This window comes from Artibeus jamaicensis, unplaced genomic scaffold (genome assembly GCF_021234435.1).
Source record: "Artibeus jamaicensis isolate MK-2021 breed Jamaican fruit bat unplaced genomic scaffold, CSHL_Jam_final contig_1686, whole genome shotgun sequence".
NCBI classification, from domain to species: domain Eukaryota; kingdom Metazoa; phylum Chordata; class Mammalia; order Chiroptera; family Phyllostomidae; genus Artibeus; species Artibeus jamaicensis.
In genome coordinates this window covers 272,306-391,870 of record NW_026521327.1, presented here as the reverse complement: position 1 = coordinate 391,870, position 119,565 = coordinate 272,306, and the positions used below count along the sequence as shown (strand labels likewise).

Sequence of the window (119,565 nt, the reverse complement as noted above, 5' to 3'; positions counted from 1 at the left end):
TATTAATAAAGGCCTTAAATAACTTTTAAAAAAAGTAAATTGCAGCCCTGGCTGGTATGGCTCAGTGTATTGAGCACTGGCCTGTGAACAGGTGTCGCTGGTTCAATTCCCAGTCAGGGTACATGCCTGGGTTGTGGCCAGGTCCCCAGTTGGGGGAGGGGTGTGAGAGACAACCACACATTGATGTTTTTCTCCCTCTCTTTTTCTCTCCCTTCTCCTCTAAAATAACTAACTAACTAACTAACTAACTAAATAAATAAATAAATAAATAGCAAATATTCATCTGTTAATGTTTATCTGTAGTGAGAGTTTGTGTGTTTCATCTCTAAAAAAATTAACACAGATAAGTGCTGCCTAATACTGATATCAATCCACAAGCAACTGATTTTAATTGAGCATATTCATCCCTTAGAAGGCATTTAGAAAATTCAATTAGATTCTTCTCTTAATATTTGCCTTTTAGCATGTCATTATGTTGCAAAGTAATCATTTCCAATTAAAATTTAGGTGGAAGTTCCTCAAATGCACAAATGAATGTTGAAACATAGAAATTTCCTTTGCACTTTGCATCAAGGTCCAAAAGATGCCACTGTGACTGTAATTTGAGCTCAGAAAATACAGCCACTGCAAATTTGTGTGGGAATGCAAATCCTCATTTTGTTTTAACTTTTTACAGCACAGGAAGTGATTAAAGTAACTTCACATTACATGTGATTCAAACAATGTTAGTTGTCATTGAAATAAATTTCCTGTAGTATAAGTTTCACATATAAGCAGAGTTTGGCCTTGTAATTTTAGGCTAAGTACACTAAGTAACGTTACCAAATCTAAAGTAGAAGCTAATTTCAAAAACCATTCAGCGTTCAGTAATAGTGGTTGAGGGTGAATTTTCTCATTCAGAAAATTTCCAATCTTGGCCCTGAGCTTTAAAATAACTTTTAAAAAGAGAACTGCTAAGCTAATGAACTGCTGTTACTAGGCTAAGTCAGAATATTCAGCCTCTACTTCTGACAAAAATTCATAAAACTGACAATGATTTAGTCTATCAAAGTGGGTGAAATACATTGTTGACACTAATGGTTGAATAACACAAGAGAGAGTCAAATATTTTCCTGCAAAGTATCTGCTGTTTAATAATGAAATGAACAACCATGATATTTAAACTTACATTTTCCCAAGCTTTGTATATTTGTCCTTTCTTCTTCATACATATTTGTAACACACATCAGCCAATTCTACTTCGAGTTGTATTGAACTAGCATTTCTTGACTTCTTTGGAAATATTCTCATCTGCAGTTTTTTCTCACAAACTATTTACACAGGCCAATTCTTCCATCACTTTAAACTCAGTGTTGACTCTGAGGAAACAACTGAACAGTATTGGTAACATCTGTGAATTCATCAAGACCCAAGGAACACCACTGGAAATTATTTGCCCCATTTTTTAAAAATGACTATTGATGCTACTTCCAATGTCCTTAACTCTTTGTGTCTCTGCTCTTGTTGAAAGGCTAATCGTTTTTGAAGAGTTCACTTTCCCTGGACACATTTCTCTGGCTTCTGAAATCAAACACAACTTAATTAATGTACCATCAGTAAATGGCTTTCCTTCCTTCCTTGGCTAAAAAATGAGCCACTCAGAAACTCACTTTGACCACAGTTGCATTTTCTTTCTTCTTCCTTTTTTTTGTGTGAAAAAGTCTACTATAATAATTATTCCATTTTAAACCTTCTAATTTTTCTAATCATTGCTTTCCTGTGAGCTGGGAACATTGTGATGTGTGGCTAGTTTGGTAATGGCCACGTACATTGTATTTTTTTAGCAGTGCTAGAGCATCACCGTGTAATAAACACAATGCTTTGTTTGACAGCTAATTTGATAACCAAATAATCTACACTTAAAAGTATGATATTCAAAATTCACTTTTATTTTCTTGTTCTGACATGACAGATATGCACTTTCATTTTTTTACATGCCACAATATGGTGACACTGAAAATGCTATTGAATTGTAAGGTGTGTGTCACTGGGATTTGTAGTGAACCAACCAACAGCTTGAAGGGATGAGAGCACCACATACAGTCTCTGTCACAGCTACTCAACTCTGCCATTATAGCACAGAAGCGGCCATGGGCAATACATTAATGAAAGAGCATGGCTGTGTCCCAGTGAAACTTCAGGGATGCTGAAATTTGAATATCATAGTGTTTATGTGTTGTGAAATATTATTAAATATTATTCTCCTTTGGATCATTTTTGCACCATTTAAAAATATAGAGCTTGCAGACCATAAGGGAAAAGACAGCAGGCTTGATTTGGTGGATGTAGCTGGTTTGATTACATTTTTATACATAACATTGTAGCCATGTGTATCAGTTTCCTATTACTGCTGTAACAAACTACCTTGTCACTCAAGAAACACAAATTTATTATCTCACAGTTCTGGAAATTAGAAGTCCAAAATCATCCTCGCTTGTCTAAAGTCAAGAAGTCAGCAGGGCTGGAGTCTCCAGGGGAGAACTCATTCTTGGCCTCTTCCAGCTTCTCGGGGCTGCCCGCATCTCTTGGCTCCTTAGATGGTGGCTCTATCATTCCGATCTCTGATTCCTACGTCACACACCCTTCTCTCTGAATTCGGACTCCTCCTTCCCTCTTAGAAGGACCTGCATGATTGCATCAGGCCCACCAGTTCAATCCCGGATACAATCTCCCCATCTCAAGATTCTTAAAGTTAACCACATTTGCAAGGTTCCCTTTTTCAATTTAAGGCAATGTATTCACAGGTTCCAGAGATTATTATGAGGTCCTGGGGAGGGAGCATTATTCAGCCTGCCGCTGTACCACACCTTTGTTCTCGTGATTCAACAATGCAGCTAGTAGGGGAGGGGTGGGGGGAAAAGGCAGAGAAACTGTACTTTAACAACAATAAAATTTTTTTAAAAAAGAAATTAATGATCTAAAATTGATTAAACATTTTATAAATAGACATATAAAATAAAAAAAAAAACAATTCCACTGGTAGTAAAATCCTATGTTCATGCCCTAATTTCCCCCTTTCACTAAGCTTCACTTTTTCTTTTTCCTCTCCCTCCTCCCATCCCCTCCCCTCCCGTTCTCTCTCTCTTCTTTCTCCTCTCTCCTTTTCTCTCCCTATATCCTAGGGGCTATAGATGAACAGCATAGTACTACTTTTATTGTCAAAGCCACACTGTAACAACTTGTTTCATATATGATTCTCTTGACTTGTCTTCTGACATTATTGGGGTCAAGAAAGACCTTTTATTTGTGGTTTCTTGGTTGCCATTTGTACATTTTATCAATAGAAGTGAAAACCATGGGAAAATAAAATTCTTTGCCTTCACTAACAGAAATACAAACAGCCTCACGGGCAGGAATGTTTATCCAGTCTCCCCTTCCAACCCAAATTAGTTAGGGAAATCACAATTTATTCTGCAATTTGAAAGTTTCATGAATGAAATTCTACAATCTCCCTAGTCACATACTCCCATATTTCACAGTTCTCCTTTTAGGAAAATTCTCAAATCCTTGCCTGTAGCTAATTTGGACTTTTAAAAACTCTTCCCTGAAGCCGCATTGCTAACCCACTTTAAACTGAAAAGGACTTGCAGTTTCTTGACCTCTGTTCTTGGGTAAGGGGGATGCTTGACTTTGAAGAGGCTATTTCTTAGAGATGCAGTGGTGAGAAGAGGGTGGAAGGATTTCTTGGTCAACTCTGCTAGGGTTAGTATGTTCTAGCCTGACAATCGTCTGTGCTGGAGAACACTCTTCTGTGTTGCTGCTTACGATGACAACCCCGCTTCTGCTGGGCAATGTGGCGGTACCATGCTCCTGCAATGCAGTTCCTCTGTATGGTCAGGGTACTCTCCCCATGGCCTGGTGCCATGGTGCTTCCAAACTGTGCTGGTTCATGCTCCTGAGTTTTCTTGGTTAGGTACTCCATGGGAGGAAAAGCAAAGGAACTGCAGAAAACAGACAAGCCCACAACAAACTCAAACACATCTCTAGCCTTTGGTAACTTTCAGACATTTACATCCAGTGTCGGGAGATTCCCAGTCTCTCTCCTACTTGTCTAGTACATTGTATGCTACTTCTTAGTAGCATGTTTTCAACACATCTCTCTTAGGCTCAAACATATATGAAAGCTGCCTACCACTCCTAAATTCCTCATCCTTGCATTTGGAGGCATTTAATCAACTTCTGTCACCCCCACTTTTCTAAGTGGAGGTCCCCTCATTCTTCATTCACCACATTAATCTGCCCACTAACCCCAGAACACGGTTAGTTCTACGTCCTTGTTGGTGCTGTCGTCCTCATAGAAACTGATCGAGTTCTCTCCCAAGCCCTGCTTTTGTGTCTTTTGAAACAAAGTTGAAACTAGATCCATGCCAGGAAGTTTGTTCCCACCTCACCCACAGATGAGTCACCTGCTAAGCTGTCCCTCTGCATCTGTGGATTCACATGCTTCTGCTACATATCTTGCTGCCACTCTGCTTGGCAGAATTCTAAAATGCCACCCCCTCCATCAAGATTCTGGGCTATTGATGTACGCACACCTTCTTTCAGTTATTTGGTCAGACACTCACGTAGGTAGGTTCTGCTGTGAGGGAATTTTGCAGATGTAATTAAAGCTACAAATCAGATGATTTTAAGAAAGGACATTATGTGCGGTGAGCCTGACTTAACCGGATAAACCTTTAGAGTAGACTGCACTCTTCCTGAAGAAAGAGATTCAGAGTATGAGAGAAATTTGAAGATGGAATAGGCAAGCAATGTGGGAGACCTCCAGGAGCTCAGAATGATCCGTGGCTGGCAGCCAGTGAGGAAATGGGGGCCTTAATCTTACAACCACAAAGAAGTAAACTTGGCCAACAGCTTGTGGTAATTTGTTAAGCAGCAATAGAAAACAAGTGGATTTGCTTTTGTAGCTATTGCTTTTGTTGATTTCATATGTGTGTATTAGTCCACATTTCTAAATGAGAGGAAAAGGTTTTTAAAATGACTTTTGTACCCCTTTCCCACCACAGGTATAATGTGAGGCAATTAGGAAGACTTGCCTTAACTGATATTTTGGAATTAATGGGAGTTATAAATCCTTGGCATGAAGGTACCTGTTGTTAAGTAGCAGCTAGAATTACTGCCTTTGTTAAGTGTCCCCTACCTCCCACGTTAGAAACAAATTTCTGCACATCTGACATTTTGTGGACATCTTCACATGCATGTCTCACCAGTCCCATGAACTCAGTAAGTCTCCAAATTTCCTTTCACCAAACTCTTCCTCCCCCTCTATTTCCTAATTCTGTTCATGGTACCTTCAAACCTCCAGTTGCTACCTTAGAACTCCAGCCATCATTGACTCCTTCCTCTACCTTGCATTCATAATCTCTCTGTTGTCAAATGCTCTGCATTCTTCCCTCATCTCCATTGTTATCACCCCTGCCTGGTTCAGTATCTGTTTCATAGAATATGTCGAGAATCTCCTAGCTGCTTTCCTGGGACCAATCTCTGATTAGCACAACTCTAACCACTCTGCTCACCCACCTTGCAAGAAATCCACTGGCTTGGTGTTCAAAACTCTCCAAGACCTAACCCAAACCTATTTTTCTCATATTTTCAAAAATTCTTAAATGTATATTTCACCTGTTTTCTAAGTTATTTGGGATTGACTTTTAAAAAATATTCTTTGAAAATGTTATTGTTTTTGCAGGTCCAAATCTTTCCTGTAATCTACAGCTTTTCAAGTGCATCTTACCATTATTTTTACTTCAGACCCACTGTCCTTCTCAGACCTTGGATTCTGAACATATAGCAGCAGCTTGGCTTGTTGAACTGTCAAGGGGAAAATGTGGTTCCAGAACCAAATTGTGAGTGCGCAGAACTAAAACTTCATTTTTGCCTTAACTGCCATTCCCTTCTCCAGGACACACACCACATTTTGTGCTTTAGGGTGTCATTGGCCTAAATGTTGGAAACCGAATCCCTCATATTCATTCCACGGAAAAGCGACCCACAGTCCCCTTTCATAGTCAAGGCTGATTTACTGTGGATTTTCAATGATTTTGACTGGTCGCACACAGCGTTCTCCAGTCTCCGTGTTCTGGGGTTAGTGTGCATGAACCGCCCCAATTCCAGGTTTTTGAGAAGCTTCGAATTTGCCTCCGCCCACTCCCTCCTCTAGTTTGGGATGTCCACCCGTCTCGACCCTCCAACCACACGGAGCACTTTAAGTGACTGGGGTTTAAAAAAATTTTTTTAAAAACATAATTTTAGCCCTGGCTGGTGTGGCTCATTGGATTGAGTGCCCGCCTGCAAAACAAAGGGTGGCTGGTTGGATTCCCAGTCAGGGCACATGCCTGGGTTGCAGGCCAGGTGTCCAGTGTGGAGAGCAGAAGAGGCAACCAGAGACTGATGTTGCTCTCCCTCTGTTTTTCCCTCTCTCTATAAGTAAATAAATAAACAAAACATTTAAAAATCGCTAAACAGTAAAAAAGATCATATTATCTAAAATGCAAAAATTTTATCATCTAGAGTAGAGGTGTCAAACTCATTTTCACCAGGAGCCACATCAGCCTCGCAGTTGCCTTCAAAGGGCCACTTGCCCTTGCCCCTAGTTAAGTAGTTACATTTAGACAGTCCTAAAATTACATTTGGCCCTTTGAAGGCAATCGCGAAGCTGATGTGGCCCCCGGTGAAAATGAGTTTGACCCCTTTGATATAGACTAAGCATAGAAACTATACAAATAAAATATTTTAAAAATCTTAACATTTTTTAACTTATTGATTTTAGAGAGGGGAAAGGAGAGAGAAAAACACTGATTTATTATTCCGCCTACTGAAGCATCCATTGGTTGCTTTCTGTATGCGCCCTGACTTGGGATCAAACCCCCAACCTTGGGATACCGGGACACCTCGCTGATTAATGAAGCTAGTCGGCCAGGGTAATTGAGCTGGTTTTAAAACACACACACACACACACACACACACACACACACACACACGAAAAAAAGCTTACCAGGGTCCCTTCTAGATTTCGCAGGTGGGGATGTGGCTCATTCCCCCACCCAATCCTCGAGAGCTGCAGGTTTTCGTTCGCTCCTCAGACCGCCTCTCAGCCCTCTCGCTGCCCCGGTGAGCGTTTTCTTACCTAAGCAACTTTGCTTCCCCTCCCCCCGCCCGTCTTGGTACGGCCTGTCCGGCGTTCCATTCCCCCCCCCCTTCCTTCCAGGTTGGTTCAGCCCCTGTCTACTCCGGGGTGGTGCTTAGCCGGCGCCAGACCGACCCTCGACTTCGGAGGGGCAGTGCAGTACCTCTGGGCGCTTCTTCTTCGTCTTCTTCGGCTTCCTCAGCCTCCTCAGTCCCCTTACCCTCGACTGGGACCCGAGATCTCGGTGTATGCCCCAGCCCTGACCCCGCTCGAGATATGTCTACCCCGGCTCGGCGGCGCCTCATGCGGGACTTCAAGAGGTAACCGACAAGGAACGCGGCGGCCGGGGGGCTGGCAACGGGACGCAGGGCGGGTCCCGAGGCGGGCAGGGGGCTGAGGGCGGCCCGGACCGACACAGCTGCGGGATCGTAGGGCCCCTGTCTGTTTCCCTAAAGGTTACAGGAGGATCCTCCAGCCGGAGTCAGTGGGGCTCCGTCCGAAAACAACATAATGGTTTGGAACGCGGTCATTTTTGGGTGAGTCTGCGTTCCGGCCGTTGGCGACGGATGGGGGATGTGAGGTGGCTCTGCCTGCTCTCTGGGACCGGCCCCTGTGGAAGGCAGAATGGGCAAGGGACAGTGTTGGGGTCTGGCCGGGCCTAGGTGCCTCCCCGGAGCCTCTGCCTCGATTAGCTCAGTTCCCGCTGCCAGGGGAACCGTTTGGGGTTCTCAGGGGGGCGGGGCGGGGAGTGGTGGTGGCGGTGGTTAGGCGCGGCGGCCTGCACTCGGTGTCTGAGCCTAACACGTCCATTTGTAGTGGCTTTCCGACCCAGGAACCGGTGTTTTAGCGGAGGTGGAGTTGGCAGAGCCCAAAATAGCCATCTCCTAAAATGAACCAGGGAGACGGGAACCCCTTAAGCGAGCACTGACTTGTTTTTCTCTGTGTTGCAGGCCTGAAGGGACCCCGTTTGAGGATGGTAAGAGAGTTTCTTTAGACACACCTTTCAGGAGCCCGATCATCTGGGGAAAGGGTTCCTAGGCATCCTGGAAGTGCCTCCTACTTAGGAACCTGCTTCTCCCTAGCCTCTGCCTACTAAAGGCTTGAGCGGAATCCAATATGTGGCAGGTTGTTCTGGCTATTGTCTGCTTGATTAGAAGTGCACCTTTTTTCTTGCTTCTTAAAAAAAATCTGGGTAAGGCAATCACTTTTTTAAAGGAGCATCATAATGCACTGATATTGAGGACTTTCCAGGTCTGGGCTGTGATCTGCAAAATTCAACCCCCTTCAAGATATTGAGTTAGTACTATTCCACCCAACCACTTGCTGATAGCCTGAGAGCCCCCAGAGACCATCTGGTTACCATTCTACCACAAGGGCAGGGATCGTGTACAGCAGGTGTTTATATGTTTGTTGGATGTTGAATAGATGCAAGCATCCCTTGCAAACAACTATCTGGTTTCTACAATCTGGCAATAAATGCCTGTCAGCTTTAATGCTCTAAAATGGTTTCTTAGTGGCCAGTTTGAGTATAATATGGTTTCTTATTTTTTAATGCGTTTTCAGAGAGTTAGATTTGACTTGAAAAACACATGTTACTCGCTTTTAAAAGATTTTTTACAACTTTCTATTTTGAGGTAATTATAGATTCATGGGCAGTTGTAATAAATAATACAGAGAGACTGTATATCCATCACCCACCTCCTCCTCTGGCAACATCATCAATGACTCTATTACAATATCACAACTAGGAAATTGACATTGATATAGCTTTATGTGCACTCTATTGTGTGTGTGGTCGATTTTTGAAAATTTAATTCATTTAAAAGATGATTAAAAGCATTTGAACTTCTGTTTGACATCTTTAATATTTGACACATCTTATAAAAAGAAAAGGATCTTTCTGTTATTCTTTTCTCAGTGACTTATCTTCCTTCGGTCATGTAGCATTTGAGATACACACACACACACACATGCACACAAAACTCAGTTTGAAGATGGGAAAAAAAACATTTTTACGAGCTTCTAAGTACATACTTATGTTATCAAGTTGGATTGCTTTTTGTTGCTGCCAGTCCACAAGATGTTGTGAGGTAGGTCAAGAACAACCAATTCTGTAATTTGTCTCAAATACCCAGATTTCTCTAAAAGCCTGCAGACAGTCACTTGAATACTTTTAGCTTCATGTCTATCTTCACTCCCTGGGTAAATATTACTGCTCTCCAGTGCTGCGATGAAAAGAAATGACAGCAGGAGGGAGGGATCCGAAAGGCACACTACTTTGCTGCAGCATATCATTTGAACTGATCCATAGCCAGACTTCTGTTCCATGGCATCGGTGCTGGTTCTTCCTGCCTAAGCTCTATGTGCAGATTAACTGCGTATTTGCTTTAGTTTCAGCAGGCTTTGTTTTCATTGGCTTCTCCCCCCCCCCTTTTAGACCTCTTTATGCTGGGCACAGCTTTACTAAAAGTACATCACTTTGCTAGGGGTTGGCTACTTTAATATTTCAAGGGTGCTTCTCTTGTTCTAAGTGGTATGAATTGAACAGGTACTCATGGGATCCATTATATACCTGGACTTCCCCTCTTGACATTACTGCCTCTATTTTTGATAATGTGTATCTCCACCCTGGCATTACTGAAAGGAATTACTCAGACTAAATGACAGTACTCTTTTTCTGATCCATTCTGTTGAGCAGTCTGCTATCCAAGAATGCTCCCCTCAGGTGTCTAGAACACCAACTGTGGATACAAAGACATTTTGATCATTTGTTAATACCCTTCATTTCTGGTTAGGGGGTTTACTTGGAAAAGACTGATTTGGGACAAGTGGCATAATTGATTTTGCTGTTTCCAATGTATTATATAAACTAGCAGTCTCAAAACTATTTTTGCTGCTTCCTTGTGAACCGTTTGTTGTGGAAGTGTCTGGAATACCCAGGCCCTAGTTAAAGAGGTGAAATCGTACCAAAAGCAACTCTGATTTAACTTCACGCACTGGAGGTAAGAGGAAAATGTTTCCAAGAGCTCACACTACCAAACAAAGGGCGGGGGCGGGGAGGGGCAACGCTTCCTGATCAAAGTGTTTGGCTTTGTGTGCTGAATGCAAAGGCTATGGAACAAAGCATTCTCCATCACATCATCACCTAAAAATTATTAATAGACTTAGTAAGATACTAGTATTTGCTTTTTATAATAGATGTATTCTTAAGAATTTGGGTGTAAGATTCTTTTCTTAAATAAATCTCTTAAAAATCCATTTAAGGGTATTTTTAAAGTAAATAAAGCCTGTGATAAAATATTTGGGCCCTATCTTCAAAATCAGAATTTTTAGTTATCAAAAAACAATGTTTTTAAGTTCTGTACTTTGCCTTCTTCTCAGGCATCACAATGTGATGGCCAAATGGCAGAAAATGCCTACAGAGGTGTTTTCTTTGGCCAACCCAGTCTTTTCAAAAGTTTCAATTTGTGAATGTCTTTAGCAGAAGACACACTCTTTAGTTTAACCATATCACTTCCTATTGCCATACACCAGCCATTTAACACATTTATATAACTTTCCTGGTTCCTTACAATATTTTGGCCTCCTCAGGCACTTGAACAAAATCAGTACAGACTGTTTACTATGGTAAGGCTTACATTTTATTTTTGATATATTTTTTTTATTTTTAGACAGAGGGGAAGGGAGGGAGAGAAACATCAATGTGTGCTTGCCTCTCGTGCGTCCCATACTGGGGACCTGGCTTGCAACCCAGGCAAATGCCCTGACTGGGAACTGAACTGGCGACCCTTTGGTTCACAGGCCAGCACTCAGTCCACTGAGCCACACCAGCTAGGGCGGTTTTCGGTTATTTTAAAACCTAGCTTTCTAAATATTCAGAGGATAAGCTCTAGTCTCCATTGCATAATATTAATTCTAGGGTTTTAAATATAACATTTATTTTGGATCTCAAAAATTGCATTGAGGGTTATACTAAAGAGGTTCTCATTATTTAATGTGGCTAGAAATAAGAACTACTAGCTTGTAAAAATGTAATTTGAGTAAGACTTGAGTAAGTCCTAATTTATATTTGAGTAGCCATAGTGAGTTGTTTCACTTCTCAAGATATTAAACAAGCTGGTTTAAAAGAGTTGACTCTTTGGTAGCTAGGTAAGCACCTTGCTGAACTTCTGAGCAAGTATTAGGCAGAAAGCTCAACTTAAAAGTTTTGAGAGCCATCAACATAGATACTAAACTGCATTTAACTGTGTTTGATGTAGGTCAGAAATAAAGTCCTATTTAATACTTGAATACATTTATTGTATATTTTTTATTAAAGTGAAATTTGGTTTGAGATTTTGCATCCTTCAGCTGGGTCTAGAGATGTAAAACTTCAGAATTATGAACATTTATAGAGCATTTGTTTTGTGTCACTGTACACATTTCCTTATTTAAACTTTACAACAATGTCATGTGGTAGGTACTATTATTAACCCCATTTTACAGATGAGGAACTTAAGGTTTAGTCAAGTTGAGTGGCTTCCCCAAGGTTTCACAACCAGTAAGTAACACAGCAAGGATTTGAGCCCAGGTCTGTGTGCCTTCAAAGTTTCACTTATGTCTGCCTCATGTGCTGTTTTACTGCCTTTAGGTACGATATTTAATGCTGGTTTTAATTCAGAGTTCCTGAGAGCTCCAAGCACTATGAAATCTGCCCAGTTTTAGAGCAATTCCTAGATGATAAATCTCTTACCTATAATTTAATTTAATGAGATTTCAGAATGGAGCCAAGTGTGTGTGCACTTGAGATACATAAGGAAGCTCAAGGTTCTGAACTCCAGCACTGATTCCCACTTTTTCTTGCATAATAACATCAATAATATTAAAAAGGAAGAATATGCTTTCTTCCTCAAAAGGGGAAGATTTATGACCAAGTCGTGGTAAAGGTGAGGTATGTTCTGATGGACTATAGCAGGGGTGTCAGACTCATTTTCACCCGAGGCCACATCAGCCTCGCAGTTGCCTTCAAAGAACCAAATGTCATTTTAGGACTGAGTAAATGTAACGCGTCCTTAACTGTTAAGAAGTTGAAATTACAATTCAGCCCCTTGAAAGCAACCTCGAGGATGATGTGGCCCCCGGTGAAAATGAGCCTGACACCCCCGGACTAGAGCATGTTTGTCTATTCCAAAATATTTTACTTTGTGTCCTAAGGAAATAACGATCATTTGGGTTAGGGTTAAGGTTAGAGACTATGTCTCTAAATGTTGCATTTTAAAGTAGCCTCAAACTTTGTGTCATTTACATACCAATAGCAACTTTGTTAGCAAGTTGTTTCCTATCAGCTTGCTGGTAGGAAACAAACTTTTGGGTCTTGTTCTATGTAATGGTAGCAGTAAAGTGATTGTAGTCTTCTCTTTTCTTATTTAAGAGGTAACAGACCTATAAATGGAAGCAAGGAGGAAATAAATTGCCTATTCTGAAGGCGTCAGTAACAAATTGTACTCTTCTCTGAAGTCTGATCAGTTGTATTAGAATAAGTGATTTATTAAATGTACCAGAGAAATACAGAACATGTGTCACCTTATACCAGATAGTAACTGATTTTGTAAGTTTATTTGAAGAGCTTTCAGTCAGGAAAAAATAGTTGCCCAACTGTTTTTCTTGAATTTATTAAGCCAAATTTAAAATAACATTTTGAAGGAAATCATCTCCCCAACTAACACCATCCTACAATTCCTGAATGAGATCTAGCTTGTCCTTCTAAGTCTATCTAACCTAGTATGCTGTAGGGCTTCCTGCTACATATTCAAGAAAAATAAATTTATTTTAATAGTAGCCTAAACCTCATTAGAAAGATAATTTTTTCTGGTGACATGAATGTAATCTAATGTGATTTTTAAATGATTTCTGCCATTAATTCCCTCCATTAGTGTGAATAATTGAGTTGATTTTATAGTGAAGTACATTGTGAGTCATAGTTAAGGGTTTTGAAAGAGACTATGACGTTTTTTCTGGCTTGCATTCAATTACATTTTCATTACAGAGTTGCCATTACATAAAAAGGAAACAGTGAACACTTTTATACCTATTCTCTTCTATTTAAAAAAATAATAATTTGATTACTGATTTGTGTTTCTAGCATTGATTTTTGAACCTTTGTAATCCCATTCTCTCTAGTCCATTAAAAAAATCTCTGGAGAGTTTAAGATGGCAGTTGATTCAGATAGGCCTTTAAGGTGTTCCAGTTTTCTAAAGGAAGGCCAAATTTTGGCTCTGGTTTGTCATTTTAAGGATGTCTTCAAAATCTACAGAGGTTAAAAGCCATCCTATAGGTAGTAATTTTGAGTTTAAGATGGCTGTATTTACAACTGGGGGAGAATAATGTCCAAATAAAGATCATTTTTGGGTGGTGGTTCTTACAATATCTGTCCAGTTTTGGAGCAATTATATCTCTCACTCAGTCTCCCTGTATCTTTGCATTATTTCCTTTAACATTTGAGAAAAGATCACATGGCATTAAGAATAAAGTACTACTGAACACACTGATAACTATGTTTTCTTAAACCTGTCTTTTCTAACTACAGGAACATTTAAGCTTATAATAGAATTCACTGAGGAATATCCAAATAAACCACCTACGGTTAGATTTGTCTCTAAGATGTTTCATCCGAATGGCAAGTATCACCCTTTTTTAAAGATTTCATTTATTTACTTTTAGAGAGAGGGGAAGGGAAAGAGGGAGAGAAACATCAATGTGTGGTTGCCTCCCATGTGGCCCCCACTGGGGACCTGGCCCCCAACCCAGGCATGTGCCCTGACTGGGAATCTAACCAGTAACCCTTTGGTTCACAGGCCGGTACTCAATCCACTGAGCCACACCAGCCAGGGCACAAGTATCACTTTTAATACAGCATTTAAAACTACTACACTGTTTATTAGGGAGGTATTCCACACTTCCTATGGATTTGTCTGTGGTACCTGAGTGTTTAGGCATCCTGCTGTTTGCTGAAAACTGAACTTGGTCATGGTACTCTATTGCTGTCTAAGCTACAGTCCTAGAACTAGAGCAGGGAAGCTACTTTGCTTTTTCTTGGATGCAGATCAGAATTGCCATGGAACATTTTAGAAACACAGATGCTCTAGCCCCACTCTAGACCTACTGAATGTCAGACTCAGTGGTTGAGGGCCAGCTAAATAATAGTATATTGAAAAAGCACCACCAGTGATTCTAACTTAACATTTTCTTTTTTTTTTCCTAGTAGTAAGCCTAGAACAGCTTGTCTTTTAAAAAAAGATTTTATTTATTTTTAGAGAGAGGGGAAGGGAAGAGGAAAGAGTAGGAGAGAAACATCAATGTGTGGTTGCCTCTCATGTGTCCCCTACTGGGGATCTGGCCTGCAACCCAGGCATATGCTCTGGCTGGGAATCGAACCGGCGACCATTTGCTTCACAGGCCCGTGCTCAATCCACTGAGCAATACTAGCCAGGGCTAGAACAGCTTGTCTTTTATTCAGGTTAATAAAGTATTTTCCAGGGTGTCAGATAGTATCTTCATGCCGACATGACACCTTGTGAAATCTGAGCTATCTTTTGTTAGTTCGTACAGCAGATACAGTTTACAAATTTGATGGAATGAATTTCTCAAAAGTCTGTGGAGGGCTAGGGACCCTGTTACAAAGTGTTATGATTTCCTGGACAATGGAGCACTCTTTGGAAGAACGAACACTAAATATCTTAGTTTTCTACTGATTACATTTGATATTCTATCATCCTGATTATTTCACTAGTGATGCTTATAACTCTTTCTAGGGAGGTAACTGAGAAAGCAGATCAGGAAATGTTGTTAAACCTCAAAGGCAAAGTATTCTTGACTATATTTGTCTTGACTATGCCATTGAGTTTTGCAGTTTCATTATGGTTAACGTACATACTTCTCTCCTCTTAGTCTATGCAGATGGTAGTATATGTCTGGACATACTTCAGAACCGCTGGAGTCCAACTTACGATGTGTCTTCCATTTTAACATCCATACAGGTAAATTTTCCTTCATGTCACTAACTATGGCATTTTATATGTTTATATTAGCGGTTGAATTGCTTTTGAAAGTTGTAACTTAGGGGAAAGGGTAGGTCATTAAGACCTAAGCCTCCAGAAAATATATGTATTTGCCTAGCTAGTAGGAAATTAATTTTAGATTAGTATGTTAGCTGTTACGTAGGACAATTCAATTGAGTGTCTTAAAATATATATATATTTTGTGTCAAAGAACTGACCTTTTACAAATTGTCTTTATAGTCTCTATTGGATGAGCCCAACCCCAATAGCCCAGCAAACAGCCAGGCTGCTCAGCTGTACCAGGAGAACAAGCGGGAATATGAAAAACGCGTTTCTGCAATAGTAGAACAGAGCTGGCGTGATTGTTGACTCGAGTGCAACAAAAGAAGAGGCTGGGCATAAGAAAAATATACACCGATGTGTTTGTCACCTTCTTATTCCTCAGTGTCATTACATTTACTTCATTAAAAGCAAAATAGTTATCGTGCTGTTTCCATCTTCCCTCGCCAAACTTTTCCTACCCCATCTTCTCCTTGAACATCAGAAAACACCCTCTATGAGATCAAATGTACTGTACCTGGGTTACGTGCAAAAATGACTAATGCTTAATTCCTTTTCTGTTGTATCTCATCTCCAGCTTTAGGGCAGTATTTTGTTCCCGTACTTTACTCTAAGCTTAAATTAATTGCTATACAAATGGTGCCTCTGCGTAGCTTGATGACCAGGATGTTATTTTTAACAAAACGATTGCTGAAGTGTTTCATTCTAGTGGAAACACTTGTGTTGCATTTAGGAGTGAATGGAATATAACCTACGGAAAACAGGGAAAGAAATCCATATAAACATCCATTTTGAAAGAGAAAGTTAAAAATGCTGTTTCTAAAATCTGACCAATATAAATGACCAGATGGTTTTTTACTGGTAGGAAGGAGAATGTTAAAGGGCTCAGCAAAAGGAGTACAGCAATGGTAGTAACTGACACATCCTCTCCTTGCAAGATACTGGGCACACCCATGCCGAGTTTCAGACCACAGTCAGCCTTCTGTATTTGCAGGTTCCACATCCACAGATTCAACCAACCACAAATCGAAAATATTCGGATGCAAAAATGTTATATTGTTGCTGGTGTGTGTGCTAGATAGTTAAGCCTCTGATTGATGTGTCTGTAGTGATGGATACCTAGGGATGACTATTCTGGAAATCTGGGTTTCTGCTTTTTAAAGAGGTGTGGGAACAGAGGGATGGAAATAATCATTAGCTTTTAAGGTAGGGAGGGTTGGTGATCCTTTAATCTTTTCAAAGGAGCAGTGCTACCTTAGATGAACAAATTTATAATCCCCCCCTCATTTTTCAGAGTTTTAATTAACCCAATGAATGGGGCATATCTGTGGCAAACTATTTTCCACTCAAATCTGGGGTTAATGCTGCATGCTTTAGTTTCTTTTTCCCCCTCTCAGTGTTATAAGAACCTTAAGATCAATGTTTGCAACCTCTCTTTGGATATTTATACTTTTAAATAGATAGTATCTTTAAGTAGCAGTGTGGGACAAGGCTTGTATATGTTTTGTCTAAATGTTCCATTGTCACCTTTTGTGCATTTTATCACTCTGCTCACTCTAACTTTGCACAAGTAACCCATGTAAAAACTGTACATTTTTCAAAACTTGTAAATAAAAATAATCTTAAAATCTTGTAGTCAAGGTATAATTATATTTTAGCTCAGCATGAACTTTTAGTATTATTATTGGAATCACATATCTACTCATCTCCCCCTCCTTGAAAGAAACATTATGGTAAAAGCAAAAATATAGATTCTAGGAGAGGGAAAATAATAGATACTATTGAAGAGGACCTTTTTTCTTTTCAGTCATAAGTGTTAATGCTTTTTAAAAAATATTTTAAAAGAATTTAAAATTTAAATAAAGCAAAGCTACTTCAGCCTATATTATGACCAAAGGAATGAAACTATGGTTAAGGGGCGGTGGGAGAATAAACCTGGATATTTTCCAGCACCCTCAGAGACCAACACCTAAATTGTTGATCCCGACATTCACCTCTTTTAAAAATCCCTAGCTTAAAAACAAACAGTAATAAATTACTACAAAGTGTTATTTTCAGTCCTGTGTAAAGTTTGGGCATACAGGTATCAGTCAAGTTATCTTGCTTAAACAAAACTCTTCTAAGAGGCAACCTATTTCTTTTTAAACAGCAAGGACTGTGACTTTGTGGAAACTTACCTCTTTGGGGGCATGGACTAACACAACTAAATCCCTACAGTACGTATATATCCATCCATCTTTTCAGACTGCAGTTAACGGCAGCTCAACGTGGAGGAGCTCATTCTACACTGACCATATTAATTGGTTTGTTTCACCTAGGAGCAACATCCTTAAACATGATTACTTCCCCCCCTTAAGTCCATTTCTGCTTCAAGTAGCAACACATTAAACTGATCTCCACTTGATACATTAGTTTTCCATTAATTTTTAAAATACTTTTGTGCCTAGGTATCTTATGGATACTGTTAATCACACTTAAATTAAGGTTGAGATCAAGGATGTGCAGATATATTTTTTTCTTTTGTACACCTCCTGAGAAACACTACTCTCAATTTCTTTCATGGGCTCATCCTTTTAAAACCTTACAACAGCATCGGGCTGACTTCCCAAAGCATCATACCCATGGTAAAAGGTAGCAGAAACCATTTGTTTGACATTTCATGCTAATTTGCCCTTTTTTGTTTACAATAATTTTTTAAAAAAACAAATGCCGCAGGCTGCCTGCATATAATTATGCAAATAATAATTATAAAATAAAAACAGGTTATGTGAGGTCCCTTTTCAAATGACAATCAGATCTGAACTTGAGTCAATTCTGCACCTGCTGATGTGGGAAAGGGGGTATGATGAAAAACAAAAGTTATAATTAGAGTCCTTTATTTAGGACCCATCTACAGCTCCAGGGATTACTCACAGCAAAGTGATGCACTGCATACTACTAATAAAGCACCCCAATAGAATGCATGAAATTTACATTTATTTTGCAGTCAAAGGGGAGAGGAAAAAAAATCTAAGATCTGTGAAACTCAGTGATTGATATATATGTTACATATATATACTGGGAACAGTATCTTCGTATTACATATTTAAGTAACTCCAATAAAACTTGAAGCTGCTCATGTACTTCTGCAAGGTTACTGGGTTAGAAAGGACTATTTCAAGGAAAGGGAACCCTGGCTAGTGTAGTGCAGTGGATTGAGCACGGGCTGTGAACCAAGGAGTTGCCAGTTCAATTCCCAGTCAGGGCACATGCCTGGGTTGCAGGCTAGGTCCCCAGTGGTGGCCACGTGAGAAGCAAGCACACACTGATGTTTCTCTCTCTGTTTCTCCCTCCCTTCCCCTCTCTCTAAAAATAAATAAATAAAACCTTAAAAAAGGGGGAAACACAGGAACCAATGGGGACAAAATAGAACAATAAGGTTGTCCACAGCTCATTCTTGCCAAACCCATTTCTCAGTATACTTTATTTTCAAATCAGAGTCAAGTGACTTCACCCTGTTTCCATGTCAAAACCAAAGCTGCTCTAAGAATTTGGGAAATCTGGACCCTCAAATCCAGAATCAGATATATACTTGGCCCAATTACTCAGGAGCCTTAACTATAACTACATTAGTATTCTGTTCTATTGAACTTACCTAAATAAACCAGATTTATATATAACATTTCCCTACCCACCCCCCCCCAAATCATTTTGGGAAAAGGAAAGAAATGTAGAAAGAGAAATGAGTTTAAACTCTTTAACCCCCAAAGCCACTTTTACTCAGGAGATTTGAAGGATGACTTCTCTAATTTACTAATTGAACCATAGCTTCTCAAAGTTGGTATGAGCCTTACAGATAAAAAAAAAATCCTATAAAAAATGAGAAGAATAAACTATTGTAAAAAAAAAAGTAAAAAAAAAATCCTATAAAATCTATAAACTTTTTAGTTACCTTTCCCACTGTTAAAACATTAAGTGCCAAATAAAATGCACATCCTCCTACCAGCATTAGGAAAGGCCACACACTGTAGGGAGTGGAAAGTAAGTATCACAGTGTTAGTCACTGTAGGTGAATCAAAGTTAGGGAGATCTCAGTATAAAAATTAATTCCTTTATATTAAAAAAAACTGACTGAACTACAATGGACAGCTTGTTATTTTTCAACTTTATTTTACAGATTTTGTTTATTTTTTAGAAAGGAGAAGGGAGGTTAGAAAGAGAGGGAGAGAAACATCAGTGTGTGATTGCGTCTCGCACGCCCCCTACTGGGGACCTGGCTTGCAAACCAGGCATGTGCCCTACACTGGGAATTGAACCAGGGATCCTTCAGCAGGTCGGCACTCAACCACTGAGCCACAACCAGCCAGGGTTACAATGGACAGCTTCTTAATGTAAAATATAAAAAAGAGGGGAAATGACATTTCTATTTATTGTGGGCCAATTAAATGACAAGTGGGGTGCTAAATGTTTTCAGACACTATAAACAATCCAATTGTTCTAAATAGTTCATGGGGGGTGTTTAACTATCAATATTAATATTCATCTCAGAATATTAATTGTGTGAATATTAATACTTGATTTACCTGAGATACAAAAACAAAATCACATAAAATTAAACAGCCTGCAGTTCAGTTGCAGCCAGCATATTGGTTCACAGGAAAAACATGATGGGTGACGTATTAGCTGTTCCTATGTGCTAAGTCATTATGTTCATCTACGTGTGCTCTGGTGTTGAAATACTTTGTGCAAATGCCACTTCCCCTCTCCAAAAACCCACAGTGTCACTACTAGGCTGCTGCCCAGAAATAAGCACACCACCATTTTGATCAACTTCGGCTCCTTTTTATTCAGGAAGCACACACTAATTCTTTTTATATACTTTCTTTTTACATTCCAGGAATAAGCGAAAATAGCCATTTTAAATATGTTACAAAGTTGGCTTTTGGAGCTTAATAAGCTTTTTGAGAGAAGGACCAGCCAACTGACCTTTTCATCAAAGTACCAATGTATCTTCAGTCTTTTACCGAGCTCTGCTGCAGCTCTGGCCGCCTTGGATGTGCTGTACATCCAAACCGTATGAAAGCTACAAGGGGAAGTTGCTGTGAGTCTCTCTGCAAGGCACCAAGAACAAACAGCTCCAGCTTCCTTTCTTCAGATTAAACGAAAGTTTCTGAAACTTTTCGAGTGCTCTCTCAAGTAGTGCTCTCTCAGCATGAAGACTTTTTGTTAAAATTGATATATCACAAGGTACAGTAAATCACTTCCAATATTCTGAAAACCACATGGTAGAAGTTATAAATAAGTGAACACTAAAATTACTTTAAGAAAGTTTTACATCATTTAGTCTGTAAGGACATTTACACGTACAGCACAATTTACTGTTAAACAGCTATAACTGGCTTCACAGAAAGATGAAAATAGATAATACAAAATGATCTGACATCATAAATCTGGAATTAAGACTGTGATTTTCTGGTAATTCATATCAACCTCACATATTGTTGCAGAGTGCTGTGCTATGCCCTTTAAAATGGGGGCTTCTTTCTCAGGGTGAAATTCCACTTGGATCTGCGTTCTTGCTTTGTACAAACGACTAAAATCTGGGGGCACAGCAATATCAAAGACACAAACGGTAATTGCACAATATCATCTGCTGGATTAAGCTAATACAAGTGGACAGAATTTTTCAGGTCCCAATATCTAATAAAGCACTATATGAAATGAACAAGGTGAAACATCTTAAGAATGATTATACTCTGCAACAGGAACATGTAGCATTTCTGTAATTCATAAATATGCCTCACTAGGCATTTACAAAATAAGTTAGTAAGAGCTAATTTGCTTGAGGCATCACAAGCTCATAATGCCCCACTTGGCCTTCCTGTTTGAGCTGATCTAGTAGGTCTTCCTTCCGTCTTTTTCTACCTACCACCAGGTACCTATCATGGCCTACCCCATGAGACTTACTCTTAAGACCATACTTCTGGGCGATCTGATGTATTTGCTTCCGCTCGTCATTAGTCAGCTCTGTAGAAAAAGTCAAATCCGTGTGGCTCTCGGAGCGGGCGTAGTTTCTGATGATCTGTTCAATATCTCTCTTGGCAATTTTATTTACCCTTTCTACATCAAGACCAAGCCCTTCCCGCTTATGCTGCTCTTTGACAGAGATTGGTTCCCGAATGCCCTCGCCAGATTTCCCTAAACCACCACCCGTCCAACCCATCTTTCTCAGCAGCTGATTACCTATGTTATCTTCTTTGATTTGTTGTTTGTAAGCCTCCTCTGCTGAGCGGCCCTGAATTTCATTTCTTGAAATCACATCTTCAACAGCTCCTTTCTTCAAGTTGTTAATGACAGTCGGCTGGGTCTTTTTGAGGGTTTTCACAGCTTCCCCAGCAGCTTCGTATTTGACAGTTTTCTTCACTCCAATTGCTTCTGCAATTACTTCACTCTCTAGAATCACCTTGCATTTCCATCGGAGGCCTGTCATTCTTTCATAGACATATTCAACTGTCATTCGGTTAAACTGAGCTGTGTCGTTGAGCGTGCACACAGGATTGGAAGAATTCTCGTAAACTACAAGATCCTTTATATCTTTCTTCTTGCCAGATCCCCTGGGTGAAGAGCCTGTTTGGCATTGTGAACCTTTGACAGATGGGTAAGTGGGTTGTGTTTTTTGAAGGATTTTCAAGGCCTCATCGGCAGCTGCATGTTTACTTGTCTTTTTGGTTCCATAACCTTCAGCTAAGCAATGATCTTGCAAAAACACTCGACAACGCCACGTGCGATTTGGCATCATCTCATATTTGTACTCAACTGACATTTTGTTGTATGAGGCAGAATTGTTAAGGATACCAATTGCATCGTTTGCGTTTTCTGTAAGCACAAAATTGGTCCAATGTTTGGCGGAAGCATTAAAAATCGGCTGCCCAGAGGCATCTTTAGCCAGCACCACCAGCTCTTCTGGTGGTTTCAGAGCTGGAGGAAATTCATACGAAGGCATGCCAATCTGACACACCACCAGGTCCTCTCCAATCGTGTGCTTGAATTTCCGTCGGATAACCCTAACTTCAATACGTTTCTGCAAGAGTTTCACAGCTAGCTCAGTAGCTCGATCCCTGGACCCATTCTTGCTGCCAGCATAACCTGTAGTTAAGTAGATATTTTGGCATCTAACTTCACAAGCGTAACCATCTGTTAGGAGTTTTTTATTTTTGGGGATGTCAGCAGGAGGGATTTCTTTTAAAGGAGCATATATATACTCAGGATTGGTTTTACATGCCTGAATACAACGAGTTAACATGTATGTGTAATTAATTTTATCAGATCCGGAAGTCATCTCTGGATTAGAAAGGTTGTTCCAGATAGTCGCTGTTAATTTCTCAATAAAATACTGCTTCTCGGCTACCACTGACTCAGGAAATGTCTGTGATGGTGAAGGCTCAGAAGGTGACTGAGAGTCTGCCTGCTGTGATGTGCTGCTTGGGGCAGGGTTCCCACTGTCAAAATACATGCTGGCTGTTACAGGCTGGTCTTTTGTGAAAATAAATCCTGATGAATCACAATACTGAGAATTCCCATCTTGTGTACTGAAAGAGTCTTGAGTATAATCTTGGTAGATGTTTCTCGGCATGCTGGCAAAATGTGTTTGTTCATTTACCTCTTTTGTTTGAGGGCCATAAGGATCTTCCTGTCTTTCATCTTTTGAACTACTAGCTACAAAATGTACAGGCTCAAAACGAGGTCTCACATGGAATTTGGAACCGGCTTGCTTTTTAGGAGGATTTTGACCTATAGAATGAGTGAAATTTACAATTCATTACAAAGGGAATTTAAAAAAAAAAAAACCAAGCAGGAAAATAGTACCAACCATATTATTTGCGAGCTGCATTGTTGGTACGAGATACTTCCCATCACAAAAAAACTTCAGGTTATTTAGGTGAAGGGATTCAAATATCAGTGTAAGGTTCCAATAAGGAGGTAATGCTTCCTGTCCTTCCACGTGTAAGGGAAGGGACTTGATAGAAAATATGCCATTGACTCAAGTATGCAGGTCACCACCATGCATGAATGGTAGATGCTTTTGCATCTAATGAGTTAAAGCACAGGTGAAGTGTACTGAGTAAGAAGTTGTTCCAGTATAATCTCATACCACCTGTGCTGAAAAGCTCTCTTCTTAAGGACTGCAAATGGAACAGATGGCTCTACTGCAACAGAGATGATGGCCAGAGGCATTTACAAAGCTTCTCTCTTTTGTATCAGAGGTGAGTGACTCTGTGATGGTGCTTTACATAGTTGTGACTAAAAATCAAATAAAAATAATTATCACAAGATCCCAAAGGTTTTCAACTTCAAAATCTTAATTCTGACCTATTCTGCACAAAAGAGTGTTTGCTATGTTTTATTTCTAGAACTAGCAACAGCTGGAAACTAATGATTTATGAGGGATATCAAATTTAAAGCTATGGAAGAACTCTGTTGAGGCTCTACCAGACACGAGAGCTTCCTCCCTATAACACTGTTCGGTAGAAAGCTGGTCCATCTTGGACCCATCCAGGAGGATTTAGTTACCTAGATGCTCAAATGATCAGAGTATAAGGTATTTCTATTTAGAGGGAGGTTCATGGCATGGGCTTCGAGGACAGCATTAAAGCATGACTTCAGTATTCTTAGGCTTTAGTTCTATTTAGCACCCTCAAAAAAAAAACTGCACACAACTAAAAGTTAAAATTCTTTTACAGTTGTGTAAGGTCCAAAATTACCAATGTTACTTAAAATCATATAGCGCACTAATATGGTTTATTTTTTTTAAAAAGGCCATGTAGTTTCTCCAAATTCCACCTTCCAGAAACAGTATACTCACCATCACATGTTGAAAGATGACGTTTTTGACCTTTGGAAGGTTTGGACAGCATCAGATCATATGAAGGCATCTCCCCAATGTCAATACCTTCAGCCATTTGAAGAATTTTTTCCATCAAGCGTGGGCTGTACCTATTTAAATTAATATAATCTACCATTAAAACAGATAAGAATGTAGTTTTTTTTTATTTCTAAATGAGCCAATCTTATCATTGTTCCCACAGGACTTTTTCCACAGACTATCTTGGCTATAAAACTAAAGACTCTTCCCTAAAATACTTACCTATCAAATGAGTAATTATGTTACTGTCATTATAAGACATGCAAACATAGAATCAAGACATTTAAGCTAATACCATCAATAAATCCACAAACAACAAGTGCCAGTGAGGATGTGGAGGAAAGGGAACCCTAGTGCACTGTTAGTAGGAATGCGGACTGGTGCAGCTACAGTGGGAAGCAGTATGGAGGGTTCCCCAAAAGTTAAAAATGGATCTGCCTTATGACCCAGCAATTCCACCTCTGGGAATACATCTGAAGAAACTCAAAACACTAATTTGAAAGAATATGCGTACCTCTATGTTCACTGCAGCATTACGAGGGAGGAAAAAACAGAATTATATTGCAGAAGATGGGCCCCTTGTAGTACAGGCTTCCCCCACTAGGTGAGTGTTCTAGGAACCCATCTGTATCCATGTACCAGCTGGCGTTGTTGTGAGAGGCCGTGTTCAGCTTCAGTAAAATTTTTTTGAAGATTCTTTCAACACCTTTGCCCATTTCATGATGGGTAATTTACGACCACATCTGCCCACACCATGCTGAGTGTTCAGCAGTTTTTGACCAAAAACAGCATGACCCCCATGCCCCACCCTCCCTGTTCACCCAATCTCATCCCACATGACTTTTTCGTGTTTCCCCAGATGAAAAAAAGTCCTCAAAGGGAAACATTTTGCCGATGTGGAACAGATGAAACAAAAAAAAAAGGCAAAAGCACTAAAAGGTATCAAAATCAATGAGTTCAAAAACTGTTTTAAGCAGTGGGAAAAAAGTCTCGATAGGTGCACTGCATCGAATGGATAGTAGCTGGAAGGTGACTGAAGTTTAAGCAAGTACAAATGAATACACAATTTCTTATAAATAAATTTCATTTTTTTGGGGGGGTAACCCCTCATAATTACAATAGCCAAGATATGGAAGCAATCTAACTGTCTAAGAAAGTGGTTATATATATATAAAATGGAATATTACTGGGCCATAAAATATTACCATATGCGACAGCATGGACGGACCTGGAGGGCATTATGCTAAGTGAAATAAGTAAGGGAAAGACAAACAACATATGATTTCACTTATATGTGGAATCTACAGAACAAACAAAATTCAAACAGACTCAGACACAGAGAGGGGGATATTGATTGCCAAAAGGGAGGGGGATTTAGAGACTGGGTTAAAGAGGTGAAGGGATTAAGCAGTACGAATTGGTAGTTACAAAACAGCCACGGGGGATGTAAAGTCCAGTACAGGGAATATAGTCAGTAATATTGTGATAATTGTGTATGGTGCCATTTAGGTACTGGAAATATTGGCAGAACACTTTGTAAAATATTGGGTTGGCCAAAAAGTCTGTTTAGTTTTGTCTTTAAAATAAAAGACACATTTCCCATTTTATTATTCACCAATAACTTTATTGATTTTGATATTTTGAGTATGGCAGCTATCTCCCGCTACTGGCTTCTAGTGGGTAGAGACCAGGGGTGCTGCTTAACGTCTTCCAATGCATAAGACAGCCCCACAGCAAAAAAATTATTTGACCAACATGTCAATAGTACCAAGAAACTTAACAAACCACTTTGGACACATTCAATCAGTTACAACATGTTTGCCATGCACTACACAAATATTTGTTTCAGTTGCATTTTTACCCTTCTTGAAATAATGAAGTTTAATATGCTAAAAATGTTGCATATTTTCTTCCATTTTCATATATCAAAATGGCTGCACAAAAATTCACCAATTTTGATAAAGTTTTTTTTCATGCATGCTGGTATGACAGCTGTCATAATACATTCTAACACAATTGTTTCAAATGAAGTTAAAGACAACTAAGCCCTACTACAGCCATCACATAGAAAAAAATAGATGAACTTTGTGGCCAACACAATATATGATTATATATATATACTATACTGTATGCCTGAAACTAAATCAAGATAATACTGAATGTATACTGTAAGTAAAAAATAAAATTTAAAGCCTTTAAAAAAATTTAAGCCCAGGCCTTGTCCTTAAGTTTGAATTGAAAGTATCCACATGGCCCTGGCTGGTGTGGCTCAGTGGACTGAGCATGGGCCTGTGAACCAAAGGGTTGCCTGTCTGATTCCCAGTTAGAGCACGTGCCTGGGATGCAGGCCAGGTCCTAAGTAGGGGGCACATGAGGGGCAACCACACACTGATGTTTCTCTCCCTCTTTCTCCCTTCTTCCCCTCTCTAAAAATAAATTAAAAAAATTTTTAAATATAAAAAAGTATCCATGTAAACTCCTGATTTATTTTTTTGCTATCATAGGTGTATATTATATGTAAATAATTACATTTATATATTTTAAAAAGCAGTAAGAATGTTAAGAGCTGCTGGGCTGTTAATATGCAGATGGAGATCTATATCATTTCCCATGAAAAAGAATCAGGGTCCTTAGAGAAATGGCTGATTCCAAGTCTGGGGCATGAAATGTGTAAGATAGACCTGGAAGATATTCTTGTGCCTGAAAACCAGGAAGCTGTCAAAGACTGAATTCAGGAATTGTGTCAAATTGACTCAGCAGCCAATTTGAAGTGCCTGCTACTGGCAAAGTAAGCCAACTGGAGTATCATCAATTAGAACAATGACACCAGTGAATTGAAACAAAACAAATGTTACAAATCCATTAGTTTAAAAAGATACTTACAAACTCATTATTAGTCACCTTTGGAGGATGGTAGAGAAGCGAGTCATTCCAAAAAAATATTAAGGAGGAAAGCAAGTATTTATCTGGCATTTTCCAACCCAATTATACCCAGAGCAACTAAAGAGTTGATGAAGAAAATCTCTCTACAGGAGCAGCCCAGCTAGTAAGTATAGGAATGATAAGACTGCTGCCAGTTTGCAACCGATAATGGAATAATAAGTGATTATCAATGGCTGCTAAGCCTATTAGGTGAAAAGTTGATGGGGAAGAACCCAGAAACCGACCTACACAAACATGCTCAACTGATGGCTGACGAAGCTGCAAAGTGATTGAATGGAGGAAGGGCGGCCTTGTCAAGTGTAGTGCTGAAGTGCGCGGGCACCATCCACAGGCAGCAACCAAACAAAACCTCAGCCTGCACCTCAACCTTTATACAAAAATTACTTCAAAATGCACCACAGGCCTAAATGTAAAATGTAAACCTATAAAACCTATATTAAAATTAAAAAACAGGAGAAAATCTTCAGGGTCTAAGTCTAGGCAAACAGTGACCCCAAAAGTATGATAAAAGGAAAAGCTGATAAAATGACCTTCAAAATAAAAAAACTTTAAGGGAGAAAAACCAGGACAACTGTAATAGCATAATCGATCAACTATAATTTCAAAAAATTAAAAACTTTTGCTCTCAAAAGACCCCGTGAAGAGGATGAAAAGACAAGCTACAAACTGGGAGAAATATCTGCAAATGACACACTTGACAAAAAACTAGTATCTCGTAGAAAGGCCTCTCGGAACTCAACAGTAAAAATATACGTATATATTATATATTTTTTTTAAAAAGACATGAAAAGGTCCAACCAGTGTGGCTCAGTTGGTTGGGTGACATCCTGCAAAGTGAGAGGTCGCTGGCTCAGTTCCCAGTCAGGGCACTTGTAAGAGACAACCAATGGATGTTTCTCTCCCTCTTTTTCCTCCATCCCTTCCCCTCTCTCTAAAAAATAAATAAATAAATAAACTCTTTTTAACAAAGAGTTGTTCTGAAGTTGGCCATTAAGCCAGCTCTTCCAATGATACTAAAAAGATACAAACAGAACATTTCACCAAATAGGAGATACAGATTGCATATAAGCACATTGAAAAGATGTTCAACATCATTAGCCACCAGAGAAATGCAATTTAAAACCACAATGACATATCACTACAAACCTATCACAATGGCTAAAATAAAAAAATAGTGACAATATCAAATGCTGGCAAGGAGGCAGAGAATCTGGATCACTTACAAATCGCTGCTGGGAATGTAAAATAGTATGGCCGCTCTGGAAAACAACTTGGAAGTTTTTACAAAATTAAACATGCAATCACCATATAATCTACCAATTACACTCTTGAGCATTTACCTCAGAGAAATGAAAATGTATGTTCACGCAAAAACCTGTATATGAACGCTCGCAACAGGTATATTTGTAACAGTCAAAAATTGCCATCAGCACAGATGTCTTTCAACAGGTGAGTGGTTAAACTCGGGCACACATACCCCATGGAACCAGCAATAAAAGGGAACGGACACATGCAATATCGTGTATGGGTGGGAGGGAAGCGGATAGGGTTATAAAATGTAATGGATCCTTATGGCATTGGAACTGCTCAATATCTTGACTGTGGTAATGAATATACAAACTTACATGTGATAAAATTATAAAGAACATACACATACAAGTACTAGTAAGACTGGGGGAACCTGAGTAATATTGGTGGATTTTGACAGTGTCATTATCCTGGTTATGATGTTACAGGATAATTTTGCAAAATATTATTGGCAGAACTGGGTAAAGAGTATGGAGTATCTCTTTGTATTATTTCATACAACTGCTTGTGAATCTACGATTATTGCAATAAAGATTTCAATTAAAAAGGTGACAAGGAACATTTTAATATCACTAAAAATGGGACAAGCAGACACATGCCCCCTGATATCCATATCACAAGATAAAGAACTATCTATAAGTGTTCCTGCCCACCAAATAATTGACCCTGAACGTAATCAAGCCCCTAACTCCCAGAAACATGTTAAATTCCATGACGAGAACCTAGCCAGCCAAATCCAGAATGAAGAAAACACTATGTGATAATCCAATTTCTTCATCGAATAAATAACATGAAAATAAAAGGAGCTATGGCTGGTGTGGCTCAGTGGATTGAGTGCTGACCTATGAACCAAAAGGTTGCCAGTTCAATTTCTGTTCAGGGCACATACCTGGGTTGTGGGCCAGATCCAGCCGACTGATGTTTCTCTCACACTTTAATGTTTCTCTCCCTCTCTTTCTCCCTCCCTTCCTCGCCCTCTAAAAATAAATAAATAAAATCTTTTTAAAAAAAGAAAAGGAGAGGGGAAGTGTTTATACGTTAAAGGAAACAGATCAACCAAGAACCTTGTTTGGATCATGAATCAAGCAAACCAACTACAAAAAGACATTTTGGGACAAATGGCAAAAACTGAACATTGGATGATTTTAAGAGATTGTTATTTAGCCTTGGCCAGTGTGGCTCAATTGGTTAGGTGTCATCTGGCAAGGCAAAAAGTCACTGGTTGGAGTTCTGGTTGGGGCACACGCCCAGGTAGCGGGCCTTCCCTGGTTGGGGCATGTGCCAGGGGCAGCCAATTGGTGTTTCTCTTGCACATCAATGTTTCTCTCCCTTTCTTTCTACCTCCCTTCCCACCTCTCTAAAAATAAGTAATTTGTATCGGATATAGATACATACTGAAGTTCTTTCTCACAGGGGGAATGATGTCAAGATTTTCTTTAATACACTCCAGACTATCTCCCCAAACAAACAACTGGGGGAAAGTTAGATGAAAGGAGTAGGAGAGCACAAGAGACTGTCGATAATTGCTGAAGTCCAGTGATGGGAATATGGGTGCTCATTAAACTCTTCTGTACGTGTTTGATTTTTCTATAATAAAGTTTTAAAACACACAATTTTTAAAAAGAGCTTCTTAAGAAGTACATTTGCTGCTTGGCAGGATATCATTTTACTGCACAGAAACAAAAATATGGGCTCAAGTGAAGGTACTGTTATCATAGGGATCCACTCACTCTTCCTATCTCCAGCCTTTCCCAGCCTAAGACCAAACAAGAGACTCCTGGTAGCATTTGGGAAGAAAGTTCTGAAAACAAGTAACTACCACACTTTTACATGAATAGATTCTGAACTTGAAAGGGGGATAACATTTTCCACTTTCAGCACAGTAGTTTGCACACCCACCAGATGTCTTTCTTTGCAAATCGGAGAAGTCAAAACATGGTGGCCTTCTCTGACAAGATTACCGCAAGCAAGCCCAGCTGTAACCTGTACTTCAAATTGGTAATTGCTACAGCTGCTGTTAACACCAGCATTTAAATGCCAAGAGTAATTTTACTTTCATTTACCCTTATCCAAACATCAGAAAGCATAGCCTAAAATGTCATATATTCTATATATCACTTCCATTCAGATTTGGGAGTCCAATTTCCAAGGTACAAGATGAAAACAAGAGATTATGAAAATAAAACAGTGGTCCGTAAATCTCAAAGTGGTAATGCCACTTCTGCTACCAAAATTGGTACTACAACCAAGGTGCTCACCTAGAATTGCAGTCAAAATTCTCCAGACCTTCAATTACAGCCTGATTCCAAATAGGGTATAAAACTGTAAATGGCAAGCACGTCATCATCCAGTGTCTATGAATGATGCATTTGGGGCTCACTCCATTCACACTCACTTTTCTCTCAGGTTTCTTCTGGCATCAGTAATGATTATACCTGCTTACTGTTCCCTATTCATTGTGCCTGCCACAAAATTCATCATCACCCATAGGCTGCAAAAATAAACCCTTGAGTAGGTTGCCAGCACAGTCCGCTTCTCATTCCTTTATTAGGAAGGCCTAGTGTTGAAGAAGCCCAGGCAGCTCAAACAATAATGGAAAAGACCCTATAGTGCCTAACACCTGACTCTCCTAAGAACAATGCAAATAGTAATCTAGAATCTTTAATAAGACCACTAGAATTGCATTCCCATTTTTTAAATTCTCCATAGATTAGCTATCCAGGGATAAAGAAGTAGTTCCACAAATCTGAAATAAGCTAAGACAGTAAAGCTTTCGTTACTGTTTTCTGTAGCATAGTTTTTGCTAGTGGATTTAAAGTAACACCTTTATTCCAGAAGTTTTAGAGAATCCGCCAAGAAAAGCACCTAGTAACCCAAATACTGCTAACTTCACTAATATTTTGGGGTTTATGTTTTATTCCTTTTTCCATGTTTTCCATGCTACTTCCCCCCTTCTCCCACCCCCATCACTATCAGATTATCTATGTTGATTTGCAGTCGGTAAGGGGTTTTCTTGGTTCTTAATTTACTATATTATAAGCTTTTCTCTCCAAGTCATTACCACATGAGACTTAACAGCTATACAGTATTCTATCTTTGGAGGGATCGTGATGAAAAATATCATCAAGGAAAGTCTAATACAGTGATTTGAAGATGCATGCATATTATATATTTAAGTCTGTTAATATATCCATTTGGTTTTAAATGCTTACAAAAGAAAACAAAAATCTCCAGTAAGTCTTTAGGGTTTTCAAAGGCAGCTTATTATTTAGTAAGCTTTTGGAAATCTGGATGCTCTTCAATGGTCCCAGTATGCCTAGCACATAAGATGATTTCTAGTGAACAAAGACATCTGAGTTCATGCATCTCACATTCCTTAACAAAAACAGGTACATATAGGTGCATGCTTAGGATATACGATGGCACCTGAAATTTAATAAATACTCAGTAATAGATGCTTTCAAAAAATGTTTAAGTGTATTCAACGGGGTCTATTAAGTCCAAGTAAAAAAGCTGAGGTTTGAAAACTCAGCAAAGACTAGGATTACCAAGTATAAAATTATATATTTAAAGCTATTCATAAGACTCCTAACATAAGTGAATAACACACAACCAGATTATTGATAAATCTTTTGAAAGCCCCCACTCACTCACACTTCATTAGCTGGTGACCGATGCCCTCTACGTACTATGTGCAAAGTTAGTTTCACAGCATGAGCCCAATGGCATGAGCCTTCCAAACAGTCTCACATCCACAAGGAAGAGACAAATAACCAAGGTGACAAAGCAGGTTTCATTTTAAGGTATATTTTCCTGATCATTAGTATTGCATTAAAGACCAACAGGCCAGGATTCTGATTCTAATCCTAGTGATGAAGAATGATTGGAAAACTGAATGCTCCAGCTAACCAACCAATCTGCTTTGTTAAATAAACACACACACACACACACACACACACACACATTCACACACACATATCTACACACTTATCTATAATGCTTAAGTAAAAATTGCACAGATCCCTAGGCATTCATAGATGTAGTTGATTAGAAGACTGTACTAACTTTTCATTAGCCACAAGATATATTTTAGATATTGCTTGCAGAAAAAATGCTTGACAATTTCCTTTTATAAAACAGACAAATAAAAAAGTGAAGAGAAATAATTTCAGCTATTTGAGCTTCCTGGTTGCTTGGTTTATACTGGAAAATGATGAAAAAGCATATTGGGAAACACTGCTTTATTTACTGTAACCCCTATAAAGCAGTGGTTCTCATAGTGCAGTCTCTGGATGGCATCATTTGAGCATCGGCATCACCTGGGAACCTGTTAGAAATGCAAATTCTGAAATTCTGGGACCCCTACCTCAGACCTACTGAATCAGAGACCCCGGGGATGGGGCCCAGCAATGCATGTTTTTAACAAGCCTAACTAATGATTTCAATGCCTGCTTAAGTTTGAGAACCATGGTTACAGAGTTAAGAACATATTCAAACTTGTTCCTTGAAAAGCACCACTATCACCAACAGGAATGAAACACGGTTTGCTCCTCCTGGTTTCATCTTATGATCAAGTTCTCAAAGATATCTTTGACCTAGGACTTACTTCAGCCCCATCTGACACAGAACACAGAAAGTCCTGCTAAACTGGGGAAAGTGTAATAATTTCTCTTGCTACTATTTACAACCTGTTGTAAAAGTCAAGGGATAGACCTTGAACAAGTAATTAACCATTTAAGTTGAGAATAGGCTGTTTCACCTTGTATTCTATAGTTCCCTTGAGAGAAAAGAGTCTTCTGTCACAAAACAGATCAGAAAACAAGAGGTCTGTCAATATCAACATTAACAAGTACCGGTATATAGACTTTCCCCCTGAAGACAACAGCTAAAGCCCGACTAAAGCGGAAAACTGCAGTTGGTTCCTAGCTTGTAAGATTCTTTATTGCCTCTTCTTTCTCCTATAGACAAGTTACATATAACACAAACATTACTTTTCGGTTATGCCATTTGATAATGTTACAGCAACTTGTATTGACTGAAATGACTTAACTACAGTGTCACATGGTGACTACAGTATATATACTACACACAGACGAGCTTTGGAAAGTGTAAATACACCCACAAAATGCCCTGGAAGCTTGACCTTTTAACACTGACTACCACTGGCCTGATCTATGCTTTTTAATGCCATACTTATATATGAGGCTGCTGTTCTTGAAATGAAATCCTGAGGTATAATAAGTATGTGGTTTGTACCAGTTACTTGCTTTCACTCCTGGTCCATCCTTTCCAAACACAGCAGCTGTATCTCAGTGGAAAGAGCATCAGAAGACTGTGGGGCCTTGGAGAAGTCACTTAACTTCTTGGCCTCCATTGATTTAGCTGTGAAAAGGAGACACCACCTAATTCCCAAGGTTGTTATATTAAGTGAGATACATACATCTTTATATATTCTGTACATTATAAAGTTATAGTCATCCATTCACTTCACACAAATTTATTGAGCAGCTATTATGCAGAAGGCACTCTTCTAGGCACTGAGGATAAAGGTGTAAGCAAGAAAGCACAAGCACATTCTCCAAAGGAGCTTACATTCTAATGGGTAGGTAAGATTTATTAACACAAAGGGTGGTTATTATCCTCCCATGTAAGGATTTTTTGCTAAGAATTCACCTTCCCAATGGTTTTCTGTAATATTCGGATCTGTGATAAAAGTAGATTTTCAACTGCAAGAACAATATTGTCCAATGAAGGTCAATTAGATTTATGAGACTTAATAGCCGACACTTCCCCAGTAGTAACCTGTTCCTCCAGTGACATAATCATTATCTCTGGAGGCAGAAATTACACTAACCTAGAGAACATAGAAAAAACATTAATTTTTGTGACAAAAGTAAAGCAAAGTATCACACTGGAGACCTTGTTCAACAATTAAGGGGAGCAGTGGACAATCATATTTTTCTGTATTTTTTAGTCATTCCTGGTCTGAATTGGCTGAATTTGATCCGATCATTTTCCAGAATTTTTCATCCTTCCTAATAAAAAATTCACTGTGAAGTAGGAGTGTCAAAAAAAAAAAAGCCTCTCAGTTTATCAAAGGAACAATTAGTCTAGTATAAGACTGACTGGGTGTTCTGAAAGACAGAGGTCCAAGTGGTGTTGTTTTAAAAATTGCGTTGGAACCATACTGCAGTCTCCATCGAATGCAAAGAGCTTTCAAAGAGGCCTATTCAGAATGCGCACAAGATTTAAGAAGGGTGGGGGGCGAGACAAACACACACACGCACACCTAAAACCTCAGTCAAGGCCAATTGTTAATCCCTCTGATCAAAATTAAGATAAAGGAAGGCAATCCATTTTTATAGTGGATATATCCATTTCTTTGTTTGCGTCCAGACACCTTATGCGCAAATCTACAAGCAAGGCGGACCCTGTGGCTGAGACACCTCGTACAAACCACCTCCACAGGAGACAGTAAAACCCAGCGGGGCGATGGGGGGTGGGGGCGGCTGTTGTTTTATTTAATGGGGATGGAAAGACAGTGGTCAGGAGTACACTAGGATTAGAACCGCAGCACCTCCACCCCCTTGAAGCCCGACTCTAGGATATTCTCTGCGGATACTGCAATCCTTGGAAGGTCCTACGCAGGTCCAAGGTTCTCTTAGTCGTCATTTCCCTGGCCCCCCAGAACCATCACCACAATGCCCACCGACAGTCATTGTGGTGATGGTTCCTCTTCCAGGCACAGCTCTATCTCCACCCCTGGTCCTGGAGGGGCCGCTCCTGTGATCCCGGGACCCTTCTAGCTGTTATGTCATCCTCTGTCACCTCACTCTGCCAACCCCCTCCACAAGCCAACAGAGAGTCCTCCAGCATCTTCAAATCTCCAGCCTCTAAGCCCTCACTCATATCCTGCCCCCGTCCCTATCCCAATTCCCATCATTGATCCCCTATCCCGGTCCCTTAACCCGACCCGAAACCCATCCCTTAACCCGACCCGCGAACCTTCCTCACCTGCAGCCCAGGAAAACGTGGTTGGTCCAGGCGGCGGAGAGAGCAAGGAGCTGGTCGAGGGCGGCCCCGGGATAGCTGTGCAGGTGCCGACAGATGAAGCTGCGTCTCAGAGCCCACTGCCAGTCACTTTCGTGGCTATAGCGCCACTGCTCCAGCACTGGCTCGGGCGGGGGCGGCGGGAGGGGCGGCAGCGGCGGCGGCGGGAGGGGGGGCAGCGGCGGAGGCGACAGGAAGTCGCCCCCCAAAAGCAGACGTCCGCCAGCCATCTTCTCCGCCCCCAAGCAGGGCCACCGGGGATGAAGCCAACTACCGACCTGGAGCGAGCGGCCTCGGGGGCTGGTAGGAGGGGCCGGGTAAGGAGGGGCGCGCCGTGGCACGAAGACCAACTCTCAGGGGACTAGGGTGTGTGCATGGAGGGTGACTGTTGAAGAGGAAAAGGCGATCACTTCCCGACGCCGGGGCGCACGCTTGCCGCACTCCTCCAACTCGTGGTGGGGCAGGAGGGCGCCAGCTGCAGTCACTCGCGGACCAGGGACGCTGAGCCAGGCCCTGCGCTCCAAACTTCCAGCCACCCGCAGATCCACGCTCTGCGTGGTGAAAAGGGGGGGGGATACTAGCACACTCTGCTATCCCTCCTCTAAGTTCCAGCCTACCTACCCGCGTGCTGTCCGGCAGTTGTGACCCAGTGCGCATGCGCTGAAGTGGATTTTCCCCCTAACTTCCAAATACCGTCCCCAAATATCGCGCGATGTACATTTTCCCTTTCTATGAAGACTCTGGGCCTTTGACGCACTAGGATGACTAGCGGAGGGGGTGGGGGGACTCCGGAAAGGGAACTTCCAAAGATTCTCAGAGATTCTGGAATGTGTTTCTGATAAATCCTTAGGAGACGGCCTCAAGTGATTATTGGCAGTAATGCCTCTCCGGAGGCGTTTCCTTGGGTTTCGGAGCAGTACGACACTGGGACCGTGTTCTTCAGAAGGGACTTAGGTTTGCAATGCATTTTACCCTATTTTTTTTTTAAGTGTCAGCTCTCCAAGGCTCCTTTTCTTCGCAGAATTGCTTGAAAAGCTATGTGCGTTGTACATCATTAGCTTTGTATTTTATTGTGAAAGCATAAGAAAGGTGAAATACTTGTGAAGAAAATCATCCACAGCACCACTTCTCAACTCAACCACTTTTATCGTACATACTCCATTCCAATTACTGACAAATATAGATAGCGTACTTACACAGTTCTGATCATGATTACAAGTAATTCTACATTTTCTGTATCAATTTAAAATGTGCAAAATATTACCAAATACAGACCCCCCCCCAAAAAAAAAAGAGGCTTAAAAGCTGCACAGCAGCAAAGGGCAAAATTACTCTGTGAGCCCACCACATCACTCCACCACTGCATCAGTCAGTTCCCTCAATCCCTGTCCACCAACCTGTGCCATTAAAGTAGTTCGCTAGTGTCTGTCAGCTCGAGATTACAGAGCACCCACTGTGTGCTCAATACAGGGTGAGGCAAAAGTAGGTTTACGGTTGTTCATATGGAAAGTAATACAATAATTAATAGATAATAATACAAGAATTGCCCTGGCTGGTGTAGCTCAGTAGTTGAGTGCCCACCTGCTAACCAAAGGGTTGCTGGTTGGATTCTCATTCAGGGCACCTGCCTGAGTTGTGGGCAACGTCCCCAGTAGGGGGCACACAAGAAGCAACCACACATTGATGTTTCTTCCTCTCTCCTGCCCTTCCCCTCTCTATAAAATAAATAAAATCTGCCCTGGATTGTGTGGCTCAGTGGACTGAGTGCCGGCCTGTGAACCAAAGGGTCGTTGGTTGGATTTCCCAGTCAGGGCACATGCCTGGGTTGCTGGCAAGGTCCCCCCAGTAGGGGGCGTGCAAGAGGCATCCACAGATTGATGTTTCTCTTCCTCTTTCTCCCTCCCTTCTCCTCTCTAAAAATAAGTAAATAAAATATTTAAACACTAAATTATTTTTAAAATATTAAAAATAACAATAGAAGAATAAACTCTGTGTTTCACACACTTACAACTGTAAATCTACTTTTGCGGAACCCAGTATGATTAAAAAAAGGAAAAAGAGTTTTCCTTTTTCTGAGTTTTCTCTGTTGTCCTAAAATTGATTACAGTCTTGGTGAGGAGAAAGAGCCCTGCATAAAATTCAATGCCCTATTTGGTAGCAGAATTATTGGATGAAGTGGCTTCAATCCATTTCCCTATTTAACTTTTTAATGACATATTTTTATTACATGATGCATCTTATGTGTAGGGGTGTCTTAGACTGAGAAGAGCAGAAGATAATGTCACTTTTGCCCTGGCTCAGTGGGTTGAGTGTCATCCCATAAACTGAAGGATCGCTGGCTTGTTTCCAGGTTCCATTCCTAGTCAGGGCATAAGCCTGGCTTGAGTGCTTGAGTGCTGGCACTTCCTAGTTGGGAGCGTGCGAGAGGCAACCAATTGATGTCTCTCTCTCTCTCTCCCTTTCTCCTTCCTTTCCCCTCTCTCTAAAAATAAATAAAATATTTTGAAAAGACACCACTTTACAGTTTCATAATGACTTATTTCCATGTCTGTCTTGTCCATTTTGTATTGAGTGTTTTGTCTTTGACTCTATGGTAAGCATTCATGTTGAATGAAGCAATGGCAGTCTTTGAGCTATCATATCAAAACACAATACTAGATAGGAAACTTGGAGATCATAAATTCAAGTCCTTGATGTATGAGTGAGAAAATTCAGGCTGGAGAGGTGAACTGACTTACCAAAGACTGTAGAGACTCACAGCAAAACAGATCATAATCTGGGTCACTTGACTCCCTATCCAGTGCTTCTCCAGACATTTGCCATGCATTGCCCTGTTTTTTTAAAAATAATTCGTCTTTGCATGTATCACCTTTGAACTTAAAAAAAATAGTTTGACTCTTCCTACCCACCCAGTGTATCACAGGTATCACAGGCCTAGAATTCACCTATGAATTCCTTGCTTTTAGCACCTATGCCTGGCTAGTGTGGGCACTCCAGAGATATTTCATTCTATTTTATTTATGTTTGGAGAGAGGGGAAGGGAGGGAGAAAAGGAGGGAGAGAAACATCAATGTGCGAAAGATACATTCATTGCTTGCTTTTCACATGACCCTAACTGGAGACCTGGCCTGCAACCCAGGCATGTGCCTGGACTGAGAATGGAACTGATGACCTTTTGGTTTGCAGGCCAGCACTCAATCCACTGAGCCACAACAGCCAGGGCATATCTCTTGCATTAAGTGAATGACTAACTCAGTGAAGGCTCTTCTGATTGCCAGTCTTGTGAAATTCACTTTCTTGAAGCCTATATCTTAATCTGATTTGTTATTTTACAGTTGGATTAATTTCGGCCTAAGTGCCAGCCGTCATCAACAACAGCATTGCCATCAATATGTATCTTTCCTAGAAAAAGATTTGAGAAAATAAAAGCCACATCCTCTTAGTTTGGATGAAAGCTTGTTCATCAGTTAGGAACAAATAATTGCAATCTGTCTTTTGAACTTGGATTACAAAATGAAAGGCAATGAAACTGATGTTAGAGACCATTTACTTTGAACAGCCATAACTGGATTCCATTTGTAATCCCCACTATGGAATGCACAGTTTCATCTCAAGAAAGCAAAACAAAAAAATGCCATGATTATCCATGACCTTATTTCTCTAGAAAACCTCCTGACCAAAAAATCTTTCTGCCAACCTACCGCAAACCATTCCCTTCTCACAAGTCACAGATGATTTCTCAGTGAGCAGGAACTGTAACCCCTAAACAGAAGTAAATTATCTGAAAAGTGGAGGGAACAATGCAACCATCAAGATCCTAAAACAACCCAGAAACTTCCTGTAGTCATCTACCCTCCTCCCCTCAATCATGTTTCTCTGTTCTGAAACAGGCTTCTGCTACTGTCTTTACACTACACACACACACACACACACACACACACACACACACACAGCTCTGGGCTTCCCTCCCTGCCCTTTCCTATGGGGGAGTCAGTGAGTGGCCAAAGGAGGAAAACTTTGAAAAATAAATATGTAAAACCTTTAAAAATGTGTAATAATGTTAAATTTACTGAAGTTAATATACCTGTCTGTGGTTATATAAGAGTATATCCTTGTTTTTAAGAAATACCTACTGGAATATTAGGGGTAAAAGGCCATGATACATGTGAATTACCTTCAAATGGCTCAGAAAAAAATAGAACAAATGATAAAGCAAATGCGGCAGAATGCTATCAATTGGTGAATCTGGGCCAAGAGTATGTGGGTATACTTTGAACTATTCTTGTCACTTCATTTCAAAATTAAGTGCTAGTAAAGTGCAGTAGTTCCCTACATTGGTGAAGAATCTCAATGTAGCTACATCTTAATCACTTTTTATTGTGTGCCATGCACTGTACTGGAACCTCAGTAGTGCTATAAATTATGTTCCTCTCCTGAGGAAGCTTAACATCTATTGAGGCTCAAACAGGAAGCAGATTATAAAAGTCTGAATAAGAAGTTCAAAAAACAAAGATCAGAGTAGGTGGATGGGATCAAGAAAGGCTTCAAGGAAAAGGGAGGGCCTGAGCCCCAAAGGCAGGATTTAAATCAGTAGAGGATATTTCAGACAAAGTCAATAAATCATTTGGGTAACACGGGGAGAGGCCTGAGCAGACACTTAGAGTACTGGAAGGGATAGTGGGTATTAGGAAGTATTGGAAAATAAGGTTGAGTAGTTAAACTGGGGCCAGTCTCTAAGTTCCTCAAAACCAGTGTCTAAGTAGGTCTCATGCAAAAACCAAACCCATAGGAAGTGTTCAACATACCCTTACCATTTGATGAAGCCATCATAACCTGATTAAGCCCAAAACCAAGATGAGGAGTACATCCATAATCCTATATATAACAGATATATACATATGTAATCATATAGATATTGATCCCAGAGCAGGGACTTTCTAAAGCTCAAGCTAAACAAGCTAAGTGATGATGGAGGACTTGGACGGACAGCAACGGAAGGTAAGTGTAGGTGACAAAGCCACTGTGAGGTATTACTGTTCAAATGCACAACTCTTTGAAGAGGTACCCACATTTCAAAAGGATGGGCTTGCAAGAAAGCTGTCGTTTCATTAAGGGATGAATCTCCTGAAGTGGGGGCATCTCAGATAGGAGCCCTGGTTGTTGGGCTTTTTTGAGGGTATCACAGGCCCAGTCCTTCTCCTAGAAGTAGCTGGCATTCTCAGCTGCTCAGAGCCACAGGAGCAGGACCTCATCGATACAGCAGGCCCATGCCTCCCATCTGTGCTCTAGCAAAGCCATGTGCAAATTTTAGTTGATCAAAGCCACTCCCCGCCCACCACAACTTGCATGAAAACTTCAGTCATGTATCTTCATTTCTGATTTCTTTTGACCAGCCAGCAGCCTCTAACAGCTTTAGTCTGATGATGCATCAACAAGCACCAAAATGCATTAGAGGTGGGGTGGGCAAACTGCGGCCAGCAGACCAACTCTGGCCCCACCATCTCTATTTGCATGACCCTCATGCTGAGAATGGCTTCTACATTTTTAATGATTGAAAAGAATCAAAATAATAATGATTCAGGACATGTGAAAATGAAATTCGGGCATGAATGTCAAATTTCAGTGTCTGTAAATGAAGTTTTGTTGGTGCCCAACTACACTCATCCTGTTCCATCCATATGATGTATGATTGCTTTTGTGCTTTAGTTAACAGTTGAGTAGTTGCAGAGACCAGATGTCTTGCACAGCCTAAAGTATTACCCTGCTGGCCTTTTACAGAAAAAGTTAGCTGACCCCTGACCTAGAGCAACTATTCTCAACACAAGGCTAGTTTGCCCTCTAGGAGACACATAGCATTGTCGAGACATTTTTCGTTGTCACAAGTGGGGATGGGATGGAGTGTTACTGACATGTAGTGGGTAGGGATGTTGTTAAACATGCTACAATAGCCAGGTCTCTGCCACAAAGAATCATCTGTCCTCAAATGTCAGTAGTGCTAAGGTTGAGAAATGGTGGATTAGAGGAACCTAAGAAACTTCTTGTAAAGAGGAAACTCCATCCTTAATAAAGAGTAGTTTATGGAACGCCCAAGGTCTTTTAATTTACATGAGCTTGTATAGCTTTCACAATCACCGTGCAAGGGAGTTACTGATATTCCCCCTTTACACGGAAGTTTGTAACACAATTTGACCACAACGCACATGGCTAGCAAGGCTGTCAGGCTCCAGCCTGTATTTTTCCACACCTTGCCTGCCGCTACTCAGTGGTGTCACAGGCTTTCATTCGGCTGCCCCCTAGTGTTCAAGCTATACAGATGCAGGCCAGTGTCCTTTCCTTCAGGCCTGGGTACCATGAGGATATGGACCACTACCCCATCTCCAGCATCGGGCCATTCGGGAAATGAAGCCAAGAGGGGTGGGGTGGGAATCTCTACCTCGACCCCAAGCAAACTTATAAAAACTGACCACCCTCCCTCTTGCCCACTTTCATTCAGGATGGGAGGCCCGGACAAGAGCTTCCCTCCCTGGTAGACCCAGGACACAAAATACTTGCTACCTTTAGAACGCTGTTTGACCTCGGCTGGTGTGGCCCAGTAGATTGAGCATCCACCTGCGAACCGAAACATCATCCGCCTGGGTTGCTGGCCAGGTCCCCTTGATGTTTCTTTCCTTCCCTTCCCCTCTAACAGTAAGTAAATAAAACCTTTTTTAAATGAATGCCTTTTGAGTCATAAATAACAGTCAGTCATGAATTTCCAGGGTGCTTACATCACAGGATTAAATGGGAGGAGAATCTTGTTTTGTGGGATCTGACACTCTTACTTCTTCCATCTATTATCCTAGATGATGAGCTCAATAGATCAGTCAGATCCATGCTAATAAAGGAAAAGTAGAGGACTTCCTGTCTACATCCATCTCGCACGCTCATCCATGAGAATTTCAAGCTCAGATGGAGGAGGGAGGGGACAGGGAAGCCCACCTAACTGGCTGATGGTGCCTCCCTGAGCCCCTCAAATCATCCACTTGGAAGGCGGCCACCTGCTCCTAAAGCAAACTGTGATGAGTCGCATCACCTAATGGTTTAAGATCAGATCACACAGCCATTGAGCATTTCTTTGAATTTTATTGAAAATTGACATGGACATTAGAAAGGTATCAAGCTAAACAGTGATGGCTTTGGGATGTTTCTCCTGGTGATTGGAAGCCCCAGAGGGGCAGTGAGTGGTCACACCTTTGAGCAAAAAGAAAGGAGAAGAAAGGAAAAACAACACAGATTCTGGAAAACATGCAAAGAGGCTCTCTCAAGAGACACTGGACAGTGGGATGGTGATGGCTGTCGGGATATACGGGAATGAGCACACTCACATGGTATTCTGATGCAAGTTAAACCAATGAATTCAAGGCAGATTTTCAACAGGAAAGCTTTCCGGCCAGATCCCAGGTTGAGCAGAAACCTCTCTCAAAACCTCAACTGGCTTTAGAAAGTTGAATGGATTGATTTTTCTCTCACTAAACTTAACCCCCCTCCCATCTTTCCTTTCCCCACTCAGTGTTAGTGGATCCATTGTCGCCCTTGCTGTGGGTCAGCAGGAGGTCTGTGAATGCTGAAGAAGATACAGATGTCGCTTGACTTTCCCTTCCATATTCAGAAATGTTTAATAGTGGCTGCAGACAGTCAACCCACTGAACTGGAGAATTCGTGTTTAAAAAGAAAAACAAAAAATTCAACTGAAAACTTGAGAACAGCACTTCCACACCCACAGCTGAGGTCTCCTGCCCCAGTCACTTACACTTGGGTGAGTTATCCTGTAGTTGATCTCTGAGGTTACACTTGGTCCATTCTCCAGCTCTGATGGTTCTTTTCCTGCCTTGTTAGGTTAGGACAAGACACTTCTGTTTAAAATACCGTGTAAGTCAGGAGAGAGCTTCTTGCCTGGACACAGGGACATATGAACACTTGCTGAGTGTGTAGAGTGTGTGCGTGTGTGTGTGTGTGCAGTTTGGGGGAAGAGGGAATTGATTGGTTTCTGGCTTGACACAATGTGGAACCCTAACTCTTCTATAATGGCAGTCTTCTCCTTTAGATTTAATGCAGCTGCTGAAGACAAGATTAAAAAAAGCTGGAGAGGGAGAGAGAAAGAGAAAGAAAACACGGAATTAGCCAAAGAAAAAGAATATTCAAAGTAAGACAGGGCAATGGGAGGGGGGCAGCGTGAGGTAGAACAGATTATACTTGCAGAAGACAGGTTAGAAATGGGGTCACTGATGGCCCATCACCACCGGGAAACAGGCTGAGAAGGTTTTAAGAACACCACACACCGGTTTGAAGCTTCTTGTTTTAATTAAAAACAAGCACATATTAACAGCCACATGGGAATGCCACACGATTAAAAGAGGAAACAAAAACAAAAACAAAAGTGATCTGCACTGCGGCTAGGAAAAGCAAACTTCTTGGCTTAAGAGAAACTAGGGTGCGTGTGTGTGTGTGTGTGTGTGTGTGTGTGTGTGTGTACACCTGGGGATTTTTCAGGAAAGCTGTTCCAGTCCAGTCTGGAAAAATAAAAGCACAGACCATTTCTAATGACTGGTTTTGTTTCACCAGAAGTAAACAGAGTAGTTAGGGTATTTAAAAAAAATAGCAACAACCATACTCATTAGAAAGCCTTCACCAAAGGGGAGGGGGAATCTTTCTCTCTACAGCAAGAAAACTACCACTAACCAATGTCACCCCAATAATAGATGTAATACAATTAAAAAAAGAAAGAAAACTACCCAATAAAATATCAATTTTAATTCTTTTCCATAGTGTGGATCAACTTCCTAAAGGCCTTATGCTCACGCACAGGTTAGATTTTCATTTACCAAACTTTCTTGATTATAAGGATCATCTAGGGCCCCTGTTAAGCAAAGCGTGCCTGGGCCCCATTCCAGACTTCCAGGAAAGCTGCCCAGCTCACGGTTGCTGGTGACCCCTACTGTCAGCAGAAGCAGTCAGTTCAGGAGCTGGTCTGAAGTCTTCTGCTTTGCCCGCCTTTACCCACTCATCCTTGGATATTTTTCTATGGGAAAAAAAAATGCAAGAGGCCTCTAATACCAACTCTTCAGGTTCTCTGAGCATCAGAAGACCTTGTCTCTAGGAACACATAGAAATGAACAGACTGAATCCCTTAATGAGGTGGACCGGGAATCAGGAGATACTGAGTTTGGCTTGGCTTCTGCCACAAAACAGCCCTGGGACCTCTGGCAAGTCCCTTCACTTCTCTAGGCCTCGATTTTCTCTTCCAAAAAAAGTGGGTCATTTCTGTCTTGCGAACCAAAATTTCTCGCTCAATACAAAAGCCCTGCCTAGTCTCTGAAGGTCTCTCAAAGGCTGCGTGTGGCTCTAAAAGTTTTGGAGTTTTCAGAGCTCCTCAAGCCTCAAGTACTTAATCTGTAAACAAATGCAAATGAGGGGCCCTGTTTGAGATGCAAAGAACTACCCTGGGGGAGGAAGACTGGTTGGTTGTTTTATGTTTGGGATTCGTGGGAAGCAGCTGTGAAACCAGACCTGGAAACATCAAAGCTGCAAACAAGCCGCCTTTCCCTAGAAGGCTGGACAGCCCTAACTTAGCGTCTCTCTGAGCTACTGGGTGAGTGTCCAAGTTCGTGTTTTAAAAGAAAAAAAAAACAAAAAACCCTGCAAGGCATAGGGTCTGCTATAATGTTCCACTATGAGACTTGGATTTGGCAGCAAGCCCTTCATACTTGCCGGTGCCACTAACCAGTGACTCACCAAACAATAACATATCAAAACTGCACTCTCGCTTTACCAACAAGAAAAGATCAAGAGTGTGCATGTGTTTGATGTTGATTTTCTCTACCTTACCTTTCGCCTCCTATTATTATTATCTATGACTGAAGAGAGAAACTCTTGCCATTCGCAACACTTCAAAAAAGCCTGAATATTTGGCATAGCCTTGATAAACAGTGTTTTGAAAGAAACTAACCAAAACGTAAAAAACCCTTGAAAAATTAAAAAGAACTTGTTCATGGTCAGCGCCAGTGAGACTGGGAAGCAGAACTCAAAAGAAGAGGGGACGAAGTGGAAGTACATGGCAAGGGCGAGGGGCCCAGCTTCCTGGCACCCTGCAGGAAAGCTGTCAGTTAAAATTGGAACCTTGGTTTAAAAGGCTAAATGGAGTCCAGTCCAGCTGTAGCGGGGGATACTATTCAGTACACAGCCATGGATTACTGCAAAGGAAGGGCAGAGAAAGGGCATGTTAGCCACAGATTATTGCCAGCTCACCTCCAGCTCTCACTCTCTCACTGGCCACACACCAAAGGCCACTGCGCCTGACAACGGAGGGCTCTCCAGTTCCAAGGATTTCCCAGAGCCATTATCGGATAGCCCCCTTGATCAAAATGAGGACTGGAATGTTTATAAACCAAATCTGTAGACTGGAGACAAAGTTAGGGACCTCCCGAGGAATAACAAACACTCCTCCTCTCCAGTTGATAATCTCACCTCTTCTTATTAGGAGAAGCCAGTCTGTATGCAAAATACGGATTAAAACTCATAATCACATTGCCCAAATAAATAAACTGGAAGACTCGTCAAAGCAAAACTGAAAACACTGATTCTTTGACCGCTCATTTTGGCAGTTTGTGACACGGGGTTATTATACCCGCTACTGACCCTGCCTTTGGGGGATGGTGTGGAGCCCTAAGGGAGATTACAGAGGGGATGCTGACACACCTCGGAAGAAGTCCTTAAACCTATCATTCAAGACACTAGGCTGGTGGTAACATTCAGGTTTATTTCCCTTTCTGCATCTGTGGGGTATCCAGAATTATAGAGAGAGGGAATTTATGCTATTTCCTTCAGCAGTCATGTTTTCTGGGAGGGGCTTGCTGTAGATAAACTTATTCTGGAATTTACACACAGCTTGAGTACAGTTACTTTGAGTGAATCAAAACCGGAAAGGGCTGGGCTGAGAGGCCTAAAGGAAGAGGCGCCAAAGGCTCTCCTGGAGCCCTCTGAGAAGGAGCTGTGGCTCTGCTGGGAGGCGGCAGGTACTCGGGGAAGCCCGGTGACTAGGCACTAAGGGGGAAAGCCTTGTTGGCTGGTGCTTGCTTACCCAGCCACAGTGGAGGCAAATACCTCAGGGAAGCGAGCAGCCATCAGAGTGCAAACAAGGAAACTGGTGGTGGAGAGCAGCAGGCAGGAGCCCTGAACATGGTACAGTCTGGCAAAGATGGAGATGGGAAGTGGCTGGCGGGAAGTGCTGGGAGGGGAAGTGGGATGCATGATGCATGTCTAAGCCACATGGCTGCTGGCTTCCTGACCAGAGGCCAGACACCATCCTCAGACTCTCCAGCTTCTATGAACTTTGGCGGGAAGAGAGTGAGGGGCACTGGTTGTGCGCCCCCGACTCATGTTAAGGGGTAATTAGAAAAAGGGAGGCCCAGGTCTGTTGTGCAGGAAAGGGCGTCTACCGGAAGCGCAAACTGAAAATAAAAAGAGAAGTTGGGTTAATGAATGGATGGATTAATGTACGAAAAAAAACAGGTTAGAAGAAAACTTTCTCCTAATGACTAATAGATAAGTTAGAATATATAGATAGCTATGTTAAATGATCTTAAGGTCCTATATTGCATTAGCTCCTGGGAACATGCTTTCTTGCTTATGGCAGCAGTGGTGGTATTAGCTAAAAAATAATTATCAACAGTCTCAAGAATACTTTCTCTCTTCTTAATTACTAGGTCCTGATTAATGCCCCCCCCACCAGGCACCTTGTACAGAAATACCTTCAGGAAATCTCCAGGGGGTCTCAGGCCACTGGACAGAGCACCATGCTCTCAGCTACCAACTGCCTTATCCCCCAGGGAAAGCACATAAAGTTCAGGTTTCACCCCAGGTAGCCTTTGGAACAGCCTTTCAGCTAAATAGGTACTCTGGGGCAAGAGCAGTCCTAATTAGCTAAGTAGCACCCTGGGGCAATAATTGTTTGGGAAGTGTCTTGTTTCAGAACAGTCACCTGAAAACCTGAACTATGGAAATCTATGACTGGTTTGTGTTCACCTGGCACTTTGACCTTTCCTTCAGTTAAACTTCATCCTTGTGACATAAACAGGGCAAGTAGTAGCCATCCCCACTTCATACATGAGGAGACTGACAAACACAGGGAAATCAACTGTCTTGCCCACTCACAAAGAAAAAGACAACCAGAATCAGAGCCTGAATTCCTTGGCTGTTTAATTATACCATAGTGTCCCTGCCAATACCTTGGCTGTGGATCTAAGCCCCTGTTTTTTACCTGAAGAATACATTTATCTCACTAAATAAAGACTATTCGATATTTGGAGGGATAGTTAAAAGCATATGATTATGTATGTTTGTACAGTTACTTCCTCAGAGTGAATACATCCATACACCTACACGCATGCATTGAATGGCAATTTATACCAAAAACACGAGTTCTGCCCTGGCTGCTGTGACTAAGTGGATTGAGTGCTGGCCTGCGAACCAAAGGGTTGCCAGTTTGATCCCAGTCAGGTCACCTGGCCAGGTCCCCAGTAGGGGGCATGCAAGAGGCAACCACACATTGATATTTATCTCCCTCTCTTTCTCTCTCCCTTCCCCGCTCTCTAAAAATAAATAAAACCTTAAAAAAAAAAGAATAGGAATTCTACATCTTGTTCTAGTTCTGCCACTAACTCACTGTGTGATCCTTGGTTAAGTCTCTTAAATTCCTCCTCCGTGTACTCATCAACTGAAGATTATTCCTTCCTTACCTGACAGGATTGTTGTAAAGGCTAAAGTGAGATACCATATGAAAAAACACTTTGAAAAGTATTAGGATGTTATATGAATGCTCCTCTCTTATTTAATTTTTTTGTCTACTTCCCAGAGGAAGGGAAACCTAAAAAACAACACTGCAGTCGCCTATGTTCTAGACTTCACAGGAAGGCTGACATATTTTGATACATGTACACTGTTGCATATACCGTGCAGCCTCCAAGAGACGGGGGCCAGTAACCACTGAGACACAGGATCTACAACTGTACAGGTCACAGAAGAATTGTTTGTCTGGCAGTTTCAGACAACCACGAGTAAGTAGTGTCCCAAGCAATTTCAAGACCAGTAAGGAACAGTAAGCCTCAGTCTCCTTACTGAGGGGTGGCCTTTGTGATCTGCCCGAGGATGAAGGCTTTGGGGAGGGAACAGGCTGCCTTTGCTGCTTTCAGGTCCCACAGAGCCAAGTCCTCCCTCCCCTATTTGGTTTGGAACTGCTTTTGTGGTCTTCTGGGGAGAAGCCTGCCAGGAAAAAACTCGACCTACTTGGGTTGAGGTTGGCTGTTCCTGCTGTTTGCTAATTGCCTCTCACTTATAAAGTAACGCTTTAATTATAGTTTTGCCAGAATTCATTTCAGTAATGGCCACTAACAATGATTTACTCAGGGAAATGTAAACCAAATTGTGTCAAACTGTATTAATTCAGCCTCAGTAATAGATCTAACTTACCAGAATACATCTTTTCTACTCTCCTCATTAAAATGGGGGAACAAAGAGGACACACGTGGACTGAGCTTCTACAGGTATCAGACACACTGCAAGGCACTGGGACCACCACAGAGGACAGTATAGGAAGTGATCGTCTTCCTGAATAGAAATCTGCTGCTCAATTCCAGTCAACTAACAGGGACTCTAAAGACTTGCCATTAGGCTAGACAATAAATCGTTTCATTGTTCTTTTAGGGTTGTTTCCTTTGGCCCAGTTTCACGGGCCTTATGTTTCAGACGCCTCTGCGGACTTCCTCTCTGGGACTTGCTTGAAAATAGGATGTTTTGCCAGCTGCCTAAAGTCCCCAGTGTAATAACTGCAGCTCAGTCTGGTGATGAACAGCAGGCTCTCCATTTAAATCATAAGCTGCATTGGTAAGTGGGGAGAAGCCCTTACTATTTTATATTCCTCGATCTGAACAAACCAAATGTGAAGGCATTTATGAGACAAGTGGAGTATTCTGAACACTGACTGGGAATTTTATGTGAATGAATTGTTAATTTTGTAGGTGGCATTGTGGTTATGCTTTTTTAAAAAGATTTTATTTATTTACTCTTAGAGAGGAAGGGAGGGAGAAAAAGAGGTAGAGACACATCTATATGAGAGAGAAACATCAATCGGTTGCCTCTCGCAAGCCCTCAACTGGGGACCTGGCCCGCAACCCAGGCGTGTGTCCTGACTGGGAATCAAACTGGTGACCTTTCAGTTCACAGGACGAGGCTCAATCCACTGAGCCATGCCGGCCACGGCTGTTTGTTTTAAAGAGTCATTACCTCTTTTAAAAATGGATGCTAATGTATTTACAGATGAAATAATGTGAGTTTTGCTTTATAATAATCCAGCAGGTTTGGGGTAATAGATGAAACGGGATCAGCCCCACGCTGACAGTTGTTCGGGGGCTGGGTTTTGGGCAACTGGGTTGCACTCTGCTGTCCTCTCTCTTCTTGCGCTTCTGTTTGAAAGTTTCTCTGGTAAAGTTTCTCTGGTAAACAATAGTAATAAGCTTAATTGTGTGAAATGAAACGCATTTACGTTCCCTCACTATCTACTACCTGAGTCTCATAGAACAGGTGCTTCATCATTGCTACAGTCAACTATAAATGGCGTGATGCCAGGAACTGCTTTATTCCCTTCTGCAGGTACAACACGTAGCACTAAGGAACCCATCTCACCAAAGCTAGGTAGGTGTTCATGAAACTGGTACCTTGTAGAATTAAATGTAAGGAACTCTATAATACCTGAGAGTCCTGACTTTCTTCCACTTTCACTATAGTTTGGGTGGGGGTGGGCACAGAGCCAAAAAAATTTGGAGAACTTGAACCCTTCGAATAAGAAATTGCCCCCTGAGGGAATTGCTCAGAACATTCCCAAACCTGGGGGGCAATGCTGCCGTGACAACTGCAAAGCAGGGCTGCTAAGTCCAACAATTTCCCTCCTCATCACAGTCTAGCTAATTTTGAAAGTCATGCTTAAGGCTCTTTTAGAAAGAAATGGTCAAAAGTGAACCTCAAATATTGATCCACCTATGCTACCCAGCTGTTCTCTCAGCAGAAGTCTGAAAACAACCCACTTTTAATCAGGCAGGGAAACATTCCACATGTACACTTGAGACCACACCAGACTATTCCTTAATATTCTAAGTCACAAGAGGAAACCAGTTAGGGCAATGATGCAGCCTATTTTATAATTAGATATGTGTGTTGAGGCGGGGTGGGATTTGGGGAGATGTGTTCTAGAAGCCACCGTCAGTTCTATTTAGAGTTAATAAAGCTTACCAGGACCCTGGGTCTCATGCAGCATGCAGCAAACAGCAGAGTTAACTGTAAAACAGTAAGAGCTGATGAAGATGGAGTGAACTTGAGGAGAAATCAAATATTATGTGTTCACACAAATAATGAAGAGTTAGAGGTCAAAGGAGGTTAGGAGTAGTAGGAGGGGAGGTGGGGAGGGTGGGCTGGTAGGGATCCCTGAAATACAGGTACTCTTTCTTAACTGCTAAAGGCAGCCAAAGGAAATTCTAAGGACGTGACTCTATTATAACCAACCACCATTTCTCAATCGGAAATGCCACTATCACCACTTCTACCCTCATACCCACCACCACCATCATTACTCTGGGACCACAGTGACACAGGTCTCACAATGGGTATTTCAGAAGTCAGATAACTGCTTAAAGAATTATATAAGATGCCCAGGTCTGGAGCCACTCATATATCTGGAAGTACGAAAGAGGACAGCCTGTTCTGTCAGGTCCTTATTCCTAACATGAGGTGCCACGTGCTTAGTAAGGTTTTCACCCAAAAATTTCACTCAGCATTAGAAAAGGGTACCATCACCAGTGCCAAACATTCCTGGAGACTGTAGAGAGAGTCTTTTGCCTGAGGTTGGCAGGGGTGGGGGTAGTAGGAGGCATCAAGTAATTCAAGGCAACTGGGGAAAAACCCGGGAGAAACTTCCACTCCCAGCAGAACAGAGAATATTTATAGTTTAGTGTCTGTCAGTGGGATTCGAACAAATGAATCTTCTAATTCCTGCAAGCAGGCTGTGAAACTACCCCAGGGATTGACTTAATGAATGCCACAGGGCTATGAAAGCAGCAGGTTACAGCTGGAAGACCAATTTAGACTTTTCTGGTCTTAAAAATAGGAATCCATGCCTGCTGGCACAACTAACACACCAAGACAGATCAGTTAATATACAGTGTTCCCAAAGAGGCATTTTTCCTGGCCAGTTGAACTTTATCCGTCAAATAATACCAAAAAGAGTTAATTAATCAGTGAATTTTGACATATATGGTTATGGTTCAGTAACACAAATGTCTAGACTAACTGGTGAAAATGTTCAAATTATACTTTTGAATAAAGAATAATCAGATTGCAAAGCTGAGTGCTTTCAAATATAAAATATTTTAATACTGTACAAAAGCCACTATTTTATTCCTAAGTGATAAGCCAGGCACAGAGGAAAGGAAGATGTTTCCTTCTTTTGCCAAATATCTGATAATTGAGTCAAGAACAAGTGGCTAAGAACAGAGGGCAATGACCATGGGCATCTTTCAGATCCCCAAGCCCCTTTACTAAGGACATTGTCTAACACTCCATCTGAGGGCTTCCTGAGCCACACTGCACAACTACAGAGCACAAGGGACCAGTGGGTCTTTTCATGCTGTTGTATAGGTCCCATCAGATATGCTCTTCTCTTCTCTGGTTCTGGGATGAGGAATGAGGTGGGTGAGGATAACGGGCCCCCATGGTAATCAGGAGCCTATGCTATCCTGCCTTACCAAACACCAGGGAAAAGAGGCAGATTGTAAAATCATTCCCCAGGTTGAGAATGGGGCACCCAGAGTGTACCAGCATCTGAGGGATCCCCACCAAGTTCTCAGTGCCCCAGGCCAGAAACAACTAAACAGTCAAGAGGATGGACAGCAAAAGGATGAGAAACCGGAACTGGGCTACAACCTTTGACAGCAGCAGTTAAACTGCTGGCTGCAGCTAGTGAGAACTAGGCAGAGAGAGGCTTGGCCTGCAAACAGAGAGAGGCAAACACCTCAGGCATAGGACGAGAAAGCAGGCCTGTAAGCCCATCGGCTCCAACCCCTCTCCACGGGAGAGCGTACCCAAAGGTTTCTGTGAAGACTCTCTCCCACTACCCTCTGTCTGCCCCTTTTTGTTCATCTTTTCCCCATAACTGTGTGGCACTCATTGTTTCCTCCCTTCTTTCTACCCTCTCACGGTCCTTTTGCTTTTCCTCTCCTTTCCCTCCCTCTCTTCCTACCTGACTTTGCAGGACTTTCCTAAGCAGGCCAAACAAAGGGCCTGGGCCTCTATGACTTACTCTCAGTTCCCCAAATTCAGGAAATCCGAAGGTCCTGCGGGGACACTGAGACCAGTTACAGGTACCCAAACTGGTTGAAGTCCACAGCTCACCTCTGCTCACCATCTCTGAGGCCTCTTCAGCCTCCAGGTCCCACCCTGAGGGGGATGAGCAGGAGGAGAAAGAAGCCACCACGCCACAGCAGCCTCTCACTTACTTTTTCTTCTCTTTGTCCCTTTTCAGAGTCTGCGAGCCTCCAGCCTGGGAGCCCTGGGACTGGAGCAGCTCGGCCGCCGTCTTTCTCTGTTTGAAAGCATTCACTTCATCATCCAGGGATTTCTTCTTATCTTCCAGCTTCTTCTTCTCGTCCTGGTGTAGTTTCTTCAGACGGTCAAACTTCTCGTGCAGCTGGCAAAAAAGCACAGGGAGGTTGGGGGAGTCCCCCGTGAGCAGCTCCCAGCTGAGCTGAGCACAGAGTGACTGGGGACTTCCAACGCTGTAGGACCCTGAGACCTCAAGAGACACTTCTGTTAGAGACAGCTATGATGGCACCAAAGGTCACTGTGTTCTGGATAGTCTCCCCCTGCCATTTTACTTCCAAGTTTCTGCTCCTAAATATAGTCAAGGAACTGCGCATTCTGTTTAATCAAACGTTTTCTTTAAAAGAGTTACCACATGGACCCTGGAGAGTATGGCTCAGCTGGTTGGAGCATCATCCTATAAACTGAAAGATCAAGGCTTTGATTTCCAACCAGGGCACATGCCTGGGTTTCGGGGTCAGTCCCTGGCTGGGGTGCATGTGAGGCAACTGACTGATGCTTTGCTCTCACATCAATGTTTCTCTCCCTCTTTTTCTCCCTCCCTTTCCCTCTCTCTAAAAATCAGTAAGAATGTCCTCAAAAAATAAAATGAGTTACCACATGGTTAGTAATATCAATTATAATAGTATAACATTTGTTGAATGATTATTGCAGACCGGGCACTGACTTTTATAAAAACTTTGTATATATTAACTCATTTAACCATCACAACACTCATACGAGGTAGGTTCTTTTGTTATCTGCATTTTATGAGGAAACAGAAGGTGAGAGAAGTTAAGGAATTTGTCCAACCAAGGTCCATCCATTCTATACATTATTGATTGGACAGTGAGATCTCCCAATGTGTTAGGGCTCCTGGCGTTTTTCATCTCCTCCAGTCAGGGAGGATCACCATGGATTGGAAAGCAAACTTCAACAAATGCCAGAGCTGGTCGAAGGACATACTTGTTCTTAAACATAGAAAGAGATTTTTTTTTTAAGTTTTACAAAACAGAATGAGTGTGAAAACCTCAGTCTTGACCAAGGGGAGGATCGATTAGCCCTGAATAGAGCCAGAGGCCAGCAAGAATATTCTGGCAAGCCATTGTGGTAAGTGGATCAAGAGGTATAGGTGATGTCCTGACCGATGTGGCTCAGTTGGTTGGGACTCATCCCTTAAAGCCAAAGTTCACTCAATTGATTCCTGGTCAGGGCACGTGCCTGGGTTGTGTGTTAAGTCCCCGGTTAGGGAACATACAAGAGGCAATTGGTCAATGTTTCTCTCTCTCTTTCTCCCTCCCTCCCTGTCTCTCTAATAATGAATAAATAAAATCTCTTTTAACAAGAGGTACAGGTGGTAACAAACTAGAATGAGAAAAACCACCTTAAACAGTAAGAGTAGACCAAGCATAATTTTCACTTTATAAAAAAGATTTTATTTATTTATTTTTAGACAGAGGGGAAGGGAGGGAGAAAGAGAGGGAAACATCAATGTGTGGTTGGCTCTTGTGCACCCCCTACAGGGTACCTGGCCTGCAACCCAGGCATGTGCCCTGACTGGGAATCAAACCAGCAACCCTTTGGTTTGCAGGCCCGTGCTCAACCCACTGAGCCACACCAGCCAGACCCAGTTTTTTTTTTTTTTTGAGGATTCAAAAGAGAATTTAGGATTCTGTAGCACTTGCAGCATGTCATGAGGGAGGTCAGGCCTCTAGGTCCTACAGGTATTTGGGACTGGCATTTAGTAAGGGGCGGTGGATGACAGGCTTGCAGTGTAAACCAGCTCTTACTAGTCCCTTGGAGTAAGGTAGCAGAAGCTCTGCTGATCATTTGCCTTAACCTGGCTTTTGTCCATTGGCTTTTCATCCATCTCTCTTTGAGCTCCCTTTACCTCTCCTCCTTAAAGGCCTAGGTGACATTTCTTTTTGAAAAATGAAACTGAAATATAATCAATACCCTTATTCTGGGCTTCAGTGATAACCCTAGAGAGTCACAGCAGATTACCAGGAAAGAGACTTGGGAAGTCATTAAGTGCTTCCGTTCATCGTGGGTCTTGAGGCCCAGAGAGGTGAAGCAGTTGTTCATGTGACCCAAACTGTAGTTGAGGCCACTGTACTGGGCAGCAGTGGGTGGAGTGGTCGGGGGACCTGGGACGCAAGGCAACAGTTAGAGGACTAACTGTACTCTATTAGGCCCAGTTCGAGTGATGAAAACCCCAGAGGGACCATTAAACTATAGTTTAAAAACTTACTAGAGCCACACAGATGTTTCTTTAATGTCACCATGAAATGGAACAGAATATCTGACTGACTAGGAAAGTGCCCCCAGCGGTTACTGTTTTAGGTTTCAACAAGGCACCCAGGGATGCCTGGAACCATCTTTCCCCATGGCCATCAGTGCAGTTGGAATGGGGCCCAGCAGGGTGGGCCAAGCGCAGCAGGGTGGCCAAGAAAGTCATCAATTATCGCTACTGAGCTCCAAAGTCCCAGGAAGAGAGAAAAGAATCAGTTCACACCAGTCCCTAAGAGGCTGTGTGAGGTCTTGACTTTTGAGCAGTGCTGCCCAACAGAACCCTCTGCAGCAATGAAAATGTTCTGTATCTGTGCTCTCCAGTACGATAGCCACTAGTCACACAAGGATTGAGCATTTGAAATGTGGCTAATGTGACTGAGAGACTGAGTTTTAAATTTTAGTTCATTTTAATTAATTTCAATTTCAATAGCCACATGTGGCTAGTGGCTACCTGACAGACCACGCTGCTCTAAAGAATTCAGTAACACAGAGTGAGAAAACACCCTGGCTTCAGGGAATGAGGAACCAAGGAAACACAGATGTCCTGCAGCTCCCTCTGTGCCAGCCAAGGCAGGGCTACACGTGCTGCACCCTGTTCTTGCCCGGAGGCTGCAAGGCTCTGGCTGGCTGTGCTCTCAGGGCAGAAGCCCCGGCCGTGCCCAAGCTCTGCCTATTTTCCCTTCCCACCTATCACCTAGGCTCACATTTACCTCTTTCTCTGCCTCTTTGAGTTCAGCTTCTTTCTCTTTGACTCTTTGGACAAACATCTGTCTCATCTCCTCTTCTTTTTTCTGGAGCTCTCCTAGGAACTCGTTCCTTTTGGCCTCATATGTCTCCTGTAAACTACAAACATGGTCAGGTTAATCCCACTGTCTTTGGAGTGGCTCCTGGTTGATGAACACGGACCCCAATGATTCTCCCTGGGTTCTCGTCCTTTCCTTCCCTGATTTTGGGACAGGTGCAAAAACAGCACCACAAAGCTGTGGGCAGCGGGCTTCGCATGTGACAGCAGAATCACAGGGCTGCTTGCGGGTAATGGCGTAGCCCCGGGGACCTTGAGAGATATTTAGAACTGGCAGTGACTTAGAACACCTGCTTCTATACTCTCATTTTACAGGTGAGCAAACAGGCCCAGAAAGATGAGGTGACCTGCTCAAGACCACACAGCTAGTTAGAATCAGAGGTGGAACCAGAAACTGGGTCCTTTGTCTTTTACTGTGGGCCCACCCACTGTACTCCGCTGCCAGGTCCTGGCTCTGAAACTGGCCGCATTAATGAACTCTTGTAATAAACACTTGGTGAGACTCCACCATGTGCTAGACACAAGACCGAGTGACACTAATGCTAGTCATTCAACACCTACAGCCAACAGCCACTGCGCCTGCCATCAGGGAACTCACGGTTTAGTGGGAGATGCCTAGGCTAAGTCTCCCTGCCTCAGGCCTGGACTTGGTTTTAAACAAACAGGCATTAATCTGGTGAAAAAGAGGAGGAATTGTGCTCCGAGAAGAGCAGCATGTGGAAAAGCACGTGTGGAGAGAGACTGGCCTACTTGAGGAGCCACACACAGTCCAACATGGCTGGAGTAAGCTGTGGAGTGGTGGGATATGAAGTTCCTCAGTCTGGCAGGAGAAAGCAGATGCTGGATGCCATACAAGACTTGGAACTTTATCCATGGTAAGGTTTTAAGCAGGAGGACCAACTTGATTCACTTTGAAAATGACAAAGACCACTCTGGCTATTGCACAAAGGATAGAGGTCCCAACAATCCAAGGAAGAAATGACCGGATCTTACTGTTAAGAGCTGGTAAGGAATGGGGGACATGAGATACCTACAAGAATAGTAAAGGGACAGAACTCACAGGACTTAGGAGGACTCAACGATTATTCAGGTTTTTTGGCTCGGGCAAGCAGATGAATGAATGATGGTGCCATGAGCCACGACAGGGAACACTGGAGAAGAAGTATGGTTAAGAGGGAAGAAGGTGACTTAAGTTTTAGACAACCTGAGTTTCAAGAGCGTTACCTATGGAATGTCTGAGTGAAAACATCCAGGGTATAGTTAGATCAATGGGTTTAGAGCTGAAACAGGCGATTTTAGATTGGGATTCACCTATTTCTAGGTGCTAATTACGGCTGTGAGAGGAGAAATAACCAGCTACAAAGAGAATAGAAAGTGAAAGGACCAGAGACCCTAGGAAAAGAATCCTGGGGGCACAACATTTAAAGGAGCAAGCTTAAGAATATGAACCTGCCAATGAAGCTGAGAAGGAGCAGCAAGAGACACAGGACTGAAACCAGCCAAACCAGTAGTAGAAAAGCCAAAGGCAGAGAGAGCTTTGGGAAGGAGGCAACAATGAGCAGTATCAAATGCTGAGATAAAAAAAAAAGAGAGAGAGAGAGGCCCTGACTGGTGTAGCTCAGTGGAATAAGCGCGGGCCTGCGAACCGAACAACCATGGTTCGATTCCCAGTCAGGCACATGCCTGGGTTGCAGGCCAGTTCCTGGCAGGGGATGCAGGAGAGGCAACCATACATTGATATTTCTCTCCCCCTCTCCTTCCCTTCCCCTCTAAAGATAAATAAATAAAATCTTTTAAAAAGAGAGAGACGGGACTTAGAGGCTATGGTGTAACTGGCCATGAGCATGTGATTGCTGACTTTGGAGGGAGGCATTTCAGTGGCATGGTGGGGTCAGAAGTCAATAAATACAGAGCAACTCTTTCTCTTTCCTGTTTAAGGGCAGAATTTCTTGACAGGACAGAGGCTGGTGAGGAGGAGCAGTTAAGGGTGAGTTTCTTTAGGATGAGAATATTTGCATGCAACATGAGCCAGCAGAGGAGTGCAGAGGGTGAAGACATGGGTAACAGGTGTGCAGGATGGAGCAAAGGAGGAGGGGAGGGGGCTAGAAGAACAGCTAGAGGCACACCTGTTCTTCCACAGATGCAGATTGAAGCTGGTGGAGGGGAAGGATAGAGAAACTAAGGAAGCGCCCAATGGAGAGGCAAGCACACCTTCCTCCAGCCCCGGGAGCTCCAGTGGCTTCTGTCCATGAAGGGGACTGCCTGCCCTTCCAGAATGAGGCAACCCTGAAGGACTGGCTGTGCTTTACCCCCAGGCTGGGTTTCCACTGCGAGCAGGTACCCTGGATCTCAAAGGCCGTGTGACAGAGTCCTTAACCCAAAGCCTCCCCGTCACCTGCTTATCAAGTCCTGACATTTCGTGAAAGGAGAGACAAAGCTCTGGTAAATAGCAACACATGGTCTTTTAAAATGTGCGACTTCTGTCAGGTATCATGCATACAGATCAGACACTTATACCTCACACATTGCTCCTATTAAGCAGAGTAAACTGCTTTCAAAACCATTCCTCTTCTCTGGAGGCATCTTAGATTCTGATTTGAGAAGTATGAAAAAAAGAAGTATGTCAATGATCATTAACATCCTCTGGTCAGAACAAAACTTGCACTTGACAGTGAATGAAGAGCCTAAAGTTCATCGATATACATACAATGACTACGACTTGATCCCATCTGGTTTTGATCATGGGCTGGAGGGTAAAGAACACACTGGATACCAGACAGAGCAGCAGGAGCCTGATGAAGAAAGTGGGGCATCGGCCAGGCACAAGCTGCCACACTAGGGAAGAAGGCCCCAGCTCAGGGCACCCTTTTGGCAGAGCTGGCTGCAGCTGCTGTGTGTACACACTGTAGCGATGAGATCATTGACCTTGCTGGGCCTACGGGCCTCCTGCCTGACCCAGTGCTCACCAAGCCCACCTGGCCACAACTCTGCTGCGAAGGCAGAGAGGGACTGGCAGGTAAAATTGGCAAGTGACTGAGTTCTGCTGCTCTCGGTCTTAGCACCTGTGCGCTAATCCCCTGTGGATGCTCCAGGGTAAAGCTTCCACATACCCCGGGTTGGCTGGGCTGAGTTGGGCCGAACTGGTGTGAGAGATACCTGAAGGGTTTGCTATCGGGATCAGTGTCCTTGAAGCCCATCTCCTCCAGCTTGCAGCGGCGGTACAGCTCATAGTGCCGGCTGTGGGTCTGCTCCCGCAGGTCCTCCATGTTGACCCGAATTAGCATCTCCCGCAGCTTCACAAAGTCGCAGTGGGCCTCGTTTTCAACTGCATAGCAGGGGTTGGGAGATTAATAGTATATTGAAAGGAAGGCCAGAAGAAGCAGAAATGGTGAAATGAGAGATGGAATGTCTTACAGCGACATCGCCTTTCAAACTATATACAAACCTTGCAAATTTGACTGACTCCTGCTTTACTTCTCTACTGATAAGGCAAATGAAAAGTTACAAACAAGAATGATGGTAATGGAAAACCACAAAACCATAAAAAAAAAATCTCCCCAGACATTCCGGAGCACCTCAACCCCAATTCACCAATCAGACACTCACGGGAGTGCTTGCCCTGCACTACTTGTAGTGCAATGGAACATGCACATTCAGCAACCTGTCCAATAAAAACTTGTGGATTCTTTGTTCCCAGTACTGCATGAGGTACTGGGAATTCAGAGACAAAGTCATGGAGTCTTGTCCTCAGAAGTTTAGTGGAAGAACAAGTGCAAACAGATAAATTCAATACAATACAAAAATTACAAAAACAGAGGTAGATAGCCCGGGTGCAATAAAATCCTAGAAGAGGAGGGGACCTAAGAACTCATGGGAGAGTGAAGGCTTCACCAGAGAGGTAACCACTGTAATAACTCTCGAAGAAGGAATAGAAATTTATCAGGCAGAGGAGGGAATATGTTTTGCAAGGTCTCAGTGAGATTAGGCAAGGTCGCATAGTAAGTAAATTGCAGGGTTAGGATTCCAATGCAGGTCATACAAAGCCGGGGCAAAGGCAATGCCTGGGTGTCAAAGTTCCCAAAATCTATGGGGAAAGAACTAAGAAATCAATAGCTGACAGTGACAAGCGGGGGTATGGCCCCATCTGGATGGGAGAAGCTTCAAAGGAGGTGTTTTTTAGAGGGTGGATAATGGCCTGACAGCAGCAATAGTGACTGGGATGAACAAATTGGACCCCACTTTGTAGCCTGAGTGGACAAGCCTCCTCCTCAAAAGAATGTGGCAGAGGTCTACATTTGGAGCAGTAACTAAGAAGGACAGAGATGTGGACCAAATCATAGCAATGTGGACTTCCGGTGGGAACATAAGGTTGTGAGCAGTGCTCCGGCACGTGTGTCCAAGTATAGCTCCACTGTGTCAGAGTGGGAGTGTCTAGCCTGACCATGTGGGGATGGTGAGGCCAGAGAAGATGAACAGGCCCAGTCACCCCAGTTTCTACCTTGCAGGGTGTGGGAGAAGGTAGTGGGGGCAGGGAGTGGTCTGGGATGAAAGGGTGGGCACAGTCACAAGTCAGCAGAGTAATCTTCCAAAGCCCAAATCAGCTTACATAACCCCTCTGCTTAAGGCCCGTTGCCTTTGGGATAAAACCCCTCATGTCATAAAACAGAAGCTAATATCACAACAATTGCTTCAGTCAGGCAACTTTTTCAGGACCATTTCTTCCTCCATCTCCGGGCAGTGATCCCTGGTGGTCAGTTAGAAGGAGTGATTCTAATGCCCCTACAGGCTGCTCAAACAATACACAGCTTCTTCCTCACCGGAATACAGCAGTGAACCCTGACTTACAAGAAAAAATGTCCAAAAACTGCTTTTTTTCATTAGGTGTGCAGTGGTCTAAGTTGGAGGAAGTCATTGGAAGAACCATGCCTGCTGGCTTCTCCTCATGTCACCTCAGGTTCCTGTCTCTTCCACCACAAATGTATCCCCTGTGTTGGACTGTTGCTTCAGCAACCATTTGCAAATGTTCCCAGTGGAGCATCTCCAGCCACAAATAGCAGAGAAGTCCAAAACCTAGCACAACTCTGACAACCAGTCTCATTTTACCCATGGAAAATTCCAGTAGCACTGTAGGGTCTCTGGTATGCCCTAAAGCATGCCAGCCTTTGGACAAGATGTGGACAACTTCCCACCTGCTTCCACTTGTTTGCTCAGTGTCAGGGATGAGTCTGCAGTGAACCAGCCTCCCTGTCACACACGGTGCCTCGGCAATCCCGGGTCTAGCTTACAGCTGCAGACTCGGAGGGCCAGGCACCCCTTCCAGCCACGGCAGAGTCCTCGGCCTTGTTTTATCCACTGAATGGACTATTCCAAGTGGAATTTAATACACATCGGGCAGCCCCCATAAGGAACATTCTTGGCTATATACACAATTAAGTTCGTTTTAAAATTACAAAGTAATCATGCATACAAAAGAGTGCATGAAATGTGCAATTTAAGTACTTTTAATAAATGAACAAAGATGAAAAATCAATAGAATAATAAGCAGATATACAGATTAGCTAGCTCGTCAGTATTCACAATTGCTGATGGGAAGAGCCTTTGAAAGGTGGCTGAGTGAGCTGAGACGGCTGTGTGTGGCTCAAGAGGCAACACATCCACGAGTCCAGTGAAACATTACCAGCATCTTAGAAGAGTTTGAGATTTATTATTCATTTCTTTGTTTTGGTTTATAATTTTACCACTTACATATCAATTCCTAAGGAAATATATATATATATATATATATATATACACATCTTTATATATATACTACATATATAATTTAGTTGTCTACTTTTGAAATTCATGCAAATGGGATCATACAACATATACTGTTCTATGACTTATTTAGCTCAACATTTCTGAGATATATTCATGTAGATGTAACTGTAACCCATTGATTTTCATTGCAGTATAGTATCTCCTTACATGAACATCTTGCAATTCATCTAATTTTGTTTTAATGGATATCTGAGTTGTTTCTAATTATTCACTATTAGGAGCAACACTGCTTTGAACACCGTTGTAAATCTCCTGGTACACTCAGGCAAGTGCACGTGCTCTCTCGCACACTCCTCCTCACCTTGCTCCAGGTGCATTTGTTTTGGTTTTAGGAATGCTTTTTCCATGGGAGACAGACAGCCTACTCATGGCAGAGAATCCGGGAACGAGGTTCCCTCTTGGCAACTCCTATGGCTGTTTGAGGCTCAAGCCAAAAGAGTAGAGACTGGGGACAAGTTAGGGACTGGTCCCCTAATGGCTGGGGTCAAGCAATGCGACAGACAGAAGGGGATCCCTGTCCCTTGGAAACTCACTCACCCTGCACAGTGCCCCAAGGATACTGCCGGGCCTTCATCATCTTGTTGCCTATCTTCAGTTCTTCTGTGCTGCCAATGACAGCAAAAGGCAGGTGGGCCTGAAACAGAAGGCAAATGAAAGCTGAGAACTCAAGGAGAAAGGCACAGCTCCTACAATGCCACTGCTGCTCATCTCCTGGGCCTCAGACCGTCAACACTATAGTGTCCCTCACTGTTCTCAATGTCAAGAGGCATTTCTTAAGCTCCCAAGCTGTCTGGGGATAAGAGGTCTAGTCCAGGCTTCTGCTGTTCAGAGATTCACAACAAAAGGTAACAATGACATAGTTGAATACATAGGGAACAAAGACAGAAAATCAATAGAATAATAAGCAGATACACAGATTAGCTGCCTCTTCAGTATTCACAGCCTTTGAAAGGTGGCTGAGTAAGATGAGAGGGGCTACTCGTGGCTCAAGAGGCTAAAGGAGAACAAGAGTACTGGGGTGCTGGCCCTCCCCCTTCCCCAGAGTGTGAGCCCTGAGAATAGGTATATACTGAAGTTGCACTGCTGACTGAGCTGTGTGCTCCTTGTTCCCTTCCTTCCCTGGAGCAAGAGCTCACACTGAACTCTTGAGCCTAGAAGTCAAGTCCATAAGTATTCATCCACATGCCCATGACCATGCTGGGTTCTGTTTTAGGTGCTGTAAGGGAGACAAAAGAAGTAGAAGACAGGACTTCCGGCCAAGATGGAGGCGTAGGTGGAAACACTGTACCTCCTCGCACAACCAAGTTTAAAGACAACAAAGTTTTAGTAACAAAAACGCAACCAGAACACAGAATATTGAACTGTACGGAAGTCCGACAACAACGAACCGTTCATCCAGACTGGTAAGAGGGGCGGAGTCAGCGGCTGGCAGAGAGGGGCACAGGGAAAAGCGGACGGGCCGACAGGCATGCAGGCGGCAGTTGGCTGATCCCAGGTGCAGGGTGGCAACGGGCAGACCCAGTGAGGGCGCAAGGCGGCTGGCAGACCACAGTCACACATTCACGCTCAGATAAACCAGGCAAAAAAATGAGCAGTGAGACAAACCGTGTGAACCAGGGCCCCAGCGGTGGGAATTAAAGCCTAAAAGCACCAATTGAAAAACTTTTGGGGGTCGAGGTGCCAGGAAAGGCTCCCAGGCTCCCACAGGGTCCTGGAGAATGCACAGGCCCGCATACCCAGGAGCCAGCACCAGGGGGGGCCAGGTTTGCTTGCCGGAAGCAGCAGAGGGGACTGAAATCCAAGAGAGAGCGTGGAACTAGCGCCATTGCCCCTCTCTGACCCCGCCCCCACATACAGCATCACAACCCAGCAACTGGGTCGCCCCGCCCCTCATACCTAACAGGTGCGAACAGACCAAGACATTGTGGCTCAAGAGGAACAGCTCAAAGCCCCAGAGCCAATACTTCTGAGTGACCAGTAGATAGCCAACCTATCAGATGCACAGTTCAAAACACTGGTGATCAGGATGCTCACAAAACTGGTTGATTTTAGTCACAAATTAGAGGAACAAATGAAGGCTACACTAAGTGAAATGAAGGGAAATGCACAGGAAACCAATAGTGATGGGAAGGAAACTGGGACTTAAATCAATGGAGTGGACCAGAAGGAAGAAAAAAAATGACCAAACAGAAAACAATGAAAAAAACAAGAATTCCAAAAAATGAGGAGAGGCTTAGGCACCTCCAGGACATCTTTAAACGTTCCAACATCCGAATTATAGGGGTACCAGAAGGGGAAGAGGAAGAGCAACAAGTGGAAAAGTTATTTGAACAAATAATAAAGGAGAACTTCCCCAATCTGGCAAAGGAAATAGACTTCCAGAAAGTCCGGGAAGCTCAGAGAGTCTCAAAGAAGTTGGACCCAAGGAGGAACACACCAAGGCACATCATCATTACATTACCCAAGATTATTAAAGATAAGGAGAGAATCTTAAAAGCAGCAAGAGAAAAAAAATTACCTGCAAAGGAATTCCCATCAGACTATCAGCTGATTTTTAAAAGAGACCTTACAGGCAAGAAGGGGCTGGAAAGAAGTATTCCAAGTCATGAAATCCAAAGACCTACATCCAAGATTGCTCTCTCCAGCAAAGCTTTCATTTAGAATGGAAGGGCAGATAAAGTGCTTCTCAGATAAGGTCAAATTCAAGGAGTTCATCATCACCAAGCCCTTATTATATGAAATGTTAAAGGGACTTATCTAAGAAAAAGAAGATAAAAAAGATGAACAGTGAAAGGACAGCAAACTCACAGTTATTAAGAACCACACCTAAAACAAAAGCAAACTAAGAGGACAGGTAGATCAGGAATGGAACCATAGAAATGGAGATCACATGGAGGGTTAGCAACAGGGGAGTGGGAGGAGGAGAAGGGGGGAGAAGGTACAGAGAATAAGCAGCATAGATGGTAGGTAGAAAATAGGGGGGAGGGCAAGAATAGTAGGGGAAATATAGAATCTAAAGAACTTGTGACACATGGACATAAAGTAAAGGGGGGAATGGTGGGGGAAAGGGTGTACAGGGTGGAGGGGAATGAGGGGGGGAAGTGGGACAACTATAATGGCATAATCAATAAAATATATTTTAAAAAAGAAGTAGAAGACATACTCCCTCACCCTCTGGGAGCTTACAATTCTGCTGGGGATGCTAGATTTACATATTCCAAAATATATAAGACAGAACATGCCCAAAGGCTCAAATGCATGCTCTGGTGCCCTCCACACAGTAGGAGCTTCATAAAATACTCCTTAAATGTCAGTGGCAAGGCCATGAAAATAGTAGAGAAGAAAGACCAAGTATAAACAGGGGTCTGAGCTGGGTACTTGCAGAACCTGATGAGGAGGGAGGCCTGGCTAATGAAGGCTTCCTGGGTTTGAGAAGAGGCAGCTGCCCCCAGTTGGCAGTGTGGGGCCTGGGAAAGCAGCCCTTCTGCAGGGAGCAGCCCAGATTATAAGTGCTGAGTGACCACTGGCCAAATGGAACCACTGAATAACTACTGGTTACAACCCAGGTGATTCTGGGCAGGGCTTTACCTAAAAGGACTTTGCGAGGACAAGTAAAAAGTCCACTGGAACTTTCTTAGCCTGGTTGGAGAAACAGGCCTCGGTTTGTAGGCTCATTTTTCCATTCTATAAATATTTACTGAGCTCCTGCTATGTGCTAGGCATTAAAAAAAATACAATATTGAAAAAGTTCAGAGCCTGCGCATGGAGAGTGCACAGTCTGGTAGGGGACAGACATGCCAACAATAATACTAGACTAAGGTCCAGATTTTAAACAGAGGCTCGAAGGCTGGAGGAACATGGAGGAGGGAGCAGCTAACTTCATGGGAAGTCAAAGCAGGTTGCACAGAGTAGGCAGTAGCAATTATACTAATAGTATTGTAGCTAAAGAACTGATATTAGCAGCAGCAATTCTCTCAACCACAGGTACTCCATACCAGGTGCTCTACATTACATTACTGCATTGAACCTTTACAACAATGCTTGAAGTAGATGTTTTTATTATCCCATTTTATAGAAGAAGAAACTGAGGTCCCGAAGGGCTAAGTGGACTTGCCAACAAGCACACAGGAGTAAGGGGCAGAGCAAGGGGTGGTCTCTCTGACTTGAAGGGCCTGCAGGTCTGCCACACCCATTTAGAAATTAGAGCAGCAGAGGAGGCGAGCGCTCCAAACCCTAGGGTAAACTGGTTGTGCAAGGTCAGATTATAAATGGCAGTTCAATTCTAGGAAACTTGAAGCAAATGTTTTTTGTTTATTTTATCTGTGCACTGACCTCACAGCCAATCCTTCCTTTCTATTCTCTTCTAGCTCTGCACGCCAAGAATGTTTATAGGAGTGGAAAACACAGGACTTAACCAGGAGCTCAGCTCCAGGACATCCGCTCATCCCCCAAGGTACTTGGTCATCCAAGTGAAGCGGCCCTCCCTCATCCTCTCAGCTTCTCTGAGCGTCGTCAGTTCATCCCTTCCTACTCCACTGACCTTCCCTGAAACAGGGACGTAAGAAATAGGGAAAGAGGAGGCCATGGATACAGAAAGTGGGCAAAGGGTGAAGGTGGGAAATGTTTCATCAGCCCTGCTAGGGCAATGAATCATCAAGAGGGCCATTGTGCATGTGACGCAATGGGGTACCAGGGGTGTACTGAAATCTTGAAAACCCTGCCCAAGAGCCAGTGATCTCTGACTTCTGCCAGCAGTCTTGGCCAGGGGGTCATCTGGGCACAATTCGTTCCCACTCAGGGACCCAAGACATGCCGGGATCCTCAAAAGCACCCTGAAACCTTTTCCGGGAAAATATGTCTTTCCTACAGAAACTCCAAAGCTTTGGCCACATGACACGAGGGGCATCGGTGGCAGACGGCTAGACCAAGGGGGGAGGTGAGAAAGAGAAACCACATTGTATCGCCCTCACACACTGTGGGGCTGAAAGTGATGGAGGAGGCGGCTATGTGGAGTGGAAGGTATTTCTCTGGGCTCAAGAGAACAGGAGGGGGAAAAACAAAAAGAGAATAAAGGAACGAAAAATGTCAATATTCTCTTGGGCCTGTTACTGTCCCCAAGAGACATTGTTAGAATGACAGGGTCGCTTGCTTCCCCTCTTCCTTAAACTGCTGTCATATTGCCCCTCCCCATTCTAAAAAGGTACAGCTCCCACCCAGGCAACCTCAGAGAGCTATAGAGACCTCCCACGGCACACTCTTTTACACCTGGCATCGAGTTCTATTCTATTCAAGTCTGTGCAAGGATATCATTTCCCAGTGCTCCCAGGCAGATATCATTTGATTCTCACAACAGCCTTACAGGGCAGTTATGATAAACCCCATTTGTGATTTTGGGGGATTGGCACACAGAAAGGTTAAATGAGAGTTAGGTCCTTAACTCTCATGCCCAAATCTTCCCAGGAAGTAGTGAGGACACCACATTTTATTTTTTTTAATGTATTTTTAAAAATATTTAATTAATTTATTTTTAGGCAGAGGGGAAGGGAAGGAGAAAGAGAAATATCAATGCGTAGTTACCTCTCCTGTGCCCCCTACAAGGGGCCCAACCTAGTCCGGAACCCAGGCATGTGACCTGATTGGGAATTGAACCGGCAACTCTTTGGTTTGCAGGCCGGTGCTCCATCCACTGAGCCACACCAGCCAGAGCAGGACACCACACTTTAGATGCCAGCCTCCCCTAGTCACTCAGGGTGGCCTGTGTTCTGCCTCCCTGCTAAACGCATTTGTTGGAAGTCAGCTAACTGTGAATGGCAGGAAGTCATAGGGCCAGGCTCCGGCCCTCATTCTGCTGCTCTTGAAAGACTGATGGCTATGACAACCAAAATAGAATCAAGAAGAGCAGAGAGAAGGTACCCCCAATCATACTCCCAGGGGTGACACTTGGTGTATGTGGAGCCAGGGCAGAGACTCTGACGGAGGCAAGACAGTGCTGCTGCTGAAACAGTGACAGGCTCCTATGGGGAGTCCGTGGAACTCTCTCACCCAGAAGACTGCTGGTGAGATGCCTCAGTCTCAGAAAACTTCAACAAGATCCCTGGCTGGTGTGGCTCACTGGATTGAGCACCTGCCTGAGAACCAAAAGGTTTCCTGTTTGATTTCTGGTCAGGGCATAGGCCTGGGTTGCAGGCAGGTCCCCAGTTGGGGGCGTATGAGAGGCAACTGAGCGATGTTTCTCTCACACATCAATGTTTCTCTCCATCTCTGTCTCCCTCCCTTCCCCATCTTTGAAAACAAATTAAAATCTTAAAAAAAAAACCTTCAACAAGAGATGGCCTCAAGCTTTATCTTATAAATCTAGTCCCAGATTCACTACCTTTCCTGCCTCGTGTCTACCTAAAATTCTTCTTGGCACATTTAAAAATGTTTGATGATCCAATTGGCATGAATTATTCTATTCTGTTTCCACTACATCCATTATACTTTGGGAGGGCACATGATCATTCCCCTCATCCCAATGAAATAATGACTCTCAGGGCCCTTTTCTCCTTGTCTGACAATATTCCCATTGGGTGTGGCTTCCTCCCAGGATGGACAGGATTTCCAGTCATGCTGCTGGTTATCCTCGCCCCCATTTCAAGCCCCTACTGGCAACTGAACGAGAGCATGCCTGATTCTCTCTCAAGTCGACCCTTAGTGATTCCCACAAAGGTGTGTACAAACAACAGAAATGGCACTGCCACCTTAAGAGAAGGGGCAGGCTTATGCCTGTGGGTCTCCCCGTGACCCTACAGGTCACCCATGTGACCAAATACCTTTATGAGGGTCAAACCCAAGACCTCACAGGTGACCAGTCAAGTGAACCAAGTAGAGTAATTGAGCTAGTTGCCTAGTCCCTGGCCATGGTTTGAGCTACTCAAAGGACAACATTTGATTTGAACAGCACAGCAATTTTTAATATTAAAGTCTACAAACTTGAGAGTTATTAGAGCATGGGTTGAAAGTAGAATGCCACAAGATCTTTCACAACATTGTCTTGCCCCCGCAGTCTGAAATCAGCATTTTCAGAGCCACCCACAAGTCAAGGGGGAGGCTGAGACTTCATTGCTTTCATTTCCTGCCATGGAAATCCTTAGTGATGAGCAGCAAGATGGCCGTACGGTCTTCTTCACTTAGGCAAGAGGCTTCTACTACTTCTTCCAATCCAGTTCTCATGGTAATTGGCTAGGGTGGCTGAGGCTGGGGGGCTGGAGTAAAATCCAGAACTGAAAAGCCGGCACCCATTCCTCCTACCACCCAACCCCAGGTCCCTGACGATGCAGTTCTGTGTGCCACAGCTGATCCGAAGACCCTGGGGACTTTCCACACAGTTTAATGGTGGTAAGCAGGCTGAGCAATCCTCTGTATATATTTTTAGCAGCACCCCATCCTGTTGCCCATCACAACACATAACACATAGCATTCCCATGCATGCCTCCTTCCCACAACCATGCCCAATCCCAGGGACACTAGCTGGAGGCCAGCGCTGTCCTTCCCACTCAGAAAAGCAGGGTGAAATGCCAGGGAATGCATGATCAGTGATGTTTTTCTAGAAATAACCCTAAATTCACTCAACTTTCAGTTACAAAATAGTAATGAGTCATAAGGATGTAATATACAGCATAAGAAAAATAATCAATATTATCATAATAACTTTGTATAGTGACAGATGGTCACTAGCTTTATGGAGGTGATCACAGTACGAGGAATATAAATGTTGAATCATTATGTATGTTATACACCTAATATAAAATAGTATGTCAACTTTCATTTTTAAAAAGGGAAAATATTTCATTTTTCAAAGTGAAATACTAGCAAACTTTGGACTACTGACCCCAACATCCTGACTTCTTCAGAGAATAAGCACCAATCTTTTTTTTTTTTTTTTTTTTGCTTCTGCTCACGGCCGGTCAGAGGTATAATTCTACCTACCACAGGCCACACAGCCTTCCTCTGGGGCCAGACTTGTCAAAGATGGGGAAGGATTTCTAACAACATGTCTCCAGTGTACTACTGATAAGTAGAAAGTCAGGCGAGACAATGACTTGCTGCCCTGCTATGCAAATTTGTTGGCCAATTCATAAGAGGTGGCTGCTGACGCTGGAATGATAACTTGCTGGGCGGCAGCAGCAGGAAGTTTCTAAAAATGGCTTTTATTACCCGGCTTTCCTGAGTTGGGCTATACCCAGGCATTATGTCATTAGGAAAAACTGATGCCTCTCAGTAGAAAAAAAAGAAATCTGTTCCCAAAGCAGAGGCTTTCTGAAAGCTATTAGCTGTCTCCTTGAAATCATAACATTGAAGATTTCACAGCAACAGCATCAACACATTGTAAAGAAGCATGAGGAGATGTTTGACTCTCTGCCTTCTTCATTACTCATTCCTGTAGTGGGGGAGGAGTGAGGGAGGAGAGGCAAGATGGCAAGTTGCTTTTTCAAAAAGTCATTCACACTTAATAAACCAAAGCACAACCCTGAAACATAAAAAACAACATTTCTCTAATCACTAGAAAAATTGGAGGCCATATATCATTTTTCCTCCCAGGGGCAGAAAGCTTGATTATCTGAGTACAGATTATCCTGGAGTCTCCAAAGCCAGCCAACTTGTTTTAGCCTTGCCTTTATTCACTGAAATCAATTGTCATAGCACTTTGTTTCTGTTACAAAGAATGTTTGCCCTTCCAGCAGTCCCCTGGGGGGCTGGCTGCCTGGCCTAGACCAGAGCAGCATCAAAGAGGAGGGTGGAAGGAGAGGTCTGAATCCCCTGCTCCAGACTCTTCCTGGAGTCAGTCTTTCCCTCCTTCAACCTCTGCTCTGCTTTGAAGCAGCCACCCTGAGGATAGGGGAGCTGTTTCATTCTGCATTCTCTCTAACAAATACCTGAGACTCAGATAACCAAGAACTGACTACAGTAAAATGGATGGTGAAGATGTCTGACAGCTATTTGGTGAAATAAAGAACAAATGGTCAGCACATTGAACCCCTGTGCTCCCACTCACGTTCATGGTTCCATTGATCTCTGCCACCGACTCGTCATCTGTAGGAAACTGGTAGATCTGGACCCCGTTGCTGACAAGCTCACTGGTTATTTTGATTTTGAACTTTGTTAGTTCACTCTTGGAAATGGCATCCGACTTGGCGATGATGGGGATTATGTTCACCTATGGGAGAAAGGAGCCATGTGGGAACGATGCAGATAATCTGCAACTGATGGCAGCAGGGTTTAGGATTTCCAACTGGCTGCCAGAGGGCATAGCTCAACACAGTGGTCTAGGACTGGTCACCTCTGGAACCAGACAATATAATCAATCACAATGAGTGCTTCTGAGGAAGTAAGTGCTTTACAGAGATTAACACAATCCTGATAATAACCCTCTCAGGAAGTAGCATTACCACTATTTTACCAATGAGAAACTGAGGCACAGAGACGTTAAATAACTTGTGCAAGCCCACAGAGCAGGTAAGTAGCAGGCCAAGTTTAGCCTTGTTCCTCAGTCTACAGTCTTAACCATGAGCTGTCTACCAGCTCAGATCCCAATCGATGAGTTGCGTGATATTTTCACATCAAGGTCACTGCTCCAGTGATTTGAATTGGAAGATGGCAGTTGCAAATCTGTGGTTGACAAGGGGAAAGATAGGCACTCCTTGCTAACAATAAACTGTCCCAACCCATCCAGTGCATGCTGGCCCCAGCCAGTGGAACGGAGACCCACATGGGAGATGGCAGAAAGTGGGAGCAGCAGAGAGCTCAGTGACAATGCACACATTGGCAGTGAACACTGATGAACCAATGCAGTTAAGTGAAGAAGACCTTCTCAGTTACCAATTTGATCTGAGACATATTCAAAGACTTATGTTGCCTGAATCTCGAGGTTAATTTCTGTATAAAGAAAGCAAGCATAAATGCCCAACTTCAAGCAGCAGGACAAAGGCTTACTGCTGCCCCCAAATTCAAGCCACCTGAACCCCTGACCTGATCCTTGATATTCCTCCAAGAAGGGGCAAGGCTTTTACAGCCAGAAGGTTAAGAAACTTGAAATACACATGGCTTAGTGAGACAGAGTGCCCTCAAGCTCAGGTGCACACAGAGAGCACAGTCATTCCTGCCAACAGCCTCCAAAGGGATGCATGGATGGTGCTGGGACACTGAAAAGAATTTGAAAGGGGGTCTGAGACAAAGTTTGTCTTGGACGACAAACTTTGCCCCCCTTGCACTTTGCCTAAGTACCACCTGTAAAGACTGGACCTTGGAGGCACCTCCCTTGAAGTCTTTTTTTGGGAGGGTTGGGGACGAAAGCCCTTGCTGAGGGAGAACAGCAGGAAGAGCCAATTTTCCTCTTCGCTCTTCACCATGTCTCCATCCACACACTCTACACATATGGCAAAGAATGCTTACTTAACCTGCCCACTCACCAGGCCCCCAGCCATGTGGCTCTCTGCTGCCCTAGGCCATGCAGGGTGCGGCGACATTTCCAGAGCAGCTTGTCACTCATGAGTGGTGAGCTCATTGCTTCGAAAAATGAAAAATTGCTTCTATTCTGATTATAGCAGAAATTCTGTTTTTATAATGGACATGCTATTAAATAAATGCATATCAGTTAGATTTTTGTAAAAAAAACAACAACAAAAAAAAACACTTGGAGTCGGGGGAAGTTCAGTCTGAATCCCAGACCCATGACAAGTTGTCTAACATTGAGCAAGATTTTTGACTTTCTGTGCCTCTGTTTCCTCACACACAAAATGAGAATAATAATAGTATCCACCACCCTGAATAACTCGAAAGCTGAAATAATTAGCTTTTCTAGAGAATTCTGTGGTCAATTCTTTTGTACAGCAAATAATCTCTTTTTTAAAGATATTTATTTATTTATTTATTTATTTATTTATTTATTTTTACAGAGAGGAGAACGAAGGGAGAAAGGGAGGAAGAGAAACATCACTGCGTGGGTGCCTCTCGTGCACTCCCCCACCAGGGAGGGACCCAGCCTGCAACCCAGGCATGCACCCTGACCGGGAACTGAACCGGTGACCCCCTGGTTCACAGACACACACTCAATCCACTGAGCCACACTAGCCGGGGCCAGCAAATAATCTTTTAACATGAAGAATCACTGTCTAATTTATATCTGAACTGGTATCTGCAGGTTTCATTTTCTCTTAAAGTAGGACATGCCTGATTCCCACAGCCTTCTTTCTCCAGAAGGGAGACAAAAGAACTTGGTGCCACAGATCTGAATTTGAATCTAGACTCTGCCAATAGCCAGCTACATGACAATGAGAAAGTCACTTAACCTCTCAGAGCCTCAGTTTTCTCCCCTGTAAAATGGGGGATAAGAACAGTGTTTGACTCATAGGGTTGTTATGAGTATTCAATGAGATGCTCCATGACGTACTTAGCACAATGGTGGCGCACAAGAGTTTAACAAATGTTAGCTGCAATTATAAAAATAAGTATTGATAATAAGAATAATAACTTTCAAAGCCTAGTCTGAATGTTTGATTTTAGTACAGGCCAGTTAACATGGAAACAAAATTAAAAAAACACCTTGCCAAAGCCTGAGCCCCTAGATTGGAACATCCTTGCACGTACCCTTACGCCCAAGAGGGATCAGGGCAGAAAGACAACTCGGGGCAAACCTGTGCCCCATGCTGGGAAAACAAAATATTTGGCAAAGAATCTGGATCAATAGCACCATCTTTATGGAGTAAGAGGGAACAAAAGAGAGGATGAAGAAACCTTAAGACCTCTTCTGGAACCTGGCCTCTACTTTGTACAAGAGACCAGTAAGAATGACCCAGCTTACCCAGCTGCCCCTGCTTCCATACCTTACTATCCAGCTTCTTCATTGTTACTAGGTCCAGAGACTTCAGAGAATGACCTGTAGGGGCGATGAAGTACAAGCAGGCATGGATGCGAGAGTCATGGTAGGTGTGCAGTACCCTGCGGATCTTCAGTTCCTCCTGCAGGTAGGCTTCAAACTGGGCATCGATAAATTCCACGATGGGCTTGTAGCTAAAGGGGAGAGTAAGAAAATGGCCCGGACATTTCAAAATGGTCACCTCCTTGGTCCCCACATGAGCCAACTTATGCCCATCTGCGTGCCTTCATTCTGGAATGCCCATTTCTCTCTTCTCATCCCAATCCTGTCCTTTTAGACCTCAGGGCCCAGTTGAATGTCCACCTCATCCATACAGCCTTTGCCAATTATGCCAGAAATTCCTTCTGTGCTGGGTACTCAGCGGAGGTCAGGACCTTGCTGCTAGGGAAGGCTGTAAGAACGCACTGGGTTCTGCTCAGCCTTGCAAGGTTTGGTAGCATTTCCCACTTGGCTCTCCTAAGGTCCAGACATTGTTCCAGTTCTCATTTCCTCCAAGATTGTGACTTTAAAATCTAAGTGACTCAGGCAAATTTGAGAAAGATATTACCCTCACCACAGCCTTCAGATATACACACATACCCAAGCTCACAGTCTGCACGCACAGCCACCCTTTGCAGACCTCAGGTCTTACCAGGACTTCTTTTTCTTTTTTAACTTTTAAAAAAGGATTCTACTTCTTTATTTCTAGAGAGAGGGGAAGGGAGCGAACTGGCGACCCCTGGTTCTGCAGTAAGATGCCCAATCAACTGAGCCACACCAGTCAGGGATTTACTGGAACTTCTTAAACAATAGTCACTCCTCAACTCCTTCCTGTCCTGGGAAGCTTCTCAACACCACTCCCCACCATTCCAGCGGCCCCTGCAGCCTCGCTTCTTTCTGATCTTCCGGAGTCAGCTTCACTACAGCCCTGCCTCTGTTCTCATCTCCCCATCATCTGCTGCCTCTCCTTCTGGGGCTTCCTCCCTTCAGGCTAGAAGAGCCTGGGGCAGCGAGTTGGCAGATACCACTGCCTGAAGAGAACATGATCAAAGGAGGCCCAGACGGTGCCTCCTACCTGCAGCAGCCCCCAACCTGAGCCCTTTTGAAAGATTCCCCTTTTAGAGAAGGTAAAAATAGATTTAAAAAAATAATCACAGAGTCCTAGATTCTGGGAGCCATATACAGAGGAGAGATCCAGGCAGAGGGTACCTCTGCAGCCCTAGACAAAAATCTACAAACACAGTCCTTTCTTCCTTCGATCCCTCTGAACCATTGCTCTGAAGGGGAATCACATCTAAGAATCTCTTGGTTGCAGAGATACTCAGAAGGATCCTGAAGAATTAGGAGTGAGGGTAGGTAGGGGATGCATCCCTTAGACATGTCTAATTAATTTTTGGATGATTGGCTGGTTTGAATGATCTAATCATGGCACTGCTTCGTTTTTTTCTCCACTACATAACTTTTATACTTCAGTTTTTTTCTCTACAAAAGGGATCAAAAGAGGAAAGAAAAATGTGTATTTTTTTTCTTTTTTCCCCCTGAATATCTAGTGATAGATACTCTGGGCCTATCTGTTTACTGCTGACCCTAGTTCTTAGGGTCTGTGAAGAAGTGTATGAATCAGACCAGCCAAACTAACCAATACCAACAAAATTTGGTTCCGTTTAATCCTAAATAGGTGATTCATTTTCGTGTCCTCAGTGTCCAGCATGTAATCAGGAATGTAGTAAGGGTTTCACTTCCATTCCCAATGGCTCCTCCTCCCGTAATGGTCCTCTCTCCCTCCCCACTCTGCTGTGCTCACTGGATCCCAGTCCCTGGTAAGTTCTGTACTTCCATAGGCAACCTCTTCACCAAATCTTCCTTCCTCTAAGTGATACCCATCTCCTCTTCAAAGAAGTTGCTCCTCTCATATTCTTCTCAACTGGAAATTACTACTAATTTCACACCCAAGTTCCATGGGTGTGAGGGCTAGAGAGGGAACTTTCTCCTAGCTAGTTATTCCCTGGCTTACCATAATCTTTTCCAGCTCCGACATACTCTACCCCTCCTCATCACTACTGTTTATCTTTCACTTTTTAGGGTAGGAGTATCCTTTTTCTAAAGGATACTTATTTTTAGAGAGAGAAGAAGGGAGGGAGAAAAAAAGAGAGAGGAACATCAATGTGTGACATACATCCACTGGTTGCCTCTTGCACGCCCCAAACTGGGGACATGGTCTGCAGCCCAGGCATGTGCCCTGACCCGGGGAGTCAAGCCAGCAACCTTTCAGTGTGCGGGATGATACCCAACCCACTGAGCTACACCAGTGAGGGCAAGGGTAGGAGCTCTTAAACTGCAGTCCACAGACCCCTCTAAGGTCTGTCGATAGAATTCATAGCACCCATGAGTTGGGACAAAAATACATGTTTTTCACTAAGCTGTAACTAAAGTTTAGTATTTTCTTCAAGTATAAACATAGGTAACAATCTAGAGTAATTTTAGCAGTACGCAAGACTTTATAACCTACAGAAATCATGGCTATTTTTGTTTTATTTTACAGTTTAACAAATATCTCAAAATAGCATTTATACTCATCAAACTTCTAAATTATGACAGTTATTAGACCTGCCTACAAGTATGGTTATGTCAGGAATTATTAGAGACATGTAAGAATTGCTAAATCACAATTTTAAGATATTTCAGTATTAACTATATTTAGTAAAATGGTGTATTTTAGGCATTTAAAAACCATATGATTTCACTCATGTGAAATCTAATGAAGAGACAACTTACAAGGAAAATGGGGACAGACTCATAGATGGAGAGCAGGAGGACAGCTGCGGGGGTAAGGAAGTAGAAGGATTAAGTAAACAGGAAAAAGGACTCATGGACATGGACAAGAGTGTGGTGATTGCAGAAGGGTGTGCAAGGGGACTAAATGGTGATGGAAGCAATACAATAAATATTAAATCAAAAATAAATAAAAACCTTCTTCTGAATGAGCTCATAGGTCTCACTAGATTGCTATAGGGTCCAAAGGCACAAAACAGCATCTGCTCTAGACCCTACTTCTTATCCGTTTCAATTAGTGAGACATACTATGAAGAAAATAAAATGGGATGATGGGATAACATATGACTCAGGGTTCAGCTACTTCAAATATAGTGATTGTGGAAAGCTTCTCTGAGGATGTGACATTTGAGCTGCAAAAATGAGAATGAGAGAACCATGGAGGATCTGGGAGAAGAGTATTTCCGGCAGAAGAATAGCAAATGTAATGGTTCTCAGGCAAGTTGGAACAATAGGAAGAGTGCAAGGGAGAGGAAGAATAATAAACTATTCACATTAGCCAAAAAGTGAAAACAACCCAATGTCCATCAGCTGATGACTGGAAAAAGAAAATGTGGAATATCTATACAATGGACTATTACTCAGTCATTTAAAAGAAGGAAGTTCTGATACATGTTGCCACATGAACGAAGCTTGAAAATACCATAAGTCAAAGAAGCCAGTCACAAAAGGACAAGTATTGTATGATTCCATTTATCTGAGGTCCAAGAATATATAAATTCACAGGGACAAAAAACAGAATAGTGGTTACCAGTGGCTGAGGGGAAGGGAAAGTAGGGAGTTGTTAATGGATTTCTTTTTGGGGTGATGAGAATATTTTGAAATTAGATAGAGGTTGGTGGTTGTACAATCTTGTGAATGTATCAGATGCTACTTAATTGTTCACTTTAAAATAGTTAATTTTATGCCATGTGAATTTCACCTCAATAAAAACAAGAATAGTAAGTGATGAAGCAAGTAAGCAGCATGGGACAGATCACATAAGGTCTTGTGGGTAGAGGGGTTATTTTTTGCTGTCAATGGGATCTTCTGCATAATGTTTCTAATTGGTTATTGTTAGTTGATAAAAAGTCTATGCCTTTTTGCATGTTTATTTTGAAATTGGCTTCCTTACTGAACAATTGTTCATAGAATTGTTTTTCAGTTGATTAGCTTCGGTTTACTAAACAGACACATTATAGAAAAACAGTAATTTTATCTCTCAGTGAACACTTCAATTGTTATCTTTTTAAATTTTTTTCTCAGTTTTAAAAAATTCTCCATCATCACTTATCCACCTATACCCTCTTCCACCTCCACCCAACCCCTCCTTGCCTCCACAATTACCACATTATTGTCCATGTCCATGAGTTTCATTTTTAGGGATAATGTTGACCAGTCCCTTCTTGAAACACTGTCCTCTGTCTTTACTGCCACCACTATATCCTACCTCTATAGCTCTCACTCGCCCTACATCAACTCGTGGCTTGTTTCTGAGGTTCCATCCCGGACCACCTTCTGTTGTCCTACACATTCCATGCATATTATCCCTGGGCGGTCTCACTTACTCCCATGGCCTCATGTATTACCACCCTCCTATCATACTTCCTGGACACCTGGAGGTCATCCCACTCCCCTTCCTCCTCCGTGTGCCAGTCCATGTGCCAACACAGCCATCAGAGGCTCCCTGCAGGAAACCTACAAGACCAGATCACAGACCCTGTATTTGAACACCACTATCCCAGACACCAAAGCCAAGATGCCACAAGGTCAGGCCTACTGGAATAAAAGTGACAACAGCTAATTCGCTCTGTCACCATGCTGCTAGTCACCTCTTCTTCCTTCTACACACATCCTTATTCTGCTCTGTCCATCATGGACTTCTGCTGCAGCTCTCATGCTTCAAAAACATTTCCACTGTACCCTCTGAAACCCCTGTACCATGATAAACAAAGTTGCCTCCATCTTTGCCACTCAAGAGGTCAAGAGTGTGGTCTTGGACCAGCAGCACTAGTATCACACGAGAGCTCATTAGAAATGCAAAATCCCCTGTTTCCAACCCAGACCTACAGGATCAGAATCTGCATTTGATTAAGAGCCTCCAAGGCTTGGATGCAACATTAAAGCTTGAGAAGTGCTGGCCTGTACCATCCTCCTTTTTACAGAACTTGCCTACCTCCTTTTCTTAATGGTAACTTCATTTTTCCTTGGGGATACCACAACCCTGAAGACACCAATACCTGGAATACAGTGCAGGCATCTCATTTTCCCACAGCCGGTGTACCCTGGGGTCAGTGGGGTGGGCACTCAACATAGACTCTCAGAGGCACTTTTAGACTGTTACTCCTCTACGGCAGTATAAAGCCTTTTTCTCATTTGAGATCTCTTCCATCCTTTTCTGGCAGCACCTGACCCAAAGTCTTTCTCCCCATTCTGGGTGATTGCAATGTGCTTTGGAAGAGCCTCTTCAGCCTCTTTCTTCTTTGATTGCCTCAACTTCACAACCTTTAGCTCCCTCTACTTCAGTGACCTCCATACCTTACCACTAGCCAGACCACTTTCACCCAAGACATCCTCCCTCTAACACCTCACTACCTAACCATAATCTCCCATTTTTCCAGCTCTCTTTTGCCTTCAGCCCTCACAAACATCAACCTTTCATCACATCAAGTCCTCTGGTACCTTTACCTCTCCTTTATCTCACAGCGTATCAGCCTTTTCCTGGCCTCATCTCCTTCTCAGCCCAAGCTCAACTCCATAATTGATTACCGGAACCACTTTCCTACCAACAGCCTCATTCCCATTGCACCCTTGCCTTCTACCCCACTTACCTAGCAAAACTGCTGTGCTGAATAAATTTCAGGATGTGCTCTCTGCTCCTACACCACTACTGCTGAAATGGGCTAGAAGCAATCACAAAATTACAGGTGTTGGCACCACTACAAATTCATGACCTCCAACCTCATATAGGCCTTTAGAGCAACATGTCAATCCCTTTACTCAGCTTTGAGTGGCTTCCTTCCCATGGCCTTCACTGACCCATCCAAACTTTTACTACTTTCTTCAACTTCCAGAACTTAACTCTTCCTGGTTTCTCTCTAGTCTCTGAGAATGAAGTGTCCCTTATCCTGTCCGAGGGCCATCTCCTCGGTGCACTTGATCTTATTCCTTTCAGGCTCTTAGAACCTTGCTTCTCTCATTGCCTACTGATTCCTTCCTCTCAACTTATAAACCTACTTAAGTCTTCCCGCATCTCAAAAAAAAAAAAAAAAAAAAGAAAAACCTTTCCTCAACCTAATCCTCCTCAACCACACATTTCTCCCCAACTACTCCACTATGTTTTCTTTTCCTTTAACAGTCAAGTTTGTCTTCTGCATCTACCACAGGGCTTGGCCTATAACAGGTACTCAATAAATATTGAGTAGATGAAAATGTTTTTTTAAAGAATTTATTCTTTTAAAAAATTTACTTCCCACCCTGGCTGGTGTAGCTCAGTAGAATGAGCGCCAGTGTGTAAACCAAAGGGTTGCTTATTCAATTCCCAGTCAGAGCACATGCCTGGGTTGCAGGCCAGGTCCCTAGTAGGGGGCGCACGAGAGGCAACCACACATTGATCTTTCTCTCCCTCTCTTTCTCCCTCCCTTCCCGTGTCTCTAAAAATAAATGTTTTTTTAAAAAATTTACTTCTCATTCACTGCTGAATACATTATAAATGTTTTCTGTCTTCACCAGCATCCTACTTAACACATCTATTGGATACTTTAGGTTTTGAGTGATGAAAATTTAGAGGTATACTTTTTAGTGTTTCACTTTTCCCAATGTATACATTTTCCCCAATGTATATATCATTCATTCATTCATTCATTCATGCATTAACAAATATATACTGAATACTCACTATATGCCAGTTGACTACCTTACACTCACCCTACAAAACTTTAGGACTTAGTTCAGCCATTCCTGATCACCTCCTCTCAACTCTGAGCAACCTCCGCACTACACTGCCACCACCAGGCTTGGCCAATTGCTACTCTTCCTATTATTCCCACGACCTCCTTATACTTGTCTCTTATTATACTTACTAAATTATGTAGAATTTGTATACGTACTTATCCCCTCTTCTAAACTGCAAGCTCCTTAACTGAAGACTGTGTCTTATTTCTTAGTATCCCTGACACTTGACATTGTACCTGGCACACAGTTTGCATTTAGAGTCTTTCTCTCACACCAGGCATGTGCCCTGACTGGGAATCAAACCAAAGACCCCTTGGTTCACAGGGCCACATTCAATCCACCGAGCCACACCAGCCAGGGCATCTATTTTATTTTTAATTATGGAAACAATACATGTACTTATTCACTGCTCCTCAGAGGTAACTACTATTTTCGGTTTGTTGACTATCCTTGCATACCTTCTTTATGCATAGACACAAACACACACACACACACACACACACATATATGGAGAGAAAGAGAAAAAGAAACATTTGTTGTTGTATTGGGAAAGGGCAGATTTACACAAATGGTATCATGGTCATATCATTCTGCAACTTCTTTTTTCATTTAACAACATATCTACATGAATACACATAGATCTACCTCATTATTTTAAACTGCCAGATGTAATTCTATGGTATGGTTTTACCATAGCTCATTTAGTTGTTCTATTGGTGGAAATTTAGACTGTTTAATTTTTTAAAATTCCATAACGAGTGATACAGTGAACATCTTTTCTATATGCTGTTTATGAACATGTGCAATTGTTTCTCTAGGCTGTTCACCTAAAAGTGGAACTGCTGGATCATAAGGTATACTGCCAAATTTGCCCTAAAAAATCTGCATCAACCCTGGCTAGTGTGGCTCAGTGAACTGACTGCCGGCCTGCAAACCCAAGGGTCATAGGTTCAATTCCCAGCTAGGGCACATGCCTGAGTTAGGAGCCAGGTTCTTGGTAGGGGGCACACAGGAGGCAACCATACATCAACGTTTCTCTCCCTCCCTTCCCCTCTCTAAAAATAAATAAAATAAAAATATTTTTAAAAAATCTGCATCAATTTACACTCAGAGCAAAATGAATGAAGTTACCTGATGTCAGTGGATATATTTTTATCTTTAATTTTTGCAAATCTAATGGATAAAAAATTTTTTCAGTGCTTCAATTTGTATTTCCCTATTTACTAATAAAGTCCAATGAGCATTATTTCATGTTGACTGGCCATTTATAGTTCCCTTCTGGCAATGACCAGTTAATTTTTTGTTGAATTATAGAAACATTTTTACATTTTAGAGGAAACCCTTTGCCTGTAAGATAGGTTGCGAATGTTTTGTCTCCAACTGTAATTTGTTTTTAGTTTTGTTTATGCCATCTTTCAATATACAAAGGGTTTTTTTGTTTTAATGAATTTATATTTGTCAGTCTTTTCTTCTACGACTTTTGAATTTTGTGTTACAATTAGAAAAGCCTTATAAACTCCCAGAGTTAAAAAAAAAACTCCCCTATATTTTATCCTTATATTTTTAGAAGTTGTTTTTAATCCAACTGGAATCTATTTTTGTTAATGGTATTTGTGTGGGAGGGTCTGTCTTATTTTTTCCTAGCGGATGGCCTATTTTCCCAGCACATTTTCTTCAATAGCCAATTCTTTCCCTTCTGATTTATTTATGCTAAATTCCCATAGAAACATGACTTTGATCTTGGGTTCACTTTTCTATTCTAGTATCCTTTTTGTTATTTTAGTGCCTTCACTTCCTTACCTCCCATTCACTTGAGGCAATCTAGCTTCTACCAACAATTTCTCTGGAATTATTATTCCTAAATATGTTAATGACCTTCTGTTGCCAAACCCAATGGCTATTTTTTGGTCTCTATCATCCTGGTTACCATTTATCATTTCTTCCCATACACTACAAGATACAACTGTCCCTTGATTGTTCTACCAATAAGTCATGATCATAACAATATGTTCAGTTCATTAGTTACTCTATGCCAGGCACTGTTTAAGCTTTTCTTTAAAAAAAAAAAACATTGTTATTCTATTACAGTTGTCCCAATTTTTCCCCCTTTGCCCTCCTCCACCCAGCCCAGCCTACCCCTGGTCTCCCACAGTCAATTCCCACACTGTTGTCTATGTAAGCTTTTCTTTTTTTAAAAAAAAAATTTATTTATTTATTTTTAGAGGGAAGGGAGAGGAGGGAGAAAGAGAAGGAGCAAAACATCCCCCGACAGGACCAGAAACCTTTCATTTTGTGGGATGATGCCCAACCAACTGAGCCACAGGGGTAAGACCTGTTTAAGCCTTTCATATGCCATGCATATCAACTGTGACTCACCACAATCCTCTAGGGTAGACAGTAGTATTATCATCACCCCCAGTCTACAGATGTGAAATCTGAAGCATAGAGAATTTGTGTTACTGTAGTGTAAGCCCTGACTGTTCCATTTTGTCTTTCTTATAATGCACGTGCCTGACTTAAGCTTCTATTGCCAAAGCATCCACTTCAAAGAGGCATTCACTTGAAAGTTGGCTGTCTGAATAAAGCACATCACCAGCTACTTAAAGAATCAGAATCTACCCTGGCTGGCATAGCTCAGTGGATTGAGCGCGGGCCTGTGAACCAGAGTATCACAGTTCGATTCCCAGTCAGGGCACATGCCTGGGTTGCAGGCCAGGTCCCAGCAGGGGACGCATGAGAGGCAACCATACATTGATATTTCTCTCCCTGTCTCCTTCCCTTCCCCTCTAAAGATAAATAAATAAAGCCTTTACAAAATAACACATATTTTAAAAAAAGAATCAGAATCCCCCTCATCCCTATCCCAAACTTCTTTGTTTCAGGGATCTTGGCTGATTTCCATAACTGAACTTTTGGACCACTAGTTTTTTCCCTTCCCCAACTTCAAATTCTTCCCTTTGTGTTTTAAATTCACCAATAAAGAGAGAGCCCACAAAATCTTAGCCCGGCAGCTTCAGTTTAATCAAAGCCGAACTCCAGGCCCACATTCTCTCTCTCTGCTGTACCTGCGATCTGTGTCATGTGCTTTCCAGGACCTGTGAATAATAAACCTCGCCCCCACCCCCCTGCCAAAGTTGCCCAGTGGTTAGAGCTCAGGGTGTCTTTCAATCATAAGAAGCACAAGGGCCAATCCAGCCACATTGGTGCTAAGACTGGCACAACAACACTTGTCCAAGCTCCCTGGGCTCATAGAGGCAAGATGGGATTTGAACCAGGTCTGTCTGAGACCGAAGCCTGAGTTCCTGAGGCCCTTTCCTGCCAGTCTTCCTGTCTCCCTCTTGGAATCCTTTTGCTCCAACATCCTTTCAATGGTGGCTTTCTCCAGGATATGTCCTTCATCACTGCTCTTCTCAGTTGTGCACCGTGAGTAAAGCAGGTGTTCTAATGCTGTTTCCATGTAGCTGCACTGGCATCGTTTTATGCCCAAATGACCCTGTCAGTATGGAGGGAACTCTTTTTTTTTTTTTTTTACAAGTCCCTGAAGCTTACTCCACCTCTGCTCCCCAGCCCAGTTTCAGGGAGGCTTTCCATTTCTACTTATTTGAGTTTTTATTACAGTAGTTCCCTCATATGCACAGGGAATGCATTCCAAAACCCCAGTGGATGCTTGAAACCACAGATAGTACCGAACCTTATATAGACTATGTGTTTTCCTATACGTACGTACCTGTGATAAAGTTTAATTTATAAATTAAGCAGAGTAAAAGGTTAACAGTTAGTAATAAAATGGAACAATGATATTATACTATAATAAAAGTCATGTGAATGTGATATCCCTCTCTCAAAATATCTTCCAGTACTGTATATACTGTACTCACATTTTCACTTAAAAGCACTTTACAGCTTCCCTTTGCCATATCCAAATTGCCAGCATCCCTATTCTTGTGTTTTGGGGTCATTATTAAGTAAAATAAGGATTACTTGAACACAAGCATGGCGATACTGTGATACTCAATTGCATCACCGAGACAGAGACAACTACTAAGTAACAAACACAAGCTTAACGAGTACAGCATAGATGTCCAGGACAAAGAGATGATGTAATCCGGGCAGCACAGAGTGGAGTAATGCAAGAGTCTATCATGGTACTGAGAACAGTGTGCAATTTCAAAATGTGAATTGCACCCTGGCTGGTATAGTTAAGTGGGTTGAGCACTGGCCTGTGAACTAAAAAGTTGTCAGTTCGAGTCTAGTCCGGGCACATGTCTGGGTTGCAGGCCAGGTCCAAGATGTTTCTCTCCCTCTTTTTCTCCCTCCCTTCCTCTCTCCAAAAATAAATAAAATCTTTAAAAACTTATGAACTAATTATTTCTGGAAGTTTCTATTTAATATTTTCAGACTGTGGTTGATCACAGGCAACTGAAACCGTGGAAAGCAAAACAAAAGATAAGGGGGACCACCGTATTTTATTTTCTATGAATATATATCATATTTATAATGAACAAAAACAGTAAGGATGTTACCAATATAATGGGAGTAAATTGGCCTCTAAAAGGCTGTATCAGTTCAGTCACAAACTCCCATCAAGGTGTTTTGCGATTTTATATATGCTGAAGGTATATAACTGAGAACTGAGAGAAATTTAACTGAGGAGATCCTGAGCAACATGCAACTCAGACTAGGCACTCATATTGTGACCCAAATATCCCCTTCCCTAAGGGTCTAACTCATTCTCGACCAAGTAAGATGAGAACAAAAAATCCCAGCACCGGGATGGGAGGGATGGGGGGAGGGAAAGGCAGAAAACTGTACTCGAACGATAAAATTCAAAAGTATTTTTTAAAAAACAGCATGGATACAACTGGAGAGCATTATGCCAAGTGAAATAAGCCAGGCAGTAAAAGACAAATACCATATGATCTCATCTATAAGTGGAACCTAATCAACAAAACAAACAAGTGAGCAATATAGAACCAGAAATAGAGCAATACAGAACACAGAAATAAGAAACAAACTGACAGTAACCAGAGGGGAGGAGGGAGGGGGGAAAGGGTGGAAAAGGGGGAGGGACTAGTCAAAGAACATGTATGAATGATCCACGGACATGGACAACACGGCAGGGATTGGCTACAGGAGCAGGGAAGAGGGAAAAATAAGGACAACAGTAATAAATTAACAATAACATAATTTTTTTTAAAAGCTCATGAAAAGCAGAGGTGTCCTTTGTTTAGAATTTCAAATGGAAAACAGAAATAAGTTCAACTTTTAAGAAGCCAAATATATTCATTATAAGGAAATTAGTATGGCTATTGTAACTTTAAGGGAGAAATAAGATCATTTGGGATAGAATTCATCTAAGAAGCAAGAGAATCCTCAGAGAATGAGCAGATACTTCACTCAAAATGATGAATGACTTTTTCTCGATGAGCATGTGTGGCAACCACGTGACTTCCAGTTCAATGTAGATGGAGCCTGACCCTCAGCCCATCCCTGGCCCCAGCCCACATCACATCCTAATCCCTGAGCTATCTTCCCCCATCCTTCACACACCCTTCTCAAACACTTCGGACCTCCTCCTACCTCTCTGCTTACTCCTCTCTGCTGTTCTATCTCTTTAGCATGTCTTTTCCTCCTATTGCTGACCTAGCATCGCAAGGTTTTTGTCTTTCACTTAGTGTTCATCTCGCTCAGCTCTGATCTCTAGGTGATCTTACACGTGTCACTTACCACCCACACCTTCTTAACACAACTCTCTATTTCCCTCCCAGACCCTTTCCTGACCTGTAACCCTGTATATTCAGTTGCGTCACTCTGAAGGTCATCATGCCTCTGGATGGTCCATAGACAACTCAAACTCAACATGTTCAAAACAGAGCTGATTCCTGTCAAAGCTGGTTTTCTTATCCTCTCTTACTGAGTGCCACCATCATTCGTCTACTCTCCAAAGCTGAAAACACAGGCCTCATTGCAGATTTTTCTGAGCTTTCATAGCCCTAGTCCAAGTCTTGTTGATTCTACCTACTTAATATTTATCAAATCTGTCTCCTCAGCACCTGATTTACCTGTGGCCAAGTCCAATTGGTCCAATAGTCCCCTAATTGATCTTCCTACTCCCCAGTCTATCTCAAAGCACCTTTTTCAAAAGCCAGTCAGATGATATGATTCTCCTCTTGAAACCTTCCAGTGGCTCCACACTTGCACGTTCTATAACTCCCTCCAGGAGTTGGCTCTTGCTACCTTTCCGGGATCATCTGCCTCACTTTTCCCACCGCTTACTCCAAGCACTAGCTCAGGGGCAGACTCAGCTTTTGTGGAGTGTTAAGCTTACACAATCTGAAGGACCTCCAAGAAAGATAATATAACATTATGACTAAAAATTACTTACAGGGCCTTGAAAGAGGCCTGTGAAAGTGAGAACACTAAGGCTTAACTTTCATTAGATTCACAGTAATTCTGCCCCTGGTCTGGCCAAACGGAGCAACCTTCTGCTCCCTAGAACATACCATAATCTCCCACATCTCCTTGCCTTTGTACAACGAGCTACCCCTGCCTGGCATGACCTTCCCTTTCTGCCCTTCAAGGGCCAGCTCAGTGGACACCTCCTCTGTGAAGTTTTCCCTGACTTCCCCACATGGAATCAGGTGTCCTCTCCTTTATGTTCTCATTGGAATCTGTCCTCTACCTCTTTGTACCCTGCCCTTTACAGAGCTTATCACTCTCAATGGAACTGATTTGTTTAAAACCAGTCTTTCCTGTGAACATGTGAAGGGCAGAGACAATGTCATTCCTTTTCAGATCGTCAGAGCATAGCAGCACCTGACACAAGGCAGGAGCTCACTGAATGTTTGCTGAATGCAATGGAGACCTCACCGGTACATACTGGAAAGATATGCGTGCTTTTGGCAAAACATGTAGAACAGTTGTTTTAGATAGGGACCCTGGGTGGAGGTGGCATTGATAAGGGATCTGCTGTTTGCCCTTCACCATCATGAGAGAAGGTCTAGGCAGGACCTTGACATCTACGGTCTCTCCAAGATCATTGTAGTGAGCTATTCCCCATGGCCTCCCGCCAGCCTCCCCACCGTACCACCTTCCTTACCTGTCCTCCTTGTTGATCTGGTCCCCAAAGCCAACTGTGCTTACGATTGTGAGCTTTAGCCCCACATTGCTCTCTTGGAGGTCATAGGTATTAGACCGAAGCTGGACACCTGGCTGTGTGTGGGTGGCTGGCTCCCCCTCGAACTTGGTGTTGAACAGGGTGTCCATGAGGGTGGACTTACCCAAACCTGTCTCTCCTAAAAAGCAAAAGGATAAATTATGGTCCATTCACACAGTGAGCGTGAAACCATTCCACATCATATTTTAGATGCATATTCATCAACGTGGGAAAATGTACATGATAAGACACTAAGTGAAGAGCATATAGAAATATGGACTGTTTGATCTCAGTGAAGTAACAAAACAACTGAAAAGAACTGCACCAACACATTAGCAATAATCATCACAGGATAATGGGATCGGGGGACTTTTCCTTTTATTCCTCTTTTCTTGTTATTTGAAAATTTGGTATGCACTGGGTTTTTTTTTTTTTTGCAATTTTATTTAATCTGTATTGTATTTTTTCCATTACCTTTTAGTCCCCTAACCCCCCCTTCCTCCCCTCAGCAATCACCACACCCTTGTCCATGTCTATGCGTCCTTTTTCCTTTTGCAGTGTTTATAGTTAGAGAAAGAAAGTGTTACAGGCAATGATGGAGAGGTAGCGTGATGCCTAGAAAAGACCTGAAAGGAAAACAATACAGTGCTACTGACAGTTGATCAGGGTGGTGGGGTTATCTGTGCTTTTCCTTTCTTTCTTTGTGCTTTTGTGTATTTTCCGAATTTTCTATGAGAAACATGAATAGCTTTTGTAATAAAAATTAAAGGCTTATTTAAAAATTTAAAAGCCCGGGACAGCAGTCTGTCATCAAATAAATATCCCCTCAGTCCGTCTGTCACCTCCATGCCAGGACCAAACAGGGCTCTGCAGATGCCTGAATGCTGTCCCAGCGAGGCACCAATGTGGCTCTTGGCTTGTCCTCCCAGGGGCCTGAGCAGTTAGTGAGACCATTTTTAGCCAATAAGGAGGGAATTTAGCAGGCCACAAATTATTCTTCCCCTTAAATTTCAAACAAACCAGTCATTTGTTTGTTTAACTAGCAGGCTGCAGGGTACCAATAAATTAAACCATTGGCATTCCAAAAGTCTTCACTTTCACACCAAGGAGACAAGTGGAGAAAGGGCTGTAGGGGACTGGTGAGGGTTTGGGGAGGTTATTTCTGAAAGATGTAAGGGATGCCAAGCCACTGCCCTAAGCCAAGGAGTGTTCAGGGAATGAAGAGGCAGGAGGGAAGCTCATGGCACTGGACTCAGCCACCAGATGTGAGGCCACAAGTTGGGCTGGGCACTATAACCACTTACATTTTCCTCAGATCCAGACTGTATCTGGGTCCTCATCCCACCCCAAGGGATTCAGGAATAGAAGGTTCAGCAGTGAATTACTTTGAATTGCCCTTTGAATACCTACACTACCCTGCCATTCTTCTATTATCACCTCTCTTCTCCCCTCCCCCTCCCAACCCTTCAGATGCGAGCGTCAACTGTCTTTACAGCCAAGAGTGTGGGTTTACACTGGGCCATTCCTGACCTGGCAGGTCCCCCTGTGACTGACAACACACATCCACAACCTAGGCCTAGGGCTAGAGCTTCACAACCAGTAACTGCAAATGGTCTGTCTGCTCTCCACCCTCTGGGTGTGTCTAGCTTTGGATGTTCCACGCCTCTTTTCTCTCAAAAAATGAGCTATGAATGCAGGAGGTGCTTTTAAAAATATCTGGTGATGATGAAGCTCCTGTGTGTGGAGAGACTGCTGAGAGAGAGAGAACAAGGAGAACATTCAATTCGGCCAGCTACCGGCCCCCTAGCCCAAGTCCATAGCCAGGTTTGACTAATGGGGTTGATTGTCAAGGCGCAGAAATATGGTCCCTCTCACAGATCATGTTTCCAGCCAGGGTCTGTTATACCTATCAGCAGCAAAGATTCTCCCAGAAGAGGCCCCTTCGTTCCTCCCCTAAAGAACAGGAAGCATTTGTGTCCCAAGAAAAATGTGGTGAGGTGAGGCCTTTGCAATGGGAGGTGACAGACTTGGCCAAGCAATGGAATGTATCACCCGCTCCTCGCCCAAGGTGGGGGTGTAGCTAACTGCAAAGGGGGCCAGCATTTCTAAGGTGGAAACACAAGGGTGGCTCCCTCACCCTGACCCGCCTTCCCTCTGGGCACTGAAGTTCAAGCTACATTTCAGCCTGTCTTTGAAGACACGGAATGAAATTTCCTTGTGCATTCCCATCTCTGCCCCCTCTTCTATTGTGTGAGTTCTTTTTGCTGAATGCCCTGCAGCAGCTAGAGAGCGGTGAGCCCTGCCTCCCCAGCACCCAGACCTGGCTGCCTGGCTCTGTGATCCTAAGGATTCTCAGACAACTGGAGAGGGGACAGCTTCCTGTACTCCAGAGTGTCCAGGACAAGCTCACACAGGCCTCAGGAGCAGGACTGCAGGGCGAAAGGCCCACCCTGTTTGCACAGCTGAAGAACTAGCGGCCCGCCTGCAGGGCAGGGCAGTAAGGAAAATGACCATCCAAATGCCTGCCAGCAGAAAAGGGCTGTGGAAACTAGATGTCCAATGACAAATGTCTGGAAGCAGAGAACCTGTGGGTGTCTAGGGAATTGTGATAAACGCAACGGGAGAAGAGGGCAAAAATCAAGTGAGCCCATCCAATGGCTACTGAGTGCTGCCATTCCAGCTTTCCATCTATGTGGAGCCTAGGGGGTGGGGGCTGTAAGGTGGGCACTCTCTTTCAATGCTGGCACAGGCTCAGCCAGAGCCTAGGATGCTATCCCCCACCCATGCTGCCCCAGGCCCAGTACTGAGTGGGAGGGCGGGCACCTGTAGCCTAATTCAGATCAGGTCAGCAGATTCCACATGCCTGCAGGAAGGTGGGGACTTGGAAATTAGACTCCAGCAGGAAACTTGAGGAGTCCCCAGGGGTCAATTTCTCTCCTCCCAACTCCTCACAATGGAGCAGGGTTCCTTAACCCTTTGTAAGTCATCACCACCAGCCAGGAGGATTTCAACTCACTGTGCTTAATGCAGATAGCATTCTGGAAACATCAGATTACTTATAATAATAATTTCAATTTAAAACGTGTACTATAAAATATGCCTTCCCCAAATACACTCCCTGGGATAGTCCAGTGTCGACCTCTGTACCTTGACTTAAAAATCACTGTAACAACTCTGGCTGGTGTTGCTCAGTGGGTTGAACTCTGGCCTGTGAACCAAAGGGTTTCTGGTTCAATTCCTAGTCAAGGCACATACATGCCTGGGTTGCCAGACAGGTCCCCAGTAGGGGGCACATGAGAGGCAACCACACATTGATGCTTCTCTCCCTTTCTCTCTCCCTTCCCCTCTCTCTAAAAGTAAATAAATGTTTTTTTATTTTAAAAATTATTTTATTGTTGTTCAATTACAGTTGTCTGCATTTTCCCCTCACCCCAGCCAAACCCACCTCCCTCCCTTGCCTCCACTCCACCCCTTGCTTTTGTCCACGTGTCCTTTATAGTTGTTCCTGAAAACCCTTCCCCCCATTACCCCCTTCCCCCTCCCCTCTGGTTATTGCCAGATTGTTCTTAATTTCAATGTCTCTGGTTATATTTTGCTTGCTTTTTTCTTTTATTGATTAGGGTCCTGTTAAAGGTGAGATAAATAAAATCTTTTAAAAAAATCACTATAACAAAGAAAAGCTTAGCTCTCTCCCTCACCTGCTGTTAATATTTGTGTTCTCTGGCACCTTGTGCAATGAAGTCCTTGCAGTGATGAAATGGAGAGTGACAGTCAGGTTATCACCAAATGACCGTGTGCCATGAGCAGAGCCCTTTCCCCTCTCTGGGCCCCAGTCTCCTTTGCCATAAAATGAGCAGGTTAGAATAACAATGATAAGAGCTATCATTTAGGCAGCACTTACTAGGTACCAGGCACTGCTGTAAATACTTCATATTTCCTTATTTAACTCCCCAAATAAGCCTAAGAGGCTACTAAGAGGTAGCCTACTACTAAGAGGTAGTAGATACCACGATTTGTTCTTAATTTACAGATACATTAACCGAGCCACTTCCTAGCTGTGTGCATTTGCTCCCATTCTCAACCTCGCTGTACCTCACCTTCCTTATCTATAGAATGTAAATGAAGTAATTGGTCAAGTAGTAAGTGGCAGAGTCAGCATGTGAATCAAGGCAGTTTGACATCGGAACCCATGCTAATAATCAATATGCTCTAGAGCATCCCACGGGCATGATATCTTAGTTCATTTGGTCATTCAGCAAATATTTACAAAGCCTTTAATAGGAGCCAGGCACAGTTTTAGGGGTTGGGGATACAGCAGTGAACAAGACAGCCCTAATCCCTGTTCACATGGTACAGCTCACAGTCACATGAAGCTAAAGTCTCTTGCAGCTCCGAATGGTGGAATAAACCCAAGAGCAACGTCTCTGAATTCAAAAGGGAGGTGTCCAAAAGGAAACTCGCCAGGAACTCCACTTGACCAAGGGAAGCTATGGACAGGGACAAGGTCATGCCTGGCTCGGTGACCTTGCCTTCTCTTTCCTGATCTTGCAGAGGCCTGGTGAACTGCTGTGCCAAATCCAGCTCACCCAGCTTCCTGCAGCTCTTCCCAAGCCCATGTGCAGTGACATCAGGTTGGCAGCAAAAACCCGGCTATGGTGGAAGTAATGACACTACGGATATCAGCAAATTGCAAACCATGGCAATTTTTCTCCAGCACACCGACCAGCACAGCAGCACTGCTGGCAGGCTGTCTTAGGTGAGCAGCTGCCTTTCCCAATCGACCCCTGACCTTGATAGAATGTTTAGCTGCCCTTCCCATCCTCATTTAGTGAACCTCAATCCTGCTTCTCTTGTATGTTTTTTTCCAAGTTCAACAGAGCCCAGTTGCGCCTGGAATCCTGAGCAGCTTCAAAGTAAATATTATCATTATGAGCCTTTGTGCTCCTCACAGGAATCGCTGTTGCTGGCACATTTGAAGAGCTGAGTCTCTTTGGGGCTCTTTCGCAGCAGAGCGCTTGTACTGCTAACTCTGGTGGCTCTTCTCACGCCTCCTGTACTGTATCTAGGATGATCATGAAATCCTAGCAATTTCCAAAGCCGAGCAACTAGTAAATACTTTTATGGCGGGAGAGGAACCTCACCCTACTCAGTAACTATTGTCAACCCTAGAGAATCTACGGTATTGAAGAGGAGTCATAATATGCTCACACCCATGTGCTAGCCCTCTAAAAACAATCACTGTAGGTTCCATTTACTGGTACCCTGACGTATCAATGCGGCTCTGGATTCATAAAAACTCCCTCTCCCAATCCCAACATGCACATGCGCAAACATGTACATATACACACCAGGTACCCAGTGTGCTGGGCTTGAGCCTAATACTCAGCAGTCCAGCACCAAGATAAATAATACTGTGCCAAAAATAGCCTAGGTCTCTTAATAATGGAAGCTAGTGCTACCATAATTTTACACTTAAAATGCCCTATTAGAGAAGAAAAGAAAATTCCTTCAGGAAACGTTTTCTACGCCCAAACAGTCATTAAGGGAGTAAACCTGACAGTTATGCACAGGCGGTAGACCGGCATGAAGCCATGGTCACTGAAAATCCTGGGAGAGAAAAGATCACCTTCAGCAGCCAAGCTACGAACCCCTCGCCAAGTCAGCAGCAGGACCGAGCCGATAGCTGCGCCAAGATTGCAGCCTTAGAGCCACTCTAAACTGCTTGTGACCTTCGCCCAAATTGTGGGCTCTCTGAGCAATGACAGGGTCGAAAGCACAGACAGAGAGTAGAAGAATGCATGAGTTGTAGGCTTTTTTGGATCAGGGATGAAGAATGAAATTCAACCAGTCCAGGCTACTGCATTGAATGGTTGTACTTACAGGGCTAAGACGGGAGCTACCAGGGCAGCCACTTTCTGAAACGTGGCATGACAGGAAAGAAAGAGACAGGGCGACTGTTTGGGGATGAGAGTCTCCTTCCTACCCCTCCCCTGTTGGGGGGTCTTTCCCAGGCAGCTGAGCAAGGCCATCCCAGCAGGTACACACTGGAGCAGTCATAGCTGTACAATGCCTGGGCGGGAAACTCAAGGACAGGGCTTTACTATTTCTCCCACTTGCTTTGCCATGAGCTTGGCTGCCCCTTCCTCTGGTCCAGAGGGGAGCCTGTGACCTGCATGTTCAATTACCCTACATGCCTGCCTTCAGAGAGCTATTCTAATTTACATGGCCTCCCTCCTAACGCTTTATTGGCCCATGTAATTGGTTGAGAGGTTACTTGGTGTGAGTGTGTCATTTCACTTCTCATCTCCTTAACTCCACTATAGGTCATAGAGAGCTCTGGGAAGAATGCCAACAGAATCCAATATCTTTGTGTGGAAAATTTCAGTAATCAAATATTATGTAAAATAAGTTGGCCACCACCCAAAGATTGGAGAGATTTGGCAGTGCTAATATTAGATGTAATAGCATTTGATCTTGATGTCAATCACCAGGACTTCTATTTATTTTGTATCCTTCTCCTAATGGCAACTAACCATAATCATCAGAGGATTTCTGGCATTTGATGAATTAAACAACCCAGATCTGGACTCTTTAAGTCCCATGATATGAAATTCTGTGGAGCACATATTGGGTTGGCCAAAAAGTTCGTTCATCTATTTCTGGATGATGGCTCTAGTAGCACTTAGTTGTCTTAAACTTTATTCCAAACAACTCTGTTAGATTGTAGTACTGTGACAGCTGTCATATCAGCATGCATGCATTTTTAAAAGACATCAGAATTGGTGAATTTCTGTGTAGCTATTTGAATACTGAAGATGGAAGAAAATAAGCCACATTTTTGGCATATTGTGCTTTATTATTTCAAGAAAGTTAGAAACACACGCAAAAAGATCTGTGCAGTGCAAAGAGAAGGAGCTGTGACTGATCGAACATGTCAGAAATGCTTTGCCAATTTTCCTGCTGGAGATTTCTCGCTGGACGATGCTCCACAGTCGGGCAGATCAGTTGAAGTTGATAGCAATGGAATTGAGACATTACTTGAGGACAATCATGTCATACCACATGGGAGACAGCCGACATACTCAACATATCCAAATCAATAACGCTATTGGTGAAAATAAAAAATGCATCTTTCATTTTATGGACAAAACTGAACAGACTTTTTGGCCAACTCAATATTTTCATTTCATAGGTTCCAAAGCCAGTGTGTGGAAGTGAGTCACTCAACTACTGAGTGGGCCTCGCTGACTGCCCGCCATCCATGTTTGGAAGCGACTTTGTCGTGCTCTACCTGCCCTTAAGTGTGCAGTTACTCTCCTACAGAAAATGATGTGGAAGTGCTGGGTGCGGATGGAGAAGAAAAAATAGAGTCCCAGAAAAGGAATGACATCATTTAGAAAACAGAACTTTAGACTACATTAAAGAAAAATATCCCATTCAGGAGTAGCTCAGATCCTCAACATGAATGACTTCCCCATATGCTGTATACAAAAATAAGATGAGAAAATTAGCAGAAGTAGTCCAACCAGCATGAAAACTGGCTTTATTATGGTATTATACAATTATTAAGGTTTAGAAATAGATCAATGAAAATATGCAGGTATGCTTTACCGTGGTGTGTAGTGAAAATTATATGTTATGATCGTGTTTGCAAATTTGGGATTTTTTTAAGGTCTAAGGAGAGATTCTTAAAGAATGGGAAGGAACTGTTGTTCCTCGTATTTGGTTGGTGCTTGAGTTTCCCAAATGCTTTTGTGTTCTCAAGACACGTTGCTAGTGGCAGTTAGAAAAGCACAGGGATGAACAAAGGGTCAGCCAGACCTGGGTCCTTCTCATGGCTCTACTACTTATTCTGTGTTGCCTCAGGTAAGTCCCTTATCCTCCCTAAGTTTCTGGGTCTCCATCTGTTCAATGAGGATATAAATGCTATTCACTGTGCTCACTTTGCAAAGCCCTAGTAAGGACCCAAATTGCTACTATGGAAAAGTGTTTGAGAAGCATAAGTGGTTCATGTGGGGCCCCACAGCATGTGGGGCTGTGGATAATGCACACTGCTTTGCCCAAACTTTTGAGAGAAAAATAAGGATGTGCACTGTATATGGGTATAATGATTATATACCATGGGGATAATAGTGAGTTTAATAATCCTGTGTATAACACGCGCAAAAACATGGGTGTGCATTATACACAGCAAAACATGGTAACTTGTTCATTCCTTGCACAAACATCATTGAACTCTCTTTGTGCTATGATTAGTATATCAGAGGTGACTAAGATGTGTTTCCTACATTTGAGACTGAAGTCCAGAGATACACATAAAGGGAATAAAAGAACCTGGCACACAGCTGTGTGATCCTTGCACTTGATCTTCAACTTTACCAAGCATAGCGGGGCTGCAGAGAAAACTGACAGAACCAATTCACTGCCCACAGCTGGTGGGCAGGCACCTTTCTGCAGCCATTACCTTCCTCCCAGTTCTGCTGTGGCTCCTGTTTTCTGCAGTCAAAATGAACCTGACAGCAATAGCTGAGCCAGCCAGCTCCCTTGCAAAATTTCCACTGGGTAACACACAGCTCAGTTTCCCCCGAGGTATGACCACATATTCTTGCCTGACCAGGGAAAATATCATTACAGCCAGCTGTTTACAAAAACAAGCAGAAGGGTAAAAGAAGAAAGAGAGGGGAAACGCTCTTGCAAGTAGATCAGAATGACATGCTATTTAACCTAATTACCTGCAAAGCCACATCCAGCCATTAAGGGTCCATTTTCTCTAATAGAATTTTCTGCTATGGAAATACTCACCCACACACAGGATGTTAAAGCAGAAGCCCTGGCTGACTGACTTATTCACCAGCTGGTCAGGCAAGCTGTCAAACCCCACATGTCCAGCCAGGGGGACAGTTCGGCAACCTTCACCCTAATTTGGAAGAGGAAGGGGGAGAGAAAATAAAAATGTGCTTACAAGCAATCTGGGCCTCACTTCTCCATCCAAATAATCTCCATGCTAGGAAGTAACACCCACCCAGGCCCCATAATGAATGTCACCATAGTTCCAGACAAAGCAAATTACAGAGGGGCTTATAAAGGGCAGACGGGAAGGATCATGGGATGAGACTGCTGTTGCCAGAGGTTCACAGGCTTGGGATAACTCTGAACTCAAATCATTGAAAAGCTGGGTAACTTCTCAGATCCTCTGTTTCCTTCTCCATCTATCATAGGACATATTACTTATCTTACAGGTAATTGGGAGACTTAAATGTGCTCCTACATATAACAAACTTAGAACAATGCCTGGTACATGCATAAGTGTTCAGTAAATATTACAAAAGGACTTCAATTACCCTTCTGTCTGGGGCATTTTGGGGATCTACAATGGTGGCCCTGTGTAGATGTTAAGAGACTACGCTTTGACAAGATATGGAAGCAGCCCAAGTGCCCATCAGTAGATAAATGGATAAAAAAGCTGTGGTACATTCACACAATGGCACACTACTCAGCCATAAGAAAAGAAGAAAATCATACTTTTTGAGACAGCATGGATGGGCATGCAGAGTATTATGCTAAAGGAAATAAGCTGGTCAGGGAAAAATAAATACCATATGTTTTCACTTATATGTGAAATCTAATGAAATAAACTAACAAACAAAACAGAAATAGACTCACAGACACAGAGAACAGACAGTTGTCAGAGAGGAGGGAGGCTTGGGGCTGGGTGAAAAAGGTGAAGGCATTAAACGGTACAGTTTGGTAGTTACAGAAAAGTCACAGAGATGTGGGTTACAGCATAGGGAACATAGTCAAGAATATCGTGATAACTGCGTGTGGGGCCAGGAGGGTATTTGAAGCAGTGGAGGGACCGCTCATATGAAGTATATGATTTTCCAACCACTATGCTGTACATCTGAAACTAAAACAGAATAATACTGAATGTAAACTGTAATGGGAAAAAAGTGTAAAAAAAGAGACTAAATTTGGAAATCAGGCAGGTCTGAATTACAGTACCACCTCCTCTATCTACCTTCTGACCTTGGACAAGTTGCTTAACTTCTCAAAGTGTCCCCACCTGTAAAATCAGGAACCAGTGTTACTACCTCACAGGACTGTGAGAGGGTTAGGTAGGGTAATACTCCTCAAGCACTGAGCATCCCATCAATAGTAGCTGTTGTTCTTATCACACCGGGAGGTTATCCTTGCACTGAGACTCCCCCAATAACATGCGACACCACAGCACACTTGCTGCAGCTCACTGCGGTGAGATGCCTGCCTCGTTGCTTCCTCTGGTCCCCTTGTCTCCATCGGGGTCTGCCTAACCATTCACAACCCTGAAAGGCAGGGGCCTTTGCCTTGCATGCAATTCCCAAAGCTTCTTCCTGTTAATGGTTTTACAAAACAGGGGGAACCTCAAACTGGGGCAGGCTTCCAAGGAGCCAGGGGGAGGGACAAAAGGGGGCTGCATATACTCAAAAGGATGTGTTAACTGCCAATAGCAGCGAGGGAGGGGAAAAGGAAAGAGAAGGAAAGCTGGAGACAGCCAAGCTAGACAAGAGGGGTGGGCTAGGTAAACAGTCAGTGTCTGTTGGGTGGGGCTACACCAAGCTTTCCATAACCAGAAAGGTGCCAAGAGTAATCCAAGAAGGACATGGTTAGTGCCAAGAGGCCTATGCCAACATCCCAGGCTGTCAGCCTGCTTTCAGACTAGGTCCATAAAGGCATACTTTCCCACTGAGAGGGATGTGCTGCATTGCTGGGGAGCCTCATAGCAGCTGACAGTGCCCGCACTGGTTTCCCAGATGGCCCCTTCACCTAGTTTGGGATCCCACTTCCATTGGTTTCATCGGATACTCCAAGAATGAGACACAGGGCTAAGTGCCAGTGGATTGCCTGCCGCCTGGCAAGTTCATTACCCTCACACACGCACCCAGTGGAGTATTCTTGAAACATGACCATCTGCCATCCTTCAGTCCAGGTTGGAGTTCTCTGGGCCCCAGTGGGGCACCTGAAGACAGCTGGGTTTCATGAGTGGCCCACATCATGCAGGGTTTGTTCGACATTCACCCCTTTTCACATCCCCTCACCCCTTTCTCCTTATTCTTTTTATTAAAGCAAACAAAAAAAGATGTAAGTTCCCCACTGTTCATTCTTGGTCCTCAACACAGCAGGGAGACAAGACTTATGAGCCAAAGCTACTTTCTCGATGGAGCCTCCTGCATAGCAGGCATCGGAAATTGGGAGGGACTCGGAGCTGAGGTTTCCTGAACCATATTTTATCGCCCCTGGATGCCTCTTCCTGTCTCCAACTGCAGCACCATGAGACTTCAAGTACTCCAAGGTCTCCGGTCCAAGTGCCAAAAGGCGAGGAAATGGAATTTTCAAACTGAAAACAGTGGAGGGCAATGGGGAGCACGCCATACCTTATCCTTAAAGATTTACTTCACTGTCAAAGGCTTACCAAGCACCTCCCATGTGCCCACCTATTACCTCCCACTTAGCACAGTACTGAAAAGAGCTCTAAACAGCAAAAAGAAAAAGGTAAGGGGGGCATTTTGAGTGTTTTGAGCAGGGAGGGCCAGACAAGTAGCATTTTCGAAAGATCATGCCAGAGGCAGGTTGCTGAAGTGACTGAAGGAGAGAAAGGGAAGGAAGACACATTCGCGGATGACTCCAATAACATCGAAGTGGTAGAGTGGCATCCGGGCACTATAATAATATATGCTGTGAAGTGAACTGATTTGACTTGAGACTCAGGAAGGAGAAACAAATTTGAGAGATGTCCTACCGAAGGGAGGAGACTCAATGAGCGACTGGGCAGAGGGAATGAGGGAGAAGTCAAATCCCTAAGGCTGCAACGTTCTAAGCCTGGGAGCTTGGATTGACGGCACCATGGCCAGAAAGAGGGAAGCCAAGAAAAGGGGCTCCTTTAGTGGGGATGTCAAGGAGTCTGGTTTTAAATAAGCTACTAAAAGAAAATACACTTGTCAGGCTTTTTTTTTTTATTTTACAAAAGTAATTAATGTTCACTGTAGATATTTTAGAACATGGAAAATTGTAAAGGAGAAAATCACAATCACCCATAATATCACTCTCCAGAAATAAACACTGTTAATGTTTACATGTATTTCCCTCCGGTCTGTACATATTTTTTCTGACAAAAAAGGGATCATTCGGTATATTCCTTGTCATACACTGACTTAATAATCTGACATTCAATATAGTATGGATGTCTTCTTGAGTATTTAAGTATACCTCTTTTTAATTTTTTATTTTTCAATTACAGTTGACATTCAACATTACATTAGTTTCAGGTGTACAGCATAGTATTACTAATATTAAACACACTTAATATAAATATGTAAGATTAAGTACACTCCCAAAACATTACTTTTATCATCACCCAGCATTCCCTTGCAGGAGTTTACTAAATTTTCTTACCAGTCTTCCACTGCTGGACATTTAGCATGCTTCCATATTTTCAACAACATAAAGGATAATTCTTGTTCTTATAGATTAGTATATCTCTAATTATTTCCTTAATTGAAATGCCTAGAATTGAAGCCCACTGGACCCAAGGGCACACACATTTGCAAGATTTGGGGACACACTGAGAATCAGTCAACAAAGAATAATACAAATGTCTGTTGCCACCACCAATATACAAGAGTGTGTGTTTACCCACACACAGAATGACACTGAGTTTCTGAAGCTTTTTAGCTATTGTGAATGGAGTCACTGAAAAATGTCATCATGTCGTTTCATTCACATTTTATTACTTTTACTGTTTGATATATGTATGTCGTTATATATACCTATATGTGAGTTGTCTGTACATGTCCTTGCCCGTTTTTTAAATAGGTGTTTGTCTTTCTCTTGTGAATTTGTAAAAGATTTTATATATTCATGAAAATAAGATAGTTTTGATTTTATGTGAGATATCCAGGAAAAGAAATTCAGTAAGTACTTAGTAGCATGGGATTATGAGCTCCAGGAGAATTCAGGACTGGGATATAAATTTAGGAGTCAGAGGCATGAAACTGGGTACATTCTACAAGGGATACTACAGGGAGAAAAGAGCTAAAGATTGAATATAGGAAATACGCACAAGTAAGGAATGGAAAGACGAAGAGGATTTTTTCAAAAGGAGGAAATGATCAGGTAAGAGATGACCCAATAGTTTTCTATCCCTGGAGGCCAAGGTTAAAGCCAGGAAGAATTACAGAGAAATAAATAACCATTGATCTGGATTTGCTGAAGGTCACTGGTGATGTTTGGAATCCTTATTTCTTCTGTATTTTTTAAAAAGATTTTATTTATTTATCTTTACAGGGGAAGGGAAGGAGAGAGGGAGAGAAACATCAATGTATGGTTGCCTTTTGTGCATCCCCTGCTGGGAACTGGCCTGCAACCCAGGCATGTGCCCTGACTGGGAATCGAACTGCGATTGTCTGGTTCACAGGCCCGCACTCAATCCACTGAGCTACACCAGCCAGGGCCTCTTCTGTATTTTTTACCCAGTGTCCAATATACCTAAATTAACTGGAAAGTTCAGGGACTAGGGAACACGGAATCTAGTTAATGTGGGGTTTTGTTTGTTTGTTTGAGCAGCAAACTTTTTGTTTCAATGCTTGTTGAGAAGGCTTCGACAATGTAGTATTTGTATATATAGTTCCTGCTTTAGGAAATCCTGTCTAGTGAGTACCATTCACTCTCACTTTGATGAATCTTATAAAATGTGAAGGTCACCTTTATGAATATCAGTCCTCACTGTTCAGAGATAAATATGTAGAAGTAAAAAGGACAGGACGCTGACCTGAATGTACACTGGTCCCAGAACAGCCCCTGGAGGTTTCTTCCCCTCTCCCTCACTCAACCTCTGGTATCTTCTCTCTTTCCTCTTTCTGCATAAGGTGGCCTGATTAATTGAGGTCCTCATTACTTTGACTGCAATTAATTGAACGCTCCCTGGATTATAATGTTTATAAGAGGAGATGGAACTAGCAACTTGGCCCAGCATGTCCAACACTAAAACCTCAAGTTATCATTTTGAGTAGCAGGTGGAACCGTGTTCAAGACTTGAACTGAGATGTAGAAAGGCCACAGTAACCAATAAATAGGTTCAATGACCCACCTCTGGGGGCCCTGAAACTTTCCCTCAGAATCTATTCTACAGAAACTCACATGTCTGTACAAAGATCCACGTACTACAAGGAAATTGATTATGACTTTTTTATAATACTAAAAAAAAAAACCTAGGAAAAAAAGCATAAATGTCCCGTAGGAAAATATTTAATGAAATTATGGCACATGCCTATTCTGGAATGCTCTGTAGCAGTTAGGAAGAATGCAGTAGGTCTATAGGTACTAATGTGAATATCTCCAAGATGTATTATAATGTAGATAAAATAAGTTCTGGAACAATAAGCACAGTATGAGCCCATATATGCAAAAAACCCTAAATATGTCCATTTGCACATAACAGTATGTGAGTGCCTAGAAAAGGGACTGAAAAGACACCTCCAAACCTAGAGCCGTGGCTACTCCAGGGGAGGGGAATGGAAACAGGGGTTTACTCAGGGGCGTAGTCAGTATGCTTCCATATTGTTTGATTCTTTTACAGCATGAATGCATTCATACATTACCTATGTAATTTTATTATTTTTTTTAATTTTTTTATTGATTATGCTGATACAGTTGTTCTATTCCCCCCTTCATTCCCCTCCACCCTACCCCCCCATCCCCACCATTACCCCCCCCTTTAGTTTATGACCATGTGTCTCAAGTCCTTTAGATTCTATATTTCCCATGCTATTCTTGCCCCCCCATCTATTTTCTATCTACTGTCTATGCTACTTATTTTCTGTACCTTCTCCCCCCATCTCCTCCTCCCACTCCCCTGTTGCTAACCCTCCTTGAGATCTTCATTTCTGTGTTTCCACTCCTGATCTAGCTGTCCTTTTAGTTTGCTTTCGTTTTAGGTGTGGTTGTTAATAACTGTGAGTTTGCTGTCCTTTCACTGTTCATGTTTCTTTAACTTCTTTTTCTTAGGTAAGTCCCTTTAACATTTCATATAATAAGGGCTTGGTGATGATGAACTCCTTGAATTTGATCTTATCTGAGAAGCACCTTATCTGTCCTTCCATTCTAAATGAAAGTTTTGCTGGATAGAGCAATCTTGGATGTAGGTCTTTGGATTTCATGACTTGGAATACCTCTTTCCAGCCCCTTCTTGCCTGGAAGGTCTCTTTTGAGAAATCCGCTGACAGTCTGATGGGAACTCCTTTGTAGGTGACTGTTCCCTTAGCTCTTGCTGCTTCTAGGATTCTCTCCTTCATTTTAATCTTGGCTAATGTAATGATGATGTGCCTTGGTGTGTTCCTTCTTGGGTCCAACTTCTTTGGTACTCTCTGAGCTTCCTGGATTTCCTGGAAGTCTATTTCCTTTGCCAGATTGGGGAAATTCTCCTTTATTATTTGTTCAAATAAGTTTTCCACTGATGGCTGTGCCTTTCCCCCTTCTGGTACCCCTATAATTCGGATGTTGGAGCATTTAAAGATGTCCTGGAGGTTCCTAAGACTCTCCTCATTTCTTTGAATTCTTGCTTCCTGACTCTTTTCTGTTTGGCCATTATTTGCTTTCTTCTGGTCCACTCCATTGATTTGAGTCCCAGTTTCCTTTTCATTGCTATTGGTGTCCTGTGCAATTCCATTCATTTCAATTAGTTTCGCCTTCATATATTTGTCTAATCTGTGGGTATAATCAACCAGTTCTGTGAGGATCCTGATGACCAGTGTTTTAAACTGTGCGTCTGAGAGTTTTGCTATTTCTTCATCTCTTAGATCTATGGGCTCTGGGGCTTTGAGATCTTGCGACACTTTTGGTCTGTTCTGGCCCTTTAAGTGTGAGAAGCGGCGCCTTGGACTCCCAGGTCGCTGGGTTGTGACTGTATGTGGGGGCGTGGTCAGAGCGGGGAAATGGCGGCGCCCTCCACTGCCGCTTGCCGCGGGGACCGCTGGGCCCCGGTCTAACCGCCCACTCCCTCGCCGGTCCACTCGCGCACAAATGGGCGACCACAGTCAACATGCAGCACCGCTTCCCCTCTGTCTCCTCTGTGGTTGCTCACCTGGTGGCTCGCTCGGTCGCTCACTAGGTCCAACCCTGTGCCTGAGTCCCTCTGACCGAGTCCTCCTGTGCAACCCCTCACCAGCCGCTGGTTTCGCCCCTTACCGGTCAGGCTGAAGAATTTGTTGTTAATGGACTTCCGAAAAGTTCAGTTTTCCGTGTTCTGGCTGTGTTTTCTGTTGCTAATATTTAGTTGTCTCTAAACTTGGTTGTGTGAGAAGGCACGGCACATCCACCTATGCCTCCATCTTGGCGGAAGTCCCTTACCTATGTAATTTTAAAACATTTTTAATACAAAGAAAGAGAGGTCTCACTCAGCTTTGCAGCAGGGGCAATTAAGAGGCACAGTCTGAGAGGAGCTAAAAGGAAGGCGAAATGAAAGAGCGCCCCTGAGAACTGGGAGCCCCGCACTCCCCTCCCCAATTACATTTCCTGTTTTCTCTTCATCTGCAGTCACTTGCGGTTTTGAAATCCGTTATACCACATTTCATATCATAGGCAGAAACACCACTCTCTTTCTCTTCCTCCTCCTCCCCTCGCGGACACACCAATTTCATTTTTTAATTGAGTAGTCAAAGGCTCATGTTATGAATAATGAGTTATGGTGGTTCCAGCTGTGCACCTTTCTCTCATTACAGGTATTCTGAAAACGGAGTCCCTTAAGCACCGAGTGTGCAAACTGTGCCCCTCAACCCCCCCGCCCCTCTTTGACCTTTGTGGTCTAGTAAGCAAGCAGTATTTGAGGTCTGTGGGAACCGAGTGTGCATCGGCATCAACGGAGAATTTCCTGCCTCCCTTTAAAACTGAGGTGGACAGGTTAGTAGCTGTCATTTGGAAGGATCAGACCAAAGCAAAAAGTTTGCAGCTCACTGCCGATGACTGGGCTTTCCCTAAACTTTCTCCTTCAGTCTTTGCATGTAGATGTTAGGAAAGGACACAAACCCTGAAGGTTTGCCCATGTGTCACTTACTGGTGGGCCTGATCTCTCATACCTTCCCTTTCCCCAGGTCTGTTCCCAGCCCTGAAGACCAATCTCTGACAGACCTTAAAATATTCAGAATGATCAAAAACCAATGAATAATTCAACGATGCACAATGGAATATTAAGCAACTGATAAAAATATTTTCTAAAAATATTTAACAACATGGGAAAATAATTACCAAACACTGTTGGGCGGTGGAACCTGTACATACAGGATCATTCCAATCATGAAGGAAAAGTATATATGCATTTTTAAAAATTTAAAAGACCATAACAAGATGGTGACAATGGCTACTTTGGGTGGAGGGGCTATAAGTGTTGTTGCTTTTCTGTGTTTTTAAATTTCCTACAATAAGCATATTTTACTTTTATTTTTTAAAGGGTTTTATTTATTTATTTTTTGAGGAGGGGGGCAAAAAGAGAGGGAGAAAAACATCTATGTGTGGTTGCCTCTAGCACACCCCCCACTGGGGACCTGGCCTGCAACCCAGGCATGTGTCCTGACTGGGAAGCAAGCTGCCGACACCCGCTCCCAGCTCCCACCACCTGCACGCACCCCACCCCCACCCCTGGCCATTTGCAGGCTGGCACTCAACCCACTGAGTAACTCCAGCCAGGGCCATATTTTACTTTTATAATTCAAATACAAAGGTTTTGTAAAAAAGTTCTATGACGATTCTTTCCTAGGCGGAAAAGTGGCCTCAGGCATTGCAGCAAAATCTTCAGCTGCAACAAAAAAAGGTGCTTTAAATACAAATAATCAGAAAATTCAGGTGAGTATTCAGCTTCCAGGCAGTGTTACTGTAATATTAAAATATTTCTTTTACTAATAGTATAATAAAACCTACCATTATCCTTATTATAACATTATTATTATATATAACATTATTATACAGCATAACTTATTATTATAAATATTCATGTGCATATTTATAATAAGTAAAATCACATATCCTGAAACATGTGCCAAAAAGTCTTAAAAGACTGAGGTGGGTGACAGCCCTATCTGCTGCCTCCACTGCGGTCAAGGCCGCGGAGGCCACCATTATAATCAGCCATAAGAGCCATGAAAACACTGATAAGTTCCCAGAGGTTAAAAAAAAAAAGCCCTCCAGTGTGCCTCACACATCAAATGTCAGGATTTCCCTTGTGCTGATTAAGCCAGGCTAAGAGGAAACGGACAGTAGTAGCAATGCCCTGGGCTGGAAGAGAGCAATTTGGGAGCTTTGCCAAAGAGAAATAAAGCCTGCAAAAGCTGGCAGCAACCCTTTAGGGGCCCCAGAAATGCGGTTCATTGGGGGAGCAGCTTAGGGTACCCTGGTGATGCACAAAGACTCTCCTCACCATACAGGCAGAAGGCCCATTTTTGGCAAATCCAGTACATGAAACTCCAAGTTTGAACTCACCAGATCAATTCCAGAGTGGCTTTTCATTCTATTAAAGGATTCACAGCAGGATTCCATTAAATAGCCAGCTCTCCGTATGCATTTAAAATGGGACTCAACCGACAAAACTTCAGCTGTCTTGTTCCTTTATAAGATAAAGGCTGCCCTGGCTGGTGTAGCTCAGTGGATTGATTGCGGGCCTCTGAATCAAAGGGTCACCGGTTCGATTCCCAGTCACGGCAAAACCCCAAGGGGCACATGAGAGGCAACCACACATTGATGTTTCTCTCTCTTTCACCTTCCCATCTCTCTAAAAATAAATAAGTATCTTAAAATATATTTTAAAATAAAAAAGGAAGACAAAGACTTTATACACCTACAGGAGCTGACAATGTCTGAAGGGTTGTTTCCAGTCCACTTACCACTTAGAGACCCTGGTAAAGCTAAATGCCCGGACTTGCCTTCTCTCCAACTCTCTCCCCCCCCAACTCAAGGAGCCTAAGGAAGGGGTGGAGTAACATTCTGCCACCTCATTCAGAAGCAGAAGCAGGCAAAGAACTAAACAAAATTGGCTGGAAAACCTGGAGACATAAGAACCATACAATATTTGAGCTGGTAACGCCCTTAAAGATCACCTAGTCCAACCCGCTCATTTTACAAAAGGGGAAACAGAGACTCAAAGACAGGAAATGGCTTGTCCCAAGTCAGAGTGATTTAGTGTCAGAGAGTAGTGCTAGGATCCAGGGCCCTGTCAAGCAGACTGCCACTGTCAAATGGAAAAGCTGCCTCAAGTGGGAGATACAGATTTTTATGCTGCTAAAATTCCGGGACTTTGAATTTACAGCCTGATGCTTAGTTGGAGGGAAAAGAGCCGTGGAACATGACCTGGAAGCCTATGGGCTCCCCAAGGTGGCTATGGCCCACGGAAGGCAATTGTCGCAGGGGATATCATGGAGGGGTTTTTGCCCCTATTCTTCATTCTCTCCGCCATTTCCCACTCTTCTGACTCCGACCTAAGCCTGAGCCTGGCCGATAGCCTAGCTCTGCTCAAGAACCCCAGGGCTACCTAACCCAACAAGCCAAATTCTTAAGCAAAATTATCTCCACCTCAGTCCAGGGGCGACTCCCTGCTCAGAGTGAGTCAACATTCCCACAAAAGCCAGATAGGTTCCCTTTGAGCTAGGCTATTTAAACAGAGTTTTCTAGGTGTATCTGGACATTGTAATCTCCAATCTGTTAAAAAAAAAAAAGTTTACTCACAGGCCTCTGGAAGAATGCCCAACTGTCCTCTGGGGAGCCTGAATTTGCCTCTGCCTCCATCTGGTCTCATTTAAAGGGGATCTGAAAAAACCTAGTTCCTGCCTCAGCGCCAGTGCTCAGAGCTAGGGGCCTCCGCTGTGAAAGGAAACCCAAGGCTACCTCACACTTCATCAAAGGCTGAAAGCAGAGTTCTGCCCCTGTTACCCTAGGGCCTTCATTAGGGGTCACAGAGGGCCATGGCAGCAGAAACCTGAGCCCTGCGTCCTGTCCCTGAGAAGACCTGCAAATCTGTTCCCCAGTCACCTTTGAATGGAACGGATGACCCAACTCCCGGGCCAGCTAAGAGCACACTGCATAATTCAGCAGATGGCTGCTTCTAATGAGAAGACACTGAAGGAGAGGATAACATTATGTCTAACCCTCCTGAACATGTGGCCTCCTTCCTCTGTGCAAGCAACAGAGAAACCCACGGCTTCAAATCCCACATCACGGCAGCAGAAGCCTCCTCCTGCCAAACCGAGGACGAAGGGTCTGTGTTTCTAATTTATTCTGCCCCCTTCCAGTTGTTACTTAAAATAATCCATCATTACATGGCTGGTGGCTCCAGGAATTTTATTTAAAGCAATATGGAGAAAAAAAGAGAGAAAAACTCACGACTGCTTTCTGGATTTAAGTTGAGAATGTTTTTAACATCAAGAGTCTTCGAAGCACTCAAGTATATTCTCCTCTGACCCCCATGAGTGTGTCATGAGGGGCCAGTGCAGTGAAAGAGGGAGAAGAGAGGACATGGCAGAATTTTTATTTCTCGGAAACATGAAAAGACCACAAGTGTTTTTTTAAATGAATCTGTGTCATCTGGTAGGTGTGTTGTTGTTTTATCCACTGACCAGCAATAACACTTTGGACCCATTCACTTTAAAGAGGGCAATAATACTTGTCCAGGAAGCTGTTGGGGAAAATGAAATCATACAGATGGAAGCATTTTGAGATCGTTGAAAGGAACATGTTACACTTATCCATGGTACTCGTTTTCTTTTCTCCCTCTTTCTTTCTTGAATGTGGTTTTAATGTTCATGTAATAGAAGCCCTTCTCAATTGTTCATGTTGACACGAAACCCCAATTCTGACAGTCCAAGAGCCCACGCAAGTCCAGAAGTCAGTCCTGTTTCACTCTGGAATACCTTTTTCCAGGGGAATTAGCCATCTAATTAGATTTGTTCCCACTAGTCCACCTGGTTCACTCACTCCCTTCAGCACACAAAGGGAGGGGCCATGCTGAGTAACAAAGCCAGCAATTAATAGAAAATTTACATCAGAGACTCCACAAAGTAAATGCTATGCACATGACCGCAGATCAAAATCTCATTATGCTATACAGACAAATCACTCAGCTGTAATGCAGTTATGGAATAAGAACGCCACTAACACATATTTCTGGGATTTAGAATAGGGAAAAGAAACAGGGCTTATTTCTGCCTCTCGTCAGAAAGCTGTAAGAGGGCAGCATCCTATTCGCCTTGACCACACTAGATCCCCAGCACTTGGAATAGGGCCTGGCAGACTCACTGCCCAATAAACACGCATTGAAGAAATGAATGAAAATAAATGTGTGTGAATTAACAAAGGAAATGTTCCCAGCCCAGTAGCAGAAGTGAGATCTCACCCATCTTCACACCTACCCTTTTCCTAGTTTGAAGCCCTCAGGAAGCCTGTCTCCTCACACACCACCTCCATCCACTGCTGGATTAGGTCTTCTCATAATGAATTTGCATAGCAGGCACTAGCTCTCCTGTGCAGCACTTACCACGTGGGAATTATATAGCCATTGGTGTCTGCCTCTCCTACCAGAATGTAAACTCCCGGAAGAAAGGGGCTGTGGGGGTGTGCATTGTAATTTCCTCCTCAACTTTTTAAAAAAGATTTTATTTCTTTCTTTTCAGAGAGAGGGGAAGGGAAGGAGAAAGAGTGGGAGAGAAACATCAATGTGTGGTTGCCTCTCATGGGTCCCCTACTGGGGACCTGGCCTGCACCCCAGGCATGTGCCCTGACTAGGAAATGAACCAGCAAACCCTTTGCTTCACAGACCCGTGCTCAATCCACTGAGCTACACCAGCCAGGTCTCCTCCTCAACTTTTTATTTTGAAGCCTCAAACACACAGAAGAGTTGGGAAATAGTACAATGGTCATCCGTATACACGTAACTTAGATTCATGAGGTTTGAATATTTGGAGCCATGTAAATTCTTCAGTGCTATATCCCCAGTATAGGTATGGGTGAATATTGGGGTTTGTTCTTCCTGTTTAAGATAAAATGTTACTTTCACTGTGAGATAGTGGAGATGGTCGAGGCACGGAGCTTCAAGGCAAATTAAGAACAGCAAGCCCAGAGCACAGCTGTCTGTTAGGCAGTTGCCGTAACACAGTCGCCCCCAGGCCAACCCTAGGGAGGGCAAATTTAGGCCCTGCGAGCTTTTTGTTAGGGAGGAAAGCTCTTTGTTAGGGAGAAAAGCTACTGGAAGAAAGCATCATTGCTTCTTTTTCTTAAAGATTTTATTTATTTATAGACAGAGGGGAAGGGAGGGAGAAAGAGTGGGAGAGACACATCAATGCGTGGTTGCTTCTCACGTGCCCCTACTGGGAACCTGGTCTGCAACCCAGGCATGTGCCCTGACTGGGAATCAAACCTGTGACCCTTTGGTTACCAGGCCAGTGCTCAATCCACTGAGCCACACCAGCCAGGACTCAAGGGTCTTTCTATGAGCCAGCACTTACAGTCTATAATTCAAAATGTAACATTGAAACAGCTCATTGCAAAAAGAGGGGAGGGGAGGGGAGGGGAGGGGAGGGGAGGGGAGGGGAGGGGGGGGGAGGGGGGGGAGGGGGGGAGGGGAGGGGAGGGGAGGGGAGGGAGGGGAGGGGAGGGAGGGGAGGGGGGGAGGGGGGGGGGGAGGGGAGGGAGGGGGAGGGGAGGGGAGGGGAGGGGAGGGAGGGGAGGGGAGGGGAGGGGAGGGGAGAGGAGAGGAGAGGAGAGGAGAGGAGAGGAGAGGAGAGGAGAGGAGAGGAGAGGAGAGGAGAGGAGAGGAGAGGAGAGAGAGGAGAGGAGAGGAGAGGAGAGGAGAGGAGAGGAGAGAGAGAGGAGAGGAGAGGAGAGGAGAGAAAAAGAAAAGAAAAGAGAAAACAGGTAATTGCAAGAGCCAGGAATGCAGCCTCTGGGACCTACACTGTGCCTGGCCAGGTTACCTTGGCCAGGTCATGTCTCCCTTCACAGTATGTATATATTACTAGCAGCCAAGCCACCTCACAAACAGGGGTTGGAGGTGCAAACATCCAAAGAATCTGCTGTAGTTCTGTAATTATTGTGTCCACAATTTGTCTTCCCAACTAGACTGTAAGCTTAAAAGCCAGGAATGATGGCTACTACTTTTTTTTGTAGAGTCGACCAGGGCTAGCCATCATGCTAGGCACTTAGCAGTCAATCAAATAAACACTTGTGGTCACAAACGAGAAATAAATCCTTTTGTCATGCAGAATCTTTGTAGTGTTCATTCAAATGGGATGAGATTGTATTATGCAGAGGAAAACTGAACTTGCAAGTTGCATGCATGCCCAAATAAGGGCCCTACCCAACATCTCTAGGGCCTGTTTTAGTCTAGCCAGAGTGACCCACAAATGACTCTGAAAAGGACACACACACACACACACACACACACACGCCAGCACTACTTGCATGACACCATGTCTCAGAGCTCACTAAACAGAAGTTTTAAGCTAGGCACACTTAGGTTTATTCTCCAATCTTCTCTTCCCAACCTCTGGATTCATGTTCCCTGGAAGAAAGAAGCTGCAAGCAGATGTCCAAGGTCTCCTGAGTTAATTCCATCTTTCCCTGGTGAATTACAACTTCTTGCAGACACAAAGAACGGCAGAGAGACAAATGACACATTAAACAACAGCTTCACTGGCTGGGGGAGGGGGACATGGAGAGTGACGTCAGTTTTCCCAGAAACCCATTTATCACGATAACAAGGTCTCAAGTGCTCAGGCTGCTCTTTGAGCTTCAGAATCTGGCTTGCAATTATTGTTCTTCATCCTACAGTGTGGCAATGCCAGCCAGAGCAAACTGGAACCAGGCAAAGCATACCAAGTGGCCCTATCCAACCCCTATTCCCCCCCCACCCCACACCAATCTGCAGAACAAAGGGGATCTCTGGGTTGCCAGAGTTGTTCTGAGGTGAAACACAACCTTCTAGAAGGTTTCCCTTTGCAACATCTGCCCTGCAATCCTAATCCAGGCAAGGGAACTGGTGAGAGAGTACAGACAACTCAATGCAAATTAATTAGCCAACAAGAAAAATCATTAGCATCCTTTTTGGTCACGAAGGATGGGGAAGTGTAATCCAGGAGACTAATTCTTCTACTTAAGCCATGCCATCTCTAAAATGCGGGTAATGAGGAGAAAAGCACTCTGGAAACCCTCAAAACTCTAAAGTAATAAGTATTAGTGCCAATCTTGGGGAGAAGAGAATTCTCTCAAATTCCATTATGCCAGTGCATCCTATCTACTGAGTCCTTCCACATGGTGAATACCTAAAGTGCTGCGATCTGTAGGAGTTGCAGGGAGGTTCCAAAGAAATCATCTGCCCTTCCCAACAGGGACAACAGGGTGGAATAAATTCATATGTATCTTGTAGAGAAAATAATTGGATTCTAGATTCAAATTTTGAAAACAAATCAATTTCAATTATAACAAATACCTAGAGGCTATTTTTTTTGCACTGGAATTGCACTGCACACACCATTTCCCTTAATAAGTAAACCACAAGGTTTTAAAACGTGTGTGTGTGTGTGTGTTGAGATTTTCATCAAGTAGTATTTGGTGTCATGGAATTTGACCTACCTCTCCTTCACTCTCCTTCCTGGCCTCTGGGTGCTAGTAATTGTGGACTACTGAAAATTCCAGAAACCCACAGATAAATAGAAAGGCTTGGTTGTTTCCCCAAATGGAATCATCCCTTCCCTTTGCAACCAAACTTCTTGTCTAAAAAAACAAACATGGAGCCTCAGGTCACTTCAACATGATTTCTCTGTTCATTTCAGGCTGGAAAACTTCAGTTCTTTAAATGAAGATTTTTTTCCAGAGTCTGTCGCCAACAAAAAGAGAGACGGCATCGCTTTTGCAAACCTCACAATTATTTTCCTGAGTCCCCATAGAAAGAAGCCAGCTCCACAAGTTTTGGCACACAAGCCCAGGTACACTGAACGCGCACCATTACAGACCCCCGGAGGCGTGCAGAATCCTGGTCAGGTGCTCAGAAACCTGCCAAAATACGTAGCCCAGCACCTACAGACCAGTGCACTGCACCCCACATGGACGCACAGATGGGACCCAGAGGTACGCAGCACAAGTGGAGAGACGTCTGCACACACCCTGGAGGTGAGCACACTCAGAAACTGGCAGTCTCATCTAGGGTCAGACAGCAGCCGGGCGCCGCCGCCCGCTCAGGAGGCACGAGTGCGCGCGCGTGCACTCAGACGCACACAGAGCCACACACTCACAGACGCAGTCACATATGTAATGCATATGGAGAACCCCTCCCCCCGCCAGTTACCTCTCCGTCCCCCTCACCACTCATGGCCTCCTGCCCTCGGCTAACCCTAGCCCCGCGCCCTTCTTTCTAAGGGAGCCGGGTCTAGACGGGCAGCTGCGCTAAGGGGCGCGGCCCGGCGGTCTAAGAAGCCAGACCAGGGTGCCACAGACGCGGAGGGCTTGGTTACTCGAGCGGCCATTCATTCGGCAACGCCCCAGCGGCGGGAACGCGGCTGCAACGAGGGAAGCGTCGGCACTTACTGCAGATCTTGGGCAATTCAAGTTCAGCCGCTGGCCCACAGCCTTGGCCAAGCCCCCCAACCGCCCGCCTCCCCTGCGGTTCTCGGGGACATGCTGCGGGAGTGAGCCGCTGATCCCGGGAGCAGGAGTCCCATTGCGCCTCGGCTCCTGAATGTTGCCCACCGCCCTTTTTGTGGTGGCTGTGGCAGCGGCAAGGTCTCCTCCACCAGGCGCAGGCCCCTGGAGCGGGTGCTGGCACCCAAGCCCTGTACTCACCACCTGGCGAGCTATGTCGGTTGCTGCCATCGCTCCTGCGTCCGCCAGGGCTGCCACGGGCGCCGCCGCAACGGGAGCTCCAGCACAGGAAACAGTGGAGCTCCTCCGACAAAGAGAAAGTGTTACACTTCGGGCGCGACCAAGTCCGGTGGGGGGAGGTGCAAGGGAGGAGCCCCCCTCGTCACTGCTCCAACCCCAACTTCCCCTCTATCGCCCACCCCCTCGAAAGTGGGATCTGGGAAGGGGCTGGATTTAACGCGCCGCTTCCCCCCACCAGTCGGGTTCCAATTCTCCCCACAACCTCAGTCTCTGGCCTTTGCGAAGAGGGGCGGGGGCTCCCCTCGGTGACCACGTCCTGGCCCCCCCCCGCCACTGGGCTTCGTGGTACGTCCCGACCTCTGCCGAATTGTCACACCCCCTGCTCTCTCCTCACATCCCTTAGTCCCCAGACCCCGGAGGCTTCAGGGGAGCCCTCGCCCCTCTCCCTCCCACGCACAGCTAGGAGGCTGAGCTCTGCAGCCCTAGTTTCCCTCCTCCAGTCCCTGGACCCCCTCCTCGTCTTCGCCAAGATATCAGGGAGCTAGGGTTCAAGCCCCTGCCGCTGGGGTCTCGTTGCTCCTCCACACCACCCTCCGCGCGGGCCGGGAGTGCTGCTAAGGCCGGGGCGGGGGGGGGGGTGAGGAAAGAAGCAGCTGCCGCACCTGCCGCCCCACGGCGGAGTTTAGAAAGGGGGCGGTGAGGGCAGCCGCACTGCGGCCCCAAAACTGAGCTGTGCCATGCGGAGTATGAGGCCAGCAGTCCTAAAACGAAGCGCCTCTTCTGCCCTAAGGTTTCTAAGCCTCTGGTGCCATGGGCTGTAATTTCATAGAGCTGACTGTGTGGGTACTTAACCCTCCTCTCCCCACCCAGCCCTAGATGGTCAGCTTCGGAGCTGAGGTCCGGTCCGCCCACCCTCTCTCTTGCCTGAACCGCAGGGAAGTCAGAGGAGGGACTTGGGGTGAAGACCCCTCAGCTACGTGGAGCGGGATAATGGGGAGTGAGGGGGGAGCTGCCGCCGGTAGCTCTGTCCGGCACCCTGTTTGTTCCTTAACCTTCGATAAGCCCTGGACTAGGCAGCGGGCAGTGCACAGAGGGGAGAGCCTCCTATGGCAGAGGTTCAGCCTAATTTCCTTTTCCTCCTGGCCAGCTCCCGCCGCGGGTCCCCTCCTTTGCTTTCCTCACCTCTCCACCTCTCCCGCCCTCCTCCCCACGGAGTGCCTCTTGCAAATTCCCTGGGACTGGTGAACCCTGGCAGATTTGTAGTGCCTGAGGCCGGAGAGGGCGGGACACTCCACTCCTCAGAAGGGCAGGCGCCCTGGTCTCAAAAGGGGACCCAGACCTTAAAGTGGCACCTGGGACAGCGTGGGGGAGGCAGGCCTAAGAGCGAAAAACAGGTCCGCAGGGTGTCCACGATGGGGGCTCGAGGAAATTGGCGTAGCAGCTGCCCAAGGCGGGCGAAGCGGGGGGTGGGGGGCGGTGCGGGCTGAGGGGGAGGCAAAAGGGAGAAAAGCAGAAAAACAGGAACCAGTGAGAGAGAGGGAGAAGGAACCTTAATGGAGCGTCCTGGGCCTGGCGAAAAGGAAGGAAGGCAGAGAAATGGGGTGGCCACGTGAAGCTCTTTTCTGCCACTTAATCCTACCTGCCAGGACAGTCCTTCTTATCCCTGTCTCGGGGAGCTCCTTAAGTGCACCTGGAGAACAAGAATTCGCACAAAGCATCCGCAATGCGTAGCTTGGGGCCTGGCACTCAGGAAGGGACCAACTAAGCGTGTCCTGAACAGGAGGGCAGAAGATTTGGGCGTATGTGTGTTGGGGTAAAGAAGGGTAGTACAGAAGAAAGAGGAGACACAATGAGGCTGTATAGCAGAAACCACTTTAAGGCTGGACCAAGACTAGATAAGGGCGGGGAGTCAGAGTTGACCCGCGGCTTCCACAATGGGAGACTGGGAAGAAGACGGGTCTTCCCTGGAAAAGCCTGGTAGACAGGGAAGGGACCGAGGTTATTGCCTCTATTCTGGATGTGGGGCTTGGGTGCTGGCGGGACAAGAAGCATGCATTTGAAATCCAGAGCTGAAAGCTGATACCTGGAGCTGGCAGGCGGGGTGAGGATACTCAGCTCCAGAGAACCCTGACTGCTTCAGGTGTAGTACCCTCCCACCTTAGCGCTCCGTACTGACCAAATCTCCGGACATTTCAGCCCAGCACCTTAGCGCCGGATCCCTGGTGGCTCGCTAGTATGCTCCACTCTGCCCATCTGTCCCTAGGGACCCTCAGAACCTCGGGAACTGGAACCAAGTGTGTAATTCATGTCTTATGCAAACCTTTCTTTCTTCTTAGACCTGCTTCCTGCATCTGCAAACTTTCCTGGGGCCTGGGCCTCTCGGTTTCTGTGAGGTGTGGGTTGGTGTTGATGTGCAAGTCGGTGTGCCTGTCTGCTGTGTGTTTCAGTATGTATCTATGGGTGTGTATTAGCATGTGTTTACTCCTATCTTTATATTTGTTTGCATGTGTCAGCCAGTGTGTGTGTGTTTTGGTGTGTCTGTGTTGATGTGTATGTCAGTGTGTATTTTCAGTGTGTGTCGATATTTATGTAAGGGTGTGTACCCCAGCGTTCTGTGTTGATGTGCACAAGCATGTACATGTTAATGTGTGTTGGTGTATGTGTTGTTGTGTGTCTCAGTGTGTTATGTCAGTGTGGATGGGGTATGTGTAAAGAGGTTTTAGCTCACTATGTTTTGGACTTCACATACCTTATCTCACTCAATACAATGGGACAAAAACTGACAGGTGTGGATTATAATGCTTATTTCAACAGAGGTTTGGAAACTCACTGGGTTTGTGTCTCCTAGTTTTCCATGCTGGGCAGACAGGAGGGCTCCCATGAGTGGTCAATTTCTTCCTTCAATGTCTGTCCCCCCTTGGTGAGTGGGGTCAAAAGATCCCCTTCATAGAGGCGTTGTGGACCCTTCGGCACAGTCATGAGCATTTGTACATGTTCTGTGTGTCCTGCCGGAGTGAGTCCCTTGGGCCCAACACACTGTCTGGTAGGTGCTCAATAAAAGTTTGTTGAGCGAATAAATGAACAGAAGCTCGTAAATGTGATGTTTGCAGTGTTTCCACTGTCCTTAAGGAAGCTGAAGCAAGCAGCAGACTTCCCAGAGCTAGCAAGTGACTGTCATTAGCATGCTGATGTTGTTTGTGGAACCAAACTCCCCAGGGAGGGGAAATGGGAGCCCTGCTAGATGGAAGTGAGCCCTGAATGGATGCCAGCTTTAAGAGGCTCATTCTGACTCGTGGGGTAAGAGGTACTAAGACTGAATGGGGGTAGCAGGGAGGGTAAAGAGGACAATGAAATGGAAGAGCTCAGGAAAGGATTTTGTCCCGAAACCGTGCCTTTATGAAAGGAGAAAGAGAAGGATAGTCAAGTTGGTCTAAAGTGAAGAAACTCAGACCGATCTGAAAAGTAAGATCAGAAAGTGGGAGGAGGAGGACAAGGTGAAGCAGAGGGAAAATGATCTGGGATTAACCGAATCCAGACCATGCTGGTAGAATCTGCAACGCACTCAAGGGGCTAAGTCAAGATGAATCAAGGATTCCTTTGTGCGCTATTACCTGCTGCCCTTGCTTTCACGTTTGTTTATTCCAGTGGTTCTCAAAATGTGGTCTCTGGATCCGAAGCAGTGGCATCACTTGAGATGTTATTTATTACAAGTGTAAATTCTCAGCCCCCTCACACGAACCTACTGAATCGAAACCTCCAGGACAAGGACCCAGCAATCTGTGTTTGAACAAGTCCTCTAGGGAATTCTAATTTATGTTAAGGTTTGAGAAGCACTGGTTTATCTGAAATCTAGTCGCGGAGGAATGAGACACGACTGGTAGTTTGGTAGGATATCAAGGGGAAAGTTGGAAGCCTGGGCCGTAGCAATAATAGATGGCCCTGGTGGGTTTCCACAGTGGGTGGCATGAGGGTACAGAGTACCTCGGGCTGGGGAAGGGGTACAAAAAAGAGGGAGAGGGGACCCTTGTGGGGAGTTGTGGCGTTCTAAAGGTAAACTTTGCCTCTGTTGCAATTTTACTCATTTATTTCACAAATAGGCACTGAGTCCCTACTGCACATCAGCCACTGTGCTAAGTGTCAGAGAACTCAAGAAAAAAATGGGTGACAAGAACCCCTACTGTGATCTGACAAAGATCCCAGGACAGTTGCCAGATAGCTCCACAAACAACCAGTTATGTGATAAGTGATATCATCAGGCAGGTGCAAGACCTTGGGGAGGTAGGAACCCAGAGAGGTGAGGGAAGGCACCCTGAAAAAGAATCGTTTGGGTTGAGTCTTGAAGTATGAGTGGTAGTTTATCTGGCCAGCAAGAGGGTCGTGGATGGGGGATTGTAGAAGACCACCACGCATAAAATTACAGAAAACAAAGGACAGAAAACAGGGAATTCCAAGTCTTGGCCGGCCAGAGAGAGTGGTAGCAGAGAGGACAGTGGCTGTCAATGAGGATGGAAGACAAGATGGGGTCAGATCTGAAAGGGTCTCATTGGTCATGCCACAGAGCTCAGATTTTATGTCCTAGAGCAGGGGCTCTCAGACTGCGCTCTCCAGGGACAATGCCTGCCCAGTCTGGAACCATGCCCAGTGCAAATGGGATGGATGCCCACAGTGAAAAAAAAATCAGTTAATGGACAGAAATTTCTCTATTTTAACATTTAACCATAAATTTTTCCTAAATCTTTGACAGATGCTCCTGCTTATCTGCTAGCAAGCAACAAAACGAATGAACGAGTAGCAAATGAATTTTAAACAGACAATCCCCAGCACTGATCATGCTTAATTCAACAGTTTATTTTTTCGTGGACATCTGTGCTTATGGCTATGATTTTATACTGCACACACGCATGATGCAGACATATTTTCTACTAGCAGAGTATCCTTTTGAAAAGTGTTTTATTTCACATGGCATGATTGAATAAGTCAGTTCTTTCATGGCATTCTGGAAAGAGCACCATGACATCCAGATGCTGTACCACCTGAACTAGTTGCAGAAACTAACTGTCCCTTACACAGTGAGGAACCACTGAAAGGCTTTGATCAGGGAAGTGATGGGAACATATTTGCAATTTTGAAAGGTCACTTTGGCTCCAGCTTGGGGAAAAGATTGGCGCAGAGAGCAATTAAAAGCGGTTAGAATTTAGGAGTCAGAACAATGTTGTACCTAATCAGGCTAGAAATGATGGTGACGGTGACGTGGGAATGGAGTGGCATAGAGGAAACAGATTCAGCATTAAAAGGAGAAACCATTAAGGAGGAGCTTGTGCACCATGCTGATGCTGAAGTTTCAACCTTTAGGGAATGAAGATTCTTTGCGTCTGTGTTTCTTAATGCATGGTACATGAACCAACTGCAAGAGAATCACCCATAGTGCTTCTAATAGAAGCAGAGGCCTCGACCCCATCTCAGCACTGCTGAACCAGAATCTTTTGTATGGGAGAAGTATGGCTTTGTACAAGCTTTCCAGGTGGTTCTGAGGCACATCACAGCTGAAGAACCCCTGCATGAATGGTTTTTGAACAGTGCAATGACACAGCAAGATACATGTTTACGCAAATGACTCAAGTCATCACATGAAAAACTGATTGAATGAGAGCAAACTAGAGAAAGGAAACCAGTTAGGAGGCTACTGAGATAATCCTAGGCTGGCTTTATACATTGGGCAAGAGCCAAAACTCAGAGATTGGGCTTACCGCCCACATTATGATACACTAGTTATCCTTATTCCCTGATTTACACACGCCGATTTAGACAAATGCTACAAATTTGTGTTTTCTCCAAA

The 119,565-nt window shown here is 43.6% G+C and overlaps 3 protein-coding genes across 10 annotated transcripts; 1 reads left to right on the top strand and 2 right to left on the bottom strand.

Annotated features, from left to right (window-relative positions):
* The first annotated feature begins 7,246 nt into the window (after positions 1–7,246).
* On the top strand, positions 7,247–15,682 carry UBE2A (ubiquitin conjugating enzyme E2 A). The gene is made up of 6 exons (XM_037164100.2): positions 7,247–7,482; positions 7,618–7,698; positions 8,113–8,138; positions 13,729–13,818; positions 15,090–15,178; positions 15,440–15,682. The coding sequence occupies exons 1-6, from the start codon at positions 7,439–7,441 to the stop codon at positions 15,566–15,568; spliced, it is 459 nt and encodes a 152-aa protein (XP_037019995.1). The 5' UTR covers positions 7,247–7,438; the 3' UTR covers positions 15,569–15,682.
* A 4,382-nt stretch (positions 15,683–20,064) lies between these two features.
* On the bottom strand, positions 20,065–36,123 carry NKRF (NFKB repressing factor). 3 transcript variants are annotated; one of them, XM_053669800.1, is made up of 4 exons: positions 35,427–35,517; positions 29,302–29,389; positions 24,102–24,232; positions 20,065–23,029 (listed from the first exon to the last, which is right to left on the bottom strand). In XM_053669800.1, exons 3-4 carry the CDS (start codon positions 24,214–24,216, stop codon positions 21,072–21,074), a joined length of 2,073 nt encoding a protein of 690 aa, XP_053525775.1. In that variant the 5' UTR covers positions 24,217–24,232; positions 29,302–29,389; positions 35,427–35,517; the 3' UTR covers positions 20,065–21,071. The 3 variants fall into 3 exon arrangements, with proteins under 3 accessions (XP_053525775.1, XP_037020000.2, XP_037019999.2); XM_037164105.2 differs by lacking the exon at positions 29,302–29,389 and adding an exon at positions 33,669–33,794 and having other exon boundaries at positions 35,427–35,512; XM_037164104.2 differs by lacking the exon at positions 29,302–29,389 and having other exon boundaries at positions 35,427–36,123.
* Positions 36,124–42,564: 6,441 nt separating this feature from the next.
* SEPTIN6 (septin 6) lies at positions 42,565–113,853 on the bottom strand. 6 transcript variants are annotated; one of them, XR_005085083.2, is made up of 11 exons: positions 107,589–107,687; positions 96,651–96,765; positions 87,792–87,987; positions 73,896–74,082; positions 71,069–71,230; positions 62,572–62,668; positions 59,371–59,539; positions 56,123–56,255; positions 53,039–53,229; positions 43,252–43,581; positions 42,565–43,149 (listed from the first exon to the last, which is right to left on the bottom strand). XR_005085083.2 is itself a non-coding variant. In XM_037164097.2 (11 exons), exons 1-10 carry the CDS (start codon positions 107,646–107,648, stop codon positions 50,822–50,824), a joined length of 1,314 nt encoding a protein of 437 aa, XP_037019992.1. In that variant the 5' UTR covers positions 107,649–107,687; the 3' UTR covers positions 43,784–46,948; positions 50,781–50,821. The 6 variants fall into 6 exon arrangements, 5 of the variants coding, with proteins under 5 accessions (XP_037019991.1, XP_037019992.1, XP_037019993.1 ...); XM_037164097.2 differs by lacking the exons at positions 42,565–43,149; positions 43,252–43,581 and adding exons at positions 43,784–46,948; positions 50,781–50,825; XM_037164098.2 differs by lacking the exons at positions 42,565–43,149; positions 43,252–43,581 and adding exons at positions 43,784–45,691; positions 50,781–50,825.
* Between the last annotated feature and the right edge of the window lie 5,712 nt (positions 113,854–119,565).

Coding starts and splice junctions, on each gene's coding strand:
- NKRF (XM_037164104.2), bottom strand. CDS start 35,692: ATGGCTGGCGGACGTCTGCTTTTGGGGGGCGACTTCCTGTCGCCTCCG. Junction 24,233..35,426: donor CACGTTTTCCTGGGCTGCAG/GTGAGGAAGGTT, acceptor TAATTTAAATAG/GTACAGCCCACGCTTGATGG. Junction 23,030..24,101: donor TCATCTTTCAACATGTGATG/GTGAGTATACTG, acceptor CTCATTCTATAG/GTCAAAATCCTCCTAAAAAG.
- UBE2A (XM_037164100.2), top strand. CDS start 7,439: ATGTCTACCCCGGCTCGGCGGCGCCTCATGCGGGACTTCAAGAG. Junction 8,139..13,728: donor AGGGACCCCGTTTGAGGATG/GTAAGAGAGTTT, acceptor TTCTAACTACAG/GAACATTTAAGCTTATAATA. Junction 15,179..15,439: donor CCATTTTAACATCCATACAG/GTAAATTTTCCT, acceptor TTGTCTTTATAG/TCTCTATTGGATGAGCCCAA.
- SEPTIN6 (XM_037164095.2), bottom strand. CDS start 107,648: ATGGAGGCAGAGGCAAATTCAGGCTCCCCAGAGGACAGTTGGGCATTC. Junction 96,766..107,588: donor GGGCATTCTTCCAGAGGCCT/GTGAGTAAACTT, acceptor CTTCCAAATTAG/GGTGAAGGTTGCCGAACTGT. Junction 59,540..62,571: donor TCCTTGGGGCACTGTGCAGG/GTGAGTGAGTTT, acceptor CCTGCTATGCAG/TTGAAAACGAGGCCCACTGC.